Source organism: Rutidosis leptorrhynchoides, chromosome 9 (genome assembly GCF_046630445.1).
Source record: "Rutidosis leptorrhynchoides isolate AG116_Rl617_1_P2 chromosome 9, CSIRO_AGI_Rlap_v1, whole genome shotgun sequence".
Classification (NCBI taxonomy): Eukaryota; Viridiplantae; Streptophyta; class Magnoliopsida; order Asterales; family Asteraceae; genus Rutidosis; species Rutidosis leptorrhynchoides.
The window spans coordinates 122,577,885-122,722,063 of NC_092341.1; the positions used below are offsets into that span (position 1 = coordinate 122,577,885).

The window sequence follows — 144,179 nt, forward strand, 5'->3', positions numbered from 1 at the left end:
ATATTAAAATTAACAAACTATCATTTAGTTAAACAAATATAAAGCCCATTAATAACCCATAGTCTAATTTCCACAAGTGTCGTTCTTTTGTCCAAACCTCAATTATGGTACAAAGCTCAATTACCCAATTTTAGTAATTAGCCCAACATCATAATTACTTCGTTTTAAATAAGCATAATAATAACTTAGCTACGAGACATTAAATTAAAAAGGTTGAACATAACTTACAATGATTAAAAATAGCGTAGCGTTACACGGACAGAATATCGACTTACACCCTTACAACATTCGCTAACATACCCTTATTATTATGATTAAAATTAAAATTAAAATTAAAATATAAATTATAAATATAAATATTACGTATAGATAGATGGATGGATATATATTGATATTAAAATTCGTCGAACTGTGTTGGCTTTTATAGGCATTTTCATTTTTTGGGGCTCCGCGAGTTGCGGTACTTTTAGCCTTCGAACTCCGCAAGTCGCGGAGTTCGTTTTTACAGCTCATTCAGCCTTGGCTCTTTGTTTGCCGACAATTTTAAATAATAATATAATATATATATATAATTTTTAAGAATTATTTATATATTATATTATATTCATGTGCATAATTGACTTGTAATTTTTAGTCCGTTGCGTCGAGCGTTGAGAGTTGACTCTGGTCCTGGTTCCGGATTTTCGAACGTCCTTGCGTACAATTTAATATCTTGTACTTTGCGTTTTGAATCTTGTACTCTTGTAATTTTGAGACGTTTCTTATCAATAATTGGAACCTCATTGATTGTATTTTGTACTTTTGAGCTTTTTGGTCGTTTGCGTCTTCAATTCGTCGAATCTGTCTTTTGTCTTCACCTTTTATTATTTAAACGAATATCACTTTTAAATAGAACAATTGCAACTAAAAGCTTGTCTTTCTTGAGGAATAATGCTATGAAATATATGTTCGTTTTTAGCATTATCACTTAGCAGTCATCAAGCGAGATAGACGTTGTACTAGCAAATTAATGCGACGTGATCGCGTAACAATGATTAGCTACCATTGTTACGGGTTCAAATCGTGTCAAACAAGCGATGTACGACGATTGTTGAGCAAGATGGGGTAGTGTGGTGTATATGTATATACATATGTGTTAAGTCCTTTCGTTCGTTGCTTAATTTACTTCATTTTATAGAATGAAGATGAGAAATGGACATGACACCAATGATGGAACTACGAGTGAGGACGTTGAACTCACAACCAAGTTTAAGGCCATTTTTAAAAGGCTAAAATAGGATTTTCTTGATGATGTTCGAAAGGTTTTCCAAGAGTCAGTTGATGGGCAAGTAACCGAAATGATAAATGAGCGAATGAATGCCGCAATCGAGGAGGCATTAGAAGCTAGAAACATTCATCCTCGTGGTGAAGGGGGTAATGGTAACGGTGGGAATGGAAGGCGGGACTTCCATTACAAAAATTTCAAGGATGCTCAACCCCCGATGTTTAATAGGGTACGGGATCCGTTAAAAAGCACATGTTGGATTTCCAATATCGAGGGAGCTTTCTGTACCGTGGAATGTCCTCCCGAGAAGAAGACGAGGTATGGGTCTAGCATGTTGCGCGAAGAAGGCAAGTTGTGGTGGGACGATAAAATCAAATTATATGGTGAAGAGCAATGCATGAGCTTGACATGGGAGGAGTTTAAGAAGGAATTTTTCCAAGAATACCGAACTTCTTTCGATCTTGATAGAATCCGGGAAGAGTTGCATAATTTGCAACAAGGTTCAATGGACTTGGTTACTCTCAAGTCTACCTTCTTGGCAAAGACTCGTTTTTATTCGGAATATGTTGGTGACGATCACAAGCTAATGAAAGATTTCTACCGTACCATGAATGATGAGTATAAGGGTAAGATTAGTCGAGGAGCGGCTAAGTCTTTTGAAGAGTTATTTGAATTGGCTCGGGGTTTTGAGCTGGAAGTTCTAAGGAGAAGTGATTTCACTTTTTCTAAAAGAAAGTTTGAAGGTTCTAGTCATTCTAACTTTTCGAACAAGAAGAATAAGAACAAGAAGGTTTCCGAAAGTGTCAATAGCGTGAAGAAGGGCGCTTCCGGTGGTTTTTCTTTTTCATGCTACAATTGTGGGCAAGCGGGTCATATGGCTCGTGATTGTCCGAAACCATCTTCAGGAAACAAGCTCATTTGTTTTAATTGCGGTAAAGAAGGGCATAAGAAGTCGGAGTGTCCCGATTTGCGAAACGATAATGTTAAGCGTCTAGAGAAGGCGGCGAGTACGGCTAGGGGTCGCAACTATTTTATGATGAATGATGAAGCCAAGCAATCCAACAAAGTTGTCTCAGGTACTTTTATGATTAACTTTAATTCGGAAAGAATTCTATTTGATAGCAGTGCAAATTTGTCATTTGTGTCTCCAAAATTTGTTCCTAAACTTAATAGACCGTTAGCTAAGTTAAGTGACCGGTGCTAGTGGTTGATGTGTGTAAAAATTGTGATGTCGTGTTTGGTGCCGAAAACTTTAAAATTGATCTCATCCCGATGACTTTGGGTGATTTTGATATCGTTATTGGTATGGATTGGCTCGATCATAATAGAGCCGATATTGCATGCCATGAAAAATTTATTCATGTAAAGACCCCAAGTGGGGGAGAGTTAATTATTCACGGTGATAAACGGAGAAGACTTGTGCCGATGTGCACTTTTGCACGGACACGTCGTTTCCTTGTTAGTGGTGGCATGGCTTTTCTTGCCCATGTTGTTGTTACTTGAGATGAGCCACCATCCATTCGTGAAATTCCGGTGGTCAATGAGTTTGAAGACGTTTTTTCGGATGAGTTACCGGGTGTTCCGGCGAAAAGACAGGTTGAATTTCGCATTGAGTTGGTTCCGGGAGCTACTCCCATTGCTAAAACTCCTTATCGTTTAGCGCCGACGGAAATGCAAGAGTTGTTAAATCAAACCCAAGAGCTACTTGAAAAGGGTTTTATACGACCGAGTGCTTCGCCATGGGGCGCTCCGGTTTTATTCGTGAAGAAGAAGGATGGTAGTATGCGGATGTGCATCGATTATCGGGAGTTGAACAAAGTGACGATCAAGAATCGTTATCCATTGCCTCGGATTGACGATTTATTTGACCAACTCCAAGGTGCAACATATTTCTCTAAAATCGACCTACGGTCCGGCTATCACCAAATGCGGGTCCGTGAGGAAGATATTGAGAAAACGGCTTTTCGAACGCGTTATGGGCATTTTGAATTCGTAGTTATGCCTTTTGGTCTTACGAATGCACCGGCGGCATTCATGGACCTTATGAACCGAGTGTGCCAACCCATGTTGGACAAGTCAATAATTGTGTTCATTGACGACATACTTGTTTATTCGAAGAGCATGAAGGAACATGAACATCATTTGCGATGTGTGTTGAAGACGTTTCAGAAGGAGAAGTTGTATGCTAAATTCTCCAAATGTGAATTTTGGCTAAGGGAAGTTCAATTCCTTGGCCATATTGTGAACGAAAATGGTATTCAAGTAGATCCGGGGAAGATTGAGACGGTAAAGAGTTGGGGACGACCGACTACGCCTACAGAAATCCGAAGTTTTCTCAGATTGGCCGGTTATTATCGTCGTTTTATCCAAGACTTTTCTAAGATCACTTCTTCTTTGACAAAATTGACGAGGAAGAACGCGAGATTTATGTGGGAGAACGAGCAAGAAATTACTTTTCAATTGCTAAAAGAGAAATTGTGTCAAGCTCTGGTGTTAGTGTTGCCAGAAGGTGTGGAAGACATGACGGTGTATTATGATGCCTCTCTAAATGGGCTCGGGTGTGTTCTAATGCAAAGAGGTAAAGTCATCGCTTACGCCTCTCGACAATTAAAGGAACACGAAACGAGATATCTGACTCATGATCTTGAGTTGGCAGCGGTTGTGCATGCGTTGAAAATTTGGCGCCATTACTTGTATGGTGTCAAGTGTAGGATTTATTCGAATGTCAAGAGTTTGAAACATCTTTTCGATCAAAGAGATTTGAATTATCGTCAACGTAGGTGGATGGGTGTAGTAAAAGATTATGATTGTGAAATACTTTATCATTCGGGCAAGGCGAATGTGGTCGCGGATGCATTAAGTCGAAAGAGTCAACATCCGGTGATACGAGTAGGATCGTTACGTATGATTATTACTAACGATTTTCTTGAAAAACTTGGTGTGATTCAAATTAAAGCTTACGTTCACAACAAGCATGCGGAACGAATTGTGGGGCAAGTGGAATTCATTACTATGGGTTCGCGTGGTTTGTTGTATTTTCAAGGAAGAGTGTGGGTGTCTAAGATGGGGGATTATCGATGAGTGCTACTTGATGAAGCACATGAGTCAAAGTATTCTGTTCATCCGGGCGCTACGAAAATGTATCTCGATTTGAGAAAGGATTATTGGTGGCCGGGCATGAAACGTGATGTTGTTAAGTATGTTGAGCAATGTGTCACGTGTTTGTAAGTTAAATCCGAACACCAAAAGCCGTATGGTAAGTTACAATCGTTAGAAATCCTAAAGTAGAAATGGGAGCACATTACCATGGATTTTATCACAAAGTTACCAAAGACGGCGAGAACCCAATTCGATTCGATTTGGGTGATAGTTGATCGATTGACGAAGAGTGCGTTGTTTCTTCCCATCCGGGAAGCGATATCATCGGAGACTTTGGCTAAGTTGTTTATCAAGGAGGTGATAGCGAGACACAGAGTTCCTATATCTATTATTTCGGATCGGGATACCCATTTTACATCTCAGTTTTGGGAGAAGTTTCACGAAGATATGGGTACACAATTGAAATTGAGCACGGCGTATCATCCTCAAACGGACTGTCAAACCGAACGTACAAATCAAACTTTGGAGGATATGTTACGGGCATGTATTATTGATTTCGGTGGTAGTTGGGATGAGCACTTGCCTTTGGTGGAATTCTCGTACAATATGAAATGTCCCGTTCTTATTGATTAAAAACGTTCCATATTAATTGATTTCGTTGCGAGGTTTTGACCTCTATATGAGACGTTTTTCAAAGACTGCATTCATTTTAAAATAAACCATAACCCTTATTTCATCAATAAAGGTTTAAAAAGCTTTACGTAGATTATCAAATAATGATAATCTAAAATATCCTGTTTACACACGACCATTACATAATGGTTTACAATACAAATATGTTACAACAAAATAAGTTTCTTGAATGCAGTTTTTACACAATATCATACAAGCATGGACTCCAAATCTCGTCCTTATTTAAGTATGCGACAGCGGAAGCTCTTAATAATCACCTGAGAATAAACATGCTTAAAACGTCAACAAAAATGTTGGTGAGTTATAGGTTTAACCTATATATATCAAATCATAATAATAGACCACAATATTTCATATTTCAATACACATCCCATACATAGAGATAAAAATCATTTATATAGTGAACACCTGGTAACCGAAATTAACAAGATGCATATATAAGAATATCCCCATCATTCCGGGACACCCTTCGGATATGATATAAATTTCGAAGTACTAAAGCATCCGGTACTTTGGATGGGGTTTGTTAGACCCAATAGATCTATCTTTAGGATTCGCGTCAATTAGGGTGTCTGTTCCCTAATTCTTAGATTACCAGACTTAATAAAAAGGGGCATATTCGATTTCGATAATTCAACCATAGAATGTAGTTTCACGTACTTGTGTCTATTTTGTAAATCATTTATAAAACCTGCATGTATTCTCATCCCAAAAATATTAGATTTTAAAAGTGGGACTATAACTCACTTTCACAGATTTTTACTTCGTCGGGAAGTAAGACTTGGCCACTGGTTGATTCACGAACCTATAACAATATATACATATATATCAAAGTATGTTCAAAATATATTTACAACACTTTTAATATATTTTGATGTTTTAAGTTTATTAAGTCAGCTGTCCTCGTTAGTAACCTACAACTAGTTGTCCACAGTTAGATGTACAGAAATAAATCGATAAATATTATCTTGAATCAATCCACGACCCAGTGTATATGTATCTCAGTATTGATCATAACTCAAACTATATATATTTTGGAATCAAGCTCAACCCTGTATAGCTAACTCCAACATTCACATATATAGTGTCTATGGTTGTTCCAAAATATATATAGATGTTTCGACATGATAGGTCGAAACATTGTATGCGTGTCTATGGTATCTCAAGATTACATAATATACAATACAAGTTGATTAAGTTATGGTTGAAATAGATTTGTTATCAATTTTCACGTAGCTAAAATGAGAAAAATTATCCAATCTTGTTTTACCCATAACTTCTTCATTTTAAATCCGTTTTGAGTGAATCAAATTGCTATGGTTTCATATTGAACTCTATTTTATGAATCTAAACAGAAAAAGTATAGGTTTATAGTCAGAAAAATAAGTTACAAGTCGTTTTTGTAAAGGTAGTCATTTCAGTCGAAAGAACGACGTCTAGATGACCATTTTAGAAAACATACTTCCACTTTGAGTTTAACCATAATTTTTGGATATAGTTTCATGTTCATAATAAAAATCATTTTCTCAGAATAATAACTTTTAAATCAAAGTTTATCATAGTTTTTAATTAACTAACCCAAAACAGCCCGCGGTGTTACTACGACGGCGTAAATCCGGTTTTACGGTGTTTTTCGTGTTTCCAGGTTTTAAATCATTAAGTTAGCATATCATATAGATATATAACATGTGTTTAGTTTATTTTAAAAGTCAAGTTAGAAGGATTAACTTTTGTTTGCGAACAAGTTTAGAATTAACTAAACTATGTTCTAGTGATTACAAGTTTAAACCTTCGAATAAGATAGCTTTATATGTATGAATCGAATGATGTTATGAACATCATTACTACCTTAAGTTCCTTGGATAAACCTACTGGAAAAGAGAAAAATGGATCTAGCTTCAACGGATCCTTGGATGGCTCGAAGTTCTTGAAGCAGTATCATGACACGAAAACAAGTTCAAGTAAGATCATCACTTGAAATAAGATTGTTATAGTTATAGAAATTGAACCAAAGTTTGAATATGATTATTACCTTGTATTAGAATGATAACCTACTGTAAGAAACAAAGATTTCTTGAGGTTGGATGATCACCTTACAAGATTGGAAGTGAGCTAGCAAACTTGAAAGTATTCTTGATTTTATGTAACTAGAACTTGTAGAATTTATGAAGAACACTTAGAACTTGAAGATAGAACTTGAGAGAGGTCAATTAGATGAAGAAAATTGAAGAATGAAAGTGTTTGTAGGTGTTTTTGGTCGTTGGTGTATGGATTAGATATAAAGGATATGTAATTTTGTTTTCATGTAAATAAGTCATGAATGATTACTCATATTTTTGTAATTTTATGAGATATTTCATGCTAGTTGCCAAATGATGGTTCCCACATGTGTTAGGTGACTCACATGGGCTGCTAAGAGCTGATCATTGGAGTGTATATACCAATAGTACATACATCTAAAAGCTGTGTATTGTACGAGTACGAATACGGGTGCATACGAGTAGAATTGTTGATGAAACTGAACGAGGATGTAATTGTAAGCATTTTTGTTAAGTAGAAGTATTTTGATAAGTGTATTGAAGTCTTTCAAAAGTGTATGAATACATATTAAAACTCTACATGTATATACATTTTAACTGAGTCGTTAAGTCATCGTTAGTCGTTACATGTAAGTGTTATTTTGAAACCTTTAGGTTAACGATCTTCTTAAATGTTGTTAACCCAATATTTATAATATCAAATGAGATTTTAAATTATTATAATATCATGATATTATGATGTATGAATATCTCTTAATATGATATATATACATTAAATGTCGTTACAACGATAATCGTTACATATATGTCTCGTTTCAAAATCATTAAGTTAGTAGTCTTGTTTTTACATATGTAGTTCATTGTTAATATACTTAATGATATGTTTACTTATCATAATATCATGTTAACTATATATGTATCCATATATATGTCATCATATAGTTTTTACAAGTTTTAACGTTCGTGAATCACCGGTCAACTTGGGTGGTCAATTGTCTATATGAAACCTATTTCAATTAATCAAGTCTTAACAAGTTTGATTACTTAACATGTTGGAAACACTTAATCATGTAAATAAAAATTTCATTTAATATATATATAAACATGGAAAAGTTCGGGTCACTACACAATAATAGTCATCATACTAGTATCGGGATGCCACCTTACGAGATGCTTTATGGGCGGAGGTGCCGAACTCCGATTTGTTGGGGTGAAGTTGGTCAAAAATAAATCGAGAGTACCGATTTGGTTTTGGAGACGAATAGCATGATTGATATGATTCGGGATCATTTGAAAAAGGCGCAAGATAGACAAAAGACGTATGCCGACCAGCATAGACGAATGATCGAATTTCAAGAAGGTGACATGGTGATGCTTAAGGTTTCACCATGGAAAGGTGTTATTCGGTTTCGAAAACGGGGAAAGTTAGCTCCTCGGTTTATTGGTCGTGTTGGTGAAGTCGCGTATCGTTTGGAATTACCCGAAGAGCTTGCGGGGATCCATAATACATTCTATGTTTCCCATCTCCGTAAGTGTCTTGTGGATGATTCATCATGGGTGCCGTTAGACGAGATTGAGCTAAACAATAAGTTAGAATATATTGAGGAGCCGATTGCCATACTCGATGAGAAGGTCAAAAGGTTGAGAAATAAAGAAGTGAGGACTTTTAAGGTTCAATGGCATCGTAGTAAAGGTTCCGAGTTTACTTGGGAGCGCGAAGAATTTGTGTTGGTTTATCTTCCCTCTTGTCATGCGGCTTGGATCGCGAGGACGCGCTCCGATTCAAGTGGGGGAGAGTTGTAACATCCCGTTTTTCTCGTACATATTTAAAGGTACAAACGTAATTATTAGTACGCTTATAACTTGTTCATTTATATGATTAAAAGACCTATGTATTAGTTATTTTGTAAATATATGTATACAAATATGTATGTATATATATATATATATATATATATATATATATATATATATATATATATATGTTTAGAATATATGCATGTATAGTTATATGCATGAGTCTTTGTTGATGTTAAGGCTTGTGAGACTAAAGATGAGGTTTAGACGTGCATAGGAAGCGTAAACAAAGTTTACAAGTTGAATAAATCGTTAAGTTGTGTAGGTTGTCGAATGGCTCAGTTGAAGGCCATTGTCGCACCGCGGAAGCCTTTGTCACGCCACGACATGGAACTCAAACCAGAGTCAGGAGGCATGATAAGAAGGGTCGAGTTTCCCTTTATATGTCGCGCCGCGGAGAAGAGGGTCGCGCCGCGACAAATAACTAGAATCTGAGTCAGGAATGATTTATGAAAGCTCGTAAAATACGTTAAACGCCGCGCCACGACAATTGGGGTCGCGCCGCGACAATTGGGGTCGCGCCGCGACCCACTGGGTGAACTGGTTCCGAATTTTGTTTTTAAAATAAGTGGTTTAAGGGAAAAATCGTCATTTTACATCTAGATCTGATTGGAGCACTAAACCTCCACCACTCATCCATTTTATTCATTTTCATTTCCCTTTTCTTTCTCCATTTACTCTCAAAAGTTAAAAACCCATTTGATTTCAAGTGAGATTTGAGAGTGGAGATTTGTGAATCAAACCTTGGAGCAAAAATTAAAGTTGTTCTCCTTGTTCATAGCTACAAGAGGATAGTGTTGGTAAGTCCTAACTCCATGTTTTGAGTTTTAATTAGTTTATGCTAGGGTTTGGTTCATTGGGAACTTGTAAGACCCATTTGGGGGTAATATGGGTGGATTTGAGTTAGGTGATAAAAGGAAACTCTAAATAGCCATAATCTAGGGTTTGGTCTTATGATTTGGGGTTGTAAGTGTTAAATGGTGTTGTTGATCATTAATACACCTTTAAATTGATGAAAGAAGTGTTAATGGGTAAGTTTGACCCGATTGTGAGTCTAAGTAATTAAAATGGGTCAAATGAGTACTAGTTAACCTAATTGGGTGAAATGGGTATGAAATACCCAAGTTTGTGTTAATAGACTTTAATTCACTAGCTTTAGTGATTAAAGTTGAGTCTTGGCCATTTATGGGCGATTTTGATGTAGTTGAGCCATTTAATGCAAATTGGGTCATTAAATGCTCAAGAGTGAGTAAGGTGGTTAATTCCACTTATTGTGTATTAAATGTGTACTTATGTACTAGGTACTTTGCTCGAAGCATACGGAAGCATTAAATCATCATCGAATCGTTAAGGTGAGTGGAATAATTATATGTGTAGGTATATAATGTATCTATTTGTTGTAGCGTGAGATGTGAAGTGTCGAGGTGCTAAGACACCACGTTTCACGTGATGAATGAAGCATCGAGGTGTTAAGATGCCACTCAAGGTGAAGCATCAAGGTGTTAAGATGCCACCAAGGAGTGAAGTGTCGAGGTGTTAAGACGCCACTCCATAATAAAGGGTGAAGTGTCGAGGTGTTAAGACGCCACCCGAGGGTGAAGTATCGAGGTGTTAAGATGCCACCCGGGGGTTAGTGATACGAGGTGTTAAGTACACTAATGGATGTTGTGAACTCCGATGGTCTTTCGCGGGCACCATTCCCTTGTACGATTGGTTAACCATGGTTATTGTGTTGTAAGCGAAGGCTTATTATATTGTTCGAGTTATATATATATATATTTATGCGATTGTTGTGCTAGCTTGTGGTATTGGAGGTTGGTAGCCTCGTATGGATGATAAGCTATTTGTGTTGCTAGCATGTATTTCGGTATGTGTATTTGAGTATTTGCAAGTAGGTATATTATATATGTATGTGTATAATTATTGCATTCACTAAGCTTTAGCTTACCCTCTCGTTGTTCATCCTTTTAGATGCAGGTGCGGATAGGGGAAAAGGGGTTGTTGGGCACTAAGTGTCCTTTGATGATGTTTCGTTGGAGCTTTTGGAAGTTGGCCTAACGGTTTGGATAGTTTAGTCCCAAACCATGCTCGAAGTGTCGTTTGGATTATAAACTATCATTTGTAGTGGGTCGAACTTGTATTAAACTTAATTAATGGCCTTCGTGCCTTGTAAACATTTAAATTGTGGTACGTTTTAAATGGAACTTGTGGAATGGTCTACATATTTAATTGGCGCGTAAATGTGTTTTAATAAAAAAAAATTATCGTATGGATTACGGGTTGGGTTGTTTCAATATTTCAATCGATTTGTGGATTAATTAGAGATGATTGAACATGTAATCAACTTTACAGCTATTAAAGATATATATATACATATTCATGACAGTTACCATATGGAATTATATAAGATATACGTTCACCAATTCACTAACACCCACTTCCTGCTTATATTTATATACAAGTACAGACAAAAACAAAGAAACCCACTTCTATCTTCCTTTTCTCTCTCTCTCTCTGCCTATCCCTTTCTCTCTTATGTATTTTGCCGAAAAATCAACTTGAAATTACCACTCAAACCTTCATAAACCTGCTACTATTTGCTTTCAGTTACTGTTTCTGTCCAAGCCACAACCATCACAACCCCACATAAAATGAAGGCCTGCAGTGTGTTTGCTTTTGTTATCTTTTCCAGCTGTTCGAGCAGCAGCCAAAGTGCTGCGTTTGTTTTTCTGTTTCTTTTAAAATAGAGTGGACGATGATGATAAAAGTTTAATGATGACATGAAGAAGAAGGAAAATATCGAGCAATGATGGTGATGTTTCGTGAAGGTGAATGATTGATGATGAAAGTATCTAGATAAATATGATAATGATAATCTTGATTGATAAACCGAAGACCCCACTTTTGTTTTCCTGTCGTGTTAACCTACTCAATGCACGAAACGGTTATTGAACATTAAACTGATTGTTGGGCTTCCAGGATTATGTCCAATTGCTAACTGGGCCGCTATTAAATTTGGATTTTAGTTGGGCCGAAACCCAAACTTGAATTAGGAGAAATTCGATGGTGATAATGAAAAGAAGGATATAGATGGCAAACTGTTCTTACATATTAAATAAATAGTCGAGCGGTTTAAAACAGAAACAATCGAATGGGTCAGTGGTTGGGAAGGGAGATGTTTAGGTGAGAGGTATGGGGTTCGAGCCCGGACTGAGGCATTTTTTAAGGAACTCACTCATTAAGGTAGTAAATACATTTTATGATTATTATTATTATTATTATTATTATTATTATTATTATTATTATTATTATTATTATTATTATTATTATTATTATTATTATTATTATTATTTTTATTATTATTATTATTATTATTATTATTATTATTATTATTATTATTATTATTATTATTATTATTATTAGTATCATTATTAGTATTATCATTAAGATTAAAATGTAATACCATTATGATCAAATTATTATTTAAGTATTATTATCATTAGTATTAAGATTATTATTATTATCATAATTATAAGTATTATATCTATTATTATTATTATGAGTATTAGTTATGATATTAGTATTAATTTTAAAACTTTAATATTATTATTATGATGGAAAGGTTTATTATTATTATCATTATGAAAATAATACAAAATTATTATTATTTTCGTAAACATTAGTATTAATATCTTTTATAAACAATAGAATTGTTAATATTAACATAAGTATTATTAATTATATTATCACGAGTATCATTATTATGTAATTACTAAAATCAGTATCATAACTATCATTAACAGTAAAATTAATATCTTTACAAGTATTATTATTAATATCATTGTTATTGTCATTAATAGAGTTATTATTAATATAAGTATATTATTAATGTTATTATCATTATCTTTATATTAACTTAGTATAATTAGAACTATTGTTCTGATAAACAAATGAAATACAAAAATTATATATATTTAACACATATAACATAACAAAATATTTTTTATTATATAAAAGGAATATATGAAATATAAACATATTATTAATATAAAAATAATATCATTAATAGGTTATATATATAAACTTATTCGATTACGATTATGTGTATTAATATATATATACACAAATGATATAGGTTCGTGAATCCGAGGCCAACCCTGCATTGTTCACTTGTTCAATGTCATCCTATGTATTTTTGCTACAAAATACAGTATTGTAAGTTTCATTACTCCCTTTTTAAATGCATTTGCATATATATATTTTTGGGACTGAGAATACATGCGCTGCTTTTATAAATGTTTTACGAAATAGACACAAGTAATTGAAACTACATTATATGGTTAAATGGATCGAAGCCGAATATGCCCCTTTTAAACTTGGTAGCCTAAGAATTAGGGAACAGACCACCTAATTGATGCGAATCCTAAAGATAGATCTATCGGGCCCAACAAGCCCCATTCTGGAATTTGGAATGCTTTAGTACTTCGAAATTATCATGTCCGATGGGTGTCCCGGAATGATGGGGATATTCTATATGCATCTTGTTAATGTCGGTTACCAGGTGTTCAATCCATATGAATGATTTTTATGCATGATGTTTATGAGAAATGGAAATATGAAATCTTGTGGTCTATTAAAATTATGGAAATGATTATTTATGATAAACTAATGAACTCACCAACCTTTTGATTGACACTTGAAAGCATGTTTATTCTCAGGTACGAAAGAAATCTTCCGCTGTGCATTTGCTCATTTTAGAAATATTACTTGGAGTCATTCTTGGCATATTTCAAAAGACGTTGCATTCGAGTCGTCGAGTTTATAAAGATTATTATTAAGTCAATTATAGTTGGATATATTATGAAATGGTATGCATGCCGTCAAATTTCATTGTAAAGAAAGATTGTCTTTTAAAATCGAATGCAATGTTTGTAAAATGTATCATATAGAGGTCAAGTACCTCGCGATGTAACCAAATGTAATGTATTCGTCTAGATGGATTAGGACGGGTCATGAAACACTTGAACGTTCTCATCTCTCGATTTGAAGTTAAGGAGACCGAACTCCGATATTTCGCCAGAAGAATTTGGGTGTCTAGTTATGAGGATTTATGAAGCGTTATTCTAGAAGAAGCCCATAAGTCAAGGTATTCGATTCATCCCGGTGCTGGTAAGATGTACCACGATCTCAAAGAACAATATTGGTGGCCGAACATTAAAAGGGGCGTTGCTACTTATGTGGGAAAGTGTTTAACTTGCTCCAAAGTCAAAGCCGAACATCAAAGGCCGTCCGGGTTACTTCAACAACCCAAAATCCAGCAATGGAAGTGTGAAAAAATAACGATGGACTTTATCACAAAACTACCAAAAACGGCGAACGGTTATGATACCATTTGGGTTATTATTGACCATCTCACCAAATCCACCCACTACCTAGCCATGATGGAAACTGACAAAATGGACAAACTTGCACAATTGTATATAAAGGAAATTGTATCCCGTCACGGTGTACCCTTATCGATCATTTTCGATCGAGATGCCCATTTCGCTTCTAGATTTTGGGGTGCCTTGCAAGAAGCCTTGGGAACCCGTTTAGACATGAGCACCGCATATCATCCACAAACCGACGGACAAAGCAAACGCACGATTCAAACCTTGAAAGACATGTTACGAGCTTGCGTTATCGATTTCAGAAAAGCTTGGGAAAAGTATTTGCCTCTCACCGAATTCTCTTACAACAATAGTTATTACGCGAGTATTAACGCCACACCATTCAAAGCTTTATATGGCCGTAAATGTCGTTCTCCAATTTGTTGGGCCGAAGTAGGTGACAAGCAAATCACCGAACCCGAACTCATTCATGAAACAACCGAGAAGATCGTTCAAATCCGAGATAGGCTCAGGACGGCCCGTAGTCGTCAAAGGAGCTATGCCGACATTAGGCGAAAAGATCTCGAGTTCCAAGTGGGTGATCGTGTAATGTTAAAAGTCGCACCTTGGAAAGGTGTAATCTGCTTCGAGAAACGTGGAAAGCTAAATCCACGATATATTGGTCCTTTTGAAATCTTGGAGTGTATTGGACCCGTTGCTTATCGTTTAGATCTTCCGAATCAATTGAGCTCCGTTCATCCTACTTTCCATGTATCAAATTTGAAGAAGTGCCTTGCCGAAACCGAACTCGTCATCCCTCTCGAGGAGCTTACTATTGATGACAAACTTCATTTCGTGGAAGAACCGGTTGAAATTGTGGACCACTCCATCAAGACGCTAAAATAAAGTAAAATTCCAATTGTCAAAGTCCGTTGGAACGCCAAAAGAGGACCCGAGTTTACTTGGGAAAGACAAGATCAAATGCAAAGAAAGTATCCTCACTTATTCGTAGAATTTGCAATGCAAGATCCCGAGGAAGAAACAACGACCACTACATCAACTTAAATTTCGGGACGAAATTTCTTTTAAGGAGTAGGTAATGTAACAACCCGCCTTTTTCAGTTTACTTTCTGTTTAATTATTTTAAAGTCCGTTATTTAATTATAACATCTCTCGTTTACTCTACGTATTTAAGGTAATTCGTTTGGTTAATTCACGCACCCGATTTTAAACTCGAGGGACCAAACTTGCCAAGGAGCCAAACTAGGTCAACTAGTTAAGCTCCATCCTTCTCCACTCATTCACCTCCCTAAACTTGATACTTCCACTTTTGCTCCCATTTCACCTTCATCAAAGATTCATCATCTATTCAAAATTTAGCAAGCATCAACTCAAACAAATTACATATTTGGAATCCTTGCATCTTCCTCTTCAATTCCATATCAACTTCATCTCTTTTGGGTAACATTCTAAAAACTAGATTCCTTGTTCTTGATATTTTTGACTTATAAAAGTGTTAATTAGTGTCTATGGCTCGAGTCTAACATGAATATTTGATTTGTTTGCTCGTTCCTGACATTTTGTGCATATATATTGAATTTGAAAAGTGACTTGTTTGATCTTGAGATTTGGGTGTTTAAATGTTGTTAGATGTTAAAAGTTCATGTATTAAATGTATTACTAGCATCACTAGCTTCATTTTGATGTGTAGGTTGACTAAGAAAACTTTACTAACATGATTATTGATTTTGTGATTTTAGTTAGGGTTTGATAGACTTAAATATGAACTTTTGATGCATTGAATGCTATGAAATGTTGTTGGTAAGTGTTTAGTTGCAATATATGTTTAATTACCTTTGAAACAGCATATCATATATGTAAATTGCATCACCGAATCATGGAATGAAATTAATGAACTTGAATGTAATTAATGATGAGAATTTAATGTGAAATTGGTTGTTGTAAATGATGAGATTGTTTGATGATAAGTGCTTAGTTCCGTTCATCGTCAAAATACCTTTCCGACGATATAAGATACATGTTTTGATTGTTTCCGGATCATAAATTGTGATTGTTTGAAGTTTGGTTCGTGCACTTGTGAAATTTCAGTAAAGCAGAAATCTGTACATTTTTGGACGTCGTCCCAGTCCTTGGACGCCGTCCAGTCCTTCACTGTTGGACGCCGTCCAGCCTTTTTGGACGCCGTCAAATGAACTGCATATTTCTGTCCAACTTGGTCATTCCACGTTTAATTCCAACTATGCTACGCACCTCCGATTAACATGTAACTTATTCTAACATGCTCATATATGATTATATAACTCAGAAAAATTGTCCGAGACCCGACCCGAATGTGTTGACTTTTTTGTTGACTTTGACTTGACCAAAGTTGACTTTTATTCAAACTTAACCAATACTTTGTTTAATCGTTATAACCTCTCTCTTGTACTTGTATCCTGCATGAAACTTGACAACGTGATTCACATGCTATGTAATCAAGTCGTAACGAGCCATAGGACTAATTGAACAACTTTGACCGACCATGTTTACCGTTATTGATACAGCCTATTTGTTTAGGTCAAGATTAGCATCCGTTCTTTGCACACGTTAACTTTGTGAAGTACCTTTATACTCGTGCACTCAAGGTGAGATCATAGTCCCATCTTTTCAACAACTTTTATTCTTTAAATCATGGGATGAGAAACACATACGTTTTATACTTTTATACTTTGAACACAAGTACGGAAACAAACATTCCACATGCGAGTTAGAACAAAAAGCCTCAATTCAATTATCATTAGTTACACTTGTAGGGTGTAAACGTGAACTTATGTTGTGTGGATCCATACAGGCTTGACGCGCCCTCATTCAGACGGTTCGCTACCATTAGCGGATGAAATATATTTTCGGGTATAGTGTAGATTCTAACACTATGATAACAGGGTTCATAAAATAGTTAAGTTTGATAATTGGGTGCTTGCGAACGTACAACAACTTTGGAATGCAAACGATTTGGATAATCAACTTTATATTAAATCTTGTGGTTCAATACAACATACTTACTAAACCTATGATTTCACCAATGTTTTCGTTGACAGATTTTTCTATGTTTTCTCAGGTCCTTAAACGCTATGTGTTACATGCTTTCGCACACTATTTTGATACTTACTTGGATGTCGAGTATACATGCATACATGGAGCGTCTTTTGACTTCACTTTAATTTGTGTCGCATAGGTTTCAATTGTACTTAAACGTTGTAACGTAACTAGTTGTTAAACTACTTTTGTAAACTCTGAAACATCTTTAAATTTGAAATGAATGCGACATATTTTGGTCAAACTGTGTTTTAAAGACTTAAGACCACGTTACGGGACCTAAGTTGACGGCGCCATCAATGACGATTTTTTCGGGTCGTTACAGTGATCTCCACAGTAAGAGTCTGTAGCCTTGCACAGATTTACTAAGAGGCGAAGCTGAAAAGAAGTGAAGAGCAGCCCTGACCCAAGCATTAATGTCACCGTCTTTGAGTATATCTCCCGACATCCAGCTTTGAATGTGAAACTAAGATCCGCGGATTCGTGGAAGATACGTGCTATCTGCTTTGTAACATAGGTGGCAATGTTGACTCGGTCTGGTTCAAGATGTGAAAATGGATTGTTGCGTCTTCCTTCTTTTGCTACTACGTCTTGTAATTCCTTGATAATTAAATTAGCGTGGTGATCAATTGTTACGTAAATCACTAGCCTCTCTGGCATGATTTCGAAATTATCTCTGTCTAAGAGAGCGAAGAAGCTGTGAATATCTTCGATCATTTGCAAATCAGAGTGATAAGTCGGGCGTCCGGTGGAGAGATCCGTATGCTTCCGGATGAGAGTCAGTAGTGCTCGTTGATTTGCTGAGAACGGAAGTGCAGATTTGGCTAAGGCATTGTAAACCTTAGAGTAAATGATCTTCTGATCTTGATAAAATCTTGTCTCGAGAATAGTGTGAACCATTGAATTGTGCTCTCGTTGCCTTTATTTATGGTATATATGATCGTGAAGAGTGTTGATAAAGCCTTGAATGCGCTCTTCTAAGATTTCAACATTATCGTCTTCTCTCTGGAGATAGAGGTTGTACTCATCTCTGATAGTCATGATCCGTTTTGTTAAGCGTAGGTGAAATCGATTGTTGATTTACGGATGGCTTCGAGAATATCTTCAAATTCATCGGTGTCATTGATGAATGTTATCATGTCGGCGTGAGTAGATATGACCGGAATCTGATCTGAAGAAGAGTTTGGCTCCTCCTGATCTGGTTCGGTTGGAGAATATGAGTCATCCAGAATGTCTTCGTGTTGCTCTTCCTCGTCGTCATTGGTATAATATTCTTCTGAGGATTCGTCTGATGAATATGCTTCTTCAGTATTCTGGTTCTTCACTTTGACACTTGCAGGGTCAATTTCTATATCTTTAATTTCAGCCTTTTTAATTTTCTTCTTGAAACTAATAATTAAACTATGACCCTCCGTCTCAAGCCTCATTAATGCTTCGTGGTGTTCCAGGCTTAGAGGGGGTATCATCGCAGTTTCTTTTACGTCTCCCATTTCCTCTTCCTCCTCAGATTCTTCTTCTTCCTCTATTTCTTCGCTGAGATCCTCTTCTTCCATTTCTGGGTCGTCAGCAGACTGTGATTCGACACCCATCTCGATATCATTGGCTGGTGGTGGGGACTCATCATCGTAAGTGATCAGTCTAATGGAAATAGCAAACATCTCTGCCTGTCCAGAAAGATCGATAGGTCGGTCAATTTTGAAGGTAATGCTTTTCCCATGTGATCGCAAGATCAAGGTTTGATTGTACACATCAATGACAGTCCTAGCCGTATTCATGAAAGGTCTTCCTAACACTATTGATGTGTGTAGGTCTTCCTTAATGTCCATCACTACGAAATCCGTAGGATACAAGAATTTGTCGACTTTCACCAAGACGTTCTCAACTATGCCCTTAGGATATCGAATTGTGTGATCAGAAAGCTGAATTGTCATTTTGGTTGGTGACAAGTCTCCTAGTTCTAATCTCTTGTAGAGAGAGTAGGGGATTAGGTTGATACTTGCTCCTAAATCTGCTAGCGCATGAATGGTTCCAGACTGGTAGATTGAACATGGGAAAATGAATCAGCCCGTATCTCCTAGCTTTTGCGGTAGAGAGTTTCTGAGTAATGCCGAGCATTCTTCACTCAGTGGAATTTTGTTGGAATCTGGTATCCTCTCCTTTGTAGAGAGAAGCCTTTGAATGTATCTCTTCTGATTGGGAACTTTGGACATGGTGTCCAGGAATCTTCCATCAAGTTTGAAGGAATCAAGCTTGGATGGTCCCTCCTGTAGCCTTCCAGGGTAAGGTACACGAACTGGAGTCTGAGCGGGTAGCTTTTGAGTATATGTTGATTTGTTCTTGAGCTTAGCTGACCTCCTCCGTGGTTCTTCCTCTGGGATTACGGAATCCATTTGCTTAGCTTCCTCTATGTGGGGTTTGGATAGTATTACTAAATAATCTTCCTTGTGGTCGGGTTTCAAGGCGTTATGATAACTGTTTGAGCTGCGTTTCTAGAATTTTGAGTGAGCCAATTGATTTCTCATTAGTATCTCTGTCTGGTCTTGTCTAGATGCAGTTCTCTGATTTAACTATTGTTGTCCTTAAATGAACTGAGTCAACTGATCATCAGTCCCGAGAGTAGGGTTGGTTACTTTCGTAATTTGTGTGGTTGGGGAATTTCCTCAGCTGGTGGGACAGTGAGTGGAAGTGGTTGATCGTAGGTCAATTGAGATTGTTGGGGTGGATAAGATAGGTAACGATAGCGAAAAGGCTGGTTGTTTCTTTGGAATTGGTTAACCCTAGGTTGTTGATTGAATCTGGGATTTGATTGACGAGCAGGTTATTGAACGTAACAAACTGAACCGTCAGGGTTCTCGTACTCAACTTGATATTCTCTAGTAGGTTGCGGGTTGGTACAATTAACACAAGCATGTTCTAGGACCAACAATGTATTAGGGGTCAAGTCAGATGTTTCACTACGAAAGAGTCTTCAGTCAGATGTCAAGGCTTGGTGGACTTACTACAACCGGTGTGCCTCAGTCAAACTTATGTTGTATCTGATAGACTTCTCTTACCAAGGGGTGACACATATAGTGTACTCTGAATCGGGGTTCGCGACTTCCCAATAACAGAGCCGATAACTACGTTCTATTAGTTGGAAAAACGATTGAGTTTAAAGCATAATCGGAAAGCATCTCGACCACATACACAAACCATAACATTATTTTGGCATTATAGATGACTACATCATAGCATACACTAAAGATAACTACTCGCTAATCATGGCAACAATATCACAAAGCATAATATTGGAAAACATTATATAAAGACAAAGGATAGAAGTACCAGTAGATTAAACGAGTTTCAAATACAAAAGTGACAACTTCAAACTCCAGACCGCTCCTAATACAATCTTCGGCGTTCTTCTCCTGGTACTAGGTTTCCCACACGGAGTTGAAGACCTTGAAATATGACTAATATTGTAGAAAGAGAGAGAAAGAAGTGGATTGAAGTGTGTGCTGGAATGGATGACAAAGACCCTTTAAATAGAAGTGAAATTTGCCTGCAAACGGTTGGCAGGCCGTTTGGCGGGCCGTTTGCAGGGGCCGTTTGACCAGACCGCCCGTTTCTTGTGCCCGTTTTCCTTGGCCGTGTGTCAAGACATTTTTCATAGTGGCAAGCCGTTTGGAAGGCTGTTTAGCTTGCTGATTTGCTGGATCGTAACTTGATTTCTTGTCTTTTACCGTTTTCGCTCTAGAATCTTCGTTTTAGCTCCGATTCTGTTGATTCTGTTTGTACCGTCTTCGTAATCACTTTTTCTTCAATTTTAACTGACGAAGTGAGTATTTTGGCAATAAAGCTTGGAACTTTATTGTTTTCGGGCCTTAATACCGGGTGAAAACGTGACTTTTTATCCGATATCAGGGGGAGTGAGCCATCAATGGTCGGATGCAAGTGTCAAGCCTGTCATCCGTTGTGGTGGAGAAGCTGGAGACTGATCCTAGCCAACATATGTCTTATTTTTGGTTGTTGGCGTACTAACCGCGTTTATTTGTTTGTAACAGTGATGGAGTTCAGTACCGCTATGGCTTTGGCGATCTTGATGACATTCAGTTCGAGAATGTCTCGATGAATCCGGAAGGTGAGCCTGATGTTGCTTCCCAAGACCTGGAGCAGAATACCGAAAATGGGGCCGACTTGATCCTCCCCGCCCTGACTGTTACGGAGGAGCACTCGGCTGTCAAGAGGAAGATCAAGGAGCTTCCTCAGCTACGGTCTAAGAAGGCCAAAGGTAATGTACATGTTCTGGCATACTTGTCTTGCTCTTATTATGACATGTATTATGTACTTAACTTTGTTATGTTTGCATGCGTTATTGGGTCTTCTGCTGACGGTGGGGCTGCCGTGATGGAGCCCATTCAGGTAAAGGATGATGAGGAGGGTGGTCAGTACACGTTGGAGAATTTCGATGATACTACTTTTGACGTCCCTATTGGGGATGACATCATCCGGGCTTTCTCCTAGTTGGATATTGACTATGACGGTTGTAAGGATGCCCTGGAGAAGGGATCCTCCTCCACCATTTTGCAAACTGTTTCTGCCCTCTTCCGGGATGAGGCGAAGGTTGCCCGAGCTCGGGCATTTGTGGCTTTGAATGCCTTCGTCATTAACAGCTTCGCCCGGGAGGATAAGGCGGGTAAAGCCCGGGATGCTGCTGTCAGGGATTTGGAGAGTCGACTGAAGGCTATCGAGGATAAGCTGGCGGAGAAGGAGAAGGAACTATCCTCTGCCTTCCCGATGAAGGATGTAGATGTAGCTGAGTGTAATCGCTTGCAGGCCGCCCTGCCTTCTGTGCTGAAGAAGGCCATTAACTTTGACACTATAAAGGCGCCTTTTGATGCGTATTTGAAGAGTTTTAGGGCGGCGAATTTCACTCAGGCAGTGCGATTGATGCAGAAGCATCATGTTGGAGGAGGTGTCTCCTTGCACCCGGATATTGCCAGGAAGGTGGTTCCGGGAGCTGTGCAGGACTTGCAGGCCGCCGAGAAGGCATTGGCGGAGATTCGATTTGCTGGTTTTGAGGAGCTTTGTGCTGCCGAGGGCACAACCGTGCATCAAGTGTTGGATTTTCAGTTTTAGGATCTTGTACTGCACTGTGTTGCACATATTTTGTAATCAATGACATTTTCTGTAATGAAAACTTGATGTAATTAATGAAGTTTCAGTTTCATTTTATGTTGTTGTGTGATGGTTGACTTTTAGTCCAACTAGTTCGTGTCTTCGTATGTAGGTCTAGACTACATTTATATTAGTTTTGGCATGTACACTGTGCAGTCACATGTGTTTATGCCATCTACTCTTTGGCATTTTATCAGTATAAACTTGTACCTACGAGGGCTAGACAATCACCTCTTAAGGGGGGTACAAATAACTCGCATGGGACTTATTTGGATGCTAGAAGTTATTTTTCATGTGAACAACGTTGTAAATAACATAACAAAGTTATTATGAACGGAGAAGTTTTTTATTCATCTTAAAAAAAACATACATAGTTTCTTATTTGAAAAGAAAAACATGAGTATCGAGATAACCTTGGCTGAAGTGATCAGTTTCAATCAGGGTATCCATCTAAACTTTAGCGTGACGTCTAGCCACTTTTGTTTCCCTTAGCCGGTGTCCCATCTCGGTTGGAGCTCTAACAACTTTCTGACCTAGAACGTTTGAGTGTCGGGCTCAAGGGTTCATTCATTTCATGCGTATTGATAATTTTTCATCTCATTCTGGCCGGCGATGCCTATCGACACTGCTCTGTCCAATTTCATAGGTAGTGATGTGTTTTTCTTAGTTGAGTGCATTAGGGGTGAGAAATAAGTTAGCCTTTTAAGAACTAACACACGTTATTCTTCCAGGATGTGTGATGCCTTATTTGTTTCAGCGTACTGCCTTGCTTGTGTGTTCTCTGCTTCCGGGAAGGGAAGGGTTGTCGGGTAGATTTGACTATTGCCACACCTTATCGGGTTGGAAATTTAATCAAACTGTGAGCGGTAGAAGCTATTGCACCAAACTTCCTAAAGAACTTTCTTCCCAATATCACATTCGTGGCTGTCACAGATTTAACGATGTAAAAGTCAATGATCTCACTACGGAGGTAAGGATGAGTGCCTACCGTAACTGTTGCCTTGAGTTTACCCATGGGTTGCTCGGTAGACCCCGTGAACCCGGAGATAATAGCATTAGACTGTCTCATTTTTCTTCCAACATATTTTGGGAGTTGGGAAAGGCAATGAGCGTACATAACATCGACTTCACTCCCTGTGTCGGTGTACATTTCGTGGACGCGAAAACCATTTATTAGTCCGTCTATCACTACCGGTTCCTCTTGAGAGTCTCATGCCTGTAACCTTGGGAAAGTGATTGCAACGTCTTTCCAGGAACTTTGTGCAAAGTGCTTATCTTTTTCGATGTTGATCATGTTGATCACCACCTTGTCCTTTGCCTTCTCGCGCTTTTTTCCGTCTTCTTTCTGCTAGTTGAATGTTTTGTTTGGATCAGCTTTTTAAATTTTTGGCCCCGCAAAAAGTGATTGAGTTTACCGGCTTTGATTTTTACAATGATCTCGAACATTAACGCTTTACATCTGTTAGTGTCATGGATGTTGTCTTCGTGGAATTCACAATATTTGTCTAACTTTTGGCCATCCCGTTTTTCCATTGGTGTCGGAGGGGTGAATTTGGCTTTCACCGGTTCCGTTAGTAGTATCTCTCTTGGCATTTTGGTCAGACTGTTGATTAAAGATCCCTTATCATATGGCCTTCGGCTGCCTTTGTCATGCTTGTGACTGACTGACTGTCATGGCTTTTGACATGGCTGTTATGGCTTCTGTGATAGTTGTCGCTTCGACGGCCTCCGTCTTAGTGCCGGCCATCGCTTCACCTTTCATCGTCTCGTTTCTTCTCATCCCGGTGATACCCGACTTGCCTTTCCCACCCAGAGTGCTGGTATTGTCTTGCTACAGTCACGGCATCCGCAAAAGTGTTCGGTATGTTCCACCGGAGTTCGGCGACAAGTGACAGGTGTGCTTCTTTGTCCAGGTATGTTATGAACCCGAAAATCTGCTGTGTCTCCGGGAGCCCTGGAATTTTTTGGCACGCCAGCATGTATCTTGTGATAAAGTTTTCGATTGTACATTAATATTTCGTGAGCATACAGGTGTGTGAGCGTGTGCCGGCGAAGATTTTGATATTGCATGAGAAACTTCTCCCATAGGTCTGCGAAGCATGTGATGCCGTTAGGTGACAGTTTGGCGAACTATTCTCTGGTAGCAGACTGTAGGACATTCGGAAAAATATGGCACGCCACCTCATCACTCCAATGTTGGGTTTTCATGGCGCCCCCAAAGATTTGTAAGAAATCATCCGGGTTGGTTGTGCCGCTGTAAACCCCCAAAGTAACCGGTATGACGATGTCGTCAGGAAGAATACAACCGGAAATTTGTTCACAAAGCTTTTAGCTGGTAGCCGACATCTCAACCGGTCGTTTTACTTTATTGCCAGTTATCAGACCAAACAGATTCTCAAGTGCAGTGCCCTGAACGGCAGGCTGTGATAGAGAATGTTTATATGCCCGCGGTGCAGCCTCCGCAAGGAGCTCAGTAAGCCATGCATTGGTGGCGGCCTTTGCAACACCATCGCTTCCTGTACCGATGTTTGGCAGGGAACTAGCCTTCAAGATGTCAGATCTTTGCAGCTGTTGTCTTCCTGCTAAATTAGTACCGTCGCCCAACATGGCCTTAAATTTCTTGATTACTTGCTTTTTGACATCAGCTGAGATCATCTTAGTGATCATTTTGGTGTTGTCATGGGATGATCCAATTCCGCTTGAACCACTAGTTTTGGGACCAGAGATGCTGAGATTCAATATTCTGCCACCAGTTGGTGATTTCTCCCGTGTATCCTCGTCACCGCCAGAAACATTCATCTAGTCATCAGGAAGTTTCGCCGGAGTGTATGTGAGCGATGGATTGCTTCTGGGGTTTGGGGTGGTTCCACCGTCGGTGAGTTTTCTTTGTTCAAAGTTGGTGGAACGACGTCAGACGTTCCTTTCTTGTTTTCCGTTTCGCTGCCTGGTTTCACTGGATTGTTCGTACCTTTAGGTGGTGCCATTTGATCAGACCAAAATCGTTATAGATGAAATAGATCTTGGATTTGAGTGTTTAATTGATGAAAAAGAGGGGATCGAATGTTTTAACTCCAATAACTGTGCAAACCCAATTTGAAATCTAGATTTCAAGGGCATAAACAATCGATGGGATTAACCTTATTCGATCGGGATCGAATAAGTTAATATCTTAAAAAGAAGATTAACTCTGATATCGACCGAAATCTTTATCGAAGTTAGATTTACAGCTGGAGAATGCTACAGTAAGAATTTGGGTAGAGTAACATTAATGCATCCAGTGTTGGTGCAATGAATGATTCTGTTCGTGTATTTATAGGTGTTATGAGGGAATGATGACATGGCACATGTCCCTTTCATGGTTATAACAAACTTCACGAGATCCGAGGGTTGACGTGTCACCTGTCCCTTTCATTGGAATAACAATTAGATCCTAACAAACTTTCCTAGATTCGTGGGCTGACGTGGCGTGCAACCTATTTAAGTGTTCGTTCCGAGATCACGCGTTTGTTCCGGGATGAGGTGTTTGTTCCGGGACCAAGTGTCTGTTCCGGGACCAAGTGTCTGTTACGGGACTTGGCGCTTCTCTTGGATAGATATGGCTACTCCGAGAGATTGTGACGAATCCGTCTATGGTGTGACGGATGAATGTCTTGCTTTTGTTTGGGCAAAGAATTTTACCCGATGTTTATTTTAAGTGCTTCTTCACGGTATTCTTTTCTCCGAGTAGGATTGTAACCATTTCATAAATGATCTTATAAAGATCGTCAGGTGTCCGACATACTTGGTTCGGTAGGCCTTTATGTGATAATATGGTTCATAACCTCTTAATGCTTTGTACCCGGGATCACGCGTTTGTTCCGGGTAGAATGGGTGGCGTCACGACCAGCCTTTGTCCGGGATGCTTCTTCCCGGATGTGTACGTAAATAACCCTCCGGTTGGATTATTGAAGTGGGGCCCCTCGGGACCGATCACGTCGGTTATGTTCTAGGCCGGAACGTTGATCAATAATGTATTTTCGATACGGATCATTATGCTTATCATCAATGTGTATAACAGATTTCTGGATGATTTGACTTGTGTTATGGAATGTGATATGATCATAAACATATAGCTTCTTAAAAATATGAAATTTACACCTAGATATTGTCAGAATCGAATAAGTGAATCACTTGTTATGCTTATGTGAATGTTTTTAACGATTGTTGTCTAATGCTACTTAAAACAGGTCCAATTGGTAATTTAAAATGACTTCTGAACATAAGAACTTGAAATCTGGAAAATTCATGTTTAGTAAATAACGTTTCATGTAGGACATGTGCCGTGTAGGTTTATACTTTTTCAGATAATCGCGAGTGAAAACGGACACTCGAACTTGGACCAAGTTTGTCCCGAGTCCACAACAAATGGCAGAAAGTGAATTGTATGTTGATTTAAGACTTTCAATTTTAGAAAATGAATACTTACATGTTTAAGAACATTTGTTTATTGTATGTCAACTTGTGAAACCTTTTACATTAGGAGCTATAAGGGTCAAAACATGATAACTCTAGAATCTGACCGAATCAGGACACCAGACTTTTGTGGCTAAACTATACGAATTGGATACACAAAAAACTTAGATCTTTTTACAGGTGAAACTTTAGTATGTTCTTGACCACCACCCACTGGCCTTGTATGTTTTTCATTTTTCTAGAATTAGTTTTAGAATTTACAAAACTGACGCGCATGCTGAAAACTGATACGTGCAATGTGAACTGTAAATGTGTTTCTGTAAATGTGTGGACCATATAGCCTAGGTTTCTAGAGGGATATAAAGTATACCTACTGACATACATATATACATACATACATACTTAGCTTTTTTTAATGGGGAGACAGTGGACCAATAAGCTAGTTGTCCCAACCAAGAGAGGAGCTAACCTCTTATCTTAAAGGCTATCGATTTTCTCTTCAAGGAACAAGGAAGATCAGATGTCACACTGGAAAGCTATCCAAAGAGCGATTGAGAATCTCGAGAACCTTTCTAAACGTCTGTCTTCTCGGAACTATTTATGAAATATAAAACTCATTTTTAAATGTTGAAGTTCTAACTAATTTTCTAGAATTAATCTTTACATAATTTTTATAATTTTTGTCACCCAAACAATATTAACGGTTCATCTTATAAAAGTTAAATAAATAAATTAAGCACCTACGAGCTTTGTCACCTAAATATGCTCATAAGACCACTGGTAAAGCAGCGTTACCAACCATCCGTCACCCACGCTGGCACCCGGTGACGCCAGGTGACGCCATTAATGCGACGTTATCGGCGAAGAAATACCGGCGTTAGTCGCCAAATTGACGGGAAAAAAGAGAGGCGTGAGCGCGACGTGGAGGCTTCTTATTGGTTTCACTACATTTGCTTCTAGGTTAACTCCATTTGGGTTAGCTTTTTTTTCCTTTTTTTTTTTTTTTTGCTGTTGAGCTTTATTATTTTTTAACGATAATGGAAGAAGAGGAGAACTAGAAGATGAAGATGGAGTCCGGAGGTATTGATTAGGTTAAAAACAATTTATTTATTATTATTGTTTGGGCCAAAAACAATTTTTGAGCTATTTTTTTTCTATTTTATGAATATTAACTTTTTAATATTTAATAAAGCATGTATTATTATTATTTTTTGGTTTTATTTGATAAATAGTACTCCGTATGATTTAGTTTATTTTACACAATGCAAATTTTTTTTTTTATCTATTTCATGAATATTAACATTAATTTGACACTGAAATGAAGCATCATGGTTAATGAGGGTCGAAACCTAACACTGACACGTTTTAGGCAGATTACACTCTTTGATCAAAAGTGCATAATCTACCTGTTGCATTACATGCAGAGTTAAAATTGGTTTAATGAAAATTTTATTCAAAAAGAATACTAGAAAACACCGAATATATCGTAATTCTAATTTTTTGAACCAAAATTAATACTCCTATACTTTCATTTAAACCATGGACTAATATTGTCACTCGCTAACATACTTTTATTCCAAAAAAAGTTTATTTTCATTCCGCCTCAAATTCTTTCATTTGGCGCCCTCGACTCGAGTCATTACTACTGCGGCTATGGCGGACGACGACGGTAAGAATCAAAAGAAAGTAATCAAAGACGTCGGAAAACAACTTCTTTCTAAACATAAATGTCCTCACAAAGATCTCCTCTTTAAATTGCTCCAAGTAGGTTTTTCAATTTTCATAAATTTCACGCCATTATCATTCTAAATTTGTGTTATCTTCTACTATGTTTTTAATTTTTTACTATGAAATGTAGATCTAAATGTATTAAAGCTGATAGTGTACTATTTTTATCATATTCATAGTTAGGGTTTTGTGTACTAGGGTTTATTATAATCACGGCCAATTAAAATTGCTTCTATTGCGTTTATTGAACTTTTAATTATTGCTAATACATGCATGTTTGATGCCTTTTTTTTTTGAACGGCAATTATATATTTATATGTATATTTATATGTTTTTGATGACTTATTTGCACTGTTGCAAAACACCCCGTCTCGAGCCATCTCGACGCCCTTTGCGACGGTTTGGTGACTAGCCCGTCCCGTCTCGAAGAAAACCGTCTAATATAACAGTCAACGGTCAAAATTCGTGTCAAAGTTGGAAAAAATCAGGTCAAAGTCTATCAAAATTCGGAAAAGCCAGAAAGTCAGTAAAATCGGTCAAATTTGTCGTATTTTAGTTTGAGTTCTTTGTATTATATTAACGGTGATAGGAATTATGAGTACAAATTACTCCATTAAAGTTTTTGCCTTTAAAATATGTACACATATATACATTTATAAACTTATATATTTAAAAGTCAACTTTGGTCAACGTCCGTCTCGACCCCTGTCTCAAACGTCTCGACCTTTTTAGGACCCGACCGTCTCGACCCCGTCTCACGTCTTTTGGTTACACGCAATAGAAGCTTGTCATTAGTTGGACACATTTATAGGCTCTTAACCCAATAACATACACACACATAGATTTTTGATTATGATTAATGATTAATGAGTATATAATATATAATATATGAAGTGGTTGATGATGCTTACTTTGCAATTGCAATAATACGTTTGTTTGCACATTTTGGCTTTTGGCAGCAAGCATCAAAAGCATTGCCAGAGTTAAAGACACAATCAGATTCGCTAAGGTCTACTATAAAGCCGTTGAGTGATTCTATACTGAAGCATGGTTTGTTACATCAAAAGGATAAAGATGTTAGACTTTTGGTTACCGTTTGTGTATGTGAAATACTTCGGATCCTTGCCCCTGAACCTGGCTTTACTGATGAAGAGTTCAGGGTAAATAAATGGCTTTACTTTAAATTGATACTTTTGATTTTGATGAATGTTATACATTGCTGATGTCAAGTACTTATTTTTAGGATATATTTCGACTCTTAGTGGATATGTTTGCGGATCTTGCTGATACCAAAAGTCAGTATTACTACTCTAAAAGAGTGGAATTACTGGAGACTATTGCAAAATACAATTTCTGTGTGCGAATGCTAGATATAGGATGTGAAGATTTAATTCTAGAGATGTTCAATATATTTTTCAGTGTTATAAGGTACAGTTCTTTTTTCCCTTTTGTACAAGGGATATTTTTGTTTATTTTGTCTTGGTTGCTTCTATTGTTGTCATGAAATGTCGTATTCTTTTATCTTAGAGAGTTTACTATTGTGTTACGTAATCATGAGGTGTGGGTTTTAATTGGTTGAAGTCCTTTTTTATATATATATATTTTTTTTGGACAGCTGTTAGGATCACCGAGGGGGGACTTAACCACCCACGCGTTCATCTCCTACACAGTTATACCCGCCCCCCAGGAGGAAACCCGCACCAATCCCATACGGGGCATGGAGAAAGGTGCCATGGGTGGAACCTCATGGCAGTTCCATGTTTTCCCCTCCCCTTTATGTTGGTTGATGCTCTTATCTAGATTATTCTGTGAGCATATAGAATTGCAGTCTGTAAGGCAAACATTACGCTATATATTTCGACTATACATTTGCTTTTCACAAAGGAGTGAAACCAGTTAGAAATATGGGATAAATAAAAATTACTCTTTTTTAGGTATGTAATTGAGACTAATTATGATGCTGTATGGTTACCTTGCAGGAAAGAACATTCTTCGAATGTATTTGGTGCAATGTCATCAATAATGTCAGCTATTGTTCAAGAGAAATGTTCTCAAGGACTTTTAGAAGTCATTTTTCGCAGTCTTCTAAAGGACAGAAAGGTAACTTACTAGTATGATAGTTACCCGCAGTTTATTCATCATCATATTATATTTATGTGTTCACTTCAAGGAATTAGTTTAAATTGCCATTTCTTTGTGTGTGACTGCGTGTAAAGAATTTTATAGAATTCAGTTATACAATTAGTGAAGAAGATTTGCATTCTTAGTTTATGTCATAGGGGAAACAGTTTTAGGCATATCTTGTTCTTTGTGTAGTTAAGAGTGTTAAGGCTAGAACTGCCTTTTATCAAAGTAGTAACCTTAATCGATCAAGCAATCACAAACACACACAATAATAGCCGAGATATAAACACAGGAATTAAAAGAAACGACACGAGAATTATAGTGGTTCAGTTTCGATGTGAAACCTACATCCACTTTGGAACTAGAGAGTATTATTATTAATTTGGAGGTGATACTAAGCATGCACATATGAGAGAGTATTTATAGACAAGGATTAAGACAAACCCTAGTCTAATTAACCTAAGCCCGGCCCATTTAAATTAGGGTTGGCCAAACCCTAACTTAACCACCAAGTAAGCCTCTGCCGAAGCCTACATACATTAACATTCTCCCACTTGGAGGATTCGAACAACATCGATCTGCACTCTTGTACTTCTGCTTTGCAAGACTCAGCTCATCTCTTCTCTCTCTAGTTCCTGCCTTCTCTTCAATGTTCCTGAAGGCCAGTTGAAGCTATGCACAGCTTCAACTTATCCAACGTTATTGGTTTGGTGAACATATCTGCTGGATTCTTTGAACCTGGAATGCTCTCCAGATTAAATGTTCCATTGCTTATCCGTTCTCTGATAAAGTGATACTTCATGCCAATGTGCTTCGTCTTAGCATGATAGACTGGATTCTTTGCTAACTTGATTGCGCTCTCATTATCACAATATAAGACAAATTCTGTCTGTTTGCTGCCCAGTTCTTTCATGAATGTCTTCAACCACACTAGTTCTTTACTGGCTTCAGTCAAGGCCATGTATTCTGCTTCAGTAGTAGATAGAGCCACGCTCTTTTGAAGCCTAGACATCCAACTCACTGTTGTTCCTCCTATAGTGAATACATACCTGGTGGTGCTCTTGAAGGTATTATTGCATCTACCCAGATCTGCATCAGAATAACCCCTGAGAGTAGTATCTCTGCCCTTGAAACATAACCCAACTTTGGGAGTACCCATGGTTGCAAAACTCGGCCAACTCGGCCGAGTAATCGGCGATTACTCCTCTGGAAGAACAAAACGAGTAATCAGTGTCTAACTCGTCCATTTACTCGGTCAACTCCGGTCAACGCCGATCAACGGTGTCGGAAAACTCAGTGAAAAGATGAAGGAAAACAGGAGACGATTAATCTGAGTTCAATAAGGTTTTGATCGATGTCCAACTCCCTAATTTCTCCAACAACTTTCTGGTCCAACTTTTTTCAGAATTGAAATTAAGAGTTCTGAATCGATTTGATGCGTTTGTTTGTTTAGATAGAACAAATTGAAGGAACATACCTGTAATGTCACGATTTCCATCTATGAAGAGAACAAACAATTTAGGGTTTGGTGACTGAGCGGTTGAAGAAGAAGAAGTGGGTAGCGTGACTGATACTGGTAGGGTTTCTGAGTCATTTTATTAATTTTTAACTTACATTCAAACCCCCTAAAGTTTAACTGTTATTTATTTTAACACCTCAAGTTTAGTTTTCTTTCAACTTCATTATTAAATATATACAAATCTAACCCCTCCAATTAAAATAAATATTTATATGTAACTAAACTTTACATATTTAACATATATATTTATAAATTTTATATATTTAACATATATATATTCATAAAATGTTTGTTTATAGCTAATATATATATTATATATCTATAATATATTGAAAATATTTAGTTATATTAGAAAAGTCAACAAAAGTCAACATCCGAGTACTCCTCCGAGTACTCCCCGAGTCACCGATTACTCCTCAAAAACCTCCGGCCGAGTACTCCCCGAGTCGCGAGTTTTACAACCTTGGGAGTACCCTTTAAATACCGCAGTATCCACTTCACTTCTTCCCAATGTTCTTTCCCCGGACTTGACATAAAGCGACTAACCATCCCAACTGCATGTGCTAAATCAGGTCTTGTACACACCATAGCATACATTAGACTACCCACGGCGGATGCATAAGGAACCTTAGCCATTTCTGCTTTTTCTACTTCAGTTTTAGGAGACTGATGTTTAGAAAGCTTTACATGATTAAATGTTTCCAACATGTTAAGCAATCAAACTTGTTAAGACTTGATTAATTGAAATATGTTTCATATAGACAATTGACCACCCAAGTTGACCGGTGATTCACGAACGTTAAAACTTGTAAAAACTATATGATGACATATATATGGATATATATATATATAGTTAACATGATACTATGATAAGTAAACATATCATTAAGTATATTAACAATGAACTACATATGTAAAAACAAGACTACTAACTTATTGATTTTTAAACGAGACATATATGTAACGATTATCGTTGTAAAGACATTTAATGTATATATATCATATTAAGAGATATTCATACATGATAATATCATGATAATATAATAATTTAAAATCTCATTTGATATTATAAACATTGGGTTAACAACATTTAACAAGATCGTTAACCTAAAGGTTTCAAAACAACACTTACATGTAACGACTAACGATGACTTAACGACTCAGTTAAAATGTATATACATGTAGTGTTTTAATATGTATTTATACACTTTTGAAAGACTTCAATACACTTATCAAAATACTTCTACTTAACAAAAATGCTTACAATTACATCCTCGTTCAGTTTCATCAACAATTCTACTCGTATGCACCCGTATTCGTACTCGTACAATACACAGCTTTTAGATGTATGTACTATTGGTATATACACTCCAATTATCAGCTCTTAGTAGCCCATGTGAGTCACCTAACACATGTGGGAACCATCATTTGGCAACTAGCATGAAATATCTCATAAAATTACAAAAATATGAGTAATCATTCATGACTTATTTACATGAAAAGAAAATTACATATCCTTTATATCTAATCCATACACCAACGACCAAAAACACCTACAAACACTTTCATTCTTCAATTTTCTTCATCTAATTGATCTCTCTCAAGTTCTATCTTCAAGTTCTAAGTGTTCTTCATAAATTCTACAAGTTCTAGTTACATAAAATCAAGATTACTTTCAAGTTTGCTAGCTCACTTCCAATCTTGTAAGGTGATCATCCACCCTCAAGAAATCTTTGTTTCTTACAGTAGGTTATCATTATAATACAAGGTAATAATCATATTCAAACTTTGGTTCAATTTCTATAACTATAACAATCTTATTTCAAGTGATGATCTTACTTGAACTTGTTTTCGTGTCATGATTCTGCTTCAAGAACTTCGAGCCATCCAAGGATCCGTTGAAGGTAGATCCATTTTTCTATTTTCCAGTAGGTTTATCCAAGGAACTTAAGGTAGTAATGATGTTCATAACATCATTCGATTCATACATATAAAGTTATCTTATTCGAAGGTTTAAACTTGTAATCACTAGAACATAGTTTAGTTAATTCTAAACTTGTTCGCAAACAAAAGTTAATCCTTCTAACTTGACTTTTAAAATCAACTAAACACATGTTCTATATCTATATGATATGCTAACTTAATGATTAAAAACCTGGAAACACGAAAAACACCGTAAAACCGGATTTACGCCGTCGTAGTAACACCGCGGGCTGTTTTGGGTTAGTTAATTAAAAACTATGATAAACTTTGATTTAAAAGTTGTTATTCTGAGAAAATGATTTTTATTATGAACATGAAACTATATCCAAAAATTATGGTTAAACTCAAAGTGGAAGTATGTTTTCTAAAATGGTCATCTAGACGTCTTTCTTTCGACTGAAATGACTACCTTTACAAAAATGACTTGTAACTTATTTTTCCGACTATAAACCTATACTTTTTCTGTTTAGATTCTTAAAATAGAGTTCAATATGAAACCATAGCAATTTGATTCACTCAAAACGGATTTAAAATGAAGGAGTTATGGGTAAAACAAGATTGGATAATTTTTCTCATTTTAGCTACGTGAAAATTGGTAACAAATCTATTCCAACCATAACTTAATCAACTTGTATTGTATATTATGTAATCTTGAGATACCATAGACACGTATACAATGTTTCGACCTATCATGTCGACACATCTATATATATTTCGGAACAACCATAGACACTCTATATGTGAATGTTGGAGTTAGCTATACAGGGTTGAGGTTGATTCCAAAATATATATAGTTTGAGTTGTGATCAATACTGAGATACGTATGCACTGGGTCGTGGATTGATTCAAGATAATTTTTATCGATTTATTTCTGTACATCTAACTGTGGACAACTAGTTGTAGGTTACTAACGAGGACAACTGACTTAATAAACTTAAAACATCAAAATATATTAAAAGTGTTGTAAATATATTTTGAACATACTTTGATATATATGTATATATTGTTATAGGTTCGTGAATCAACCAGTGGCCAAGTCTTACTTCCCGACGAAGTAAAAATCTGTGAAAGTGAGTTATAGTCCCACTTTTAAAATCTAATATTTTTGGGATGAGAATACATGCAGGTTTTATAAATGATTTACAAAATAGACACAAGTACGTGAAACTACATTCTATGGTTGAATTATCGAAATCGAATATGCCCCTTTTTATTAAGTCTGGTAATCTAAGAATTAGGGAACAGACACCCTGATTGACGCGAATCCTAAAGATAGATCTATTGGGCCTAACAAACCCCATCCAAAGTACCGGATGCTTTAGTACTTCGAAATTTATATCATATCCGAAGGGTGTCCCGGAATGATGGGGATATTCTTATATATGCATCTTGTTAATGTCGGTTACCAGGTGTTCACCATATGAATGATTTTTATCTCTATGTATGGGATGTGTATTGAAATATGAAATCTTGTGGTCTATTATTATGATTTGATATACATAGGTTAAACCTATAACTCACCAACATTTTTGTTGACGTTTTAAGCATGTTTATTCTCAGGTGATTATTAAGAGCTTCCGATGTCGCATACTTAAATAAGGACGAGAGTTGGAGTCCATGCTTGTATGATATTGTGTAAAAACTGCATTCAAGAAACTTATTTTGTTGTAACATATTTGTATTGTAAACCATTATGTAATGGTCGTATGTAAACAGGATATTTTAGATTATCATTATTTGATAATCTACGTAAAGCTTTTTAAACCTTTATTGATGAAATAAAGGTTATGGTTTGTTTTAAAATGAATGCAGTCTTTGAAAAACGTCTCATATAGAGGTCAAAACCTCGCAACGAAATCAATTAATATGGAACGTTTTTAATCAATAAGAACGAGACATTTCAGTTGGTATCAGAGCGTTGGTCTTAGAGAACCAGAATTTTGCATTAGTGTGTCTTATCGAGTTTGTTAGGATGCATTAGTGAGTCTGGACTTCGACCGTGTTTACTTGAAAAATTATTGCTTAACAAATTTTGTTGGAAACTATATATTTTTAACATGTGAATATTATGTGATAGATGTCTACCTCTAGAACAAGTCCCATTGACTCACCTAATAATAATGAAGGGTCAAATGTAAATTGGAATGATTTGTGGACTGATTCACAAGTTCTCGAAGAGGAACCGGAAGAAGAGTCGGAACCGGAAGAAGAATCGGAACCGGATGAAGAATCGGAACTGGATGAAGAAATAGAACCGGTGGGGGAAATAATAAAACGGTTAAGTAAAAGAAAATCCTCAACCAACCGACCAAGGTTAATTATGGTCAATGGCGTTTCCGTCAAGGAAGCAAAATATTGGGAGGATTACCAATTCTCCGATGTATCGGATTCCGACGAGAATTCCGATGATGTTATAGAAATTACCCCAACTGAATTTAAAAAGGCAAAAGAAAATAATAAGGGAAAGGGCATAAAAATAGAGAAATCTAATTCCAACCCCGATGAACTTTATATGTATCGTCAACCCCCGAAGTCCTTAAGTTGTAACAATGACCCGGGAACCTCTAAACCACCAGGTTTTTCTAAACCAATGTGGAAAACGACGGCTCGTATCAGGGGAACATCATATATCCCTAGAAACTTAGCAAAACGAACCAAAACCGAAGAAGAAGAAACAAGCGAGTCGGAATAAGATAGTTGTATTCGTGTGGTGTAATATATGTAATATAGTGTGCTTATGCTTTATGATATATGTAAAAATTGCTTGTATTAATAAGTATTTTTTTATGAATCTAACTCTTGTCTATTTTACAGTATAAAAACACAAAATGGATAGACAACTCAATATTTTAAGAGACCTACCCGGAGACATGATTGATGAAATCTTGTCTAGAGTCGGTCAGAATTCTTCGGCACAACTATTTAAAGCGAGATCAGTTTGTAAGACTTTCGAAGAATGTTCCAAGAATGCCTTGGTTTATAAAAGGCTTTCGTTCGAAAGATGGGGGATATCACATTGGGAAATCCATAAGTTACGATGTGTTTACTTTGACGCATATATTGCGGGGAACCCAAATGCTATTTTACGCAATGGGTTAAGAAATTATTTTGACTCAATATATCCGAATATTGGACTTCGTGATTTAGAAAAAGCGGTTAACATGCAACATAAAGAAGCATGTTATGCTTACGGATTAGTAATGTTCGCTTCTCACCAAAGTGAGAACAAGAACATCGGGCTACAACTATTAAACAAAACGTTCCCACAAGTGACGGAGTCGGTAATTGGGGTAAGAAATGAGGTTTTTAGATTATTACGGGACTGTTGGACATTACGTAACCCTCGTCCCTTTGACGGCGTTACAACACGCTGTCTTATCAACGGCCATAACGGTTATGTTCCACAAGACCAAGGATGGGAAGTAATCCTAGTAAAACCAGAATGCATGACTTGTTTCTGGACGTATGAATTACGTGTCTTTATTGCCTTTGCTGAACGACTTGTGTACTAGCTAGAATTATCTTCACAACCATCTTGTATCAAATTTATTGTGTGCTATATTTCATGCTATATGTAAAATAAGCGGTATTGTAAGTTTGTAAAATATTGTGTAAAAGTTTGAACGCGAAATATTATTATAATCAGTTTTTCATATAGAATTGTAGTAGTTGAATTGTATATTAGCTACTAAGTATGAACTTAACGGGTAGGTACTACCCGAATTTAAACTTATAAAACGCTAATATGAAGAAAAAGCTTTTATAAATGAGTTCATATTATGCTACGAAATACTATTAACTAGTCTTAATATTCTGTATGATTAACTTGTTCCATTTGACTATTTTGAAGGAAATGGCACCGACTACTCGACACACCGTGAATATGAATGAAGAGGAATTCCGTACTTTTCTAGCTTCAAACATAGCCGCAGTATAGGCTGCGCTACATACCAACAGTAACCTTGGATCTAGCAGTACAGGAAATCGTGTAGGATGCACCTACAAAGAATTCACTGCCTGCAAACCTTTGGAATTTGATGGAACCGAAGGACCGATCGGATTGAAACGGTGGACCGAGAAGGTCGAATCGGTGTTTGCCATAAGTAAGTGTACTGAAGAGGACAAAGTGAAGTACGCTACGCATACCTTCACAGGTTCTGCGTTAACATGGTGGAATACCTATCTAGAGCAAGTGGGACAAGACGATGCGTACGCACTACCGTGGTCAGCATTCAAGCACTTGATGAACGAGAAGTACCATCCCAGAACCGAGGTCAATAAGCTCAAGACAGAACTTAGAGGGTTACGAACCCAAGGATTTGATATTACCACGTATGAAAGACGATTCACAGAATTGTGCCTATTGTGTCCGGGAGCATTCGAAGATGAGGAAGAGAAGATCGACGCGTTTGTGAAAGGATTACCGAAAAGAATCCAAGAAGATATAAGTTCACACGAGCCCGCCTCCATACAACAGGCATGTAGAATGGCTCACAAACTAGTGAACCAGATTGAAGAAAGAATTAAAGAACAGACTGCTGAAGAGGCCAATGTGAAGCAAGTCAAAAGAAAGTGGGAGGAAAACGGTGATAAGAATCACCAATACAACAACAACAGCAATTACAACAATAATCGCAACAATTATCCCAACAATCGCAACATCAATCGCAACTACAACAAAGGGCCCAACAACAACAACAATAACAACAACAAAAACAACAGCAACTACAACAATCATCCCAACAACAATAATAACCGCAACAACAACAACAATCAGAAGCAGCTATGCCAAAGGTGTGAAAAGTATCACTCGGGGTTCTGCACCAAATTTTGCAACAAGTGTAAAAGAAATGGTCATAGCGCGGCGAAGTGTGAGGTCTACGGACCAAGGGTTAATAGAACGAAAGGAACAAATGGTGTCGGAACGAGTAATGGCGGAGCAAGTAGTGTCGGAGCAAGTTATGCCAATGTAGTTTGTTATAAATGTGGAAAACCGGGCCACATTATTAGAAATTGCCCGAACCAGGAGAACACGAATGGACAAGGCCGCGGAAGAGTTTTCAATATTAATGCGGCAGAGGCACAGGAAGACCCGGAGCTTGTTACGGGTACGTTTCTTATTGATAATAAATCTGCTTACGTTTTATTTGATTCGGGTGCGGATAGAAGCTATATGAGTAGAGATTTTTGTGCTAAATTAAGTTGTCCATTGACGCCTTTGGATAGTAAATTTTTACTCGAATTAGCAAATGGTAAATTAATTTCAGCAGATAATATATGTCGGAATCGAGAAATTAAACTGGTTAGCGAAACATTTAAGATTGATTTGATACCAGTAGAGTTAGGGAGTTTTGATGTGATAATCGGTATGGACTGGTTGAAAGAAATGAAAGCAGAGATCGTTTGTTACAAAAATGCAATTCGCATTATACGAGAAAAAGGAAAACCCTTAATGGTGTACGGAGAAAAGGACAACACGAAGCTACATCTTATTAGTAATTTGAAGGCACAAAAACTAATAAGAAAAGGTTGCTATGCTGTTCTAGCACACGTCGAGAAAGTACAAACTGAAGAAAAGAGCATCAATGATGTTCCCATTGCAAAAGAATTTCCCGATGTATTTTCGAAAGAATTACCGGGATTACCCCCACATCGATCCGTTGAATTTCAAATAGATCTTGTACCAGGAGCTGCACCAATAGCTCGTGCTCCTTACAGACTCACACCCTGCGAGATGAAAGAACTGCAAAGCCAATTACAAGAACTTTTAGAGCGTGGTTTCATTCGACCAAGCACATCACCGTGGGGAGCTCCTGTTTTGTTTGTCAAGAAGAAAGATGGTACATTCAGGTTGTGTATCGACTACCGAGAGTTGAACAAACTTACCATCAAGAACCGCTACCCACTACCGAGAATCGACGACTTATTTGATCAACTACAAGGCTCGTCTGTTTATTCAAAGATTGACTTACGTTTCGGGTATCATCAAATGCGGGTGAAAGAAGATGATATTCCAAAGACTGCTTTCAGAACACGTTACGGTCATTTTGAGTTTATGGTCATGCCGTTTGGTTTAACTAATGCACCAGCTGTGTTCATGGACTTTATGAACCGAGTGTGTGGACCATACCTTGACAAGTTTGTCATTGTTTTCATTGATGACATACTTATTTACTCAAAGAATGACCAAGAACACGGTGAACATTTGAGAAAGGTGTTAGAAGTATTGAGGAAGGAAGAATTGTACGCTAAGTTTTCAAAGTGTGCATTTTGGTTGGAAGAAGTTCAATTCCTCGGTCACATAGTGAACAAAGAAGGTATTAAGGTGGATCCGGCAAAGATAGAAACTGTTGAAAAGTGGGAAACCCCGAAAACTCCGAAACACATACGCCAGTTTTTAGGACTAGCTGGTTACTACAGAAGGTTCATCCAAGACTTTTCCAGAATAGCAAAACCCTTGACTGCATTAACGCATAAAGGGAAGAAATTTGAATGGAATGATGAACAAGAGAAAGCGTTTCAGTTATTGAAGAAAAAGCTAACTACGGCACCTATATTGTCATTGCCTGAAGGGAATGATGATTTTGTGATTTATTGTGACGCATCAAAGCAAGGTCTCGGTTGTGTATTAATGCAACGAACGAAGGTGATTGCTTATGCGTCTAGACAATTGAAGATTCACGAACAAAATTATACGACGCATGATTTGGAATTAGGCGCGGTTGTTTTTGCATTAAAGACTTGGAGGCACTACTTATATGGGGTTAAAAGTATTATATATACCGACCACAAAAGTCTTCAACACATATTTAATCAGAAACAACTGAATATGAGGCAGCGTAGGTGGATTGAATTATTGAATGATTACGACTTTGAGATTCGTTACCACCCGGGGAAGGCAAATGTGGTAGCCGATGCCTTGAGCAGGAAGGACAGAGAACCCATTCGAGTAAAATCTATGAATATAATGATTCATAATAACCTTACTACTCAAATAAAGGAGGCGCAACAAGGAGTTTTAAAAGAGGGAAATTTAAAGGATGAAATACCCAAAGGATCGGAGAAGCATCTTAATATTCGGAAAGACGGAACCCGGTATAGGGCTGAAAGGATTTGGGTACCAAAATTTGGAGATATGAGAGAAATGGTACTTAGAGAAGCTCATAAAACCAGATACTCAATACATCCTGGAACGGGGAAGATGTACAAGGATCTCAACAAACATTTTTGGTGGCCGGGTATGAAAGCCGATGTTGCTAAATACATAGGAGAATGTTTGACGTGTTCTAAGGTCAAAGCTGAACATCAAAAACCATCAGGTCTACTTCAACAACCCGAAATCCCGGAATGGAAATGGGAAAACATTACCATGGATTTCATCACTAAATTACCAAGGACTGCAAGTGGTTTTGATACTATTTGGGTAATAGTTGATCGTCTTACCAAATCAGCACACTTCCTACCAATAAGAGAAGATGACAAGATGGAGAAGTTAGCACGACTGTATTTGAAGGAAGTCGTCTCCAGACATGGAATACCAATCTCTATTATCTCTGATAGGGATGGCAGATTTATTTCAAGATTCTGGCAGACATTACAGCAAGCATTAGGAACTCGTCTAGACATGAGTACTGCCTATCATCCACAAACTTATGGGCAGAGCGAAAGGATGATACAAACGCTTGAAGACATGCTGCGAGCATGTGTTATTGATTTCGAAAACAGTTGGGATCGACATCTACCGTTAGCAGAATTTTCCTACAACAACAGCTACCATTCAAGCATTGAGATGGCGCCGTTTGAAGCACTTTATGGTAGAAAGTGCAGGTCTCCGATTTGTTGGAGTGAAGTGGGGGATAGACAGATTACGGGTCCGGAGATTATACAAGAAACTACCGAGAAGATCATCCAAATTCAACAACGGTTGAAAACCGCCCAAAGTCGACAAAAGAGCTACGCTGACATTAAAAGAAAAGATATAGAATTTGAAATAGGAGAGATTGTCATGCTTAAAGTTGCACCTTGGAAAGGCGTTGTTCGATTTGGTAAATGAGGGAAATTAAATCCAAGGTATATTGGACCATTCAAGATTATTGATCGTGTCGGACCAGTAGCTTACCGACTTGAGTTACCTCAACAACTCGCGGCTGTACATAACACTTTCCACGTCTCGAATTTGAAGAAATGTTTTGCTAAAGAAGATCTCACTATTCCGTTAGATGAAATCCAAATCAACGAAAAACTCCAATTCATCGAAGAACCCGTCGAAATAATGGATCGTGAGGTTAAAAGACTTAAGCAAAACAAGATACTAATTGTTAAGGTTAGATGGAATGCTCGTAGAGGACCCGAGTTCACCTGGGAGCGTGAAGATCAGATGAAGAAGAAATACCCGCATCTATTTCCAGAAGATTCGTCAACACCTTCAACAGCTTAAAATTTCGGGACGAAATTTATTTAACGGGTAGGTACTGTAGTGACCCGAACTTTTCCATGTTTATATATATTAATTGAGATTGATATTTACATGATTAAATGTTTCCAACATGTTAAGCAATCAAACTTGTTAAGACTTGATTAATTGAAATATGTTTCATATAGACAATTGACCACCCAAGTTGACCGGTGATTCACGAACGTTAAAACTTGTAAAAACTATATGATGACATATATATGGATATATATATATATATATATATATATATATATATATATATATATATATATATATATATATATATATATATATATATATATATATATTTAACATGATACTATGATAAGTAAACATATCATTAAGTATATTAACAATGAACTACATATGTAAAAACAAGACTACTAACTTAATGATTTTTAAACGAGACATATATGTAACGATTATCGTTGTAAAGACATTTAATGTATATATATCATATTAAGAGATATTCATACATGATAATATCATGATAATATAATAATTTAAAATCTCATTTGATATTATAAACATTGGGTTAACAACATTTAACAAGATCGTTAACCTAAAGGTTTCAAAACAACACTTACATGTAACGACTAACGATGACTTAACGACTCAGTTAAAATGTATATACATGTAGTGTTTTAATATGTATTTATACACTTTTGAAAGACTTCAATACACTTATCAAAATACTTCTACTTAACAAAAATGCTTACAATTACATCCTCGTTCAGTTTCATCAACAATTCTACTCGTATGCACCCGTATTCGTACTCGTACAATACACAGCTTTTAGATGTATGTACTATTGGTATATACACTCCAATTATCAGCTCTTAGCAGCCCATGTGAGTCACCTAACACATGTGGGAACCATCATTTGGCAACTAGCATGAAATATCTCATAAAATTACAAAAATATGAGTAATCATTCATGACTTATTTACATGAAAAGAAAATTACATATCCTTTATATCTAATCCATATACCAACGACCAAAAACACCTACAAACACTTTTATTCTTCAATTTTATTCATCTAATTGATCTCTCTCAAGTTCTATCTTCAAGTTCTAAGTGTTCTTCATAAATTCTACAAGTTCTAGTTACATAAAATCAAGAATACTTTCAAGTTTGCTAGCTCACTTCCAATCTTGTAAGGTGATCATCCAACCTCAAGAAATCTTTGTTTCTTACAGTAGGTTATCATTATAATACAAGGTAATAATCATATTCAAACTTTGGTTCAATTTCTATAACTATAACAATCTTATTTCAAGTGATGATCTTACTTGAACTTGTTTTCGTGTCATGATTCTGCTTCAAGAACTTCGAGCCATCCAAGGATCCGTTGAAGGTAGATCCATTTTTATATTTTCCAGTAGGTTTATCCAAGGAACTTAAGGTAGTAATGATGTTCATAACATCATTCGATTCATACATATAAAGCTATCTTATTCGAAGGTTTAAACTTGTAATCACTAGAACATATTTTAGTTAATTCTAAACTTGTTCGCAAACAAAAGTTAATCTTTCTAACTTGACTTTTAAAATCAACTAAACACATGTTCTATATCTATATGATATGCTAACTTAATGATTAAAAACCTGGAAACACGAAAAACACCGTAAAACCGGATTTACGCCGTCGTAGTAACACTGCGGGCTGTTTTGGGTTAGTTAATTAAAAACTATGATAAACTTTGATTTAAAAGTTGTTATTCTGAGAAAATGATTTTTATTATGAATATGAAACTATATCCAAAAATTATGGTTAAACTCAAAGTGGAAGTATGTTTTCTAAAATGGTCATCTAGACGTCGTTCTTTCAACTGAAATGACTACCTTTACAAAAATGACTTGTAACTTATTTTTCAGACTATAAACCTATACTTTTTCTGTTTAGATTCATAAAATAGAGTTCAATATGAAACCATAGCAATTTGATTCACTCAAAACGGATTTAAAATGAAGAAGTTATGGGTAAAACAAGATTGGATAATTTTTCTCATTTTAGCTACGTGAAAATTGGTAACAAATCTATTCCAACCATAACTTAATCAACTTGTATTGTATATTATGTAATCTTGAGATACCATAGACACGTATACAATGTTTCGACCTATCATGTCGACACATCTATATATATTTCGGAACAACCATAGACACTCTATATGTGAATGTTGGAGTTAGCTATACAGGGTTGAGGTTGATTCCAAAATATATATAGTTTGAGTTGTGATCAATACTGAGATACGTATACACTGGGTCGTGGATTGATTCAAGATAATATTTATCGATTTATTTCTGTACATCTAACTGTGGACAACTAGTTGTAGGTTACTAACGAGGACAGCTGACTTAATAAACTTAAAACATCAAAATATATTAAAAGTGTTGTAAATATATTTTGAACATACTTTGATATATATGTATATATTGTTATAGGTTCGTGAATCAACCAGTGGCCAAGTCTTACTTCCCGACGAAGTAAAAATCTGTGAAAGTGAGTTATAGTCCCACTTTTCTAATATTTTTGGGATGAGAATACATGCAGGTTTTATAAATGATTTACAAAATAGACACAAGTACGTGAAACTACATTCTATGGTTGAATTATCGAAATCGAATATGCCCCTTTTTATTAAGTCTGGTAATCTAAGAATTAGGGAACAGACACCCTAATTGACGCGAATCCTAAAGATAGATCTATTGGGCCTAACAAACCCCATCCAAAGTACCAGATGCTTTAGTATTTTGAAATTTATATCATATCCGAAGGGTGTCCCGGAATGATGGGGATATTCTTATATATGCATCTTGTTAATGTCGGTTACCAGGTATTCACCATATGAATGATTTTTATCTCTATGTATGAGATGTGTATTGAAATATGAAATCTTGTGGTCTATTATTATGATTTGATATACATAGGTTAAACCTATAACTCACCAACATTTTTGTTGACGTTTTAAGCATGTTTATTCTCAGGTGATTATTAAGAGCTTCCGCTGTCGCATACTTAAATAAGGACGAGATTTGGAGTCCATGCTTGTATGATATTGTGTAAAAACTGCATTCAAGAAACTTATTTTGTTGTAACATATTTGTATTGTAAACCATTATGTAATGGTCGTGTGTAAACAGGATATTTTAGATTATCATTATTTGATAATCTACGTAAAGCTTTTTAAACCTTTATTGATGAAATAAAGGTTATGTTTTGTTTTAAAATGAATGCAGTCTTTGAAAAACGTCTCATATAAAGGTCAAAACCTCGCAACGAAATCAATTAATATGGAACGTTTTTAATCAATAAGAACAGGACATTTCAGTAACTTGGTCAACCTCCAAGTTTGATTTTTCAATAAAGATTCCATCTCGCTTTTCATAGCCTGCTCCCACTGGAACGAATCTTTCACCTTCATTGCCTCAGAATAACTTTCTGGTTCTCCATTTTCTGTCAAAAGAAGATAGTTAACTGTTGGACTAAACCTCTCTGGCTATCTTGTGACTCGTGTAGATCTCCTGACCCAATTGGACTGGTCAGGTTGTGGTGGGGGCTGCTCATCATCAGAATCTGAGATCCCACTTTCAGAAGTCTGCTCGTGATCAGATTCCGAGCTTTCACTGTTAGGAACTCCCACTGGAACTTCAGTTTCATACTCTGGAGTTTCCCTTTCATCCTCTCTTGTTGTCTCTGTGTCAACCTCAAATTCAACTGATTCTTTTTCTTTTGGTGTTGAGTTGAAATCCTTGTACAATTCCACCTTCATTGAAGGTGGCATGTTTACTTCTGATAACATGTTTTCCCTTGTTCTCCCATAACCTGTAACCCATGTCATCTCCCCCATAACCAATGAACACATACTTCTTTGCTTTTGCATCTAGTTTGTCACCATCTTTATTAATATCATATGCACTGTACCCAAAGATTTTTAAATGCTCATAACTGATTGCTTTACTTCTCCATTCTTCTTCGGGTATTTTGAAATCAAGCGGAGCTGATGGAGAACAGTTGATCAAATAAGCGGCAATGCTTACTGCATCAGCCCATAGAGTCTTTGGTAGCCCACAATTAAGTCTCATGCTACGTGTTCTCTCATTTAAAGTACGATTCATTCTTTCTGCAACTCCATTTCGTTGTGGAGTACCTGGAACCGTCTTGATCATTCGAATGCCATGATCAACACAATAGTTAACGAATTCGGTGCTGATGTATTCTCCTCCATTATCCGAATTCAAGCATTTTACCTTCAAATCACAAGATAATTCAACAGCAGATTTCCATTTCTTAAAAGCTTCAAATACATCAGATTTATTTTTAAGAAAGTAAACCCATACCTTGCGTGTTGAATCATCGATGAAAGTAACATAATAGCGTGCTCCTCCCAATGAAGAAACAGGAGTAGGCCCAAACACATCCGTGTGTACTAGCTCCAACTTTTGAGCCTTTAATGTTCTGCCTGCTTTTGTAAAGGTGACCTTCTTCTTTCCTAGAACACATGACTCGCAAAAGTCCAATTCAACTCTCTTCAGACCAGGAATTTTACCATTAGACACTAGCATTTTCATTCCTTTGTCACTCATGTGACCTAAACGTTGGTGCCACTGACTGGTTAAGCTACGATCATTGGAAACTGTATTTACTTCATTAGCTGGAACTTCTACCATATAAAGAGTGCCTCTCTTCTTACCCTTGGCTATTACTAAGTTCCCCTTTATTACTTTCCACTGACCTTCACCAAATAGCACACTATATCCTTGATCATCAAGCTGTCCAACAGAGATTAGTTTCTTCTTTAGGCCAGGAATAACTCGAACATTTTCCAAGGTCCAATTAGTACCCAAAGAGGTCTTCAGCTCTAAGTCTCCAATCCCTGTAATGTCAAGACAATGATCATTAGCCAAATGAATTTTATCAAGATTACCTGTTCGTAGATTCTTCATCAAATGTTGACTTGGAGTAGCATGAAACGATGCTCCTGAATCCATAACCCACACATCAATTGTATTCTCAATGCAGCAAACAAGGACGTTATCATAATCATCTGTTGCAACTGCAACATTAACTTCCTTTGGATTTGATGATGTTACTGGCTTAGTGCACTGGTTTCGGAAGTGCCCAGTCTCCTGACAATTCCAACATTTAATATCATTCCTCGTTCTCGACACACTCCTCCTTCTTGACTTTGACCTGCCCCTGGTGGTGTTACTTCTGCCTTTTCTCCTACCCCTCTCTTCTGTGCTCAGCAAGTTTCCTGATGGTTCTCCTGAGCTCTTTCTTCTTATATCTTCCCCAAGAATAAAATCACGAATGCTCTCAAACTTTAGCTTTGAGGACTCTGTGGATCCACTGATAGCTGTGACTGAACCTGACCAGCTTTCAGGTAACGAAGATAATAATAGAAGAGCTTTGACTTCGTCATCGAGCTTGATATCAACTGACAGTAACCGAGAGATAATATTGTTGAAGTTATTAACATGATTTGTTACTGAAGCACCTTCTTTCAACCTGGTGTTTACCAACTGTCTGATCAAAAACACCTTGTTAGAAGCAGACGGCTTCTCATACATATTTGCTAAGGTCTTCATCAAACCATGTGTCGTGGTTTCGTTCACAATGTTAAAGGCAACACTTTTTGTCAACGTGAGTCTGACAACTGCTAGGGCTTTCCTGTCAAGTGTTTTCCACTCGTCGTCTTTCATTCCTTCTGGTTTATTCTCATTCAAGGCATCGATCAGATCCTTCTGACATAACAAATCTTCAACCTGCATCTTCCACCACCCAAAATCTTGCCCATCAAACTTGTCGATTTTGATCCTCCCTTCTTCAGCCATTGATCTAGCTTAGATCTAAGGAATAGCAGCTGTGATGATCTTTGTAACAGCAACAGCTGTTAGATCCTGTTAGATCCTGTTATCTGGATCAAAAAAGGAAAAAAAACACAGCAGCAATAGATATTTTGGCGGCGACTAGGATTGATCCAGCAGTCGGCTAGAATTAAACCTGGATCAGACCTGTAATCAGCTGCGATCAGACCTGGATCAGCTGCGATCAGACCTGCAATCAGAGAAAAAAGTGGCGGCTGCACCTTTTTTTTTTTTTAACGGCAAGATTGCATCAGTCCGGACCGAAGCCTAGTCATCATTTGCACACACACACACACGTTCGGGCAGGAAACCCGAACCACGATCACAAGGATCCGAACCCTTAAACCATCCCGAGGGGCAGGCGGGCCGGACCTTAGTCCCGGATCGGGTCGGTAAAACCTTCCCTTTGGGCTGACCTCAATGGAGCCTATTTCAGTCCATGTTTAATTTGGTCATTCAGAAGCCAGGTTCGAACCCTGGACCTCTTACCCGGCGAGGGTGTTAAACACCACCGCGATACCACTCAGGCTAATGCCTCGGTGGTTAGTGGCGGCTGCACCTTGATTGCAACTACAGCAGCTGTTGGTGACGGCTACCTGAGCTCTAGATACCAGTTGTTAAGGCTAGAACTGCCTTTTATCAGAGTAGTAACCCTAATCGATCAAGCAATCACAAACACACACAATAATAGGCGAGATATAAACACAGGAATTAAAAGAAACGACACGAGAATTATAGTGGTTCAGTTTCGATGTGAAACCTACATCCACTTTGGAACTAGAGAGTATTATTATTAATTTGGAGGTGATACTAAGCATGCACATATGAGAGAGTATTTATAGACAAGGATTAAGACAAACCCTAGTCTAATTAACCTAAGCCCGGCCCATTTAAATTAGGGTTGGTCAAACCCTAACTTAACCACCAAGTAAGCCTCTGCCGAAGCCTACATACATTAACAAAGAGGAATCCTTGTTTAAACTAACCCTGTAAGTAATATGGTATATCGTGGTGAATTAATGTAAAATGAGTGGCTTTAAGTAAATGTTTCTGTGCTCAGTATATTAATAACTTACTATCGTCACGATATTTTTTGATTATTTTCAATATACTATTAATTTAATTCAAGAAGATATTTTTTGAACATTATCACAAATGCTTTTAGTATCTGAACATACATGGTACGTGACAGACACATTGGAAAAACCTATTAATTATGAGCAAAGAAATAGAGCTAAGATATATTTGAATAATCGTCAATAAAGGAAGAAAACTGTATCTCTTTTATATATAAATTAAGCTAATCATTTGATTTAAATTATGTCATCTGTATTACTTATGCTGGTACTACTTATAGTTTTTTCTATGCCTCCCTGTAAATATTCACTTTTTTCGCAGGATACATTTTCGGCTTCTTATCAGCTTGCTGTGTCTGTTATTGAAGATTGCAATTGTTGAGATTTAACAAGTTCATATATCTTAAAACCTTTTAAGAATCATTATAAACGGAAGCGTGTAATTATCAAATTTTACTTGTTATCTTTAAACCAATTTAAAGTTAAATCCCACAAGGATCAAGTTGTTAAATATATGCTTACAATAACAAGAAAAGAAGTGATTCAATACCTCCTCAAAACCAAGTTTGAAGGCTGTTTTGAAGGCTTAAGATGATGATGAAGATGATAGAACAATACACCAAACCACCCTTGAGTTGGTTAAACCTTTATCACCTTGAAACCTAGCTTGAAACCCACTTTTCTGCCCTTGAGAAAACCGAACAGCAGCAGCTGTATTTGAGCAGAAAGTTTGATGAGTTTTGATGGCTTTTATGCTTCTAACTTGAAGCCTCAAGTGTTGCATACCCCAAGCAATAACCCCAACACCTTTTGGCTTTAGTTGGTTAGGATTTTGGCACTTGTTCAAGCTTCCAAATGACCTTATGTTCTCTCTTTTCTGCTGGAAAAAAACTGACCAGAATGTGAGAGAGAGAGAGGTAATGTTTTTTCACTTGAAATGTTGTGTTATGCATGTGTTTTTTGATTCCCACAAGTCATGGTCCTTATGCACATGCACATGAGAAGTTGTGCTCTTGAAAAACACAAGAATCAAGCATGCTTATCCCTCCATTTTGACCCTTAGAACCGGCCATCCCATGGGAGGGTTTTATTTTTATAAAACTTTGTCAATTTATATAAATTTGTAACATAAACTCAAGCATTTATTTGATATTTACATATTTTATAAACCTTTTATAAAATATAACACAACATAATTATTTAAACCTATAAATAATATATATTTAAATTATCCAAATAATTTATTTCAAGTGATAATATTTTAGAAACCGATTTTCTAAAATCCAAGTGTCGCGTATTCATTTAATGATCCGTTCATTAAGATTAAATACGTATAAGGTGTCGGTAAGCTTGTTATTGGGTATGACCCGACTTGGATCATAACATATTAGCCACATTGATTTAATACGTCTCTCGGGCATACGAAATACTTTCAATCTCCCACTTGCACGAGAAAAGTAAGAAATTAATGCAAGTGACGGATACCACCTAACGACCGTCCATCACCCCCAATATGTTATGACTTTGTGCCATTCAATAACATCATCCCTTTCGAGTTCCCATCTCGAATATGAATAGGTGAATCTTTTCATTATATCCTTTCATCCTAGATGTCATGTTAAATCCAAGAGATACAGAGTGATCACTCTCTTTCTAGATTTAACTTTATCAGGCCTTAGACATCTGACTCTCAATGAATAAGAGGGACAAATTCCATCTTGACTACATACGTCCTAAATATGTACCCTGCATTGTACCTGAGCTCTTCCTTATGAACTACCATATTTCATAATAGCGAAGGAAAGATTCAAGGCACAATACTTGGTAAATATCTGAATCCAATATGTATCTCAGGTCAGAGGATACAATGATATTCGCCTTTACTCAAGATTACATGTGATCAACCACAAAGGCTCCATTTAGCAAATCTTGAGGGCGGGTCTTCCAATATTTGCATCCCACAAATATCTATGAACCTTGGTAGCAACCTTGCCCCACATTCAGTCCGTGAATGTATACCAATCCAAGTTCATAATAGTCTAAACCTCACACTTGTTCCCACAAATGTGATCGACTACTGAATTTAGAATAATTACTTATTCATGGATAAAATATGCAAAATAGGAACATAACTCAAAATAAATTAAACCATAATTATATTAATGAGTTTGAACCACTTCGTTCCGTTACAATACTTAAAACAGATCATAACCAATCACTAGAATATCGAAGCCCTAATGCACTAACATGCCCTTCATGTTTTGCTCCATGTAAGAGCTTCGTGAGTGGATCCGCTATATTAAGATCTGTGTGAACCTTGCGAATACATATCTTTCCTTTTTCAACTTCATCCCTTATGTAGTTGAATCTCCGCTCAATGTGACGGGTCTTTTGATGAGCACGAGGTTCCTTGATTTGAGCAATCGCACCCTCGTTGTCACAAAAGATCTCAAGAGGGTCCTGAATGGAAGGGACTACTCCTAAGTCGTCGATGAATTTCTTCATCCATGCAGCTTCCTGAGCTGCCAATGATGCGGCGATGTACTCTGACTCTGTAGTGGATAGAGCAACAACATCCTGTTTTGAACTCTTCCAAGAGACCGCACCTCCATTTAATGTGAAGACATAACCGGATTGTGATCGAGAATCATCACGATCAGTTTGGAAACTCGCATCCACGTAACCTTTTACTGCAAGTTCCTCCTCACCAGACCCGTATATTAGAAACATATCCTTAGTCCTCCTAAGGTATTTCAATATACTTTTAACAGCAACCCAATGACTGTTTCCAGGGTTATTCTGGTATCTACTTGTCAAGCTGAGAGCGCATGACACATCCGGTCTAGTGCATATCATTGCATACATGATAGACCCAATAGCAGATGCGTATGGGACTTTCTTCATTCTCTCTTGTTCATCTTTCGTGGTAGGACACTGAGATGAACTGAGAACGGTTCCCTTTTGAATAGGTACCAAACCTTTCTTAGAGTTTTCCATCTTGAACCTTTTCAAGATTTTATCAATGTATGTACTTTGACTTAAACCTATCAATCTCTTGGATCTATTCCTATAGATCCCAATCCCCAATATGTATTGTGCTTCTCCAAGATCCTTAATGGAGAAGCAACTCTTTAGCCAAGTTTTGACTTCTTGCATTGTGGTAATATCATTCCCAAACAATAATATATCATCCACATATAGCACAAGGAACATTATAGAGCTCCCACTAGCCTTCTTGTATACACAAGCTTCATCACCATTTTTAATGAAGCCAAATTTCTTTGCCTCTTCATTAAAACGATGATTCCACATTCTAGATGCTTGTTTCAATCCGTAGATTGATTTCTTTAACTTGCATACCTTTTTAGGATTTTTCGGATCAACAAAACCTTCGGGCTGTACCATATAGACATCTTCCTCAAGATATCCATTTAGGAAAGCGGTTTTGACATCCATTTGCCATATTTCATAGTCATAGTGAGCAGCAATGGCAAATAATATCCTAATAGACTTTAGCATTGCCACTGGCGAGAAAGTTTCATCATAGTCAACCCCTTGAGTTTGAGTGAAACCTTTTGCTACAAGTCTAGCTTTGTATGTATCTAAGTTTCCATGTATGTCGGTTTTCTTCTTGAAAAGCCATTTGCAATCAACTAGCTTAGAGCTAGGAGGTTGCACAACAAGTTCCCAAACTTGGTTTTCATACATGGATTGCATCTCGGCGTTCATGGCTTCCTGCCATTTATCTTTATCAATCCTTGATAAAGCATCTTTGTAGTTTGTCGGTTCATCCAAATCAACCGTATAGCAACCATCCACGAGAAACCCATATCTCTCGGGAGGATTACTAATCCTACTAGATCTTCGAACGTCTTGTGTACCTTGATCATCCACTTGATCATTTTCAACATCCTCATGTTGAGTATTAGTGCCAACCAATTGTGTATCATCGGCTTGATCTTGTACCTCTACAAGATCTATCTTCCTTTCACCATCACCTTCCATAAGGAATTTGGTTTCAAGGAATTCCGCCTTTCGAGCAACAAATACCGTTTGCTCGGATGGATCATAGAAGTAATATTCCATGTCATCTTTGGGATATCCTATGAAGATACACTTTGTGGATCGAGCATGTAGCTTATTAGCTAGATAACGCTTAGGATAAGCTTCACATCCCCATACTTTTAAGTATGAAAGAGAAGGTGGTTTTCCAAACCACATCTCATGAGGAGTTCGTTCCACTTTCTTGGTTGGGGCCATATTTAAAATACGAGCCACGGAGCTTAGACAATAACCCCAAAATGATAGAGGTAACGAGCTTCTTGCCATCATAGATCGAACCATATCCATTAGGGTTCGGTTCCTCCTTTCGGAAACTCCATTAAGTTGGGGTGTTCCGGGTGGAGTAAGTTGTGAGATAATCCCACAACTCCTAAGATGATCTTGGAAGGCATCGCTTAGGTATTCACCTCCTCTATCGGTACGAAGTACCTTAATTGTCCCATTGAGTTGATTTTGTACTTCGTTTTGATATTCTTTGAATGCTTCAAACGTTTCGTCCTTGTGTCTTAATAAGTAGACATATCCGAAACGACTAAAGTCATCAATGAAAGTAACAAAGTATCTTTCACCATTCCTAGTCATGGGTTTAAAGGGTCCACATACATCCGAATGTATTAATCCCAATAAATCTTTAGCCCTTTCATAAGTCCCTTTGAAAGGTGCTTTAGTCATCTTGCCTTGTAAACAAGATTCACATACATCAAACGAATCCATTTCATTTGATTTCAAAAGTCCATTCTTTTGAAGTGTATGCATTCGGTTCTTGTTTATGTGACCAAGGCGACAATGCCATAAATAGGAATCACTCAAATCCCTTTTGAGTTTCTTGGTGCTAGTATGGTATATAGAGCTCGATGATGCGTCATCATGAACCAATTCATAAATTCCATTTGAAGGCGAAGCCTTGAAATAGAATACATTATCTTTAGAAACATGAATATCATCATCAATAAAATTAACAACGTAACCACATTGTTTTAAGCGAGAAATAGAAATAATGTTTCTACACAAATCCGGAGCATACAAAACATTTTCTAAAATAAGTTCCAATCCGCTTGGAAGCTTCAAAATAAAATCTCCTTGAGCTTTAACATGCACCTTTGCACCATTGCCCATATAGAGACTTGATGTTCCCGCCTTATGATCACTTCTTTTGAACCCCTGCAAAGAATTGCAAATATGAGTTCCACATCCAGTGTCTAATACCCATGTATTAGAAGAAGTAATACTAAGCTCTATATATACCATATATATATTACCTGAGGTTTGCCCTGCATCCCTCTTGTCCTTCAACTCCTTAAGGTAGACCGGACAGTTTCGTTTCCAATGACCCATCTCACCGCAATCGAAACATGGGTCTTCCTTGGGGTTTGCCTTCTCGGCTACCTTTTGCTTCTTAGCCTTGTTGATGGTTGGGGTAACCATCTTCCCCTTCCCTTTGCCTTGATGGGCGGGTCCTTTTCTCTTAGCCACCTTAGGCTTAGAGGTGTTACCTTTGGATCCACCTTGATCGATTGCTAACACGGGTAAAGCCCTTTTACCCATGCTAGTTTCCGCCGTTCTAAGCATACCGTGAAGCTCACCTATGCTCTTATCCATCCCATTCATATTGTAATTAATTACAAATTGATCAAACCTTTTTGATAGGAAGTTAAGGATAAGATCGGTGGCTAACTCATTAGATATGTTTAGGTTAAGACGGTTAGCACGGTCGATAAGGCTTTTCATCTTAAGTACATAAGATGAAACCGATTGGGTATCGTCCATACGACAAGCATGTAGCGCCCGAACCGTTTCGAAGCGCTCGACACGCGCTTGTTGAAGGAACATCTCCTTCAATTGCGTTATCATGTCGTATGCACTATGGTGCTCGAAATCCTTTTGGAGTTCGGGTATCATAGTCCCAAGCATTAAGCATGAGACTTGAAGGGAGTCGTGGCAATACTTATCGTAAGAGGCCATTGCCTCCACATCATTCTCATCCGGTTGATCGGGAATGGGGTCTTCAAGTACATACGCTTTATCCTCTTGTTTGAGGACAATCCGAAGATTGCGGAACCAATCCATAAAGTTGGTATGGTTGAGTTTGTCTTTCTCGAGGAGAGACCGTAACGATAGGTTGTTCATGTTAAGTGGTGCGTTTTGCATGTTGTTGTTGTTATTAGCGGCCATCTACAAAATTCAACAAGGTTCATTTTAAGTATCGATTTTAGATTTAATAAACAATACCCTTTTAATTTGTTTTATTAAATATTAGAACCCAACGGTAAATCAAATTCCGGTTAGGTGACCTTTATCCCGTCATTTGATTTAGCTAGGTAGTCATAATGACAATTGCAATCCTTTTGCAACTTCTAAGTTATGGGATCATGCAATCCTTTTGCATGGCATATTAATCCCATCAACGCCTATTTGTTCCTCATGCTTCGGTGACCCTAAGTTCATGATTCCCAAATCAAGTCGTCCTACTTGTGTAAACATGTAGACTTAACCTACAAGTGGTTAGGTGACCTTTATCCCACATGTATGCGAAGTGTACCTTATTCATATTAGTTCACTCATGACGGTTAGGTGACCTTTATCCCATCAAGAGATTCCTAATATGTTTAAGTGTCCCACAAAAGGATGGCGTTAAACTTGTTTACCTTGTCGATTAAGGGATTTTAAGTTTTCGTTAATTCTAGTTTAAGAAAACATTTATGCCATACACCATCATGCATTTAGTGTATGGTTCATTTGAAATCCATTTTCAAGTCTTGTAATTTAGCCAATTACTTGATATAAACCATTTTATATACGTTATCCTTTTCTTGTTCTTAATAACCATTTATTAAGGTTTTTGGTTGCTATTTTAATTTAACCATTTAAATTGCCGTTTTGCATGTACTTAGTACGTCTAATTTAACCAATTAAATTTTCGTTTTGTTTGTTGTTATCTTGTGATTAATTGTATCAACCAAACATACAAAACAATAATCATACAAACAACCACACATGCAAAATAAGTGTGTTCACAATCTAGCCATTTTGGTGGACATTTGTTTAGCCGAAAACAAATGCCACCGGTTAAGGGGTTTTAACACAAAGCAAGAGATTTCCAATCTCCCACTTAACTTTGCATCCAAATGCTTCTTGTGTTCTTCAAATCTTCATCATCTTGTTCTTCCTTCATCATCTTGTATCTTCATTTTACAAAATATGTATCCTAATACATTTTTATCTAGAAAATGAAAATACAACCTATTCTCCTTTACATACCAAATATAAAATGAATTACATAACAAATGAATGAATTATTACAAACCAATTGAATAATTATTACATGCCATTTGAATGAATAATAATACATACCAAATGAATCATAAATCAACCAAACACACATGCATGCAACACAAGGTCAAGGCTAGGATTGTGAACATTAACATGCAACCAAATATGAACCAAATGGAAGAGCCCAAACCCACTTTTGGACTTCAAACAATTCGGCTCATTCATAAACCCACCCAAATCCAACAATTTTTGCATTCTTCTTTCATGCATGTACTTAGAATGCAAAGTTGATGGGTTTTAAAACAACAATTCGAAGCATATTTCAACAACTTCGGCTCTGGATACCATTGTTGAGATTTAACAAGTTCATATATCTTAAAACCTTTTAAGAATAATTATAAACGGAAGCGTGTAATTATCAAATTTTACTTGTTATCTTTAAACCAATTTAAAGTTAAATCCCACAAGGATCAAGTTGTTAAATATATGCTTACAATAACAAGAAAAGAAGTGATTCAATACCTCCTCAAAACCAAGCTTGAAGGCTGTTTTGAAGGCTTAAGATGATGATGAAGATGATAGAACAATACACCAAACCACCCTTGAGTTGGTTAAACCTTTATCACCTTGAAACCTAGCTTGAAACCCACTTTTCTGCCCTTGAGAAAACCGAACAGCAGCAGCTGTATTTGAGCAGAAAGTTTGATGAGTTTTGATGGCTTTTATGCTTCTAACTTGAAGCCTCAAGTGTTGCATACCCCAAGCAATAACCCCAACACCTTTTGGCTTTAGTTGGTTAGGATTTTGGCACTTGTTCAAGCTTCCAAATGACCTTATGTTCTCTCTTTTCTGCTGGAAAAAAACTGACCAGAATGTGAGAGAGAGAGAGAGAGAGGTAATGTTTTTTCACTTGAAATGTTGTGTTATGCATGTGTTTTTTGATTCCCACAAGTCATGGTCCTTATGCACATGCACATGAGAAGTTGTGCTCTTGAAAAACACAAGAATCAAGCATGCTTGTCCCTCCATTTTGACCCTTAGAACCGGCCATCCCATGGGAGGGTTTTATTTTTATAAAACTTTGTCAATTTATATAAATTTGTAACATAAACTCAAGCATTTATTTGATATTTACATATTTTATAAACCTTTTATAAAATATAACACAACATAATTATTTAAACCTATAAATAATATATATATATAAATTATCCAAATAATTTATTTCAAGTGACAATATTTTAGAAACCGATTTTCTAAAATCCAAGTGTCGCGTATTCATTTAATGATCCGTTCATTAAGATTAAATACGTATAAGGTGTCGGTAAGCTTGTTATTGGGTATGACCCGACTTGGATCATAACATATTAGCCACATTGATTTAATACGTCTCTCGGGCATACGAAATACTTTCAGCAATGCTGTGTCTGTTGTAACATCCCGCCTTTTTCCATTTACTTTTCCGTTTAACTATTTAAGTTCCGTTATATGTTAATAACACATCTCGTTAATACGCGTTTGAATTATCTCGTTTAGGTAATTCCCGTACCCGGTTCCTAAGTTGAGGGACTAAAGTTGCCAAATGGAGAAAGAGATGACTAGGTCAACTAGTCAACTCTTTCCTCTCCATTCATTCTATCACCTCCCCCAAAATAATACTTCACCTTTTCCTCTCAAACCCTCAAACCTTCAATCATCATCTAAATTCGTTCAAGAAGGATTCGATCAAAACAAATTGCATATTTGAACTCCTCGTGATCTCCTCTTCGTTTCCATACCGATTTCATCAATTTTGGGTAACTTTCTAAAATCACTAATTCTTGTGTTCTTGAGATTTTTAAGTTATAAGGTTGTTAATTAGTGTCTATGGCTCGAGTCTAGTTTGTTTATGTGATTTGTATGCTCGTTTTTGATATTTTGATGTAACTAGTTCATATTGAAAGAATGCTTGCTTAATCTTGAATTTTAGGTGTTCATATGTTGTTGAATGATGAAAGTTCATGTTTTAATTGTGTTCCTAACATCACTAGCTTCAAATTGGTATGTAGGTTGACATGGATTAGTTTCATATGCAAGATTGTTGAATTTGTGATTTTGGATTAGGGTTTGATGAGCTTTACATGAACTTTTGATGCGTCAAATGCTATGAGATATTGTTGTTTAGTGTTTTGTTGCAATGTGTGTTTGATTACCTTCGAAACGGCATAACATACATGTAAATTGGTTGCCCGAATCATAAAATGCGTTTTTGGAACTTAAACTTTGATTATGAATGTTTAATTACGGTTTTTGGTTGTTGTAAGTGGAAGTTTGATTGATGAAATGTACTTAGTTGTATTCCTCGTCAAAATACCTTTCCAACGATATATAATAGGCATTATAAGTGTTTGCGGGTCAAGAGTTGGGTTGGAAAAGGTTTTGGCTCGTGCATACTTTGGAAAAACAGAATCAGACCTGCACAGAGGGTGGCGCGGCGCGCCCCTAACCCGCGCGGCGCGCCGAATGGCCTGGACAGATTCTGTCCAACTTGGTCAATTTTTGAATAATGTTTGGCATGCTACGCACCTCCGATTAACATGTAACTTGGCCAACATGCTCATATATGATTTCTAAGATTAGAAAAATAGTTCGGAACCCGACCCGAACGTGTTGACTTTCGTTGACTTTGACCGACCAAAGTTTGACTTTTTGTCAAACTTAACCAAATGATTATGCAACCTTCCTAACTCATTTATATACTTGTATCTTGCATGAAACTTGGCAATTTGATTTCACATGCTAAATAATCGAGTCGTAACGAGCCATAGGACAAATTGAACATCTTTGACCTATCGTGTTTACCGTTATTGATACAACCTATTGTTTAGGTCAAGACTAGCATTGTTCTTTGCACACGTTTACTTGTTGAAGTACTTTACTACTCGTGCACTCAAGGTGAGATCATAGTCCCACCTTTACTCTTTTTTAACTTATATTTGGGATGAGAAAACATAAACGATTCTTTTGAACTAAGTGAACACAAGTACATGAAAACAAACATTCTACATACGAGTTTAGAACAAAATCCTCAATTCGATTATCATTAGTTACACTTGCCGGGTGTAAGCGAGAACTTATGTTGTATGGATCCATATGGGTTTGACAAACCCTCATTCAAACGGTTCGCTACCGTTTACGAATGAAATATATTTTCGAGAAACAGTGTATGTTCTAGCACTAAGTGATGGGGTTCAATGGAAGGAAACGTTAAGCATTGATAATTGGGTGCTCGTGAAACAAACTTTTGGAATGTATTACTATTATTTCATTGATGCAAATCTTGTGGTTCACTTGTACTTACTTACTTAAACCTATGATTTCACCAACGTTTTCGTTGACAGATTTCTATGTTTTTCTCAGGTCCTTGAACGATACATGATACATGCTTCCGCTCATTATTTTGATACTTGCATTGGATGTCGAGTATATATGCATACATGGAGCGTCTTTTGGATACTTTTAAATTATGTCGCATAAGTTCTTTTGTACTTAAAACTATGTATCGTAACTTGTGGTGGAACTATTCTTGTAAACTTGAACAACCTTTACATTTGAAATGAATGCGACATATCTTTTGGTCAAACGTTGTTTTAAAGACTTATGACCACGTAACGGGACCTAAGTAGACGGCGCCGTCAATGACGATTTGGTCGGGTCGCTACAGATGGTATCAGAGCGTTGGTTGTAGGGATTTAGAGTTCATTAGTGTCAACCCCGAGTCATAGGGTACATTGGTGAGTCTAGACTACAACCGGCATATAGACTTGAAGTAGGAATTACTTGACTACTTGTGCATTTATACTCGAACGCTTCTACTCACATCTACTCTTAGTTCATCTTAATCTCACGTTGTTTAATTTGATTGACACGCCACCTTGACTATATGAAATGATGTCGAATGCACATATGAATCAGGGTAATATAATTTCCGGGATTATATTACGGTGACTCATATGAACGTTCCGACATTATGGCATAAAGAATTTAAGGCGAGTCGAGGAAAAAAAAAAAAAAAAAAAAAAAAAAAAACTTCTCTTTATCTTTATTCTATATCACGGTTAGTATTATTGAGAATACTAATCAATGATATTCTTGTGTCTTGAAGGAACAATGGCTCCTCGTCGTGTACGCCGCAATGAAACTCCCGAACAAGCTCTCGAACGGATGATAGCTACCGCCGTAGATGCGGCCATGGCCGGTCACTCATCCAACAACAATAATAACAACAACAATAACAACCACAACAACAACAACAACAACAATGGAGCCGGAAACTCAAACGAGGGATGCTCCTATAAAGCTTTCATGGGGTGCAAACCTCACACTTTTGATGGAACCGGGGGACCGGTCGTGCTCACCCGATGGTTTGAGCAAACGGAAGCCGTCTTTAGCATAAGCGGTTGTCGGGACCAAGACAAGGTCAAATACTCCACTCACACTTTCTCCGGAATTGCTCTAACATGGTGGAACACCTATGTTCAATCGGTAGGTACCGATGAAGCTCATGCCCTCTCTTGGGCCGATCTAAAGGAAAAGATGATTGTTGAATATTTTCCGCGCGAAGAAACCCGAAAGCTTGAGGAAGAACTAAGAGCTTTGAAAGCGGTCGGAAACGACCTTAAAGCTTATAATCAACGCTTCGCCGAACTATCCTTGATGTGTCCTAATCTTGTTAACCCCGAATCTCAAAGGATTGAGCTCTACATGCTCGGTCTTCCAAAAAGCATCAAACAAGGGGTGATGTCATCCAAACCCACTACTCATCAAGCCGCTATGAACATGGCTCGCCAACTAATCGAAACGGTTGACGAAATCGTAGTTCCGGCACCTAAGGCTGAGGATAAATCGGGCGGCAACAAAAGAAAGTGGGAACCCTCCCAATCAAGCAACAACAACTTTGCCAAGAAATCTTTCACTTCCGACGGCAAGAAGGGTTATGCCGGGAACCTACCTCTTTGCAACAAATGCAACAAACATCACTTTGGCGAATGTAGTAAGATAATTTGCCACCGGTGCCAAGGAGTTGGTCATAAGGCCAACGATTGTAAAAGTGCCACTCCCGTTGCTCGAAAGTGGCCCAATGCACCAAAGACGGGCACTTGTTACGAATGTGGTCAAACGGGTCATTATAGAAATGCATGCCCGAAAAGGAAAGATAACACCAATACGCGCGGCCGAGCTTTCAACATCAACACCGAGGAAGCTCGGGATGACACTGAACTAGTCACGGGTACGTTTCTTCTCAACAATTCTTATGTCTCTTGCTTATTCGATTCGGGTGCCGATAAATGCTTTGTATCCAAGACTTTGACTCATTCTTTTAGCACTCCACCTCTTCCATTAGATACCACTTATACCATTGAAGTAGCTAACGGAAAACTATTAAGTGCCGACACATATTACCGGGGGTGTACGTTAAACATTTTGGGTAAGGAATTTGAAATTGACTTGATACCCATGGAACTAGGAAGCTTTGATGTAATAATCGGTATGAATTGGTTAGTCAAAACGAAATCTCACATTCTTTGTGATCTTAACGCAATCCGAATTCCTATCGAGAATGGTGAACCTTTGATTGTTTATGGCGATAAGAGTTGCACCAGACTCAACCTCGTTTCGTGCCTTAAAGTTAGAAAACTACTCCGTAAGGGTTGTTTTGCGATCCTTGCCCACGTTAAGAAAGTCGAGTCCGATGAGAAGCACATCGATGATGTGCCAATTGTTAGTGACTATTCCGATGTATTTCCCGATGAATTGCCGGGTCTTCCGCCTCATCGACCGGTTGAATTCCAAATCGATCTTATTCCAGGAGCCGCACCCGTAGCACGTGCACCATATAGACTCGCTCCATCTGAAATGCAAGAATTGCAAAGTCAAATCCAAGAACTACTTGATCGTGGTTTTATCCAACCTAGCCATTCACCTTGGGGCGCTCCGATTTTGTTTGTTAAAAAGAAAGACGGATCCCTACGAATGTGCATTGATTATCGTGAACTAAATAAATTGACGGTTAAGAACCGATATCCTCTTCCTCGCATCGATGACCTCTTTGATCAACTACAAGGGTCTTGTGTATATTCGAAAATCGATCTCCGCTCGGGTTATCATCAATTGAGGGTTAAGGGGGAAGATGTCTCCAAAACCGCTTTCCGAACTCGTTATGGTAGTTATGAATTCCTTGTCATGCCATTTGGTCTCACTAACGCACCGGCGGTGTTCATGGATCTTATGAACCGCGTGTGCAAACCGTATCTCGATAAATTCGTTATTGTGTTCATCGATGACATATTGATTTATTCTAAAAATGAAGAAGAGCACGAACAACATCTCCGACTTGTGCTTGAACTTTTAAGACAAGAACAACTCTATGCCAAATTCTCCAAGTGTGAATTTTGGTTAAAGGAAGTTCAATTTCTTGGTCATGTTGTAAGTGACCAAGGTATTAAGTCGATCCAACGAAAATCGAAGCCATTAGCAAATGGGAGACTCCTACTACTCCTACTCACATTCGTCAATTCTTGGGTCTCGCCGGATACTACCGTAGATTCATCAAGGATTTTTCTTTGGTTGCTCGTCCTCTAACCGCTTTAACTCACAAGGGAAAGAAATTCATTTGGGCGACCGAGCAAGAATCCGCGTTCCAAATCTTGAAGACAAAGCTTACCACCGCTCCTATCTTGTCACTTCCCGAAGGCAACGATGATTTTGTTGTGTATTGCGACGCCTTGAAACATGGTTTTGGATGTGTATTGATGCAACGAACGAAAGTCATTGCTTATGCTTCTCGACAACTCAAAATCCATGAACGAAACTACACGACGCATGATCTCGAACTCGGAGCCGTCGTCTTTGCACTTAAAATGTGGAGACACTATCTTTATGGAACCAAGAGTACTATCTTCACCGATCACAAAAGCCTTCAACACATTTTCGATCAAAAACAACTAAACATGAGACAACGAAGGTGGATTGAAACCTTAAACGATTACGATTGCGAGCTTCGTTACCATCCCGGGAAGGCAAATGTAGTAGCCGATGCCTTAAGTCGAAAAGAAAGAGTGGTGCCTCTTCGTGTCCGAGCCTTAAACATCACCATCCACACAAACCTTAATAGCCAAATTCGGGTAGCCCAAGATGAGGCTCTCAAGGATGAAAACATCTCTCTCGAACACTTGAACGTCCTCACCTCTCGATTCGAAGTTAAAGAAACCGGACTCCGATATTTCGCCGGAAGAATTTGGGTGCCTAGTTATGGGGATCTACGAAGCCTTATTTTAGATGAAGCCCATAAGTCACGATACTCGATTCACCCCGGTGCCAATAAGATGTACCACGACCTTAAACAACTATATTGGTGGCCGAACATCAAAAGGGACGTAGCTACTTATGTTTCCAAGTGTTTGACATGTTCCAAAGTCAAAGCCGAACACCAAAGACCGTCCGGACTACTTCAACAACCCGAGATTCCGCAATGGAAGTGGGAAAGGATAACGATGGATTTTATCACCAAGCTACCAAAAACGACGGGCGGTTATGATACCATTTGGGTTATTGTTGACCGTCTCACCAAATCCGCACACTTCCTGGCCATGAAAGAAACGGACAAAATGGAGAAACTTGCACAACTTTACATTAAGGAGATCGTAGCCCGACACGGTGTACCTTTATCGATTATCTCCGACCGAGATGGCCGTTTCGTTTCTAGATTTTGGCGTACATTGCAAGAAGCGTTGGGAACGCGTTTAGACATGAGCACCGCATATCATCCTCAAACCGATGGACAAAGCGAACGTACAATTCAAACCTTAGAGGACATGTTACGAGCTTGCGTGGTTGACTTCGGAAAAGCTTGGGACAAGCACTTACCTCTCGCCGAGTTCTCTTACAACAATAGTTATCACGCGAGTATTAAAGCCGCACCTTTTGAAGCGCTATATGGCCGCAAATGTCGTTCACCTCTTTGTTGGGCCGAGGTAGGCGACGTGCAAATCATCGGACCCGAGCTCATTCACGAAACCACCGAGAAAATCGTTCAAATCCGAGATAGGCTTAGGACGGCCCGAAGTCGTCAAAAGAGCTATACCGATAAACGACGCAACGATCTTGAATTTCAAGTCGGTGACCGAGTAATGTTAAAAGTCGCACCTTGGAAGGGTGTAATCCGTTTTGGGAAACGCGGGAAGCTAAATCCGCGGTATATTGGTCCTTTCGAAATCTTGGAGCGTATTGGAACCGTTGCTTATCGTTTAGATCTTCCGCCTCAATTGAACTCCGTTCATCCTACCTTCCATGTATCTAACTTGAAAAAGTGTCTTGCCGAACCCGATATCGTCATCCCTCTCGAAGAACTTACTATTGATGACAAACTTCATTTTGTGGAGGAACCGGTTGAAATTGTGGACACCTCCGTCAAGACATTGAAACAAAGCCGAATCCCGATTGTCAAGGTTCGTTGGAATGCCAAAAGAGGACCCGAGTTTACTTGGGAAAGACAAGATCAAATGCAAAGGAAGTATCCTCATCTATTCGTGATTTCGGAAACGCAAGATCTCGAGGAAGAAACAACGACTACTACGCCTACTTAAATTTCGGGACGAAATTTCTTTTAAGGTGTAGGTAATGTAACATCCCGCCTTTTTCCATTTACTTTTCCGTTTAACTATTTAAGTTCCGTTATATGTTAATAACACATCTCGTTAATACGCGTTTGAATTATCTCGTTTAGGTAATTCCCGTACCCGGTTCCTAAGTTGAGGGACTAAAGTTGCCAAATGGAGAAAGAGATGACTAGGTCAACTAGTCAACTCTTTCCTCTCCATTCATTCTATCACCTCCCCCAAAATAATACTTCACCTTTTCCTCTCAAACCCTCAAACCTTCAATCATCATCTAAATTCGTTCAAGAAGGATTCGATCAAAACAAATTGCATATTTGAACTCCTCGTGATCTCCTCTTCGTTTCCATACCGATTTCATCAATTTTGGGTAACTTTCTAAAATCACTAATTCTTGTGTTCTTGAGATTTTTAAGTTATAAGGTTGTTAATTAGTGTCTATGGCTCGAGTCTAGTTTGTTTATGTGATTTGTATGCTCGTTTTTGATATTTTGATGTAACTAGTTCATATTGAAAGAATGCTTGCTTAATCTTGAATTTTAGGTGTTCATATGTTGTTGAATGATGAAAGTTCATGTTTTAATTGTGTTCCTAACATCACTAGCTTCAAATTGGTATGTAGGTTGACATGGATTAGTTTCATATGCAAGATTGTTGAATTTGTGATTTTGGATTAGGGTTTGATGAGCTTTACATGAACTTTTGATGCGTCAAATGCTATGAGATATTGTTGTTTAGTGTTTTGTTGCAATGTGTGTTTGATTACCTTCGAAACGGCATAACATACATGTAAATTGGTTGCCCGAATCATAAAATGCGTTTTTGGAACTTAAACTTTGATTATGAATGTTTAATTACGGTTTTTGGTTGTTGTAAGTGGAAGTTTGATTGATGAAATGTACTTAGTTGTATTCCTCGTCAAAATACCTTTCCAACGATATATAATAGGCATTATAAGTGTTTGCGGGTCAAGAGTTGGGTTGGAAAAGGTTTTGGCTCGTGCATACTTTGGAAAAACAGAATCAGACCTGCACAGAGGGTGGCGCGGCGCGCCCCTAACCCGCGCGGCGCGCCGAATGGCCTGGACAGATTCTGTCCAACTTGGTCAATTTTTGAATAATGTTTGGCATGCTACGCACCTCCGATTAACATGTAACTTGGCCAACATGCTCATATATGATTTCTAAGATTAGAAAAATAGTTCGGAACCCGACCCGAACGTGTTGACTTTCGTTGACTTTGACCGACCAAAGTTTGACTTTTTGTCAAACTTAACCAAATGATTATGCAACCTTCCTAACTCATTTATATACTTGTATCTTGCATGAAACTTGGCAATTTGATTTCACATGCTAAATAATCGAGTCGTAACGAGCCATAGGACAAATTGAACATCTTTGACCTATCGTGTTTACCGTTATTGATACAACCTATTGTTTAGGTCAAGACTAGCATTGTTCTTTGCACACGTTTACTTGTTGAAGTACTTTACTACTCGTGCACTCAAGGTGAGATCATAGTCCCACCTTTACTCTTTTTTAACTTATATTTGGGATGAGAAAACATAAACGATTCTTTTGAACTAAGTGAACACAAGTACATGAAAACAAACATTCTACATACGAGTTTAGAACAAAATCCTCAATTCGATTATCATTAGTTACACTTGCCGGGTGTAAGCGAGAACTTATGTTGTATGGATCCATATGGGTTTGACAAACCCTCATTCAAACGGTTCGCTACCGTTTACGAATGAAATATATTTTCGAGAAACAGTGTATGTTCTAGCACTAAGTGATGGGGTTCAATGGAAGGAAACGTTAAGCATTGATAATTGGGTGCTCGTGAAACAAACTTTTGGAATGTATTACTATTATTTCATTGATGCAAATCTTGTGGTTCACTTGTACTTACTTACTTAAACCTATGATTTCACCAACGTTTTCGTTGACAGATTTCTATGTTTTTCTCAGGTCCTTGAACGATACATGATACATGCTTCCGCTCATTATTTTGATACTTGCATTGGATGTCGAGTATATATGCATACATGGAGCGTCTTTTGGATACTTTTAAATTATGTCGCATAAGTTCTTTTGTACTTAAAACTATGTATCGTAACTTGTGGTGGAACTATTCTTGTAAACTTGAACAACCTTTACATTTGAAATGAATGCGACATATCTTTTGGTCAAACGTTGTTTTAAAGACTTATGACCACGTAACGGGACCTAAGTAGACGGCGCCGTCAATGACGATTTGGTCGGGTCGCTACATCTGTTACTGAAGATCGCGATCAGGCATTTCAACCGTTGGTTTGTCGTTTCTTGAACCGTTGCATCTTGAACCGAGACAGTGTAAATGGTGCACTAAAAGAATCATACCATGCTATAATATATGAAATCTTCCAGTGTGCTCCCGAAATGTTTATTGCTGTTGTACCAAACTTAACTCAGGAACTACTTGTATGTGAACCTCTTTTGTAAATTCAAAATTTTCTTAAATTGTACTACTATTCAGTCTTACATACAGCAGACAGTTATTAGGGATATAATCATATAAACATATCCTTTTGTCATCCACAGACTGATCAGATTGATACTCGGATAGCAGCAATAAAGTTTGTCGGGAAACTTTTTTCGATTCCAGGAGGCCATGTTGCCCAAGAGTACCCCCATCTTTTTATAGAATTTGTGAATAGATTTTCTGATAAATCTGCTGAAGTTAGACTTAATGCCGTATCCTGCGCCAAATATTTTATCTTGACTAATCAGTCAGGGGAAGAATCCACTGCAGTTGTCTGTAAGTTAGCATCTTTCAAAGTTTATATATGGTAATCACTATACGTGGCAAACGGGTCAGGTTGGGTCGGTTTGGGTAACAGGTCAAAATGGTTTTGGGTTGAAATGGGTCATGGGTCAAACGGGTAAAAATTTTAAACGGGTCAAGTTGGGTTAGTTTAGGTAACAGGTCGAAACGGGTAATGGGTCAAATAGTCCAAATAGGTCCAAACAGGTCATATACCTTTACATTTGATTTTTTACATTTATTATATTGTTTTAGTTTTTATTAATATTTTAATATTTATTATATATAAGAAAATATTAATAATTGATAACCATTAATGCTTTCATAAATGATTCACTGATGAATCTTGTTATGCTCGACCCATTTGACCCATTCACAAGACCCATTTGACCTGTCTCTATTTATTGAACTTTAGGATTTGATTCCCGTCTGACCCGTTCTTTTATATTTTGTATAACACCCAATAGGTTGAAGAAAAACTCATTGGACCTTTTTTGTAAGTTTTGGTTTACATTGTCAGGCCTAATTTTTTCAAGACCCAGTTGACCCGAAAGCTTGACCCATTTGACCCAAATATAAAAGTATGGGTCTCAATTTCCAGGCATAGTAATCACTAATAGATTCTATGTTTATGGTAATTCGTTTTACTTGTGTTTAACTGAATGAGCAGCTGCTCTTGAAGGACGCCTTTTAGACTTTGATGATAAAGTGAGAATACAAACGGTTGCTGTGGTTTGTGATCTTGCCAAGTCTACTGTCAGACCTATACCACCTGAATTGATAGCTCAAGCAGCTAAAAGATTACGCGATAAGAAGGTTTCGTTTTTTACAAAATAATTTCAATTGATTACCAAGATGTCTGATAATTTTTATTGTTTGTTTTCCTTTGAAGGTATTTGTAGGAAAGAAAGCTATGAAAATGCTACTTGATGTGTATCATCATTATTGTATTAGATGTTCTGAAGGCATCATCAAGTTGAGTGCTGTCTTTGAAGAAATACCTTGTGGTATTCTGATGCTTTGCTATGATAAAGACTTGGAATTTGGGTATCTTTTTTTCACGTCTGGTTGCCATTAGTTATAGTTGTGTACATTTGTTATTTCTGCAAGGTTGCAAAAATCGCTACTCGGGTACTCAGTCGAACTTTTTAGGGAGTACTTAGCAACTCGGAAGTACTAGGATGTTAACTAAGTCCCGACTTTTTGACTGATTTTGACCAATTTTGACTGATTTTCCGAGTAATCCCGAGTTTTGGCCGAGTTTTGACCGATTTTTCGAGTAATCCCGAGCATGGTTGCAAAACTCGGGCTACTCGGCCGATTAATCGGAGATAAGTCGCCAAAATTGTGTCAGCGATAAATCGGCGGTCAACTCGTTATAAACTCGGTCAACCGCCGGTCAACGGAGGTCAACGGTGGTCGGAAAACTCAGATCTAGATGGAAACACGAAAATATGAGGAAGGGGAATAGGAAAAAGAAAAAACAAAGAGAAGAGAGGAAGGAAATAACCTGAAAACCGTCATGAATTCCGGTGGCTAAGAAGTGAAAGAAGTGGGCAGTGGGTTTCTTAACTTTTTAGGGTTTTTAGGTTGAAGAAGAGCTGGTCACGTGTAACTCTCACTTTTTATTTGATCTGGAACAACCTCAGCCACTCAACTTTTGAATATTTTAATTTCTAATTCTTTTACTAAATTACAATAGCAGACCCTCAACTTTTACCAAACTTTAATAACAAGAACAAACTTAATATGCACTCTTGAATCTTTAATAAAATGACAATAACAACCCCTGTTATTATATATTTTCAGACTATATAGATTTATATTAAAAAGTCAATGAAAGTCAACATCCGAGTTCTCCCCCGACTTCTCCCCGAGTCGCCGAGAACTCCTCAAAAACCTCTTGCCGAGTTCTCCCCGAGTCGCGAGTTTTACAACCTTGATCCCGAGTTTTGGTTGAGCTTGACTAAGTTTGACCGAGTACTCCCCCAACTGCAAAAACCGAGTACTCGCTCTGCGACACTGAATTTTTGTGACATCTGTTTCTCAGGCTTCAGAATATAGAGCATGTACTTGAAGAGGATTTGTTTCCAGTTTCACTTTCAGTTGAGGAGAGGACTCGACACCGGCTTTTTTGTATTCACATCCAGTATCTGCTAATCAGAATGGATTCTTCACCTCTACTCATGCGAAGGCGTTGACTGCTGTTTTGAGTCAGAAGAAAAGGTATGTTATAACCAAAAATTGCTTTGGGAATCGGGTTGGAACCGTACCGGATTAAACCATAAAATTAACTGATCTAAACTGCTTCCTAACCAAACTGGACTGAACCAAATTGGCAACGACTAAAGCATATTGTACCTAACATGGAATTGAAAATCCGTGTTAGGAAAAATCTAGAACGAGAACTGAATCAAATATAGCTGCTTCCACTTTGGTTAGGTCTGATTGTTGTTTGGTCATTTGCTTTGTTCATGTTGGTCGAGTTTAGCACACATAAAATAAACTTTTTACAAGCTTATTTTTGTTTCAGGTTGCAAAGTGAGATGCAAAGTTACCTGGACCTTCGGACAAGTGGAAAGGTCTACACTGTTACACCATTATATGCTGCACGATTTTAACAGTGAAATTTCATATATAACAAAAACTCTATCTTAAACACATGCCTTGGTCTACCTTAATCTAAAACTGATTACTATATATTGTGATACATGGTATATTTCTGTGCTCCTTCTGGTCCGTCAAAGTGCTTATATATTATCAGGATTGCCATATATTAGCTCTAGTACGTTTATATCTTTATTTCAAGTTTGACTACTAATGTTATTGAAATTAACAAAATCATGAAATTTTAATGATTTAGTATCGTTGCAAAAATCGCAACGCTGTAATGAAAAATTGATATAATATGCTATTGGTTCAAGATTTTGAATGAAGTTTTATACTTAAAATCTCTGACATTTACTTTGGAAGTTTCTATATATATTTTTTTACTTTTAATACTTGTAGAAATATAAATATAATATAAGTATAGCGTTACTTTTGAATCTATATCGAAGGGAACCTGACACAACTTCAGAGTTATGACGTATCTTGTAGCTGGTCAAAAGTCTTTATTTATCTCTTCTGTAATCTTCATCTGCTGTTATTTTGGGTGACTAAAGACATATGAAGGAATTGGCATAAAGTATAGCTACACCTGTTGCACTTATCTGAATAGTACCTTTTATATAATTATCATGACCAAAGAAATTGATCAAAGATAATCATATGAAAGAATTGGCATAAAGTGTGCCTGTTGCACTTATCTGAATAGTACCTTTTATATAATTATCATGACCAAAGAAATTGACCAAAGATAATCGTATGAAGGAATTGGCATAAACTGTCATGTTTAGTATACCACTTTATTGCTAAGATATTTGCAGTGTCTTTTTCATTTGCTGAATGGGATTGTGGTACGATATTTATTTCTGATATCTAATTTCTAATTTCTAATTGCATCTTTTCTTTTTCATATATGATCTGTGGTGCAGCAGAATGTCTCTGATAATACAAAAGAGTGTATTATCAGAAGAGTGGATACAAAAGTTGTTTATAAAAATGTAGACATGTTTTCCTATACCAATCAAGGCAGAAGAGTGTTTTCGTAAGTTACATTTGCTGAAAGATGACGATCTACATAATACCCTGAAGGAGATTTCACTTGAAGTGAAGTGTGAAAATGCACGGACTATCAGAGTGAGATTTGTTTTTTTGCTATCAAGATACGTGGTACATATAAGTTTGTTTTTATTCGTAATTGAAAGTTTATAGTTTGCTAATTAGTTTCTGATTTTACTTCACTTCAATGTTTGTCCTGTATTTGAAGTGTAGTTTCTGCTCTGTTGTTGTTACTATTATAGTTAGTTTTAACTTTATTTAGTTGAAGATTGGAGATGCACCTTGAACACATGTGCCAAAATTAACAAAGTTGCAAATAGAAATACAAATAAAGTGGATTCGTTTTTTTTTTGTTATATTTAATTCTTGTTGAATTTTGATTGAACTTTTTACTTTTTCCTTGTTCTCAACACGTGATTTATGTCTGAAGTCAAATGACTAAAGTTGTTTGCTTTTTGAAGGAAAATTTTGTCAAGAAGATGAAAGACATGCATGTGGATTCTGAGTTTCTACAGTCACTTGTTACAAAATGTGAATATAATATGTTTACCTCTGATCACGTTAGCTGTATACTTGATCATCTTTGCGAAGTCAATTTTGGGGAGCCGAATGTGTGACACTTCTCATGGTAGTATGGGACACTGATCTTTAATGCGATCAGAACTAGTTTAATTAGCACATACAGGTTATGTGTTGAATATGTTATTTCCATTTCAAACTTTTACTTTTAATTCTTAGGTGATCTATTATTACTTTGTAAAGTTTAGTGTAGAACTAGTCAATTGTTCCATCTGTATGTGTTAATGCTTTCCCGCTACTTCTGAGAGGTTCAGAAGAACAAATTTGCATGTTGTTGTTAGAAGATAATTCCATTTTTTGTAATGAGTTGCTTCAAATGTTAGCTAAAGCTGGACTCATCTCTGTGGACCTCAGGTAATCTAATTGCATGTAAGATCCTGTTTTCTTTTTGGTTTGGACGCCGTCCAAACATCTGGGACGCCGTCCCATTATGAAGGCCTGGACGCCGTCCAGAAATCTGGACGCCGTCCAGATGATCTGTCGAGCCAGAATTGGGTTTTTAAATATTTTAGATGGGTAAATTGGTAATTTCACTTGGTGGACAAATTAAAGGCCCTAGATCAGTTTGATTGAGCCTCATTACTCCATTTCTAACCACCAAACTTCATCCACTTAAATCCTAGTGAGAGAGTGTGATTCAAGTGTGAGAAAGCTCAAATCGGAGAAGAAGAAGCGTGTTTCGGGTTTTAGCTCGAGCATTAAAGTTGTTCATCTCCTCGTTAGCTTCGTTTTGATTGTGGTGGTAAGCCCTAAACTTGATTACCTTAGTTTAATGTGTTTAAGGGTTAGGGTTTGGGTTAGTGTTGCACATAAAACCCATTTGTGAGTAATTTGGGGGTTTTGGGTAAGTTTGGGTCATGAAGACCCAAATGGTGACTAACCTAGGGTTTTGAAAGGGTAAATGGGTCTTAAAGGCCTAGCAAATCACTAGTACACTTATAGTTAATATTAGTGGGTGTCATTTGGGTTGTGGATGACCCAAATGGGTGTGTTGACCTTGAAATGGGTCAAATGGGTCTTTAATGACCTAAGTGGTCTTGCATGTGTGAAAATGAGTTAAATTGGTGATTTAAAAAATGTAATAAGACCATATTTGACTAGAGTTAGGGTTTTTGGTGAAGTTGACCCATTATTAGGGTTAATGGTGCAAAATGGGTCGGGATTGCACTTTGGGTCAAAATGACTTAGGAATGGTGAAAGAATTGGTTGACCGACTTGAGTTTGCGTTTGATAATATGTATAACGTGATAGGTACGTTACTTTGAGGTTTCGCAAGCTCGGGTATCTTTTCACAAGACTTTGAGGTGAGTGGAATAATTATATGCGTAGGTATATAATGTATCTATTTGTTGTAGCGTGAAATGTGTAGTGTCGAGGTGTTAAGACACCACGTTTCACGTGAAGAGTGTAGCATCGAGGTGTTAAGATGCCACTCGGGTGTAGCATCGAGGTGTTAAGATGCCACCTAGGAGTGTAGTGCCGAGGTGTTAAGACACCACTCCGTAAAAAAATGAGTGAAGCATCGAGGTGTTAAGATGCCACTCGGGGTGAAGTGCCGAGGTGTTAAGGTGCCACCCTAGGGGTTAGTGGTGCGAGGTGTTAAGTGCCGTAACGGATGTTGTGAACACCGATGGCGTTTTCGCGAGCGCCGTTCCCTTGTACTATTGGTTAACCATGGTTATTTGTGTTGTAAGCATATTATATTATTCGAGTTATATTTATATGCGGATGTTATGCTAGCTTGGGGGTATTAGTGAATTATAGCTTGTTATTGTGACGATAAGCTAATGTTGTTTGCTAGCATGTTTGCGGTTGTGTAAGTGTATGCAAGTTGGTATAATTATATATGTATTCGTATAATTATTGCATTCACTAAGCTTTGCTTACCCTCTCGTTGTTTACCTTTTTTTATAGGCTCGGGCGTTGACAAGGGTAAGAGCGTTCAATTGGATTAGTGATCTCCCGCTTGTTTTGTTAGGGGATGCTTTTGGGTGTTAGCTTTTGGAGTTCGACCGAGATTGGGTAGTTTAACCCCAAACACCATGCTCTAGTGTCGTTTGAAACTTAAACTTATATTTGGTCGAAACTTTTATTTTTGAACGAAACTCGTAAAATGGGCGATGTGGGCTCGTTGATGTAAAACTTGATTTGATGATGAAAATCTCTTAGTTTCACTTATATTGACTTGTGGTAAAAAGGTTTTCGTTTGAAAGTGTCGGGAAGCGGGTTTTCCGCTCGTGTGAGTTGGACCCGTGATCAGTAGCTGGAAGACCATTGGGACGCCGTCCCAATTGCTTGGACGCCGTCCCAGTTGTTTTGAGCTGGACGCCGTCCCAAACTTTGGACGCCGTCCCACCTTTCTGAGCTGGACGCCGTCCAGGATTCTGGACGCCGTCCAGATGCACTGACATAGAAATTTTTTTTTTTTGGTACGCGTCTAAGGGATTTAAGATGTCGGGTTGTTACAAGTGGTATCAGAGCATGGTCTAAGGGATTTAGGTGACTTGAGATAGGCGCCTAGACTTAGACTTTTGTGTGCGCGTTATGCGGGACTTGTAGGACTTTGGATCGGATCGGGTTTTGGTTAGTGCATAGGTTTATGTGAACTAATCATGCGCTATTGTTTTGTGTGGTATTTAAAATCGTCAAGCGAGATAGACGTGGTACTAGTGAGTTAATGCGATGTGCTCGCGTAACAATGATTAGCTACCATTGTTACGGGTTCAAATCGTGTCAAACAAGCGATGTACGACGATTGTTGAGCAAGACGGGGTAGTGTGGTGTATATGTATATACATATGGGTTAAGTCCTTTCGTTTTGTTGCTTAATTTACTTCGTTTTATAGAATGAAGATGAGAAATGGACACGACACCAATGACGGAGGTACGAGTGAGGACGTTGAACTCACGGTCAAGGTTGAGGCCATCTTTAAAAGGCTAAAGAGGGATTTTCTTGATGACGTTCGAAAGGTCTTCCAAGAGTCGGTCGATGGACAAGTGACCGAAATGATCAATGATCGAATGAAAGCCGCAATAGAGGAGGCTTTAGAGGCTAGAAATATTTATCCTCGAGGCGAAGGGGGTGAAGGTAATGGTGGGGTGGAAGGCGGGACTTCCACTACAAAAATTTCAAGGATACTCAACCTCCGATGTTTAATGGGGTGCGAGATCCGTTGAAAAGCACGTGTTGGATTTCCGATATCGAGGGGGCTTTCCGTACCACAGAGTGTCCTCCTGAAAGGAAGGCGAGGTATGGTTCTAGTATGTTGAGGGAAGAAGCCAAGTTGTAGTGGGACGACAAAATCAACTTATGTGGTGAAGAGCAATGCATGAACTTGACATGGGAGGAGTTTAAGAAGGAATTCTTCAAGGAATACCGAACTTCTTCCGATCTTGATAGAATCCGGGACGAGTTGCACCATTTGCAACAAGGTTCAATGGACTTGGTCACACTCAAGTCTACCTTTTTGGCAAAAACTCGTTTTTGTCCGGAATATGTGGGTGACGATCACAAGCTAATGAAAGATTTCTACCGTACTTTGAATGATGAGTTCAAGGGCAAGATTAGTCGGGGTATGGCTAAGTCTTTTGATGAGTTATTTGAATTGGCCCGGGGTTTTGAGCCGGATGTTCCAAGAAAAAGCGATTTCACGTTTTTCAAAAGAAAGTTTGAAGGTTCTAGTCATTCTAACTTTTCAAACAAGAAGAACAAGAACAAGAAGGGTTCCGAGAGCATTAATAGCGTGAAGAAGGGCGCTTCCGGGGGTTTTTCTTATGCGTGCTACAATTGTGGGCAACCGGGTCATATGACTCGTGAATGTCCTAAACCATCTTTCGAAAACAAGGTCACTTGTTTTAATTGCGGAAAAGAAGGGCATAAGAAGCCGGAGTGTCCCGATTTGTGAAACGATAATGTGAAGCGATTAGAGAAGGCGGCTCGTACGGCTAGGGGTCGAAATTATTTGATGACCAATGATGAAGCCAAGCAATCAAACGAAGTTGTCTCAGGTACTTTCGTGGTTAATTCTAATCCGGCAAGAATTCTATTTGATAGCGGTGCAAATTTGTCGTTTGTGTCTCCTAAATTTGTGCCTAAACTTGATAGACAGTTAGCTAAGTTAAGTCGTCCGGTAGAAGTCGAAATAGCGGACGGCAAGACGGTGCTAGTGGTTGATGTGTGTGAAAATTGTGATGTTGTTTTCGGTGTCGAAACCTTTAAAATTGATCTCATTCCAATGACCTTGGGCGATTTTGATATTGTCGTTGGTATGGATTGGCTCGATCGTTATAGAGCCGATATTGCATGCCATGATAAGTTTATTCGTGTGAAGACCTCAAGTGGGGGAGAGTTGATTATTCATGGTGATAAGCGAAGGAGACCGGTGCCGATATGCACTTTTGCACGGGCACGTCGTTTAGTTGTTAGTGGTGGCATGGCTTTCCTTGCTCATGTTGTTGATACTCGTGATGAGCCACCACCCATTCGTGAAATTTCGGTTGTTAGTGAATTTGAAGACGTTTTTCCGAACGAGTTACCGGGTGTTCCGGCGGAAAGACAAGTTGAATTTCGCATTGAGTTGGTTCCGGGAGCTATTCCCATTGCTAAAACTCCTTACCGTTTAGCGCCGACGAATATGCAAGAGTTGTTAAATCAAACCCAAGAGTTGCTTGAGAAGGGTTTTATCCGACCGAGTGCTTCGCCATGAGGTGCTCCGGTGTTATTTGTGAAGAAGAAAGATGGTAGTATGCGGATGTGCATCGATTACCGAGAGTTGAATAAAGTGACGATCAAGAATCGTTATCCGTTACCTAGGATTGACGATTTGTTTGATCAACTTCAAGATGCAACGTATTTCTCTAAAATCGACCTACGGTCCGGCTATCACCAAATGCGGGTCCGTGAGGAAGACATCGAGAAAACAGCTTTTCGAACGCGTTATGGGCATTTTGAATTTGTGGTAATGCCTTTTGGTCTTACGAATGCACCGGATGCATTCATGGATCTTATGAACCGAGTGTGCCAACCTATGTTGGACAAGTCGGTAATAGTGTTCATTGACGACATACTAGTCTACTCGAAAAGTATGAACGAACATGAATGTCATTTGCGTGAAGTATTGAAGACGCTACGAAAGGAGAAGTTGTATGCAAAGTTCTCCAAATGTGAATTTTGGCTAAGGGAAGTTCAATTCCTTGGTCATATTGTGAATGAAAACGGTATTCAAGTAGATCCGGGGAAGATCGAGACGGTGAAGAGTTGGGGACGACCTACTACGCCTACGGAAATCCGAAGTTTTCTCGGATTGGCCGGTTATTATCGTCGGTTTATCCAAGACTTTTCTAAGATTGCTTCTCCATTGACGAAGTTGATGAGAAAGAATGCTAAGTTTAATTGGGAGAACGAGCAAGAGATTGCTTTTCAATTGTTAAAAGAGAAGTTGTGCCAAGCTCCGGTGTTAGTGTTGCCGGAAGGGGTAGAAGATATGGTGGTTTATTGTGATGCTTCCTTAAATGGTCTCGGGTGTGTTCTAATGCAAAGAGGTAAAGTCATCGCTTATGCCTCTCGACAATTAAAGGAATATGAAACGAGATATCCGACTCATGATCTTGAGTTGGCGGCGGTTGTGCATGCGTTGAAAATTTGGCACCATTACTTGTATGATGTCAAGTGTACGATTTATTCGGATCATAAGAGTTTGAAACATCTCTTTAATCAACGAGATTTGAATTATCGCCAACGTAGGTGGATGGATGTGGTGAAAGATTATGATTGTGAGATACTTTATCATCCGGGTAAGGCGAATGTTGTCGCGGATGCGTTGAGTCGAAAGAGTCAACATCTGGCGATAAAAGTGGGATCGTTACGTTTGATTATTTCCAACGATTTTATTGAGAGGCTTGGCGAGATTCAAATAGAGGCTTACGTTCACAACAAGCATGCGGAACGAATCGTGGGCCAATCGGAGTTCATTACTATGGGCTCGCGTGGTTTGTTGTCTTTTCAAGGAAGGGTGTGGGTGCCTAAGATGGGTGATTACCGGCGAGTGCTACTTGATGAAGCACATAAGTCCAAATATTCCATTCATCCGGGTGCGACGAAAATGTATCATGATTTGAAGAAAGATTATTGGTGGCCGGGCATGAAACGGGATGTTGTGAAATATGTTGAGCAATGCGTCACGTGTTTGCAAGTAAAAGCCGAACACCAAAAGCCGTATGGTTAATTGCAACCGTTAGAAATTCTGAAATGGAAATGGGAGCACATTACCATGGATTTCATAACAAAGTTACCTAAGACGGCGAGAACCCAATTTGATACGATTTGGGTGATAGTTGACCGGTTGACGAAAAGTGCTTTGTTTCTTCCCATTAAAGAAGCAATATCGTCGGAGGCCTTGGCTAAGTTGTTTATCAAGGAAGTGGTCTCTCGACACGGGGTTCCTATATCTATTGTTTCGGATAGAGATACTCGTTTTACATCTCGGTTTTGGGAAAAGTTTCACGAAGATATGGGTACACAATTGAAATTGAGCACGGCGTATCATCCTCAAACGGACGGTCAAACCGAACGTACGAATCAAACTTTGGAGGATATGTTACGGGCGTGTATTATTGATTTTGGTGGTAGTTGGGACGAGCACTTACCTTTGGTGGAATTCTCGTACAATAATAGTTATCATACTAGTATCGGGATGCCGCCATATGAGATGCTTTATGGGCGTAGGTGTCGAACCCCAATTTGTTGGGGTGAAGTGGGACAAAAGGAAATCGGGAGTACCGATTTGGTTTTGGAGATGAACAACAAGATTGATATTATTCGGGATCACTTGAAGAAGGCTCAAGATAGACAAAAGTAGTATGCCGATAAACGTAGACGAACGATCGAATTTCAAGAAGGTGACATGGTGATGCTTAAGGTTTCGCCATGGAAAGGTATTATTCGATTTCGAAAACGGGGAAAGTTAGCTCCTCGGTTTATTGGGCCATTCAAAGTTTTAGCTCGTGTTGGCGAAGTTGCTTATCGTTTGGAATTACCCGAAGAACTTACGGGGATCCATAATACATTTCATGTTTCCCATCTCCGTAAGTGTCTTGCGGATGATTCTTCGTGGGTGTCGTTAGACGAGATTGAGCTAAATAATAAGTTAGAGTATGTTGAGGAGCCGGTTGCTATACTTGATGAAAAGGTTAAGAAATTGAGAAATAAGGAGGTGAGGACTTTTAAAGTCCAATGGCGTCGAAGTATAGGCTTCGAGTTTACTTGGGAGCCCGAAGAGTTTGTTTTGGTTTATCTTCTTGCTTGTCATGCGGCGTGGATTGCGAGGTCGCAATCCGGTTCAAGTGGGGGAGAGTTGTAAGATCCTGTTTTCTTTTTGGTTTGGACGCCGTCCAAACATCTGGGACGCCGTCCCATTATGAAGGCCTGGACGCCGTCCAGATGATCTGTCGAGCCAGAATTGGGTTTTTAAATATTTTAGATGGGTAAATTGGTAATTTCACTTGGTGGACAAATTAAAGGCCCTAGATCAGTTTGGTTGAGCCTCATTACTCCATTTCTAACCACCAAACTTCATCCACTTAAATCCTAGTGAGAGAGTGTGATTCAAGTGTGAGAAAGCTCAAATCGGAGAAGAAGAAGCGTGTTTCGGGTTTTAGCTCGAGCATTAAAGTTGTTCATCTCCTCGTTAGCTTCGTTTTGATTGTGTGGTAAGCCCTAAACTTGATTACCTTAGTTTAATGTGTTTAAGGGTTAGGGTTTGGGTTAGTGTTGCACATAAAACCCATTTGTGAGTAATTTGGGGGTTTTGGGTAAGTTTGGGTCATGAAGACCCAAATGGTGACTAACCTAGGGTTTTGAAAGGGTAAATGGGTCTTAAAGGCCTAGCAAATCACTAGTACACTTATAGTTAATGTTAGTGGGTGTCATTTGGGTTGTGGATGACCCAAATGGGTGTGTTGACCTTGAAATGGGTCAAATGGGTCTTTAATGACCTAAGTGGTCTTGCATGTGTGAAAATGAGTTAAATTGGTGATTTAAAAAATGTAATAAGACCATATTTGACTAGAGTTAGGGTTTTTGGTGAAGTTGACCCATTATTAGGGTTAATGGTGCAAAATGGGTCGGGATTGCACTTTGGGTCAAAATGACTTAGGAATGGTGAAAGAATTGGTTGACCGACTTGAGTTTGCGTTTGATAATATGTATAACGTGATAGGTACGTTACTTTGAGGTTTCGCAAGCTCGGGTATCTTTTCACAAGACTTTGAGGTGAGTGGAATAATTATATGGGTATATAATGTATCTATTTGTTGTAGCGTGAAATGTATAGTTTCGAGGTGTTAAGACACCACGTTTCAAGTGAAGAGTGTCGAGGTGTTAAGACACCACGTTTCACGTGAAGAGTGTAGCATCGAGGTGTTAAGATGCCACTCGGGTGTAGCATCGAGGTGTTTAGATGCCACCTAGGAGTGTAGTGCCGAGGTGTTAAGACACCACTCCGTAAAATAATGAGTGAAGCATCGAGGTGTTAAGATGCCACTCGGGGTGAAGTGCCGAGGTGTTAAGGTGCCACCCTAGGTGTAGTGACCCGAAATTTTCCATGTTTATATATATTAATTGAGATTGATATTTACATGATTAAATGTTTCCAACATGTTAAGCAATCAAACTTGTTAAGACTTGATTAATTGAAATATGTTTCATATAGACAATTGACCACCCAAGTTGACCGGTGATTCACGAACGTTAAAACTTGTAAAAACTATATGATGACATATATATGGATATATATATAGTTAACATGATACTATGATAAGTAAACATATCATTAAGTATATTAACAATGAACTACATATGTAAAAACAAGACTACTAACTTAATGATTTTTAAACGAGACATATATGTAACGATTATCGTTGTAAAGACATTTAATGTATATATATCATATTAAGAGATATTCATACATGATAATATCATGATAATATAATAATTTAAAATCTCATTTGATATTATAAACATTGGGTTAACAACATTTAACAAGATCGTTAACCTAAAGGTTTCAAAACAACACTTACATGTAACGACTAACGATGACTTAACGACTCAGTTAAAATGTATATACATGTAGTGTTTTAATATGTATTTATACACTTTTGAAAGACTTCAATACACTTATCAAAATACTTCTACTTAACAAAAATGCTTACAATTACATCCTCGTTCAGTTTCATCAACAATTCTACTCGTATGCACCCGTATTCGTACTCGTACAATACACAGCTTTTAGATGTATGTACTATTGGTATATACACTCCAATTATCAGCTCTTAGCAGCCCATGTGAGTCACCTAACACATGTGGGAACCATCATTTGGCAACTAGCATGAAATATCTCATAAAATTACAAAAATATGAGTAATCATTCATGACTTATTTACATGAAAACAAAATTACATATCCTTTATATCTAATCCATACACCAATGACCAAAAACACCTACAAACACTTTCATTCTTCAATTTTCTTCATCTAATTGATCTCTCTCAAGTTCTATCTTCAAGTTCTAAGTGTTCTTCATAAATTCTACAAGTTCTAGTTACATAAAATCAAGAATACTTTCAAGTTTGCTAGCTCACTTCCAATCTTGTAAGGTGATCATCCAACCTCAAGAAATCTTTGTTTCTTACAGTAGGTTATCATTCTAATACAAGGTAATAATTATATTCAAACTTTGGTTCAATTTCTATAACTATAACAATCTTATTTCAAGTGATGATCTTACTTGAACTTGTTTTCGTGTCATGATTCTGCTTCAAGAACTTCGAGCCATCCAAGGATCCGTTGAAGCTAAATCCATTTTTCTATTTTCCAGTAGGTTTACCTACTAAACTTGAGGTAGTAATGATGTTCATAACATCATTCGATTCATATATATATAAAACTATCTTATTCGAAGGTTTAAACTCGTAATCACTAGAACATAGTTTAGTTAATTCTAAACTTGTTCGCAAACAAAAGTTAATCCTTCTAACTTGACTTTTAAAATTAACTACACACATGTTCTATATCTATATGATATGCTAACTTAATGATTTAAAACCTGGAAACACGAAAAACACCGTAAAACCGGATTTACGCCGTCGTAGTAACACCGCGGGCTGTTTTGGGTTAGTTAATTAAAAACTATGATAAACTTTGATTTAAAAGTTGTTATTCTGAGAAAATGATTTTTATTATGAACATGAAACTATATCCAAAAATTATGGTTAAACTCAAAGTGGAAGTATGTTTTCTAAAATGGTCATCTAGACGTCGTTCTTTCGACTGAAATGACTACCTTTACAAAAATGACTTGTAACTTATTTTTCCGACTATAAACCTATACTTTTTCTGTTTAGTTTCATAAAATAGAGTTCAATATGAAACCATAGCAATTTGATTCACTCAAAACGGATTTAAAATGAAGAAGTTATGGGTAAAACAAGATTGGATAATTTTTCTCATTTTAGCTACGTGAAAATTGGTAACAAATCTATTCCAACCATAACTTAATCAACTTGTATTGTATATTATGTAATCTTGAGATACCATAGACACGTATACAATGTTTCGACCTATCATGTCGACACATCTATATATATTTCGGAACAACCATAGACACTCTATATGTGAATGTTGGAGTTAGCTATACAGGGTTGAGGTTGATTCCAAAATATATATAGTTTGAGTTGTGATCAATACTGAGATACGTATACACTGGGTCGTGGATTGATTCAAGATAATATTTATCAATTTATTTCTGTACATCTAACTGTGGACAACTAGTTGTAGGTTACTAACGAGGACAGCTGACTTAATAAACTTAAAACATCAAAATATATTAAAAGTGTTGTAAATATATTTTGAACATACTTTGATATATATGTATATATTGTTATAGGTTCGTGAATCAACCAGTGGCCAAGTCTTACTTCCCGACGAAGTAAAAATCTGTGAAAGTGAGTTTCATTTGCTCCCTTTTTACTCATTACATTTTTGGGCTGAGAATACATGCAAATGCTTTATTAACTGTTTTACAATAATTATATGCGTGAGTTTCATTACTCCCTTTTAAATGCTTTTGCAATATATATTTTTGGGACTGAGAATACATGCGCTGTTTTTATAACTGTTTTACGAAATAGACACAAGTAATTGAAACTACATTATATGGTTGAATGATCGAAATCGAATATGCCCCTTTTAGTCTGGTAATCTAAGAATTAGGGAACAGACACCCTAATTGACGCGAATCCTAAAGATAGATCTATTGGTCCTAACAAACCCCATCTAAAGTACCGGATGCTTTAGTACTTCGAAATTTATATCATATCCGAAGGGTGTCCCGGAATGATGGGGATATTCTTATATATGCATCTTGTTAATGTCGGTTACCAGGTGTTCACCATATGAATGATTTTTATCTCTATGTATGGGATGTGTATTGAAATATGAAATCTTGTGGTCTATTATTATGATTTGATATACATAGGTTAAACCTATAACTCACCAATATTTTTGTTGACGTTTTAAGCATGTTTATTCTCAGGTGATTATTAAGAGCTTCCGCTGTCGCATACTTAAATAAGGACGAGATTTGGAGTCCATGCTTGTATGATATTGTGTAAAAACTGCATTCAAGAAACTTATTTTGTTGTAACATATTTGTATTGTAAACCATTATGTAATGGTCGTGTGTAAACAGGATATTTTAGATTATCATTATTTGATAATCTACGTAAAGCTTTTTAAACCTTTATTGATGAAATAAAGGTTATGATTTGTTTTAAAATGAATGCAGTCTTTGAAAAACGTCTCATATAGAGGTCAAAACCTCGCAACGGAATCAATTAATATGGAACGTTTTTAATCAATAAGAACGGGACATTTCACTAGGGGTTAGTGGTGCGATGGGTTAAGTGCCCTAACGGATGTTGTGAACACCGATGGCGTTTTCGCGAGCGCCGTTCCCTTGTACTATTGGTTAACCATGGTTATTTGTGTTGTAAGCATATTATATTATTCGAGTTATATTTATATGCGGATGTTATGCTAGCTTGGGGGTATTGGTGAATTATAGCTTGTTATTGCGACGATAAGCTAATGTTGTTTGCTAGCATGTTTGCGGTTGTGTAAGTGTATGCAAGTAGGTATAATTATATATGTATTCGTATAATTATTGCATTCACTAAGCTTTGCTTACCCTCTCGTTGTTTACCTTTTTTTATAGGCTCGGGCGTTGATAAGGGTAAGAGCGTTCAATTGGATTAGTGATCTCCCGCTTGTTTTGTTAGGGGATGCTTTTGGGTGTTAGCTTTTGGAGTTCGACCAAGATTGGGTAGTTTAACCCCAAACACCATGCTCTAGTGTCGTTTGGAACTTAAACTTATATTTGGTCGAAACTTTTATTTTTGAACGAAACTCGTAAAATGGGCGATGTGGGCCCGTTGATGTAAAACTTGATTTGATGATGAAAATCTCTTAGTTTCACTTATATTGACTTGTGGTAAAAAGGTTTTCGTTTGAAAGTGTCGGGAAGCGGGTTTTCTGCTCGTGTGAGTTGGACCCGTGATCAGTAGCTGGAAGACCATTGGGACGCCGTCCGAATTGCTTGGACGCCGTCCCAAACTTTGGACGCCATCCCACCTTTCTGAGCTGGACGCCGTCCAGGATTCTGGACGCCGTCCAGATGCACTAACATAGAATTTTTTTTTTTTTTGGTACACGTCTAAGGGATTTAAGATGTCGGGTTGTTACATTGCAGCTTTCTCTTAGTGACTTCTTTTTATTTTAGATAACTGTTAAATAATTTAGTTTATATTGATTATAATTTTTCAAGTTTGGTTAAGAATTTTTTTTTTTTTTTTTTTTTTTTTTTGTAGTGTTGTCTACCCATTCTTAGAGAGGATCTGTCTGAATGGAACTCGTGCTCAGGCCAAACTTGCAATTTCTGCAATTAGCGAATTAATAGTTACTTCCAAAGAGTTCACTTTTTCATGCCTGTGCAAGGTTTGATAATACCAGTCTTTTTCCTATCATCCTCTTTAGCCTACAGGAAATACTATATCAATCGCAAATCTGAATTTGTTTATCGGCTTTCTGTAAACTCATACGATTGCAATAAGTAATGCTGACGTGGAGTCGTGGACCATATCTGACTGTTGATTATCTAGACACTTGTAGATGCTCTTGAAAGTAGCAGAATACCCCTACCGTTTTGCAGTCTTTGGGCTGCATGGCTCAGCATTCTGTTTTCGCATATGATTCCCATTCTGAAGAGATCACTCGGTATATCATCGATAAAATCATTCTAGAAAAAGAGGCAACATTTTTTTCTATTTTTTCCACACTAAATTGTCTCTGTTGTCTTTTTTGTATATACATATGCTATAAAATCTTTACCTTAATTATTTTCCTAGGTTGGAATGTTTGATATAGTTTCATCCAATGATTCATCTGACTGCCCTACATTGTTAGGAAGAGGGGATCGCCTGGACGTTGGGAGATATAAATTTGAGAGAAAAACAACTCTATTACTCACAAGAATAGATTTACAGAATATTACAAAACTCTTACAAAAAAACTCTCAAACTCACACACACTCTCTAGGTTGTGATTACACTTCTCTGAGTGATTTTTGGATGATTTACAATGAAAGTTTGCATCTCTATTTATAGCAAAAATTCTTTGGCGGTGAATGGTGTGAACGAAGAAGGTTGGCGGAAGTTGGCGGCCGTCATCGTGTTCAAGTTTGCTACTTCCGTATGAGTTGTTCAAAGCTGGAAACGTTGAACATTTAGATGGCAGCTGGAACAGAGTCATCTAGATGACGGTTGGAAACCACTGGAAACCATCAATTCTCCCCCTCCAGCCAAATCCACGAACATTCCAATTATGTCTCTGCATAACTTCAACTTTTCTCGAGTCACCACCTTTGTTAACATATCCGCAGGATTCTCCTTTGTATGGATCTTCACTAGTCTCAACAGTTGTCGATCAATTACCTCGTGTATCCAATGATAGCGAATATCAATATGTTTTGTACGAGAATGCTACATGGAGTTCTTGCTCAAATCTATAGCACTTTGACTGTCACAATATACCTTGTACTCCTTTTGCTTGATTCCAAATTCTTGAAGATAACGCTTTAACCACAACATTTCTTTTCCAGCTTCTGCGGCAGCAATATACTCTGCTTCAGTTGTGGATAATGCAACACACCTCTGTAGTCTTGACTGCCATGAAACAGCTCCCCCTGCAAAAGTGTAAATGAATCATGAAGTAGATTTCCTACTATCAAGATCTCCGGCCATATCCGCATCTGTATAGCCTTCCAAGATTGGATCAGCTCCCCCGTAACAAAGACATAGATTCTTTGTACCTTTAAGATATCTGAGAATCCATTTTACCGCCTCCCAATGCTCTTTCCTGGGGTTCGAGAGAAAACGACTCACTGTTCCCACTGCGTGAGCAATATCGGGCCTTGTACACACCATTGCATACATCAAACTTCCAACTGCTGAAGAATATGGTACTGTCGACATCTCCCTGATCTCTTCCTTGGATGAGGGACAAGAACTTTTGCTTAACTTAAAATGGTTGGCTAATGGAATGCTAACAGGTTTGGCATTGTTCATATTGAAACGTGAAAGCACTCGTTCAATATACTTCTCCTGAGATAGCCATAACCTTTTATTCTTCCTGTCTCGGGTTATCTGCATTCCCAAAATCTGTTGAGCCTGTCCTAAGTCTTTCATGTCAAAAGACTTAGAGAGTTCCTTCTTCAGCTGGTTGATCTTCGTTGCGTCTTTCCCTACGATCAAAATATCGTCTACATATAGTAGAAGAGCAACGAAATCTCCTTCAGAAAACTTCTGAATGTAGACACACTCATCTGCTGCAGTTTTCTTGTACCCGTTACTCACCATGCACGAGTCAAACTTCTTGTACCACTGCCTAGGTGCCTGCTTCAAACCATACAAACTTTTCTTCAGCTTGCATACGAGGTTATCTCCTGAAACCTCAAAACCTTCCGGCTGCTCCATGTAAATTTCTTCATGTAAATCTCCATGAAGAAAAGCTGTCTTTACATCCATCTGTTCAAGCTCCAAGTTCATACTTGCGACCAATCCAAGTATGACTCTAATTGAAGTCATCTTGACTACTGGTGAAAATATCTCATCAAAATCAATCCATTTCTTCTGTTGGAATCCTTTGACTACAAGTCGTGCTTTGTATTTCACCACTTTTCCACTACCATCCTTTTTCAGCTTGAACACCCATTTATTTTTCAGTGCCTTCTTTCCGCGTGGAAGTTCTACAATCTCATAAGTTTGATTTTTCTGCAGAGAATCCATCTCATCCTGCATTGCGAGCAACCATTTTTCTTTATCCTTATGAGTTACTGCTTCATGAAAACTCTCCGGTTCTCCATCTTCAGTAAGTAGAAGGTACTCGGATTCTGGATATCTACTCGATGGAATCCGACCTCGTTCAGATCTACGAACTTCTGGAACATTCTGAGGAGATCCACCATCATCTTGACCTTGTGATGGTGCTGGAATGTCTGGCATATGGGGTTGTGGCTCCCCCTGCTCAGCACCGTCATTTTCCTCATTATCTTCTACTTCTGGAATTTCTTCTTGTACTGAAAATTCATTTCTCATAAATGATTTCGCTGTTGCCTCTGGCACCTGAGCAGCAACATTTGACTTCTGAGATATTGTGGGCTTTTCAATATCTTCTATTGTCTGGCTTTCATGGAACACCACGTCCCTACTTCTGATCACCTTTTTCTCCTTTGGATCCCATAATCTGTATCCAAATTCTTCATCTCCATAGCCTATGAATATGCATGGAGTGGTCCTTGCATCTAGCTTCTGCCTGAGCTCCTTGGATACATGTGCGTACGCCAAACATCCAAATACTCTTAAGTGAGAGTATGATGGATCCTTTCCAGACCAAAGTTTCTCCGGAACTTCAAAATTCAGTGGTACTGATGGAGATCGGTTGATCAAATAACAAGCAGCTCTGACTGCTTCTCCCCAGAATAGCTTTGGCAGCTTAGCCATACTGAGCATGCTCCGAACACGTTCCATGATTGTTCGGTTCATTCTTTCTGCTATACCATTATTGTAACAACCCAACCCGTTAACCAAACAATAACTCGGATAAAAAAAAATTTTGCTGGAACAGCATATGGCGCGGCGCGCCATATGGCCGAGCGGCGCGCCAAAGTGGCCTGTCCAAAAAGTCATGAAATGCGAAAATGTTTGACCACTTCCCGACGTATTTAGACAAAACGCTTTTAACCATACATTAATATATGTAGAACTAACACGTTCCATTAATAAAATTAGTCTTACGAAGACCGGGCCCACATCGGCCGTTTTACGACTTTCGTACGAAAATACAAGTTTTTAACCACATGACTTGTAATACAAAATAAAGGCCGAGCATGGCGATTGGGGATACGCTACCCAATCCTAATCAATCCAAAAGCAAGACTTCTAAAGCAACTACGCAAGTCCACTAGTCCCCGCTTACCCGAGCCTCCGCATCCATGCAATCTATAACAAAGTCAACAACGAGAGGGTAAGCTAACGCTTAGTGAATGCAATACTTATACATATACATATGTAATTTACCTACACGCATCCACTTACAATACCATGCAAACAAAATGCATAAACGAGCTAGCAACGCCAAACATACGACTAGCAACAACGTCAGTATATAAATCGCCACAATAATATACTAAATCACAATAATGCATAAATATAACAAACCGTTCCTCGCTATGGCACTACCGACTTGTAGACGACCAATAACGTCGAGTCTCACTCGTATGTTGTCACCGACTTGTGACTCATCAAAGGGTGTCACCGACTTGTGAACTACCCACCAATATCTATGGGTCACCGACTTGTGAACGCCATGTGACATCACCGACTTGTGAAGCGCCACTAAGTGTCACCGACTTGTGAACACTATAGGGTGTCACCGACTTGTGAATCACCCAAGGGTACCACCGACTTGTGAACCCCCATCAATACATATGGGTCACCGACTTGTGAACGCCATGTGACATCACCGACTTGTGAAGCGCCACTAAGTGTCACCGGCTTGTGAACACTATGAAGTGTCACCGACTCGTGAATCACTTCCCCGACTTATGGTGACACCGACTTGTGAAACACCAACTAACTACTAAGGGTCACCGCCCCGTGAACCACTATGAGGTATCACCGACTTGTGAATAACCTGTCGAGACACTACCGACTTGTAGTTCCCATCCCATCATACCAACAAATATGTCACCGTCTTGTGACATAACGCCCACTACTCACGATGTGGCACCAAAGGCCCACATCGCGTACGAGTAAATAAACCACATACATACATGTATAAATATTCCACTCACCTTGTCGCCTTGAAGAAATGCCACCGAATAATCCGCAACACACCGATGGAATGTACCTATTCCATTACCACAAACACAACAACACAATTAGGGTGGATTTACAAATCAACCCAAATTGACAACTAGTGCAATTTCGACCCAAAGCACTTCCAAGCACAAACCGTGCCCAAACTAACCAATAATCACTAACACAAGTGAGAATGGTCCTAATACGCCAATTAGACCCAATCATAGGTGTTAAACACCTATCTTTCCCAAAATGACACTTAAACCCTAATTTTGACCCAAAGGAGTCAATATCGCGCCATTAGCGAGTTTTGACACCAAAACATATTTAACTTGGTTTTATACTTCAACTTAATCCATTTTAAGTTTATAAACCTTATTAAATCGGCAATTGAGTCATAATCATCAACAAACCCTAATTTTGACTCAAGTCAAAATTAGTCAACCCAAATTCACCTAAAGTGATTCCAACACTTCCATAATCACTAAACCTAGTGATTAAACTCAAAATTAAAGCCTAATTAAGGCCAAATCGTCAACCAACCCAAAACCCGCCAAGTGACAAGAATAACTAGTCACCATAAACCCATTTCATCATCTAAGAGGGTTTCACTACAAATCAAACTCAAACCCTAACTTGAATATCAAATCTAACAAATGTAATTCGGAGTTTGAACTTACCAATACCACCAAAACGATGCCGTTGACGAGTAGAACAACTTTAATACCCGAGGTTTGGTGAGAATCCAACTCCTTCTTCTCCAAATCAAGCTCTCTCTCACTAAAAGTGGGTTTCTCTCACTAGGGTTTGAAGAGAGTGTTTGTGTGGGTGAGAAATGAGCTCCAATGGAGTTCTAGGTCAGTCTTGATGACCCCAAACCGACCCTAATTGAAAAGACCAAAGTACCCCTCATTTAAACCTTTTAAAAAGGCTGAAAATTGCCTCTGCAGCAATCGGCGCGCCGCGCCAGAAGGTGGAGCGCTGCTCCAAATAACTGGAAATTGTGGTCGAGCCCAAAACAGGTTTCGGCAACTTGTTTTGGCCATAACTTTTCGACCGTAACTCCGTTTTCGATGAATCAAATATCGTTGGAAACGTAATAAGATTTTCTTTCCAATGGTAAGGCTTTGAAACATCAACTCAAACTTTATTTGGGGTTGAAAAGATACGTACACACCTTGTCACTTCGGACAACGTCCAGTTTCCTTCGACGTTCGAGCAAGCAACACGTACACTTCATACACGCATCGTACACCATAAATACATTATGTACAATAAATATTTGGGTCTTACAACTCTCCCCCACTTAAACTCGATCACGTCCTCGTGATCTTCTCCACTTAACCAATCCGGAACTACTCAACGACCCTCAATCCTAAGTTCCAATCCGAACTTTCTTAGGCAATCCTTCCCAATGAATCGCCTTTAACAACTAAATCGTCACCCATGATTTAACAAAACCACCATCCGAGCACTAAAACCTGCTCTTTTCCCCATATCGGGAAAAACTCAACCATTCTCGTACCGAGATATCAATTCCTTAGCGTACCTTTACCAAGGACAACGCTAAAAGTGACAAAGTCTCAACCTAAAGTCAACTATCCGAACGTTGAAGATCGAACCACAAAAATCCTTACGAATTACACTTACCACTAAACATCCTTTGTAGTGCGCAATACAACTAATACGCCACTATCTTAACATCATAAGCAACGACTAAAACCAGAAGCGCCCAAAACGACTATGGAAACGCTAATCCTAAGGTGTCCATAATCGACTATTGTCACACCCGTAACAACACGTGAGCGAAACACGGCTATCGCAATCACTAATCACACAACATGGTCCTCACGATCCCACTCTCGGCGTATAAAACCACCAATAGATCACACATCCAACAATCATGAAGACTGGTCGAAAACTACACACATCAAAGATAGTCAACATCCGTGACTCTTCTTGCACACATACTTGGTCAACGTAAACGCCTCTCGAATGGCATACCATTTCTACGCTAACCATTATGGAGAACAATACAAGTAACCCTCTAATCACCTCATGGTTACACCAGACTTGGTTAAGCCTCCACACCAAAACAATTAACCCGAACTCATTAGTCAAACACACTTGGTCAACCCGCCTCGATTAACACCTATCACCTAATTGATTAACCCGACTTGGTTAAGTCAAATTTACTTGGTTAACCCGCCTCGGTCAAACCTCTAACGACAAATGATTAACCCAACTTGGTTAGTCAAACGCATTCGGTCAATACCTAACATCAAATTGATTAACCCGACTCGGTTAGTCAAATACCTTAGGTCAACCCAACTCGGTCAATGCCTATCATCTAATTGATTAACCCGACTTGGTTAGTCAAACTCGCTTGGTTAACCCGCCTCGGTCAACACCTAACATCTAATTGATTAACCCGACCCGGTTAGTCAAACTCACTTGGTTAACCCGCCTCGGTCAACACCTAACATCTAATTGATTAACCCGACTCGGTTAGTCAAACTCACTTGGTTAACCCGCCTCGGTCAACACCTAACATCTAATTGATTAACCCGACTCGGTTAGTCAAACTCACTTGGTTAACCCGCCTAGGTCAACACCTAACATCTAATTGATTAACCCGACTCGGTTAGTCAAACTCACTTGGTTAACCCGCCTCGGTCAACACCTAATATCTAATTGATTAACCCGACTCGGTTAGTCAAACTCGCTTGGTTAACCCGCCTCGGTCAACACCTAACATCTAATTGATTAACCCAACTCGGTTAGTCAAACTGCAATGGACTAACTCGACCTAGCTAGTCACTACATCACACTAGAATACCTTCGTGCGAGAGTATAAACTCCCCCACCTAGAACTCCGTTCCGTAAACACATCGTCGAAATAATAGCTTCCCGTGGAATGGCCACTCATCAACATACACAACCAATATCCTCATTGGTCATAGTCCTCGAATTCTCACGAATTCGTCTCCAACAATAGCTCCCGACGATAAACACATGCTCACTCTCACGGAAATAGTGACCACTAATCCGACAACTAATGCGCCAATCGCATTATCATAACTCCTAAAAGAAAGACGAGGTTCACCCGTCTTGCATCTCTTAATACGCACGTCAACAAACCTTGCTCCAACCTTGAGCATACGAAGGATTTCGGATTATCCTTTGCTACTTCAACCGAAGCACTTACCGAACCGTACGGGTATTACTCTAGCAATCATCGAGTTGCTATCGCTTGTAACTTCCACACCGCCACTCGAACACCTAAGGGTTTTCTTGCCGGTACCCTATGCTCAATGTAACCGTAACACCATCGGAGTCGAATACCACGCTAGTAGATATGAAAGAGGCACCTAACGTTGCGTCCCGTAGACTCCATTACCAACATTCATCTAGATCAAACACTTGATCTCAGGGGTTTCATCCACCCGACGAACCTCATGGATCATCAACTTCAACACGAAAGCGAACATGCTCTAACATCTGAATACTACTACAATCGCCTAACATACGTGTAACTCTAGCATTAAACTCAGCGTCGTTCGTCTCGATCCCATTTCCCGTCGCCATTCTAAGGAATACAAAGCGATTAGATCACGAACGTATAAAGCACACACACAATACCACCTCATCTTGCTAAACACTCATCGTACATCACTTGCTAGACATGATTTGCACCCGTAATAAGGTTTGCAAGTCATTATTACGCATACACGTCGTATCAACTCGTTCGTACAACGACCGTCTCGCTCGATGATATACACAAACACAACCAAAATTCTACGCGGTACAAACACACGCGAGAATTATTATCACAACACGACAACATATTAATAATATCCGCATTACTAATATAAACGTTAGTCAACCTATAGCCAAGGCACTAACCAACCCCATTCCGACCCATAATCCTACAAGTCCTGCAACAAATTTAGCACACACAAAAGTCTAAGTCTAGGCACATATCTCAAGTCACCTAAATCCCTTAGACCATGCTCTGATACCACTTGTAACAACCCAACCCGTTAACCAAACAATAACTCGGATAAAAAAAAAATTTGCTGGAACAGCATATGGCGCGGCGCGCCATATGGCCGAGCGGCGCGCCAAAGTGGCCTGTCCAAAAAGTCATGAAATGCGAAAATGTTTGACCACTTCCCGACTTATTTAGACAAAACGCTTTTAACCATACATTAATATATGTAGAACTAACACGTTCCATTAATAAAATTAGTCTTACGAAGACCGGGCCCACATCGGCCGTTTTACGACTTTCGTACGAAAATACAAGTTTTCAACCACATGACTTGTAATACAAAATAAAGGCCGAGCATGGCGATTGGGGATACGCTACCTAATCCTAATCAATCCAAAAGCAAGCCTTCTAAAGCAACTACGCAAGTCCACTAGTCCCCGCTTACCCGAGCCTCCGCATCCATGCAATCTATAAAAAAGTCAACAACGAGAGGGTAAGCTAACGCTTAGTGAATGCAATACTTATACATATACATATGTAATTTACCTACACGCATCCACTTACAATACCATGCAAACAAAATGCATAAACGAGCTAGCAACGCCAAACATACGACTAGCAACAATGTCAGTATATAAATCGCCACAATAATATACTAAATCACAATAATGCATAAATATAACAAACCGTTCCTCGCTATGGCACTACCGACTTGTAGACGACCAATAACGTCGAGTCTCACTCGTATGTTGTCACCGACTTGTGACTCATCAAAGGGTGTCACCGACTTGTGAACTACCCACCAATATCTATGGGTCACCGACTTGTGAACGCCATGTGACATCACCGACTTGTGAAGCGCCACTAAGTGTCACCGACTTGTGAACACTATAGGGTGTCACCGACTTGTGAATCACCCAAGGGTACCACCGACTTGTGAACCCCCATCAATACATATGGGTCACCGACTTGTGAACGCCATGTGACATCACCGACTTGTGAAGCGCCACTAAGTGTCACCGGCTTGTGAACACTATGAAGTGTCACCGACTCGTGAATCACTTCCCCTACTTATGGTGACACCGACTTGTGAAACACCAACTAACTACTAAGGGTCACCGCCCCGTGAACCACTATGAGGTATCACCGACTTGTGAATAACCTGTCGAGACACTACCGACTTGTAGTTGCCATCCCATCATACCAACAACTATGTCACCGTCTTGTGACATAACGCCCACTACTCACGATGTGGCACCAAAGGCCCACATCGCGTACGAGTAAATAAACCACATACATACATGTATAAATATTCCACTCACCTTGTCGCCTTGAAGAAATGCCACCGAATAATCCGCAACACACCGATGGAATGTACCTATTCCATTACCACAAACACAACAACACAATTAGGGTGGATTTACAAATCAACCCAAATTGACAACTAGTGCAATTTCGACCCAAAGCACTTCCAAGCACAAACCGTGCCCAAACTAACCAATAATCACTAACACAAGTGAGAATGGTCCTAATACGCCAATTAGACCCAATCATAGGTGTTAAACACCTATCTTTCCCAAAATGGCACTTAAACCCTAATTTTGACCCAAAGGAGTCAATATCGCGCCATTAGCGAGTTTTGACACCAAAACATATTTAACTTGGTTTTATACTTCAACTTAATCCATTTTAAGTTTATAAACCTTATTAAATCGGCATTTGAGTCATAATCATCAACAAACCCTAATTTTGACTCAAGTCAAAATTAGTCAACCCAAATTCACCTAAAGTGATTCCAACACTTCCATAATCACTAAACCTAGTGATTAAACTCAAAATTAAAGCCTAATTAAGGCCAAATCGTCAACCAACCCAAAACCCGCCAAGTGACAAGAATAACTAGTCACCATAAACCCATTTCATCATCTAAGAGGGTTTCACTACAAATCAAACTCAAACCCTAACTTGAATATCAAATCTAACAAATGTAATTCGGAGTTTGAACTTACCAATACCACCAAAACGATGCCGTTGACGAGTAGAACAACTTTAATACCCGAGGTTTGGTGAGAATCCAACTCCTTCTTCTCCAAATCAAGCTCTCTCTCACTAAAAGTGGGCTTCTCTCACTAGGGTTTGAAGAGAGTGTTTGTGTGGGTGAGAAATGAGCTCCAATGAGGTTCTAGGTCAGTCTTGATGACCCCAAACCGACCCTAATTGAAAAGACCAAAGTACCCCTCATTTAAACCTTTTAAAAAGGCTGAAAATTGCCTCTGCAGCAATCGGCGCGTCGCGCCAGAAGGTGGAGCGCCGCTCCAAATAACTGGAAATTGTGGTCGAGCCCAAAACAGGTTTCAGCAACTTGTTTTGGCCATAACTTTTCGACCGTAACTCCGTTTTCGATGAATCAAATATCGTTGGAAACGTAATAAGATTTTCTTTCCAATGGTAAGGCTTTGAAACATCAACTCAAACTTTATTTGGGGTTGAAAAGATACGTACACACCTTGTCACTTCGGACAACGTCCAGTTTCCTTCGACGTTCGAGCAAGCAACACGTACACTTCATACACGCATCGTACACCATAAATACATTATGTACAATAAATATTTGGGTCTTACAACTATGTTGAGGGGTACGTGGGACCGTCTTCTCATGTTGGATGCCATATGATCTGCAATAGGCATCGAACTGCCTGGAAGAGTATTCACCGCCGTTGTCGGATCGAAGACACTTTAACTTCTTTCCTGTCTCACGTTCTACCATGACATGGAACTGTTTGAAGTAATCGAACACCTGGTCCTTCGTCCGCAAGAAATATACCCACACCTTTCGAGAAGCATCATCGATAAACGTTAGAAAGTATCAGTTGCCGCCAATTGATTCAACCTCTAAGGGACCGCAAACATCAGAGTGTACCAGACTGAGTAACTCTGATCTTCTCGTTGAAGAGGAATTAAACGAGACTCTATGTTGCTTACCAAACAGACAACGATTGCAAGGATCTAGTGCAGCGTCCTTGTCTACATTGATAAGCTCCTTCTTTATTAGGGTAGACAACCCTTTCTCACTCATGTGACCGAGTCTCTGGTGCCATAAATTTTGTGAAGCCTCCTTTTCTGCAACATTAATGCTGTATGTGCAGATCTTCACATGAGTCTTGTACAGTGTGCCACAAATGTGTCCTCGAGCAACTATCATAGCGCCTCTTGACAATTTCCATGTGCCTCTACTGAAATGACTATCATAGCCCTGTTTATCGAGAGCTACTCCGGAAAGTAGATTCAGCCGAAGATCTGGCACATGGCGGACATCCTTCAGAGTGATTGTGCTCCTGGAACTTGTCTTTATCTTGACATCACCAATTCCGACAATCTCAGCGGAACTGGAATTTCCCATCTTCACAGCTCCAAAGTCACCAGCTTTGTATGTTGTGAAGTATTCTTTGTATGGAGTCACGTGGTAGGAAGCTGCAGTATCTACCACCCATTCCGCTTCTTCTCGTGAGACGTGAAGGCATGTCTCATCATGGGTTGAACAATAAGCTACATCACCAGAGATAGTCACTAATGTTTCTCCATCCTTATTCTTAGGCTGTGAACTACTTTGACCTTGTTCCTCTTTCAATCTATAGCAGTTCTTCTTCATATGTCCCTCTAATCCACAATGATGGCATTTATATGTTGGTTTTCTGCCATCAGCTGACCTGCCCCTGCTCTTGCTTCTGCCTCTACATTTATTTTTGCTACTCATTCGCTGTCTCCCCCGATTCTCTGTGACAAAGGCATGGGTCTGATCTGTGCCCATGTCCTTTCTCCTTGCCTCTTCACTGAATAGGGCATCCTTGACCATTGACATGGTAAGTTTGCCATTCGGTGCTGAGTTGCTGAGTGTTACTACCAGCGTTTCCCAACTATCGGGAAGGAAACTAAATAGCAGTAGCGCCTGAACTTCATCGCCAAGCGGCATCTCTACAGACGATAACTGGTTGACCAAGTTCTGAAACTCACTGGTATGCTCGGCAACTGAAGTTCCACTTTTGAGCTTTATGTTGACTAAACGCCTCATCAGCAGGGCTTTATTCCGAGCAGTCTTGGCCTGGTACATGTCCTCCAACTTTTTCCAGAGGACATATACGTCTGTCTCTTGTGCAACATGGTGGAAGACACTATGATCAATCCATTGACGGATCTGACCAATAGTTTTTCGGTTTGATTTCTTCCACTCTTTCTCTTTGGTAGAATCAGGGTTTATACCCTTCAATTCAATAGGATCGAACAAATCCTTACAGCTGAGGAGATCTTCCATCCGAGGTTTCCACAGCGTGTAGTTTGTGGCTGTGAGCATAATCATAGCTCCGGAAGATGATGTTGACTCTTCTGTGGACATTATCACCTTAGAAATAATTTTTTAACACAAACGGGGTTGAATTGTAGAAAACAGAGATCACCGTTACGTCCGGAATGGTTGAAAATGGTGGAATAGACACTTCGCAGCTTAAATTCCACTTACGGGGAAAAATTATAATTTTTATAAACTTCAGGGACCAAAAAAATGAAATTCTGAAAATTTCAGGGACCAAATTGTAAAATTTCAGAATTTTTACAGTACCTCTACAGTACTGCTACAGTGACTTGCTACAGTGCCGCCAACTGCTACAGTGAATTGCTACAGTGATCGTCTTCTCCGGCAAAAATTTCGGCACCGGACGTCTTCTCCGGCGAGATTCCGGCGAGTTGACCAAACTTTGACCGCGTTTTCTGGGCTTGTTATAACTCCGTTTAAGTCGCCGTTTTTTGCGTTGGACTCGGTTCGACGAGACGAATCCAATGGTACACTAAAAATTAAATTTTGAGAAAACTTCAGAAGACCCAAAAACTCAACCAACGTCTCTAACCAAGCTCTTGATACCACTTGTTAGGAAGAGGGGATCGCCTGGACGTTGGGAGATATAAATTTGAGAGAAAAACAACTCTATTACTCACAAGAATAGATTTACAGAGTATTACAAAACTCTTACAAAAAAACTCTCAAACTCACACACACTCTCTAGGTTGTGATTACACTTCTCTGAGTGATTTTTGGATGATTTACAATGAAAGTTTGCATCTCTATTTATAGCAAAAATTCTATGGCGGTGAATGGTGTGAACGAAGAAGGTTGGCGGAAGTTGGCGACCGTCATCGTGTTCAAGTTTGCTACTTCCGTATGAGTTGTTCAAAGCTGGAAACGTTGAACATCTAGATGGCAGCTGGAACAGAGTCATCTAGATGACGGCTGGAAACCACTGGAAACCATCATACATCTTGCGACTTGAAGGTGAACACTGTTATTAGTCGCACACTTGCTTTTTATTCACGACGTTCTGCATGGTCTATGATATATAAAGGAATTCATGACTGTTTTACTGTTCAGTTGTGAACTGAACTGAAAATATTGTATAGCATAACAAAAATGTTTGAACATTACATGCATGTATTCTAAAAATTTGTCACTAAACAGAAATTTAAAGCATATACTTGTAGCCCTCATTACCTTGGTAATTGAATTGTTGCTTCTTTCAGATTTTTGGGCTTAAGACACTCGTCAAAAGCTTTTTGCCACATCAACGTACATGTATCACTCGTCAATTCGATGAAGTGCTCGACGTTATATCACAAATGCTTCAACGGGCTGAGGTTTCTAAAGGCAGACTCTACAGGTACGGATTCGTCAGAATTGAACAAAATTTCGTTTGCTTATTGGTAGCTATTTTCTTTAAAAAGTAGATACTCTTATACAAATGGAATTACTAAAATCGTTACATGGTGGATACTGTGCAACATGAACTACATAACATGAGCAACATAAACTCTGTTTTGCCAGAATAGTTGTAGGGTATGTTATCGGTAAATGTAACACAGAAGTTTGATATAAGATGATGATAATGATGCCTTCTATACTTGGTCAAGTTTTCATTATTGGAACGATATATTGTCAGTCCTATTTGTTTAAAACAGTGAAAGTAGCACGGATCATCTTAGATTAATTGCTGCGACATCTGTTCTTCGGCTATCCCAAATATGGGACCCGCATATACCACCTGATATCTACCGCCAAACAGTGTTGATGTCCAAGGTTTGAATATTTACCCTTCTATATACAATCTAAGTATGTTACGAACCGAGCTCTTTCAGCCTACACGGGCATACCTATACATTTGCCTCTTTTTTTTTGTATAGTACTATCTTTCTTCCTCAAAGATCAATGACTTTAATTGCATCTTTTCAGGAAAATTCTCCTATGGTACGGAAATCATTCCTCGAGAAAACATTCAAGCTTTTGAAGAACAATGTGCTTCATTGTAAATATATATGCGCTTTTGCATTGGCTTCTTCTTCGCAAAAAGACAATGTATGTCAAACTCTTGGATTGATCAAATCAAATGTTAAATGTTATTCATGTGTGTTATTCTAATACCGTTATTTTCTTAGTCGCTAAATTATATGGCCGAAATTATCAAAAACTGTCACAAAGAAGCTAAAGTGCCCAAGACCACTACAGTTAAACGTGATGCGACCAACGATCCCGTTTGGGCAGTGACATTTTTGATTCACATTCTTGCCCAGGATACTGTTTTTCCTGCCCAAGATTCTGAAAATGAAGAAATTATTGGATCGTTTTTCAGGTAAGTCAGCAGGTATCAGTTAACATCTACAAATCATTCATGTGAAGTCCTTTCAATAGGTGGTAATTTTGACCCATTTGATTCATACAACCTGCATTATTCAAACAACTAGCAAAGTAACAATCAAACAAATAGCAGTCACCTATGAGTTTATTTCAAAATTAACGATATGGCCAGCTTAGATATCAATATGTCACTGGATATATATACATATACGAGATCTCTTACATATATTATGCTTTTAATTTATATGAATTATAATGGTTTCACATTTTGCTTTTAAGTCTCTTGGATCATTATCGGTTACATACTGAATGGCTTGGATGGATTGATTAAAGGCAATAAGGGCCATGATAATTTATACTACATTTAATACCTTAAAGTGTGACTCATAATACTATAATAATTATCTTTAATAATATAGATAAATGCGTTATTCAAATAATGTTATTTTACATTCGTATATTATGTAACACAACATTGTTAAAAAAGTTCAAAAGTATGTTTAAACAAATAATATTTCAGGTAAATCCATCCTTACCCAACGCATACCAAAAATATCCATTTTTTTAGCTCACTGATGTATCCACCTCTACCTTTTATGACCCACTCCATGCTGTTTTTCAGCCATACCATGGAGGCGCTACTCAACCCTTTATTTGTAGATGGTGATATGGATCGAATTTATACAGTTGTTTCTGATATGCATAACATTTTTAATGCTATAAAGAGGGCTGAAGATGCACTTGATTTTCACAAGACTTCAGTAAGTTTTTTTTCTTCGTATTTTGCATTAATTAGTACTTTATGATTATTATCAAATTTATTTATACATCTATATATCTGCTATTGTGCAGAGGCTGCATATTCTAGCTAATTTGGGAGCCAAATATTTGGTTGAAAAACATATTAGTGGAATGTCTGTGTCACTCACTCCATCCAATTTTTTACTGCCTTCATCGCTATTCAGGAAATGTAATGCTGATCAGAAACAGGCAAGTTCAACTAAACTCTACATTCTTTACTCAAACGGCGGTTTGGTGACTAGCCCGTCCAGTTTTGAAGAAAAACGTTTAGTAAGTCGGGCCACGGTCAAAAGTTGGACAAAGTTGGGAAACGTCGGGTCAAAGTCAGTCAACGTTGGTCAAAAGTCAACTTTTTGTCTGGCCTTGGTCTAGTGTAGAATAATATTCCGAACTCACTTAAAAATTAGCTGGGAAAAAAATCTGACTTACATAGTATCCCTTAAAAATAAATAAATAAATACACTATAATTGTAGAAAACATTATATAAAACCTATATATTGTTTAAATTAACACCCCATGATCTTATTTGTAAATCATTTATTTTTTAAATATTTATTTTTGAAATAGTCATATTTAAAAGTCAATGTTGGTCAACGCCTGTCTCGACCTTTCAAAGTCCTGACCGAATCGTCTCTGTCTCCCGTTATTTGCAACCTTGCTTCCTTGATTGTGAAACTGAATGATGCTGCAAGATTTGATAATAACAATATATGTATGTATATTTTAGTCTTCTAGAAATCAATCTAAGGGTGTTCGGAAAAGTGTAGAAGATGTTTCAGCTTCCTATGGTGACTTGCACAAAAGAAGCAAGAGTAGTCTAAATTCACATACAAGAAAACCATATGAAAAACAGATCGTATCATTAGGTGAAAGAGATATTCATGATTTTACTTCTCCCTAGTCAATCACATGTCAAGGTGTGCTTTATCGAGTGTGTAGTAATGTTTCGTTTTACCAAACTTTTAAAATCTGAAACTCTGTGCTAATTACATTTTTTTTTTTTTTTCAATTGTTTGAAGTAGATAAACTTTCGTTAATCTGGAGGATTCTTGGTGACTTGTAAAGAGATGCAGCTGGGATAGGTTTCAGATAATCATAGGATAAGGTATACTCTTGTTATGTCTACTGTTGTATAAGTCGGTCGACGTGTCGATTTGGGGGCTAATCTGTCTCGACTCGCCCAAAAACGTCTTAAAATTCAGTCAACACTAAATAGTCGGGTCAAAGTTGGTCGAAGTCAGGTTGAGCCTGGCCGAGTCAGGTCTTAAAATAATTATGTACGGGACATCTATTTGGACAGACATCTTTGCGAACACACGATAAAAACAGGATCCTAAGACAAGTACCAAAAGTAATTTTCGCTTCATCATGTGCATGTGACAAGTTAATATAAAACGGTCATTTTTTTCTTGGGACAACACGGTCAAATGAGTCCGTTGTCACCCAACGTGTATTTTAATACAACAAACCTATGAGGCTATATAATCCACAAGATTACATTGTTGTTAAAATTATAAAAAGATCTCCCAAGCATACACGACATGTAAAAACGAAATATATCAAAGAAAGAGTGTTTTGGGTCAACCCAACGTATCCCTTTTTAGTATTTATCAATACCAAAACATTACTTGTCTTTGACCTTTTAACCAACCCACTCAAGCAGAGTTATATCATATAATATCTACAAAACACCAGTATTCATATTCATATTCATATTCCTTTTAATACTAGTCTTTAAAATAAAACATATACTGTACCATTTCAAAAAAAAAAAAAAACATTCTTATATGGTATAGTACATGTTTTATTTTAAAGTCTAGCATTAAAGACTAGTATTAAATGAGATTTCATATTCATATTACTTTTAATACTAGTCTTTTAATAAAACATATACTGTACCATTTAACATTCTTATATGCATTTTAAAGTCAAGAAATCTCCTTTATAACCTTCCAAAATTGTCACTTCCGCTTAACATCCACTGTCGCACATTAAACCAACCCATAAAATCACGTTTGTACAAAAGTCTAGCATTTTAACTTAAAATATCACAAAAGTCAAGCATTTAATTTACTATAGATAGCTAATCATTAGTTCAAACGTTTAGTAAACATTAAGATAAATACATTCAAGATCATTAGATTCCTTCACCACCAGCCCAGCTCTCTGCGATTCCTGTTAAACAAAAACAATAAAATATGTATTATTATATATTATATTTTATATATATATATATATATATATATATATATATATATATATATATATATATATATAATATTGATAATTTTAATCATAATAATCATACTTCATAAATCATAAACAATTTCATAATTTTAGTAATAGCAACATTATAAAGTGAAAAGAGGTAAAAACTAAAAAGTAGTTATCTAATTTAAATTGGCTTACCATAATTAATATTTGAATATAAGTATGGGTTAAAGCCATAAATAAGCTATATACTTTCATTTTTGTTCCGATGTAGGCTATATACTCAGAAAAATACCAATGTAGGCTATATACTCTTAAAAGGTGTATCGATGTATACTAACATAACTTAGAAACCTGCTAACATCATCATCTTCATCGTATCAACATCATCATCTAATCGGAGCTTCAAATTAATTGAAAATAATGCCAATAGCCTCGACTAATTGTTTTTGTGACGTATTAAGATTCAAAATCCACAACGATTTCACAATTCGATGAAGAACATGAGCGATTTTCATGAAGAACACCAAAATTGTGTTTTGTTGACATGAGTACACTTTTTGAAAGTATATAGCATACATTGGTATTTTTTGGAGTATATAGCCTACATTGGAACAAAAATGAAAGTATATAGCCTATTTAATGAAAAACAAGTTGCAGGGTTTTTTTTTCATGTCATATTTAAAAGAAAAAAAAATTCACATAATCATTTTAATCGGTTTATCCGGTAGCAAGTCATTTTTGTTGACATGAGTACACTTTTTGAATGTATATAGCCTACATTGGTTTTTTTGAGTATATAGCTTACATTGAAACTAAAATGAAAGTATATAGCCTATTTGTAGCTTTAACCCTATAAGAATTATGTAAAGTTTAGATTGACTTACCATAACTAGAATTTAAGTTGACTTACTATAATTTAAATATAAATCTAATTCATTTAAATATTGTATTAGGTAAAGTTTAACAAAAACTTGAATCTTGACAAATAATTAACCAAGAAGCACCAAATTCATTATCTGAACAAAATTAACCAGAAACCACCAAAATCTTGACAAAAATTCATGGACCACTACTTGCACTAACTATACTTGACTTGCATACAGTTTGATACTCATTAGGAGTGAAATCTACCTTCATTTTCACATCACCCATTCTGACACCCATTGATCTAACACATATTTTTATGACTTAAATTAACATTCCCACCTGATTTTCGTGCATACAGTTTGACACCCATTAACATTCCCATCCAATTTTATTTTTTCACATAACCCATTTTGACTAGGGGTGTACGTTCGGCTGGTTTTCAGTTTAAATGGTCTAATCGGTTTGCATTAGTCAATACCAAACCAAATTTGTCAATACCAAACCGATCCGACCAAATAGACAATCGGTTTATTTGGATCGATTCTCCATTAAACCAAATCATAATATAATCTCGGATAAAAAAAGTGATATGTCAAAAACTGAACCTGAGAAAGAACAATAAGACATATCATATAAAGTTTCAAGTATATCTCTAGATGGAAGCCAATGGGGCTTTGCCTCATTGGTAACCATGCTTGCATGGTTTCGAGGAGACCCGGGTTCGAGTCTCACCAGGGGGTTTTCCCCACCTGCCCGTTTGGATGGTGGCGGTTTCCTCCTGGAACGTGCGATGCGATCTAACCACTAACCGTGCGATGATACTAACTTGCCGTTCTAAAAAAAAAAAAAAAAAAAAAAAAAAAAAAAAAATCTCTAGATGGAAAATTGAATTAAAACAGTATATAACTTGCAAAGGTTGAGATTTCAAGTTTCTGCATATTTATTGTAGTACGGAGTATTATATTACATAAATATAAAATATAATGTCAAATTAATTCGGTTATTCGGGTGAAAAGCAAATATGAATTTATAATTCAAAATCGATCCACAAACCATTTTGAATTTCGGGTGCCACCAAAAATCCAAACCATATCCAGATTAGCCAAGTTCGTTTCACGCAAAATCATTTGGTAAGGTTGGATTTTCGGGTGAAACTGATCGGATCTAAGGCTTACTTTGGAAAAAGACCTAAATTCGAGTGCTTGATTTTGAGAATAAGTGGTTGATGAATTGTTTTATCTCCAATAACTGTGCAAACCCCGTTCGAAATCTGGATTTCGAGGGCGTAAAACAATTGATAGGATTAACTTATCCAATTGGGTTGAATAAGTTAATATCTAAAGAGATCGAACTCCGGTGATGGCTGAAATCCAACCGATTTGAATGTTTTCGTGATATCACAGAGTGATTTATATGCGTATCATCAGAAACCATTTAATGAACACCCCTAATTTTGACACCCATTGATCAAATATACAAGTACATATTTTAAACAGGTTATTATATGATCATATGATAGGATAATGTGTTAATATTTAAATTAAAATAAGTATGCATATTGTGGAAATTTTCTTCACTGCCAAAAAAACCGAGTGTCGGAAGGTGTTGCAAAGCTATTGCCGCGTCGCCAATACGCCAACCATAACGAGAATTCCCGCGCATGGTTGGATTTCGAATAACTCTACGTGCCTCATTACTAGTAGTCACTCACCTGATATGGCGTTCTTTATCCACATAACTCATTTTATAAAACATGGATGAACGGCGGTTATGTCGCATACTCGTGTAAGCTAAACTTCCAGTTGTGTACTGAAAGTTCGTACGGACCAGTTCTATGCATTATGCATGGTTGACGACTGTTACAAACTTTTTACTGATTAAAGGTTCACAAATATTCATCGCAAGTCTTTCAAAAGACTCATGAAAACGATCGGTGCCAGGTGGATCATCCCAGGGACACATTGCAATGTTCCTAATATTCTGACAAAGTAAGTCACGAGTATATTCAATTACATAAAGATATGGGTACACTGAAGTAAATTCGAGTATAGTTATGTTTCCAATATCAACAAGTTATTTAGATATATCTTCTAAGTATTGTTTTTTTTATCTTTTAAAAGAAATACCAAAATAATTAGACAAAGCCACAAAATAGCAATCGAATAGATGAACGATTCCGATACACCAAACTTCAGTGCCATCATCATTTGTTTCAGTAAACTCAATGGTGTAAAACCCTTTTTGAATTTAAGGTGACCTAACAATTAGTTCGTCAGTATGTCGTAATGTGGAGTTTCTCTTCATTGTTCGATCCATCCTCTTGATTCATTAATTAAGCGATTCAAACGATCATCGAATCCTTTTGCTCGGATGTCAAAAGGATGGTTTGAACAATGGAGGGAAACTCCACATTACGACGTACTGACGAACGGATTGTTAGCTCACCTTAAATTCAAAAAGGGGTTTTACACCATTGAGTTTACTGAAACAAATGATAATGGCACTTCAAGTTTAGTGTATCAGAATCGTTCATCCATTCGATTGCTATTTGCTGGCTGTGTCTAATTCTTTTGGGGTATTTCTTTTAAAAGATATAAAACAATACTTAAAAGATATATATGAACTACTCAATGTTGATATTGGAAAAATAACTATACTCGAGTTTACTTCAATGTACCAATATCTTTGTGTAGTTGAAAATACTCGTGACTTACTTTGTCAGAGTTTTAGGAACCTTGCAATGTGTCCCTGGGATGATCCACCTGGCACCGATCGTTTTTCATGAGTCCTTTGAAAGACTTGCGATGAACATTTGTGAACCTTTAAGGAACAAGCTAATTCAGTACAAAGTTTGTAACAGTTGTCAACCATAGATGATGCATAAAACTGATCCGTACGAACTTTTAGTACACAACATTGGCTTCCAGGAGTATGCGACATAACTGCCGTTCAGCCAGGTTTTATGAAATGAGTTATGTGGATAAAGAACGCCACATCAGGTGGGTGACTCTAGTAATGAGGCACATAGAGTTATTCGAAATCCAACTACTCAAGACATATATTCCATGCGTGTGAATTCTCGTTATGGGTGGCGTATTGCCGACACGGCAATAGTTTGCAACACCTTCCGACACTCGGCTATTTTGGCAGTGAAGAACATTTCCACAGGGACTCTAAAATATGCATACTTGTTTTAATTTAAATATTAACACATTATCCTATCATATGATCATATAATAACTTGTTTAAATTATGTACTTGTACGTTTGATCAATGGGTTTCAAAATTAGGAGTGTTCATTCTGATGATACGCATATAAATCACTCTGTGATATCACGAATACATTCAAATCAGTTGGATTCCGGCCATCACTAGAGTTCAATCTCTTTAGATATTAACTTATTCAACTCAATTGGATAAGTTAATCCGATTAATTGTTTTACGCCCTCGAAATCCAGATTTCGAACGGGGTTTGCACAGTTATTGGAAATAAAACAATTCACCAATCACTTTTTTTTCAAAATCAAGCACTCGAACCTAGGTCTATTTTCAAAATAAGCCTTATGTCCGATCAGTTTCACCCGAAAATCCAACCGCACCAATTGATTTTGCTCGAAACGGACTTGGTTAATCTGGATATGGTTTGAATTTTTGGTGGCACCCGAAATTCAAAGTTTGTGGATCGGTTTTGGATTATAAATTCATATTTGCTTTTCACCCTAATAACCGAATTAATTTGACATTATGTTTTATATTTATGTAATATAATACTCCGTACTACAATAGAAACTTGAAATCTCAACCTCTGCAAGTTATATACTGTTTTATATATTGAGGTAATATACGACCTAAATAACAAAATTTATTTATATGTTATAAATATCATCGTGAGGGTTTTGTTTACATACATCACCAAAACAATAATAAGTCACCTAGTATCACCGGAAGTAATCAACTAGATGATAAAAAGTTTTAAACCTATAGGTTGCAGATTAAGATTGTTGGCCAAAAAATATTAAGATCAGATGATCAAAATCCACACAAAAAGCTAACTTGAAACCTCTATTTGTATGGCAAAAAAAGCCTATAGATAAATGCATCCAAGTGAGGGAGTAGGTACCATTGAGATTTTACATCTCCATTGAATGTTTAGCCAACTTTAGGCGATGTTGACTTAGATAAATCCTCAACTTTTTCACCTTTATCTTTCTCCATTGTATTGTTACTATGAATGGAGCTTCTTTCTTCAATCCTAGGTGGAGAAGCGGAGTCGTGTTGTTGATGTTCATTCTTATCTAATGCAGCATTACTATAAGCTGACTCTCCTCTCTCTCTTCATTCCCAGATTTAAAACTTGGGTGTTGACCAGAAAAGTCGTCATCTTTTTCACGTTGATCGTTCTCTAGTGCATTATCACTATGAATTAAGCTTGTTTCTTCATTTCTAGGTAGAGAAGTAGAATGAAGGGCAGAAACGTCATTATCTTGTTCATGTTTGTCTTTTTCTGATGCAACATTACTATAAGCAGACTCATTTTCTCCATTTCTAAATTCAGAATTAGCAGATAAGTTTTCGTCTTATACATGTTCATCTTTATGTGGTGCATCATTACTAAAAGTTGGTCCGTTTTCTTCATTCCGAGACAGAGAATTAGAGAATTGAGCAGACACTTATCGTCTTGTTCACTTTCATGGTTCTACAATGGAAGTAAAGTGTTGACCGGATACTTCATATTCCCCTTCATCTTTTTCTTCATTCGCAGTTTCAGAAACAGATTGTTGATCAGACAAATTTTCTTGTTCATGTTCATCAATATGAGTTGACTCTTTCTCTTCAGATTTAGAATCAGCGTGTTGACCAAGAACGTTGTCAACATGTTCATCTTTTTCTTCATTTCCAGATTCAGTAAACTTCTCATCTTGTTCACTTCCATCCTTATTCATGATGGGAAACTATGTCACAACGGGCAATCTACAAAGCGGAAACAAACATCCGTTTGACAAACCTTTCCCGACCCGTATGAAACCTTGAGGATGCTAACAAATAAATTATACCAAATGCAATTCAAATCAGCCCCAAATCAACAAATGAAAGGATAATTAAGCAAATACAAAGACACGAGCTTTTTTACGTGGAAAAACTTCTCAAAATCGAGAGTAAAAAACCATGGGACCTGTAGCCCACTTAAATTCCACTATCGCCAACAAGAGAGCAATACAATAATCTTTCTCTAGATCAACTAGACACATACAACATACTCTTGAACAAGAACAATCAACAAGTATATGAAATAATTAAAGACAAAAGAGGAACATCACTACCCCAAAAACTGCTGCTGTTCGACCTACTGTAAGTCGAGCTACAGGCCTTTTTAGACGAATTCAATGGTTGAAAACCTTGGCCCAGATGTCAGGAACACGCTGTCCAATATTGGTAAATATTCAACGGTCGGATCTCCGGGGATCTTCACTTTTCTGAGCTGCTGTAAGTGTAGACGGGAATTGGGATTTTCTCTCTTTTTCTTATCCTCTCCTCTCTCTTGTTAGAACAAAATGGCTGCAACTTGAAGTATATAAATGCCTAATATGCAAGACCAAGTCAAACTTGCAAATGGACCTAATTGTTGGGCTTTAGGCTTGAGTTAATACTTCCTCATATTTGGAAATCCCAAATTAAAACCCAACAATCCAATGCAACATTACTATGAGTTAATGATCCTTTTTCTTCGTTTTCATATTCAGAGCTCGATGAACATTTCGAGCTTTCTTCAACCATATCAAGTAACACTTTATCTGTATGGTTTTATATATCTTCATCCGTGTCTTCATCATCATCCACTTCATTTTCACCACTTGATTTATCAGCACCATCATCACGATTCTCATTGCTCTCGGGTTCTCGAGAAAAATCATCGCCATCGCCACCGCCACCGCCACCGCCACCGCTTCCGCTTTGAGAATCACGTTGTTGGATATTTTGAAGTTGGGCAACTTCAGTGAATATCGTATTCTCTTCCCCTTCATCTTCATCTTCATCTTCATCTTCATCTTCATCTTCGCTCGAACTAGTGCTTGTGGTGCTGCTTGAGCTTTTAGTCACGTAAGTAGATTTATGCTCTTTTGTTGTGGCAGTAAAAGATTGGAAATTGTCCCGGCCTCCTCCTCCTCCTCCGGCGGTTGATGGAGGCAATATTTGATGTTCTGTTTGTGATGACATCTTGATCACTAAAGGTGATATAGAGGATTTAGTTGGAGTTGAAATCTGGTCTTGCATTATAGATGCATGGATTATATATCTTGAATGTTACAAAAATATAGTTGTCAGGATCCTTCTATTTGTGTATAGTATTTGGCATAATTTTATAAATAACAACCTATATTTACCCTTTCACTGTTTATAACATAACTTTTTTTCTTTTTTAAAATGACATTGTTTACTAATTATAGTAATATAAAATTTAATATATTACCCGAAGTTTCTTTCTTCAAGTAACAGGCATTGATAGTAATGCATCCTTGAAGTAGACCGCAGAGGCTCGACTTTGAGCAAGCTGAGAAACAAACCTCATAGATGCAGATCTTAATTCTTTGACCTCCTATTATAAAAAAATATTGATATAATATTTGGTGAAGACGATGCAAAAAGAGAGGTGACAACATGGGCGGGTTGAGTAACTAACAAAGCACCAATTTTTTAAGTAAGTCAGGTCAGGTTAACCGATCACCCATAAAATTCTCGTCTCATTTCTTAATAAACATCATGAATAACTAGTGCGCCAATTTGATTATTAAAATATATTAAAATGATACTATTGCAATAACTGTTCTTGTTAATTCCTAGAGTTGGGAGATTTTATGCACTAAATGCTACACTTTGGGCTGGTGTACAACCTCTGGTCGGCTAATAAAGGCAAACCAAATGAGACAAGCGACCCATTTCTTATGTGTACCCTAGGGGTGTTCAAAACCAGATATCCGAATTTCGGATATTTGAAAATTCGGATAGTGATTTTGGCCATACGATATCTGAAATTTCAGATATCCGAAATTTCAGATTCGGATAGTGATTTTGGCCTATCCGTTATCTTACGGTTTTCGGATATCGGAATATCTGAAATCCGAACTTAACTTAATACATTTTTTTAGCCTATTAAACCTCAACCATCATCGGTATCACCATCCATCTTCTACACCTTTACTCAAATCTGGCTTCAGGGATACAAGAAATTAATATTAAATTAACAATCTCTATTCAATTTACTTACTGAATCTTTTGGCTTAAGAGATGCAGCAGCACAAGAGAGGTAGACAGAAGAAATTGCAGTAATATTGAATCAAGAAAAAAAGAAGAAAATCATAGTGATGCATCCATGAACAGCCACTACTGAATCTTTGTCATATGCGTTTTTGGTTCTTTATATGTTTACTGTATTTTTTTTTATTTCTAGGTCAAGGATTTTTGATTTGGGGATTTTGTTAGGGATAATAATTCACCAACCATCAACAACCACCATGAGTGTCGATATAATCAATGATTCTACAACGAACTGATTTTATGAGTTAAATATAATAGAATTAGAAATAAGAAACTGGGAACGACTTGCAAGTTGCAAAGGATGAAGTGATTTTGTGTGAAATCAAGTGTGGAACTCTTCTGGAACTCATTTTAGGCTTTTATTCCTTCTAGAAAACAGCCCAATCCCATTATAACTAAAATTTAATATATAATATAACTAAAATTTAATATATAATATAACTAAAATATAAATATTTATAATAAAGTGTATTTAATTTCAGATATCGGATTATCCGAATATTCGAAAAATTTGAAAAATCGATCCGATATCCGAATTCGAAAATCCGGATATCTGATTTTCAGATATCTGAAAATCCGGATATCCGAAAATCCGGATATCTGAATTTTCGGATATTTTTGGATCGAGTTTTCGGATAATTCGAATTGCGAATTCGGTTTCGGATATTATGAACACCCCTAATACCGTCCACATGTTGAAATTGCCACCTAACAATATATATGAAAATGGAAATATAAATGACAGCTGTCACCTGATATAAATCATTATCTGAAGCCAACAAAACCATGACAATTGCTTCAAGAAGCAAACTCATCAAACTTCTCCGAGATTCATCAGCTTTTGAAGATGATGCAAAAGCATCAATAGTTTCAAACAATCTCCGATAACCGTTATTGCTTCCCTATTAACCGGTTTCTGTCAAATAACAACAACGTTGTGTTTCTTTAGAATGAATGAACTGTAAAAAACTAAAATGTAGGGGATGTTAATTAACCAATAAGATACCTTCAATGCATATTCTTGATAACCCCGAAAACGTCATTAAGAAGTTCCCTAATAAAGAATGTTAATAAAGTGTTGGTATCAGAACTAGAGTCCCGTATTACACCAGTTAGCGTTTGCAGGGTTATAGCCTGGACATTCATGTAGAGAACAAATGTCACATTTATTAACTATTGTTGTTACTGATATAAGGACTAATTTATAGGTTCTATATGTACTCACCTGTATGTATTGATCGTTAGAACCTCACGGAAAGAACTGGGGCATTGACATAAGATGCTATAAAATATAGGTTTACTTTAATTTCTTGATTATCACTAATAAGATTGATTTCATAAGCTAATTTAGCACATATAACAATTTGTACAAGAGAGAACGCAAGTTTCTTTTGTGACAATATAGACGATGATGTCATCTTATCTTCAAGTAGATGATGTTCTTGATACAATCGTGATGCAGGATCGGGTCTTATTAGGCTTACATCTAGTGTTGAGTTGGGCCAATCTTTTATTTGGGCCAAAGAATTGGAATCCTACTTCACGACTGGTGACAACAAGTTTAAAAGGTTACGTAGCGGCGAAGGATAATAACGATGATGAGATAAAGTCTTAGAGGATAGGAATTTGTTTTATCTAAACTTTTATATTTTATCCAAAGTCATAGAGAGAGTATTAGTTTGTTTTTGAATTAGTTTATCCGTAGCTTTTGTTGGGGTATATAAATACTCCTTGTTTTATTATCCAAAGTCAGTTTTGTTATATTGATTTATTTTACGTGAAGTGATAAAAGAAGCCGTAGGCTTTTTGTGTTATATACGAGTAATACAATTTATCAATTGTTATTTTCTGTTTGGCCACAATTTCACGCATTATTTGGTATCAGAGCCAGGTTTTGGCCAAACAATGTTTCGTGGAGGTTATCGAGGAAGCTATTGCAGAACCGCCGACCGAGGTAGCGATGGAGATAATCGTAGACACACCGAAAGAGGCAACGAAGACCCTCGAGACGCAGAAATAGAACGATTATATAAGCGAATTGCCGAGTTGGAACTGAACCAACAACCATTCCCTGCGCACTAAGATTCGGAACGAATTGATTCAGAAACTATCTATGATATGGATGGTGAAGATGAAGAACCCATCTATGATACAGATGGTGAAGATGGAAAATCCGTCTATGATACGGATCCCATCTATGATACAGATGGTGAGAAGGAAGAGTAAAATTACGAGTGTGAGGTTGCGGTGGGTACTGAAAAAGAAGAGGTTAAAATTTTCTACCATGAAGATGCTAATGTTTTTATGAAAAGCGATTTGGAAAACACTTGTGTCGTTCTCGAGGATCGATTGGATGTTTCAATCATTAACGGTGTAGACTCGAGGACGAGGCTTTTCGAAGAAGGGGAGAATGATGCAGGATCGGGTCTTGTTAGGCTTATATCTAGTGTTGAGTTGGGCCAATCTTTTATTTGGGCCAAAGAATTGGAATCCTACTTCACGACTGGTGACAACAAGTTTAAAAAGTTACGTAGCGGCGAAGGATAATAACGATGATGAGATAAAGTCTTAGAGGATAGGGATTTGTTTTATCTAAACTTTTATATTTTATCCAAAGTCATAGAGAGAGTATTAGTTTGTTTTGAATTAGTTTATCCGTAGCTTTTGTTGGGGTATATAAATACTCCTTGTTTTATTATTCAAAGTCAGTTTTGTTATATTGATTTATTTTACGTGAAGTGATAAAAGAAGCCGTAGGCTTTTTGTGTTACATACGAGTAATACAATTTATCAATTGTTATTTTCTGTTTGGCCACGATTTCACGCATTAAATCGTTGGTTAGATTAACATTCATGTTCAAACAAGCCCGGGTTACAGTCCTTAAATAACAAAGATCATCATCATCATCATCATCATCATCATCATCATCATCATCATCATCATCATGATGTTTAGATTTATCTGCCAGAAAACTTGTCAGCCAGTAACTTTTGTCATTCAAATACAAAGATAGACATATCATTAGTTTTTTAAAAAACTTAAAAAATTTCTTGTCTATAGATATTTACCATCAACATGCCCATTCAGTATGACAAGTAAAGATTGAACATAATCAAAAGGTTTCAACAAGCTTATGTCATTTGAGGGTTCATTAATGCACTTATTGATGGAAAACCGTGTGTACATTTAAATTTTATAAACGCAGCGGAACGAAAAATAAACATCTTTTATTAACTTTAAAATAAACATCATTTATTTTATTATAATCTTTCAAGTAAAACATTCACACAATTAACGATCCCAACAAGATCCAATCACACCACTAATAATTGTCAACTAATAAATTCATAAAGAGGAGTTTAGATATACCTTTAGCGAGCGATGCAAGAGCGGTAGAATCAACTGTCCACGTCTAGGTTGAAACATATATTCAAAGTATGAATATTTCTACGGTTGATCCACACATCACGTCAAGCAACACCAGTTGGATGCTAGTCCATATAACCCAAAATAAAATATCGTATATATTATTTTAACTTGTTTAAAACAAAACATAACCGTTTTGTTTCATTGCCGTCGACCAAAAATGAACCAAAAGGATGTGATGTTCGGATGACTGATAAAGAAACGTGTTTTTCCTTTTTCTTCATTTTTCGTAAACAACATCATCACAAAAGACCATTTTCTTTTGATAATTCTGGCCTCCTATTACTCTAATCCAAACCACCCCTTTTCTTTTTATGTGCTTAGTTGGAAAACCAAAACCATGAAAACCATTTCTCATTTCTCATTAGTCCAAATAAAATATGAGTTGGGATATTTATTTGGTCTGCAGCCATATATCTACAAAACACCACCAACTCCTTATTTGTTTGTTTAATTTAGAAAAACAAAAGTGACAGCAACCCTTCTTTTCTTTTTATTTGTTTTTGCCGTCCACCACTCATAATCAAGAAACATTTTATTTGTTTATTTATTTTGTTTACCTTTTTCTTGGTCGACATACAAGTTTCCTTTAATTATAACTAAAATATAATTAAAAGACAAAGCTTTTATTATTTTAATATAATTAAATCATATTTAATTATATTACGCTTTCTAAAACTATAGGTTATAATTATATATCAATAATATATAATAATTGGTGTCTAAATGATAAAGTGTGTGACCCCATAGGCCTGTATATAAGCGGTAGTATAGATTTGTGTTATGACACGCACATTAAACCAACAAACTCCCATTTGTGCATGACATAACATCTAGAAAACTATACAGACATATATTGGCGTCTAGCAACACGTCAATGCCCCCGAAATTATACAAGTGTTTGTTTTAGCTAAACGAACTATCATTATTAATAAAAAATAATTTTAATGATCGAGTGTCTAATGTCCCTTTATTGCTAGATACCAAGTTGACATGAGACATGGATCTAGTCATTCTCATTTGTCAATCAATTCTGTTTCTCGATCTAGAAAATTCGAATGCGATCACCAAGTTAGATTTGATTATTAATCAATATAGCTTGGACATGGCCGTGTAAATATCCATTCACTTTCATCGAGGGGTCCAGTGGTATCATTCTCTCATATAGAGGAATAAATTCCATTTTGATTATATGCTTTCATCATGTACTTCACATCATACCCAATGATGGTATTTATAACTACCTTGTTCAGGACAACGTTTAACCATATCAAAGTATAATATGTTATACAATCAAAAACCAACATATACATCTCAGGTCTAAGGACACAAAGACATAACCATTATGAGATTCACTATTGACGATGATCCATGTAGTGGCATCTCATGGTTGGGTCATTCCAATATTCATCATCAATGAATACATATGAATTTTGGTCTCAACAAGTTCACTATTCACCATCAGTGAATAAACCAAACATTCATAATAATATTAATTCATGTTATTCCCATAGCATGACCGATTATGGAGATTTAGAATAATCAACAATTATTCATGGATTAAACATGCTAATATATAACACAATAATATAAATGAAAACGACCATACCGAGTATCTCAATTCATTTAGATAAAACTGTTTAATGTTCCTGAAATATCCAAATACTAAATTACAAATGAAAAGGATTAGTAGCTTAACGAAGTCCAATATTGCTAGCATGATCATCATGCTGGCTGTGCATCAAGGGCTTCGTGAACGGGTCAGCCACGATATCATCTGTATGAATCTTAAGAATACCAATTTCATTCCCCACAATGACTTCACTAATGTAGTCAAACTTTCGAAGAATGTGTCGGATACTTTTATGTACATGTGATTCTTTCGAAAGTGTTATAACAACCAAACTATCACAATACATCTTTATAGAAATTTTATTGTTGTGTACTACTCTGAGTTCAACAACAAACTTCCTTATCCAGACAACTTTCTGAGCAACATCTCAGGTAACAATGTATTCTACTTTTGTTGTAGAATGTGCAACAATGCTCTACTTTGAGCTCTTCCAATTAACTGTCTCATCCATCATGACAAAGACACAACCTGACTGGGATCTAGAATCATCTCGATGAGTTTGGAAACTAGCATCAGTATAAAACTTAATACTTAACTCTTTTTGTGACGATCGCTCCAAATCCATATGGACGAACACGTCATTCATCGATTTCATTGCGAGGTATTTGACCTCTATATGATATATTTTGTAAATATTGCATTCTTTTGAAAAGGCACACCATAAATGAATATTTAAATCAAAGGTTTTCGACATCTGATGATTTCTACATATAGATAATCACCGTAATATAATAGTTTACAATAGTACTTCTATTGACAATGCAGTCAAAATAAGATACATGGTGATGATTTGGTGAATGCAACGTTTCCTTGAAAAATATGCCATGTCAGACTCCATGCACATAGCTTGTCTAACATATAAGCTGTTAGTCCCTAAAACATGAATATGTATGAATATTGATGAACATGATATGAATATTGAAGTAATACTTGAGAGAATAAGTCAATAAGTCAACCCTTCATATTAATCATGTGGCTACAATGTGGCTAGCAAATGACAAAGGGAGCCTTGAGGTTCTATATATAGCCTGATATATAGAACCCTCATTATAAGGCTTGGAAACACCAATCTAGCTCATTTCAGAGTGTCAACAATCTCCCCCCATGAGATAGATTGTGTTTCAAAAATGGCTCCCTGTCAAAAATTACATATACAAAATTACATACAAAATTATATAAAAGGAATCACTAGAGCTAACTAACTAACTCCTCTACAAATTAAGTATGTTCCGTCGAATCTTGAATCTTCAATGAATTTGCATCACTAACATTGTCTCGGTTAATCATTACGCTTCAACCTCCCCTTAGATCCTCGAATTGTCACGCTAACAATCTTCCTTTGACTTTGTTTGAGATTCGAACTTCATATTGATTCTTCAACGGTCTTTGAGTAGTGCACAGCGGAATGTATTATTAAATCACCAACTTTGTCACCGTCGATCGCTATCAAGTAACCTCCCCCTTAACTTAGTTGTGATACGTCTTGAAGCTTACATCAACGTCTACCTTTGTCGATCGCTAGACAACAATCTCCTCCCTAGATATCCGTTGTGAATAGCTTGTAGAATTTGCTTGATTTGAGAAGAAATGTCGAAACTCTAGAAGCTCCCCCCTGAAAGTACATGGGATCTTTATTTCAAAGTCTCGATCAATTGCTATTAGCTTTTATCAACTTCAACCTTTGTCGATTGCTAGACAACAATCTCCTCCCTAGATATCCGTTGAATGCTATTGGTTTATATAGCATGATTCGAATAACTCCCCATATGATGTAGGATCTTCTTTGAATCTCTAGCTCCCCCCCAATCAAACAATTCTTTCTTTAAACTCGAGTCTTGCAATGTACATATACAAGAGTCATCAATTATCTAAGCATTACTTTGTCTGGCTTCCCCCAAACAGACAACCCTTTGAAACAAAATCTAAACTACTGAAATTGCTATACTAACAATCTCTCCCTTAGTTGTTGATTAAGCATGTTGTCGTTGTGATGATCTTGAAAGTGTTTGTCCTCCGAAGTTGATTGCGGATGAGCCTAACTATCTTTTTCTTTGGAACTTAGAATCTTTCTTGATCATATGTGTGAATCGCCAGAAGTAATGCTTTGATTTTGTTTTTGAAGTCCGAGTTCTATACCGTACATGTATAGAAGTCTTTATAGGAAACGCGAGTCCTATACGAAGTGTATTGAAGTCATTATCTGAAGCTCGAGTCCTATTCTGAGTCTATAGAAATCATGATATGAAGTCCGAGTCCCGCACTGAATTGTACGAAAGTCACTAAACGGAACATCAACCATATTACATTTCTCCCCCAAAATGTTGAATTTGTTGCAAAAAGGCATCATTTTAATTGGTTGATGTTGTTCGAAGAGGATTCGGTAATTGAATCACCCAAAGTTAACCAAGTGGTAACTCCGTTAGTCTCCGTTAGGTTCGCGTTGGTTGAAATGTACAAGCTCCAAAAAATTTGATGGTTTCAAAAATAGCCCACCACCTAATCTTGATCAAGTGTGTTCTATTGGTTCATAAAACAAAGCGTGTATGAATGAGTTCACCGATAACCATTAGTCCAACAAATTTGTAGACATGTTAGGCCACACAAAAAAAAATCATTTTTTGTTGGGCTCAAGTTAGATGGTTTTTGGGCGTGAGATTTCTGAAGGGCCCACTCACATCAAACACCTACCACTAAATGCTCTAATCTATTTAACATGGCCATGAATCTAGTAATTAAAAATGCTAATGGTCCTGAATTATGTTGGTTTAATCCCTTGGTCACATGACCTTCAAATAAAGGTGTAAAAAATTTTCACACACATGTCACGTGAAGCCATATAAGGAAATTAATTCCTTTTGAGCCTAACACGTGCACTCCTTTTTCCCTATTTATTCTTCACGTGAGTTGTTTCTTCCATGACCACATAAGTACAAATAATATTTTGGAACATACAACAAATAACCACCATCATTGACAAGACAAGAACATGGGACCAGATCTTCAAAAATAAGTCGAGCAGAATAACAATTCAAATACAATAATGAAGATCCTATATATAACATCACTACAATCGATCTTGTATCATCATCATCATCATCATCATCATCATCAAGTTTTCGAGCTCCAGATTTTTCAAGCACCCATCTTTTCGAACGCTTAACTTTTCGAGCACCAAGCTTTTCGTGCACCAGGTGACCAGGTTTCGAGCAGCCATCTTTTTCATTTCCTTTTTTTTTTAACATCAAACTTTTCAAACACCAAGTTGTCGAGCAGAAACATTTCGAGCATCAAGTTGTTTTTCGAACAGCAACATTTCGAGCTGGATGTTTTCGAACACCCATTTTTCGAGCACCCATTTTTCGAGCACAAGTTTTCGATCTCAGAAATCAAAGATGAACTTGAAAAATCAAAAACGAATTCTGAAAGGTTTGAGATGATGATTCCTTCATGAAAAAGGTTAGAAATAAGATTCCTAAGACTCTTCAATCATCTTCATACCCTAAATCATCACATAACATTTGAATTCGAATGAAGAAGAACAGTTTGACTTTCGTTGACTTTTCAAGGAACTTCAGATCAACACATGATTTGTTGTTGAAAATTCGATCTGAGTGTTCAAATACCTGAATCGTGTATATAGTAACTCAGATCTGTAATTATTTTGGTGTTTAAGCTTCAAAAGCATATACTCCCAAATTAGAGATGAAGAACACGAAGAACAAAAGTTCAAGATGAATTGAATCTGATTCTGGATCTGTTTGAGCATGTGAATCTATGGTGAATGTAGTGGTACATTGGACACAAAAACAAAATAAAATAAATGAATCTGAATTTATTTTTTTGTTTTCCTTTTTGTTTTAGACAATGATAGTGAGATGATGATGATGATGAAATCAAAAGTTGTTGTGAACTAATTTGGTGTTTTGTGATAAATAAAAATGTGAGATTCAGTGTTGTGTTTATGATACGATTCTGTAAAAAAAATTGGTGGTGTGTTTGGATAAAAATTCATATAAAAACATGTTTTTAGACTAGGATCAAGGTTTGATAAGATCAAACCCCTACTCTAATACCAATTGTTAGTCCCTAAAACATGAATATGTATGAATATTGATGAACATGATATGAATATTGAAGTAATACTTGAGAGAATAAGTCAATAAGTCAACCCTTCATATTAATCATGTGGCTACAATGTGGCTAGCAAATGACAAAGGGAGTATTGATGAACATGATATGAATATTGAAGTAATACTTGAGAGAATAAGTCAATAAGTCAACCCTTCATATTAATCATGTGGCTACAATGTGGCTAGCAAATGACAAAGGGAGCCTTGAGGTTCTATATATAGCCTGATATATAGAACCCTCATTACAAGGCTTGGAAACACCAATCTAGCTCATTTCAGAGTGTCAACATAAGCAAACAGCGGAAGACTTCTAGGGAACCTGAGAATAAACATGCTAACAAGTGTCAACACAAAGGTTGGTGACTTCATAGTTTTAATGTTTTACATAATCTGTACATAAAGGTGGATCACAAGATTTCAGTTGTTTCATCCAGAAACGTTTATCAAAATATTCTACAAGATTGAGCACCCTGTTAACTAAACTTTAACGTATATATAATAAGTACCCCTGTTTTAACATACATGCAACCAACATGTACAATACACGCAAACCAACGTGTACTAAACTCAAATAGCATACGTCTGTTTTATAGTTCAGGCTAGGGTTTCTATACCTGGAATAGACGGGGATGTCAAGCCCTATGGATCCATATATAACTACTCGCGCCCACCAGTTCTTATAACCGGCAGTTAATAGTTACCAAAGCTAAGGGATTTTCGGTTCAAACTCAGTGTAGAATTTAGTATGTACTTGTATCCATTGCGTTTAAAATAAAGTGCATGTATTCTCAGCCCAAAAATATAGATTGCAAAAGCAATTAAAAAGGGAGCATATGAAACTCACCTTAGCAGCACATAAAGTCGTTCACCGAAATGTGACCGAAACCTGGAATACCAAATAACCGTAGATCTCAACCTAGAGAACATATATTGGTAAATAATTGTCTATCAAGCTAGGTCAGGTCATAGTGTATCACAATCCTAATGCTCGAGATCGACATACAAAAGTTATCAAAAGTCATTTTAAAAAGTCAATCTGACTTAATACAATAGTTGAATGATCATGGCAATCGAAACATTTTAACATTTCGCATAGTTTCCTAATTTTTGTAAAATTAAACTATAGTTTTTATAAGGCTTTAAAATATGATAAAACAATCAATTTTGACAATTGTTCAACAAAATGAGACGTGCCTTATATAAGAATTCATTTACTCCGCTGGTAATATTTAAAAATTCAATTTATCAATCTTATAAACAAGTTGTTTAAATATTAATTGCAGATTCAAAAGCAATTTCAATTAACGTTAATCATAATTCAGTTGATCATATCTTTTAATTCGTTCATCGAAATCATACGATATCTAAATGAAAAGTTATTGATTTTTCGCCAGCTTTTCAAAAACATGCATATCATATACCTTTTATTAGTAATATATGTATTTAATTCGTGATTCATCATAAACTGTTTAACGAAGAAATTTAGCATACTAGCATGTATAAACATATATACTCGAGCACTAGACATGTATACACTATTAATATATAAAAGATAAGATATGAATGCTCACGTATCAATATTGTGATTCAATATTGCAGGAAAGTACGTAGACGTAACGGAGATGGTAAACATTAGGTTAGACTTGCGAATAATACCCATGAACATTACCCATAATCTTCATAGCTATAACCCATAGTTTCCTTAGCTTAAACCCGTTTGAAAACTTGTTTTGAAAGTGACATGCTCATGACCTCGTCGTAGTATTTTATGTATAATACTAATTAATAATACTTCGGACTATAAGATTAATAATAATATTAATCTTAATAATAGTAATAATAATAATAATAATAATAATAATAATAATAATAATATAAATATAAATATAATTATATATAGAGAGAGCAGAGATATTGAAAGAGTATAAAACATTCGGCAAAAACTGGAGCATTTATAGGACTTTTGCTGAATCCATGTGCCATGCGATCGCATGGCTTGGTAGAGGGATTCCCATGCGATCGCATGGGGTCCTTTTCCAGCTCACATGATTTTTGTTATTTTCCTCGTCGACATAATATTAAATTAATATAATATATATAATTTAAATTAATTAATTATATATTATATTATATTCTCGTGCCTAGTTAACTTGTAATCTTGGTTCCGATGTCTTGTACGTTTACGTTTGACTTATGTCCCACTTCCGGTTTCTCGAATGCATTTTCGTACGCTTAGAAAACTAGTACTTTTCATTACGCGACGTGTACCTTTATCAAAAATTAAACTTAATCATTGATAAACTATGTCACTCTAAGTGTAGCTTTAATCAATTAAGTGTTTTGGTTATTTGCTTCTATAAATCATCGTCTCGTAGTATATACATATACATATATACATTTTCATTTTGAAATAGTGTTTTTACTGTAGCAAAGTTAATGTAGCATGTAGTGACCCGAACTTTTTCATGTTTATATATATATTAAATAAAATTGTTATTTACATGATTAAGTGTTTCCAACATGTTAAGCAATCAAACTTGTTAAGACTTGATTAATTGAAATAGGTTTCATATAGACAATTGACCACCCAAGTTGACCGGTGATTCACGAACGTTAAAACTTGTAAAAACTATACGATGACATACATATGGTTATATATATAGTTAACATGATTTTATTATAAGTATGTATCTCATTAGGTATTTTAACAATGAGTTATATACATAAAAATGAGACTATTAATTTAAGAAACTCGAAAACGATATATATAACGATTATCGTTATAACAACGTCTTACTAGGTACATATGAATCATATTAAGATATTGATATACTTGGTTAATTATGTTAAATGATAAGTAAATATATTATTAAGTGTATTAACAATGAAATACATATGTAAAAATAAGACTACTAACTTAATGATTTCGAAACGAGACATATATGTAACGATTATCGTTGTAACGACATTTAACTGTATATATATCATACTAAGATATATTATATATAATAATATCATGATAATATAACAATTTAACATCTCATTTGTTATAATAAACAATGGGTTAGCAACATTCAACAAGATTGTTAACCTAAAGGTTTCAAAACAACATTTACATGTAACGACTAACGATGACTTAACGACTCAGTTAAAATGTATATACATGTAGTGTTTTAATATGTATTCATACACTTTTGAAAGACTTCAAGACACTTATCAAAATACTTCTACTTAACAAAAATGCTTACAATTACATCCTCGTTCAGTTTCATCAACAATTCTACTCGTATGCACCCGTATTCGTACTCGTACAATACACAGCTTTTAGATGTATGTACTATTGGTATATACACTCCAATGATCAGCTCTTAGCAGCCCATGTAAGTCACCTAACACATGTGGGAATTATCATTTGGCAACTAGCATGAAATATCTCATAAAATTACAAAAATATGAGTAATCATTCATGACTTATTTACATGAAAACAAAATTACATATCCTTTATATCTAATCCATACACCAACGACCAAAAACACCTACAAACACTTTCATTCTTCAATTTTCTTCATCTAATTGATCTCTCTCAAGTTCTATCTTCAAGTTCTAAGTGTTCTTCATAAATTCCAAAAGTTCTAGTTTCATAAAATCAAGAATACTTCCAAGATTGCAAGTTTACTTCCAAGTTTTCTAAATCCATTCCAAGTAATCATCCAAGATCAAGAAACTTTATTACTTACAGTAGGTTATCTTTCTAATACAAGGTATTAATCATATTCAAACTTTAATTCAATTTCTATAACTATAACAATCTTATTTCGAGTGGAAATCTTACTTGAAATTGTTTTCGTGTCATGATTCTGCTTCAAGAACTTTCAAGCCATCCAAGGATCCTTTGAAGCTAGATCTATTTTTCTCATTTCCAGTAGGTTTATCCAAGGAACTTGAGGTAGTAATGATGTTCATAACATCATTCGATTCATACATATAAAGCTATCTTATTCGAAGGTTTAAACTTGTAATCACTAGAACATAGTTTAGTTAATTCTAAACTTGTTCGCAAATAAAAGTTAATCCTTCTAAATTGACTTTTAAAATCAACTAAACACATGTTCTATATCTATATGATATGCTAACTTAATGATTTAAAACCTGGAAACACGAAAAACACCGTAAAACCGGATTTACACCGTCGTAGTAACACCGCGGGCTGTTTTGGTTTAGTTAATTAAAAACTATGATAAACTTTGATTTAAAAATTGTTATTCTGGGAAAATGATTTCTATTATGAACATGAAACTATATCCAAAAATTATGGTTAAACTCAAAGTGAAAGTATGTTTTCTAAAATGGTCATCTAGACGTCATTCTTTCGACTGAAATGACTACCTTTACAAAAATGACTTGTAACTTATTTTTCCGACTATAAACCTATACTTTTTGAAACCATAGCAATTTGATTCACTCAAAACGGATTTAAAATGAAGAAGTTATGGGTAAAACAAGATTGGATAATTTTTCTCATTTTAGCTACGTGAAAATTGGTAACAAATCTATTCCAACCATAACTTAATCAACTTGTATTGTATATTATGTAATCTTAAGATACCATAGACACGTATACAATGTTTCGACCTATCATGTCGACACATCTATATATATTTCAGAACAACCATAGACACTCTATATGTGAATGTTGGAGTTAGCTATACAGGGTTGAGGTTGATTCCAAAATATATATAGTTTGAGTTGTGATCAATACAGAGATACGTATACACTGGGTCGTGGATTGATTCAAGATAATATTTATCGATTTATTTCTGTACATCTAACTATGGACAACTAGTTGTAGGTTACTAACGAGGACAGCTGACTTAATAAACTTAAAACATCAAAATATATTAAAAGTGTTGTAAATATATTTTGAACATACTTTGATATATATGTATATATTGTTATAGGTTTGTGAATCAACCAGTGGCCAAGTCTTACTTCCCGACGAAGTAAAAATCTGTGAAAGTGAGTTATAGTCCCACTTTTAAAATCTAATATTTTTGGGATGAGAATACATGCAGGTTTTATAAATGATTTACAAAATAGACACAAGTACGTGAAACTACATTCTATGGTTGAATTATCGAAATCGAATATGCCCCTTTTTATTAAGTCTGGTAATCTAAGAATTAGGGAACAGACACCCTAATTGACGCGAATCCTAAAGATAGATCTATTGGGCCTAACAAACCCCATCCAAAGTACCGGATGCTTTAGTACTTCGAAATTTATATCATATCTGAAGGGTGTCCCGGAATGATGGGGATATTCTTATATATGCATCTTGTTAATGTCGATTACCAGGTGTTCACCATATGAATGATTTTTATCTCTATGTATGGGATGTGTATTGAAATATGAATTCTTGTGGTCTATTGTTACGATTTGATATATATAGGTTAAACTTATAACTCACCAACATTTTTGTTGACGTTTAAAGCATGTTTATTCTCAGGTGAATACTAAGAGCTTCCGCTGTTGCATACTAAAATAAGGACAAGATTTGGAGTCCATGTTTGTATGATATTGTGTAAAAACTGCATTCAAGAAACTGATTTCGATGTAACATATTTGTATTGTAAACCATTATGTAATGGTCGTGTGTAAACAGGATATTTTAGATTATCATTATTTGATAATCTACGTAAAGCTTTTTAAACCTTTATTTATGAAATAAAGGTTATGGTTTGTTTTAAAAATGAATGCAGTCTTTGAAAAACGTCTCATAAAGAGGTCAAAACCTCGCAACGAAATCAATTAATATGGAACATTTTTAATCAATAAGAACGGGACATTTCAGTTGGTATCCGAGCGTTGGTCTTAGAGAACCAGAAAATTTGCATTAGTGTGTCTTATCAAGTTTGTTTGGATGCATTAGTGAGTCTGGACTTCGACCGTGTTTTCTTTAAAAATGATTGCTTAACATTTTTGTTGGAAACTATATATTATTAATATGTATATATTATGTGATATATTAATCTCTTAACATGTTTGATATTGTGTGATAGATGTCTACCTCTAGCACAAATACCATTGACTTACCTAATAATAACGAAGAGTCGAATATATATTGGACTGATTCACAAGTTCCCGAAGAAGAACCGGAAGAAGAATCAAGACCAGAAGAAGAATCAGAACCGGAAGAGGAGGAACCGGAGGAGGAAATAGAACCGGTAGGGGAAATAATAAAACGGTTAAGTAAAAGAAAACCCTCAACCAACCGACCAAGGTTAATTATGGTCAATGGTGTTTCCGCCAAGAAAGCAAAATATTGGGAGGATTACCAATTCTCCGATGAATCGGGTTCCGACGAGAATTCCGATGATGTTATAGAAATTACCCCAACTAAATTTAAAAAGGCAAAAGAAAATAATAAGGGAAAAGGCATAAAAATAGAGAAATCTAATTCCAACCCCGATGAACTTTATATGTATCGTCAACCCCCGAAGCCCTTAAGTTGTAACAATGACCCGGGAACCTCTAAACCACCAGGTTTTTCTAAACCGTTGTGGAAAACGACAGCTCGTATTAGGGGAACATCATATATCCCTAGAAACTTGGCAAAACGAACCAAAACCGAAGAAGAAGAAACGAGCGAGTCGGAATAAGATAGTTGTATTCGTGTGGTGTAATATATGTAATATAGTGTGCTTATGCTTTATGATATATGTAAAAATTGCTTGTATTAATAAGTATTTTTTTTATGAAGCTAACTCTTGTCTATTTTACAGTATAAAAACACAAAATGGATAGACAACCCAATATTTTAAGAGACCTACCCGGAGACATGATTGATGAAATCTGTCTAGAGTCGGTCAGAATTCTTCGGCACAACTATTTACGGCGAAATCAGTTTGTAAGACATTCGAAGAACGTTCCAAGAATGTCTTGGTTTATAAGAGACTTTCGTTTGAAAGATGGGGGGATATCACATTGGGAAACCCATAAGTTACGATGTGTTTACTTTGACGCATATATTGCGGGGAACCCAAATTCTATTTTACGCAACGGGTTAAGAAATTATTTTGACTCAATGTATCTGAATATAGGACTTCATGATTTAGAAAAAGCGGCTAACATGCAGCATAAAGAAGCATGCTATGCTTACGGGTTAGTAATGTTCGCTTCTCACCAAAGTGAGAAAAAGAACATCGGGCTACAACTATTAAACAAAACGTTCTCACAAGTGACAGAGTCGGTAATTGGGGTAAGAAATGAGGTTTTTAGGTTTTTATGAGATTGTTGGTCATTACATAGCAAAGTTTTTTTTACTGTAGAAAATAGTGATTTTCGAAAACACTGTAGCTTTTCGGGTACTGTAGCAATTCGAAAATACTGTAGCAAATTTGTGTTTTACTGGTTCATCTTAAACGTTTTAGTTAACTTATCTAAATATCAATCGAATCAATAATCGAATGTTACTATCATTTACTAAATAACTTGAAATCATATATATATATATATATATATATATATATATATATATATATATATATATATATATATATATATATATATATATATATATATATTGTTCGTGAATCTTCGAGAACAGTCAAAGAATAATTGATTACATGAATATAGTTCCAAAACTTGAGACTCACCATTACAGACTTTGCTTATCGTGTCAAAAACATTAAATCATTTAAAGATAAAGTTTAAATTTGGTCAGAAATTTCCGGGTCGTCACAGTACCTACTCGTTAAAGAAATTTCGTCCCGAAATTTGAGTGAGGTCGTCATGACTAACAATAAAAATGTTTTCATGACGAATATGAGTTGATAATTAGAGTTTTATCATCGTTGAATAATATGGATAAAACAATCCAATTACTCGAAGCGTATGAGAGAAATTATCGTAAAAGAGTGAAATGAAGGAATAGAGATTCGTCTTAATTTTTGACGTAGTAACGATTGATTTCCGGAATTTAAGGAATAGAAAATCTTCATATTCTAAATAAGATTTGATTCTTCAGGAATTAAGGAGATTAAGATCTTCTTTAATTAAATGCGTAATCTGCCTCGATTGCTATGTCTGATATTTCACTATAAATTGACCTCTCCCGTTTCATTTATTTTCACCACTCCAATAAGCTTTTTCCTTATTTCATACTTCCTAATAGATTGTACAAATGCTTAATCCAGTTCTGTTCATTCTTCTTTTTCATCTGCCACCAGAGGAGGTTATTTTCTTCTACTATTACCTTGGGGTTATAGTGTTTTTCATTCTCCCGTATCTTTATATTTCTATACACATTGATATACACGGTTTGTAATTTCGGGGTTTTTATCGGGCTTTTTATTCTCCATTATATTTCGGAGCTTCATGCCTTTTTTTTCTCTTCCCGACCTTAAGTCAAGCGGATAATGGTCCAAAATTCGTAGTTATGCATTTCGGAATGAACATAGTCAATGTTCTAAGAAAGAAATTGTAATGGCACGATCTTGATTTGTCAAATTACCAGAATATCCGAAAAAGACCGAATCATCAAGAAAAATTTTTCTTGATATATTTAGAGGTTAAATAGAATGAAAGAGTTATGTAACATGGTTCATGATGAGGGTATGATCCGTGAATCTTTATCACGTTCCATTAGAAACTCAGCATGACTTACTGTAATATAATCACGTTGATCAAGTGTCATTATATTATACTAACTCATGCTTCAATTCCCAACACTACTTCAAAAACATCCATTTTTCGAAATTTTCAGGATTTAGAAACTAAAATATTTTCTTTTATGATGTAATACAGTTAGCGCAAAGAGATAAATGATTTTAGATAAGAATAGTTGTGAAAATATCTTCAGGAATATCGAAGATATTTATAATGAAAGATACGATGATATCTTAGAATTTCTAATATTGAAGGATGATGAAGAAGATTTGTTCGTAAAGGTTTAGAGTCAGGAGCAAGGTATTCGATAATGACTTCAGCAGACACTGAATCATTTGGATTCTTTGAAGGCAGGTTTAATCTTTGTGATTTATCCACAACCTCCTTCATGGTCTGCTCAATCCGTTTTCCAGTTCCAAACCTTCTCTTTTTCTGAGCTTTGCCAACACACTATTCTTTATCATCAAACTTTTGGCTGTTAAGGTCGTTTACGATTTTTGCTGCTTCATCAGCATTTTTCCAAAATTCGAAGAACTAGTTTCGCAGTTTGGGGTGTTTTTCAGAAACTTCACATTCGAAGTATGTAAGTCTATAAGATAGACATTATATGTATATATATAACTGTTGGCGTAGAATTGCTGCGAAGTTCGAAATACTGATTGCTAATTCCCGGTAGTCGGTATGGCAATTACCGTTACAAGATGTGGATGAGTACATGATAGGGATTCAATGAACAATTATAATAGTTTTTCGGAGAGACTTAAGCCACAGATTAATGAATTTGCTGGTACGTTTACTGTTAATGTGGTGGAACATGTAAGGTTCCCCAGTAACAAAAACGTATATGTCAAGCTTACAATAAGGCTAATCTGAAAAGTCGAAGTTGACTGGTTGGAAGTGTGATAAAACTGGATACTTTGAAAAGGGATTGCAAGATTATTTTCGGTAATAACAATGCTAAAGGATCTTGCACAGTTTTGAAGTCAAAGTATAGCTTTGAAAGATGTAGAGATCTAAGAATGATGTCACTTGTTAAAACTTGACTTGGATTCCGTTCTGTCAGAATATATAATTGAATTTGTATGAAAACGATTGTATATCGCTGTGAGTATAGTTAATAATTTTTGAATCAAAGTTAAAGAACGTACAGTGTAATATATTAATTGTGAACTTATATACTTCCTGAGTATTACCTACCCGTTAAAGATTTCACAAGTAATATTTTATACAAAAGAATTTTCATTACAATCTTTATGAAAATATATGTATGTATATTTTCTTCAGATGTAATACAGATTTAATGAGTTAATATCATATTAAGCTCATTTGATTTTTGGCTTGAATTAGAAATGAAAAATCTCTAAAACATTAGAGATCATATAATCTTCGCGGAATATTTCACTAATGAAATCAATACTTCATTATTTATTCTTATTGATATTCCTTGGTGAAGGATGTTGTTGCTCGTGGAATTTTTTGTGAACCTTACAAGGCACAGATGATGTTTTCTGGAAAGTTTCAAGTACATCAAAAATTAAAGTGTAAAATCAATCATGTATTTGAATAATACACTTGATTTATTATGAAATGGAATCTATTAAGTCAAAGCAGAGATTATAGTTAACGATTGTTAAGTCATTAACGAAGGATGTATAGCATATTAGTAACATGAACTAACCGAGTAGTACCTACCAGTTATGATTCACATGTAATAGCTTAGTACGAAAAGATTTATTTTGATTTCAAATTTCACACACATATATATATATATATATATATATATATATATATATATATATATATATATATATATATATATATATATAAAATATAATATACATATAATTTCTTCAGGGAAAATGAGTTAATACTTCATAACTCGATGATACAATATATGCGTTGTTGATTTGTGATGATGTTGGTGATTATGGAACTGGTGGAAATCGTGATGTTATAGGTGCTGCTAGTGCTGACGATGCTGATAGTACTGACGTGCTGGTGATGCTGACGGTACTGTTGATGCTGCTTGTATAACAAGTCTAGCTTGTAAATCGCGCACTATTCCTGTCAGGGTTTCACTTTATTATTTCTATCCGCCCACTACTAATTTACAATATATAATCTCTAAAACTTTTGGAAACTACATATTCTCTGCAGAATATTTCTTCGATGAAGTTATGAATCAATATCTCATCGTTTGTTGTTGTTGATATACCTTGGTATCTATAGGGCGTATGACGTCGATGCTCGTGAGGACAGATTGTGAAGTTGAGGTTTGCGGTGCGGTTGTTGTTGGTGGTGGTAATGGTACTGTTGGTGTTGTTGTCGGTGGTAGTGTTGATGCCGGTGATGCTGCTGGTGCTTGTAACCTTTGCACCATATTCTCCAAAGCCACTACCCGAGTGCGAAGCTCGTTGACTTCTTCTATTACACCGGGATGATTGTTGGTTCGGACGAGCGGATGAATAAGATTCAGAATTTGAGATAGTATATTATCGTGACTAGATACTCTGGAAATGAGAGAGAAAATGGTGTCTCGAACTGGTTTGCCAGTAAGTGCTTCAGGTTCTTCGCCAAGAGGGGAATGTGGTGGATGGAAGAGATTACCTTCTTCTTGTCTCCAATGATTAAGTAGGCTACGAACCCATCCCCAATTCATCCAGAATAGGTGATGGCTGATTGGTTGATCCATTCCGGTTACACTGTCTTCGGAATTCAGGTGAATATTCGGAATAGCTGTCAGAGTTTAAGGAATTTGAACTAGATACGGGATTCATCTTGTATAATTAGGGAGATGATTTTTGATATGAATTAGATTATAGAATTTAGTTTGATATTCTTCAATACATAATTTACATATGTATATATAATACCAAATTCCATAAATCACGGAGAAATTTTCGAAAAATGTTAGGAAAAGTTTACAGTAACAGATACGCTAAGATATGAATTTTTGTCTATACACTATTCATGCAATAAATGCAGGAAAACGTGTCTAGACTTAAGAATGATAAGCATGTAATTTCCGACAAGAAATGATAAGCAAAACTTTTAACATGCAGACACGGTCGAAGTCCAGACTTACTAATGCATCTTAACAACTATCAGTTAGACACACTCATGCAAGACCTAGTTCGCTAGGACCAACGCTCTGATACCAACTGTGATGATCGCCCCAAATCCATATGGACGAACACGTCATCCATCGATTTCATTGCGAGGTATTTGACCTCTATATGATACATTTTGTAAATATTGCATTCTTTTGAAAAGGCACACCATAAATGAATATTTAAATCAAAGGTTTTCGACATCTGATGATTTCTACATATAGACAATCACCGTAATATAATAGTTTACAATAGTACTTCCATTGACAATGCAGTCAAAATAAGATACATGGTGATGATTTGGTGAATGCAATGTTTCCTTGAAAAATATGCCATGTAAGACTCCATGCACATAGCTTGTCTAACATATAAGCAAACAGTGGAAGACTTCTAGGGAACCTGAGAATAAACATGCTAACAAGTGTCTTCACAAAGGTTGGTGAGTTCATAGTTTTAATGTTTTGCATAATCTGTACATAAAGGTGGATCACAAGATTTCAGTTGTTTCATCCAGAAACGTTTATCAAAATATTCTACAAGATTGAGCACCCTGGTAACTAAACTTTAACGTATATATAATAAGTACCCCTGTTTTAACATACATGCAACCAACATGTACAATACACGCAAACCAACGTGTACTAAACTCAAATAGCATACGTCTGTTTTATAGTTCAGGCAAGGGTTTCTATACCTGGAACAGACAGGGATGTCAAGCCCTATGGATCCATATATAACTACTCGCACCCACCAGTTCTTATAACCGGCAGTTACTAGTTACCAAAGCTAAGGGATTTTCGGTTCAAACTCAGTGTAGAATTTAGTATGTACTTGTATACATTGCGTTTAAAATAAAGTGCATGTATTCTCAGCCCAAAAATATAGATTGCAAAAGCAATAAAAAAGGGAGCATATGAAACTCACCTTAGCAGCACATAAAGTCGTTCACCGAAATGTGACCGAAACTTGGAATACCAAATAACCGTAGATCTCAACCTAGAGAACATATGTTGGTCAATAATTGTCTATCAAGCTAGGTCAGGTCATAGTGTATCACAATCCTAATGCTCGAGATCGACATACAAAAGTTATCAAAAGTCATTTTAAAAAGTCAATCTGACTTAATACAATAGTTGAATGATCATGGCAATCGAAACATTTTAACATTTCGCATAGTTTCCTAATTTTTGTAAAATTAAACTATAGTTTTTATAAGGCTTTAAAATATGATAAAATAATCAATTTTGACAATTGTTCAACAAAATGAGACGTGCCTTATATAAGAATTCATTTACTCCGCTGGTAATATTTAAAAATTCAATTTATCAATCTTATAAACAAGTTTTTTAAATATTAATTGCAGATTCAAAAGCAATTTCAATTAACGTCAATCATAATTCAGTTGATCATATCTTTTAATTCGTTCATCGAAATCATACGATATCTAAATGAAAAGTTATTGATTTTTCGCCAGCTTTCCAAAAACATGCATATCATATACCTTTTATTTGTAATATATGTATTTAATTCGTGATTCATCATAAACTGTTTAACGATGAAATTTAGCATACTAGCATGCATAAACATATATACCCGAGCACTAGACATGTATACACTATTAATATATAAAAGATAAGATATGAATGCTCACGTATCAATATTGTGATTCAATATTGCAGGAAAGTACATAGACGCAACGGAGATGATAAACATTAGGTTAGACTTGCGAATAATACCCATGAACATTACCCATAATCTCCATAGCTATAACCCATAGTTTCCTTAGCTTAAACCCGTTTGTAAACTTGTTTTGAAAGTGATATGCTCATGACCTCGTCGTAGTATTTTATGTATAATACTAATTAATAATACTTCCTACTATAAGATTAATAATAATATTAATCTTAATAATAATAATAATAATAATAATAATAATAATAATAATAATAATAATAATAATAATAATAATAATAATAATAATATAAATATAATTATATATAGAGAGATCAGAGATATTGAAAGAGTGTAAAACATTCGGCAAAAACTGGAGCAATTATAGGACTTTTGCTGAATCCATGTGCCATGCGATCGCATGGGGTCCTTTTCCAGCTCACATGATTTTTGTTATTTTCCTCGTCGACATAATATTAAATTAATATAATATATATAATTTAAATTAATTAATTATATATTATATTATATTCTCGTGCCTAGTTAACTTGTAATCTTGGTTCTGATGTCTTGTATGTTTACGTTCGACTTATATCCCGCTTCCGGTTTCTCGAATGCATTTTCGTACGCTTAGAAAACTAGTACTTTTCGTTACGCGACGTGTACCTTTATCAAAAATTAAACTTAATCATTGATAAACTATGTCACTCGAAGTGTAGCTTTAATCAATTAAGTGTTTTGGTTATTTGCTTCTATAAATCATCGTCTCGTAGTATATACATATACATATATACATTTTCATTTTGAAATAGTATTTTACTGTAGCAAAGTTAATGTGACAAAGTTTTTTTACTGTAGCAAATAGTGATTTTTGAAAACACTGTAGCTTTTCGGGTACTGTAGCAATTCAAAAATACTGTAGCAAATTAGTGTTTTACTGGTTCATCTTAAACGTTTTAGTTAACTTATCTAAATATCAATCGAATCAATAATCGAATGTTACTATCGTTTACTAAATAACTTGAAATCATATATATATATATATATATATATATATATATATATATATATATATATATATATATATATATATATATATATATATATATATATATATATATATATATATGCACATTAAGTTATATATATATTGTTCGTGAATCTTCGAGAACAGTCAAATAATAATTGATTACATGAATATAGTTCCAAAACTTGAGACTCAAAATTACAGACTTTGCTTATCGTGTCGAAAACCTTAAATCATTTAAAGATAAAGTTTAAATTTGGTCAGAAATTTTCGGGTCGTCACACTTTTTCCAAACCACCGCAAACCAAACACATATTTTTAGTACTTTGCAAATACTTAAGAATGTTCTTAACAGCAATCCAATGTTCTTCACTTGGATTTTATTGAGAACAACTCGTCAAACTCAACAATAACGAGACATCATTTTAGTAAATAACATGATATACATAATGGATCCTATAGCCGAAACATATGGGTTACATTTCGTTCATCTTATCTCATCATGTGTGATAAGACTTTGAGACTTGCTCAATGTTATGCCCTTTTGCACAGCCAATGCTCCAAGGTTGGAGTGATGCATGCTAAATCTCTGCAAGATAAGATATGTACATTAATTCAAACTAATAAACCATTTGAATCTATTTCTTTAGATCATGATTCCAAGTATATAAGTAGCTTCTCCAAGATCATTTATGAAAAAACGTTTTCAAGCCAATACTTGACATCTTACAAGTTGAAATGTTATTTTCAATAAGCAGTATTTCATTAACATACAAGATCAAGAAGACTACTTTACTCCCACTAGATTTAATGTAAACACAGAGCTCATCTTGTTTTTGAGGAAAACCAGACTCTTTGATATTCTCATCAAACTTAAGATTCTAGTCCTGAATGCTTGCTTTAATCCATAAATGGATTTTAGAAGCTTGCACACTTTAATAGGATGCTTAGGATATATAGATCCTTTCGACTGAAGCATATATACGTCCTCGCTTAGGTAGCCATTTAGAAAATCGATTATGATATCCATTTACCATACTTCATAATCATGAAAAGTAGCTATGGCAATAAGTATCCTAATTTATAAAGCTCACGATCGGTGGAAAAGTTTCATCATAACCTTTTACCACGAATTGAGATTTAAAAGTGTTTACATTACCGTTCATGCTAGTCTTCTCTTTGAAGACTCATTTACACCCATTGTCTTACAATTGGGTGGAAGATCAATCAAGTCACATACTTTATTATCTTTCATGGACTGCATATTTGCATTCATAGTATCTCACCATTTTTAAAATTCGTGATCTTATATGGCCTCACGGTAGCGAGAGGGTTCATAATCCTTAAGGTGAGTTTCATGTGAATTAATTAGATAATCAAAACTCTTATGCCGATGAGGAGTTCTACCAGACCTATGAAGTTCAGGTGCAACACGTTCTGACTCACCAACAATGCGTTCAGATTCAACGTGTGGCTTACTAGTGCTTATAGAAGGTATGTTACTTTGTGGTTCTTGAATTTCTTCAAGATCTACTTTACTCCCCCCTAAATTCTTATAAAAGAAGATCTCTTTTTTAAGAATTCAATAGTCCGAGCAGTAAACACGGTGTGCTTCAGATTGGTAGTGAAAGTAGTAACTCATTGTTTCCTTCGGGTATCACAAAAGTGACATTCATACTTCTGGGTTTTATTTAAAGTGTCACGTTTCACATACACTTCAAAATCCCAGACTTTCAAATAAGATAACTTGGGAATCTTCCCATACCATACTTCATATGGTGTCTCTTCTACCTTCTTGGTTGGAATCATATTGAGTATGCCTGCAGTAGATTCTAATAAATAACTCTAAAAAGACGATGGTAGAGTAGTCAGACTTATCATAGATCAAACCATATCAAAAAAAGTTTGATTCCTCCATTCAGACTCACCATTGAGTAGTGGTGTGTGAGGTGGAGTGAATTGTAAGACAATCCCACAATTCTATAACTGGTCCAAAAACACTTGACTCATATACTCACTTTCTCCATCAGAGTAAAGTGCTTTAATGGTCTTTCCAAGCTGATTATCTACTTCATTTTGGAAGACTTTTGAATGTTTCAAAAACTTCATGTTTATGTTTCAGCAAGTAAAATAACCATATTTACTTTAACCACCAGTTAATGTAATGAAGTAAAATTAACTAAATCTATACATTGTTCTTAAAAAGGGCTACATACAACAGTATGTATTAGTCCTAAAAGATCTTTAGCTCTTTCACCTAAATCGAAGAAAGAAGCCTTTGTCATCTTTCCATATACACATGAATTGCATACATCAAATGACTAAGAGTTAGTTGATTACAAAATCCATAAGATTGGAGTTTTGTAATGCGTTGTTTGTTTACATGACCAAGACGACAATGTCATAAATAGGTCTTATTCAAGTATTGCTTGAATCATTTGGCAGTACCGGTATACACAGAATTCTCATTTGAAATTACACCATGCATATCAATTTCAAAATACCATCACGTGGATAAGCATTAAGATAAATATATTATCCTTAGAAACTAAAATATCAAAGTGTGTAAATGCAAGTTCAAAACTAGCATAATTCAAACTATGTTTCTTGCAGTATTGAGAGAATAATGTTATTGTTCCAACAAAACAATAAGACCACTTGGAGAAGTAAGCTCATAGGTACCAATAGCTTTAACAGAAGCTTGAACCCCATTGCTTACTCGGAAATTTAGTGTGCCTTTCTTCAGTTTATTACTTCTTCTCATTCCCTTCATATTAATACAGATGTGAGGATCACAATCGGCATCAAAATTCCAGGAATAACTAGAAAATGTATATAACTGCATATGAACTTGATTTGCTAGTTTAACTAGCATTGCCTTTTCTCAGCTCAGTTTGATAGATAGGACAACTTTCTTCTCCAATAGCTAACTTTTCCATAATGGAAACATTCGGCATCTTTTGTTGGGCTTTCTTTCTTGGAAGGTGAAATATTTTCTCTAGCAAATTATTTTTCATTTCCTTCCACAAAATATTCGGCTTATTCTTTTTCACCCTTTCATCCTACTTCTCCTACTCATCGAACAACTTCTGATAAGCATTTTGCTGAGTAGCATGAGTTGTGCAAACAGGAGGATCGGGTAAGGGTTATAATTTTGTTCAACTTCCATTCATGCTTAAGAACAATTCTCATATTGCAGTACCAGTCTAGGAAGTTTGAACATTGAGTTTATCTTTCTCCAACAAAGAAGGAAGTGTGTTTGGTTTACGTTTTTTTTTTAATTATTTAACATCTACAACAGATATAAGATTCAATTTAGTATTTTCGATATTGATCTTTAATAAATTAACTACACAAGTTAATTTATTAAAGATCAATATCGAAAATACTAAATTGATCTTTAAAAACAATTAATTTTATGAAAGCCTAAGATCCACATAGAGGTTCCATAGCCACATCTGTTGATCAGCTAGCAGTTATGGAGTTTATAGGTAGGTAGCGGGTACCAATTGCATTACAAGTGCAACTCTTAGATCTTTATGGGACCTAGAGATATATGTAGTCTAACAAACTACTATTATCTATTGGTATGTTTGTCCCATCCTTGCCTCGAACTCAGGTCTCACCGTAAATACGATTAAGTCGTCCAATTTGAAAACAGTAAAAATTCACGCTAGTCTCACTAGATCGAAAAATCCACCTCGTGGCTATAATTCAGCCTAGTCTCACTAGATCAGAAAAATAACGAGGAGTGTTTGCAAGCTCATTGGATGGCATGACTTAAATTTGACGGGTATTTTGGAAAAAGTTTGTGTCAACGAATAATGCATGCACACAAGATTCGCTACACTATTAGTTAAAAAATATTTTAACCAATTATATATATGTCGATCGTGTTTATGCATCTAGTTTGTTATTTTATTTTATATATAAAAATAACAAATACACATTGTGTATCGTTTTAAAACAGTTTTAAAAGATATCGCCCATATATATTATTTGAGTTCCAAAAACATTTAACTTTAAACTCGTCAGAGTTTAACTTTTTAAAATCATCAATTTTAATCTTTGAAACTCCTTGCTAGTTTTATTTGATATTTTCATCAAAAACATTTAGCATATATTATAATCAACAATTAAATATAAATGCGTAAAATAAAACACAACCATGCATACACACATACGTAGCCTAGCCCAAAAATCCTATGCTTGATCCCATGAGCCGACATGCAATCAAGAGGTCAAACTAAGGATAATATCATAGCTCCCACTTGATTTAAGAACCAAGTGAAAACTTTCTGAACGTCATCGTTGTTAACTTGATCTATTCGCCATCTTTTAAGCCAATCTCCGTGTTGCATCTTTATCTTTAATCTTCATCTTGTTACATTTATTTAAATTTGAAAATACAACTAAACTAGTACTTCTATAAATTGAAATAAACTTAAATACTCCCTCCGTCCCAATTAGATAGTCCTAGTTTCCTTTTTTGTCTGTCCCAATTCAATAGTCCACTTCCATAAATAGATATGAAGAATTGGTTAAAATACTTTTATACCCTTACTTTATTTAAGTAAGATAAAAATGTAGGTTAGCTTTGGCTCAGTGGACATGTGGTGGTGCCTAGCACCCCCGCCGGGCTAGAGGTCTCAGGTTCAAGCCTCGTCACCTACAAAGGATATTATTTGAAAGAAATTCCTTGAGGGTGGCCCAAAGGGAAGGTTTTACCGACCCGCTCCGGGACTAAGGTCCGGCCCGCCTGCCCCGTATGGGATGGTTTAAGGGTCGGATCCCCTGAGTGTGGTTCGGGTTTTCTGCCCGAACGCATGTGTGTGTGCAAATGATGACTAGGCTTCGGTCCGGACTGATGCAAGCTTGCCGTTCAAAAAAAAAAGTAAGGAGTAAAGCTGGAAAGTAGACAAAAAGGTACATGCGCCAGTCTCTTTTTCTAAAACTACGTGTTTTTTGTCTGTGGACTATTAAATTGGGACGAAGGGAGTACAATACTATAAAAATGAAAAATAAATATAATACAACTTTGGCTTCAAAATGGCCTTTTTAATAAAATAAATAATCAACATGATATAATATTGCCGTAATCAACAATCACAACAATCACATATAATCAAACACATAGGTCGGGGCATTACGGACTATGTATGCAATCACAATTTTAACAACTACATTATTAAAACATATATGGCTTGTCCATGGTTACAATGCATGTGTATAACCATGGAATACAACAATCAACAACTATAATAAATATTCAAGCCATAACAATTAAATCTACAATTTAAAATAGTGATATTCTTTCAATCATATTTGTGTGTCATGAGATTAAGTCTAAATTAACCGCGTTGACTTTAAAAACCACAAAGGTTTCGACTTTCACCAATACACCACAAAGCTATATCTAAAGAATAAACGCCCGACAATTAAAACGGTGTAAAAGCAGCTCGGATACCACTGATGGAAAACCGTGTGCACATTTAAATTTTATAAACGCAGTGGAACGAAAAATAAACATCTTTTATTAACTTTAAAATAAACATCATTTATTTTATTATACTCTTTCAAGTAAAACATTCACATGATTAACGATCCCAACAAGATCTAATTACACCACTAATAATTGTCAACTAATAAATTCATAAAGAGGAGTTTAGATATACCTTTAGCGAGCGATGCAAGAGCGGTAGAATCGACTGTCCACGTCTAGGTTGAAACATATATTCAAAGTATGAATATTTCTACGGTTGATCCACACATCATGTCAAGCAACACCAGTTGGATGCTAGTCCATATAACCCAAAATAAAATATCGTATATATTATTTTAACTTGTTTAAAACAAAACATAACCGTTTTGTTTCATTGTCGTCGACCAAAAATGAACCAAAAGGATGTGATGTTCGGATGACTGATAAAGAAACGTGTTTTTCCTTTTTCTTCATTTTTCGTAAACAACATCATCACAAAAGACCCTTTTCTTTTGATAATTCTGGCCTCCTATTACTCTAAGCCAAACCACCCTTTTTCTTTTTATGTGCTTAGTAGGAAAACCAAAACCATGAAAACCATTTCTCATATCTCATTAGTCCAAATAAAATATGCGTTGGGATATTTATTTGGTCTGCAGCCATATATCTACAAAACACCACCAACTCCTTATTTGTTTGTTTAATTTAGAAAAACAAAAGTGACAGCAACCCTTCTTTTCTTTTTATTTGTTTTTGCCGTCCACCACTCATAATCAAGAAACCTTTTATTTGTTTATTTATTTTGTTTACCTTTTTCTTGGTCGACATACACGTTTCCTTTAATTATAACTAAAATATAATTAAAAGACAAAGCTTTTATTATTTTAATATAATTAAATCATATTTAATTATATTACGCTTTCTAAAACTATAGGTTATAATTATATATCAACAATATATAATAATTGGTGTCTAAATGATAAAGTGTGTGACCCCATAGGCCTATATATAAGCGATAGTATAGATTTGTGTTATGACGCGCACATTAAACCAACACTTTTATCCAATAATGAGAAATGCTAAAGCTAATTGTAGTTGCTTCTACATAGAGAATGATATTAGTACACTTCAAACAGACTAAAAATGAAATTTTGCTGCACAATAATGAAAACTCAATGAGAAAAAGGTTCTATACAAAATAAATCTATAATCTATAATTATATATAAAGTAAATAACCTTGGGTCTGAGACGCATTAAAAGATTTGTTGCGGAAGTAAGAGACAAAGAAATCTTATCATCCCAGTTTGAGTGACTCGATGGTGTTACATTTTTGAACTGGCACAAAGCAATTCAAACATATAATGATATAAGTATCTATGAAAATAACTACAAGACGAACTAATAACTGTTTTAAGTACGAGCAAAGTTCAGCAGCCTGATATGCAAAATCTTCAGTTTCAAAGAAATATATGGGGCAGTTCTGAAATATCTGAATAAAAGCACATGTGAGAAACTTTGTTATACATCTAATTAAATGTATCTCATTTGTGGTGAAAACATTAAAGCTCAAGGTGTAACTATGATACTGAGAAATAACTATGTACCGGATAATTATTTGGACATATATCTTTGCGAACACACGATAAAAACAGGATTCTAAGACAAGTACCAAAAGTAATTTTCGCTTCATCATGTGCATGTGACAAGTTAATATAAAACGGACATTTTTTTCTTGGGACAAAATGGTCAAATGAGTTCGTTGTCGCCCAACGTGTATTATAATACAACAAACCTATGAGGCTATATAATTCACAAGATTACATTGTTGTTAAAATTATAATTAGATTTCCCAAGCATACACGACACGTAAAAATGAAATATATCAAAGAAAGTGTGTTTTAGGTCAACCCAACGTAACCTTTTTTAGTATATATCAATACCAAAACATATGCTTGTCTTTGACCTTTTAACCAACCCACTCAAGCAGAGTTATATCATATAATATCTACAACACCAGTATAAAAAATGAATAATATCTTATTTAAGTACTTGAGACCAGGGTTTTGCTGATATTTACCTGTGATTATCCAATATATCCTCCATGAATATATAGTATGAAAAAACCTACATCCACAAAGTTTAACCTCAATTGGATAACAAAAATCACAAACAATGTCAATGGACAATATTAAAAAAAGTACCAAAATGATGGATAATAACAAGAAAGCTGATTAAAGCCACATTTACAAAGAAGTAAAAAAAAACTGTAAGTCACCTGTAGCAGCTCTTTACAAAGAAACTCAATCCGAAAGAACTTTCCTGAAGAAAGAAACCCAAAAACTGGTAAAATGAATTCATAAAACTTCATAGCTAATGAATGTTTGTCAGCAACTGGTGAGTCAGTTCCAAATTTTGATTTTATGTAATTCAATGGGATGATGATGTCATCAGGAGTAGCATGTTGTCCCTGGAACAGAACAAGTAAAGAAAAGCTATATAGAAATTGAAAATCTTGTTGTTTAAGCTGCACCATATTGTATCCAGAGAAAAACAGGCTTTTGGTTGTATTTTCTAATGTTTTAGAAGATTCACTTGGATTAGCATGTACTGGAACTGCATCAAGAGAAACTGCTTGCAAGATGAACGACCAGGGTTCTTCTGAACATTGCTTTAATTTTTTGGCAACCAAAGATGACTGAATTCCAACAAGAAACGGTTTCCACTGGAGAAAAGAAAAAATTTGTCATACACACTGGAACTAGATGTGCACAACTGATTTAAAAGCAAATTAGGGCCTGTTTTTTTCTTTTATTTTTTCTTATTAAGGTTAGTTATATGTAGGGTTGCAAAAATCGGTAAATAAAAATCGGGGAG

The 144,179-nt window shown here is 36.6% G+C and overlaps 1 protein-coding gene and 1 pseudogene across 4 annotated transcripts; one reads left to right on the forward strand and one right to left on the reverse strand.

The window, feature by feature from the left end:
- Positions 1–28,679: 28,679 nt before the first annotated feature.
- On the forward strand, positions 28,680–102,824 carry LOC139868358 (sister chromatid cohesion protein PDS5 homolog B-like; annotated as a pseudogene).
- A 5,936-nt stretch (positions 102,825–108,760) lies between these two features.
- Positions 108,761–112,465, reverse strand: LOC139866617 (uncharacterized). 4 transcript variants are annotated; one of them, XM_071854907.1, is made up of 3 exons: positions 112,107–112,465; positions 111,312–111,437; positions 108,761–111,066 (listed from the first exon to the last, which is right to left on the reverse strand). In XM_071854907.1, the coding sequence occupies exon 3, from the start codon at positions 111,056–111,058 to the stop codon at positions 110,645–110,647; it is 414 nt and encodes a 137-aa protein (XP_071711008.1). In that variant the 5' UTR covers positions 111,059–111,066; positions 111,312–111,437; positions 112,107–112,465; the 3' UTR covers positions 108,761–110,644. The 4 variants fall into 4 exon arrangements, with proteins under 4 accessions (XP_071711008.1, XP_071711007.1, XP_071711006.1 ...); XM_071854906.1 differs by having other exon boundaries at positions 108,761–111,137; XM_071854905.1 differs by lacking the exon at positions 112,107–112,465 and having other exon boundaries at positions 108,761–111,042; positions 111,312–111,943.
- Positions 112,466–144,179: the final 31,714 nt, after the last annotated feature.

Excerpts from the sequence above, each read along its gene's own strand:
- LOC139866617 (XM_071854904.1), bottom strand. The coding sequence starts at position 111,501 with ATGTTGTCACCTCTCTTTTTGCATCGTCTTCACCAAATATTATATCAA. Across the intron at positions 111,067-111,311 it reads CTTGAAGAAAGAAACTTCGG|TGATCAAGATGTCATCACAA; the intron begins GTAATATATTAA and ends TATCACCTTTAG.